General features: G+C 34.5%; 3 protein-coding genes, 2 long non-coding RNA genes and 1 other non-coding gene across 6 annotated transcripts; 2 read left to right on the top strand and 4 right to left on the bottom strand.

The window, feature by feature from the left end:
- Positions 1–28,497: 28,497 nt before the first annotated feature.
- LOC139857271 (uncharacterized) lies at positions 28,498–30,818 on the top strand. Its single transcript, XR_011762446.1, has 3 exons — positions 28,498–28,741; positions 29,961–30,018; positions 30,557–30,818. It is a non-coding gene; the product is annotated as an uncharacterized lncRNA (long non-coding RNA).
- A 271-nt stretch (positions 30,819–31,089) lies between these two features.
- Positions 31,090–33,147, bottom strand: LOC139859016 (uncharacterized). The gene is made up of 5 exons (XM_071847838.1): positions 33,045–33,147; positions 32,942–33,001; positions 31,548–31,762; positions 31,300–31,454; positions 31,090–31,216 (listed from the first exon to the last, which is right to left on the bottom strand). The coding sequence occupies exons 1-5, from the start codon at positions 33,145–33,147 to the stop codon at positions 31,090–31,092; spliced, it is 660 nt and encodes a 219-aa protein (XP_071703939.1).
- A 2,419-nt stretch (positions 33,148–35,566) lies between these two features.
- LOC139860802 (U5 spliceosomal RNA) lies at positions 35,567–35,685 on the bottom strand. The gene has a single exon (XR_011763418.1). It is a non-coding gene; the product is annotated as a U5 spliceosomal RNA (small nuclear RNA).
- Positions 35,686–39,330: 3,645 nt separating this feature from the next.
- On the bottom strand, positions 39,331–67,034 carry LOC139859015 (nucleolar protein 56-like). The gene is made up of 6 exons (XM_071847837.1): positions 66,945–67,034; positions 63,682–63,709; positions 40,622–40,713; positions 40,375–40,532; positions 40,071–40,258; positions 39,331–39,602 (listed from the first exon to the last, which is right to left on the bottom strand). The coding sequence occupies exons 1-6, from the start codon at positions 67,032–67,034 to the stop codon at positions 39,331–39,333; spliced, it is 828 nt and encodes a 275-aa protein (XP_071703938.1).
- Positions 67,035–69,640: 2,606 nt separating this feature from the next.
- LOC139859014 (nucleolar protein 56-like) lies at positions 69,641–72,614 on the bottom strand. The gene is made up of 8 exons (XM_071847836.1): positions 72,203–72,614; positions 71,883–72,097; positions 71,642–71,799; positions 71,346–71,533; positions 70,914–71,166; positions 70,401–70,549; positions 70,137–70,271; positions 69,641–69,975 (listed from the first exon to the last, which is right to left on the bottom strand). Exons 1-8 carry the CDS (start codon positions 72,405–72,407, stop codon positions 69,641–69,643), a joined length of 1,638 nt encoding a protein of 545 aa, XP_071703937.1. The 5' UTR covers positions 72,408–72,614.
- Positions 72,615–72,966: 352 nt separating this feature from the next.
- Positions 72,967–80,484, top strand: LOC139858003 (uncharacterized). The gene is made up of 3 exons (XR_011762776.1): positions 72,967–74,545; positions 79,921–80,012; positions 80,099–80,484. It is a non-coding gene; the product is annotated as an uncharacterized lncRNA (long non-coding RNA).
- The last annotated feature ends 41,744 nt before the right edge of the window (positions 80,485–122,228 follow it).

The raw sequence follows: 122,228 nt of genomic DNA, 5'->3' as shown, positions 1-122,228 counted from the left end.
GGGTTTTAAAGTTGTTCTCCTCGTTCCTAGCTACGTTGTGGTGGTATTGGTAAGCTCAAACTCCGAATTTCATTTGTTTAACTTGATATTCAATTTTGGGTTTTGAGTTAATTTGTTGAGTAACCCACTTAGGTGATGAAATGGGTTTATGGTGACTAGTTATTCTTGTCACTTGGCGGGTTTTGGGTTGGATGACGTTTTGGCCTTGATTAGGCTTTGGTTTGGAGTTTAATCACTTGGATTAGTGATTATGGAAGTATTGGAACCCATTTAGGGTAATTTGGGTGACTAATTGTGACTTTGGGTCAAATTAGGTTTTGGTGGTAATTATGACCCGATTGGCGAATTAATGAGGTTTATAAACTTAAAATGGATTAAGTTGAAGTATTAAACCGAGTTAAATGTGTTTTGGTGTCAAACTTGTAAAGGATGAGATTTTGACCTTTATGGGTCAAAATTAGGGTTTAAGTGTCAAAATGGGTATGACACGTGTTTAACACTTGAGTTCGGGTTTATTTAGCATATTATGACCATTCTCACTTGTGTTAGTGATTATTGGTTAGTTCGGATACGGTTTGTGCTTGGAAGTGCATTTGGGTCGAAATTGCACTAAGGGTCGAATTGGGTGGTTTGTAAATCCATCCTAATTGTGTTGTGATATTTGTGATAATGGAATAGGTACTTTCCATTGACGAGTTGCGGATTACTTGGAAGCTTTCTTCAAGACTTCAAGGTGAGTGATAATATCCTATGTGCATATGTATGTGTAGGATGGGTGCGGGTCGGGTGAAGTGATTCTCGGTTATAGAGCTCACTTCACATATAGGTGGACTTGATGGACTTGTGTATAAGTCCAATTGGCACGGTTGTGCGTTTTGGTTGACCATCTTTGGCGAGGTGCACATTTTGTGTGCACATTATCACACATGGTTGTGATTTGGTTGTTATAACCCTAATGGCGAAGGGTTGATATGGTTGTGTTGTGGATGACCCCGATGTGGTGGATTTTATAATCCCGTGACCGTGGGCTTTAGTAATGAGAAATGAATCTCGGGTAGTGCGGATTCATGGTGACTCGGGTTGTTCGGTCACCTTATTGAGGTAGTGGATCTCGGGTAGTGCGGATTCACGATGACTCGGGTTGTTCGGTCATCTTATGGTTGAGAAGTGAATTTCGGGTTGTGCGAATTCACAAGGCTCGGGTTGTTCGGCCAATGTTCGTGTGATTGAGGTTAAGGGGTTAACCTTGTGTATTATTATTATTGTATTATATTAATGTGTTGTTGTGTTGTAGCTAACCCTCCGGGTGTAGCTATTTGGCGATGTTTACTTTGTCGTTGGTGGACTATCTTTTGTGTTGTATCTTTAGCTCGTTGCTTAGATCGTACGGTATGCTTAGTGTAGATGCTTTATACTTGGATGCTTCGGTATGCGGTATTTGTTTTGTGTGGCGTATTCATTTTATACATATATATGTATGTAGTATATTATCATTCACTAAGCATTAGCTTACCCTCTCGTTGTTGACTCTTTTTATAGATTGCATGCGGATGGTGGCTCGGGTAAGCGCGAGGACTAGAAGACTTGCATAGTTGCTTTAGTGACTTGCTTTTGGATTGTTTAGGATTGGGTAGTGTATTCCCGATCGCCATGCTCGGCTTTGTTTTGTATTAAAATCTTAAAGTCGAAAATTGTATTTTTGGTACTTAAGGTGGTAATATGGGTCGATGTCGGACCCACTCCGTAAACTTAATTTTATTAATTAAACGTGCTAGTTTTATATATATGAATTCATGGTTGAAAGCGTTTTGGCTAAAAATGTCGGGAACTAGTCGAACATTTTCGTTAAATTGACTTCCGGGGACAGCGGGCTGTCCAGGTGGTTTGGCGCGCCGCGCACCCACCTGGCGCGCCGCGCAATTGAACTGCACCAGAAAATTTTTTTTTGTTGTAAAATTTAACGGGAATTGTCGTGGTTTGGTTTGGGTTGTTACATTTTACTATGTATCAATTATCATTCCAATTAGTAATCTCAATTTGCGATTATAATTTTAAGTTAGTGATAGTAATAAGGTTGGGTTAGTCGAGTGTTTTTAAGTTCTATAAGTCACTCTTTTTCTTTCTTATTTTTATTTTTCGATCTTTTTCCGACGCGCTCTTTTTCTTTCTTATTTCTCGTCATTCTAGTTTTTAGGACATAGATTTTTATTCTACTTCTTATCTAAATTTCTTAAAATTACGAAAATTTATTTTAAGTGGTTAAATTGATAGACATCAAAATTTTCTGGTTCGTAGTAATAGTTGGATTTGTACGTGGACCGGGTTATTGGAGCCAAACAGTCCTCAATTATATTGAGACCAAACGAATCCTGCCCCTCTGCTGCATCTTTTGGCTATTCGAAACGTGGGCAAAATCAGAAAAGTCTATTGATTGGATAACTTATATAATTTTTCTTTCCTTTTAAAAAACTAATAGGATATTCAGTGAATGCACCGAGCAAGACGTTCACCACCTTTTGTACGTTCACCACCTGTAACTATATCAAGACATTTAGCAAATATTACCGCCGTTGATTTTCCTTTAGAATCGTCATCCAGTCGACCAAGTACTCCAGTTCAAATTTCCGATAATCCATTTTTTGAACCCGACCTCACAATTGAGAATCCGGAGAATATTCAGGGACGATTCATAGATCCTGAACCATTAAATTTTCCTCCGGAACCACCAATCATTCAAACAGAGATTGTTGAGGAACGAACCATTAAATCAGAATCCTCTAGTGATTCAGATTCAACAAATTCAATTATGGAAGTAACAGAACCTTTAAGTATGGAAGACCGAATGAGAGCTAAACGCACTGGCCAAGGTCACGCAATTACTCATCCAGACATTAATGCACCAGATTATGAAATCAAAGGACAAATTCTACACATGGTGACTAATCAATGCCAATTTAGTGGTGCACCGAAGGAAGATCCAAATGAACATCTTCATACCTTTAATAGGATCTGCACACTATTTAAAATCCGAGAAGTGGAGGATGAACAGATATATCTCATGTTATTTCCCTGGACTTTAAAGGGAGAAGCCAAAGATTGGTTGGAATCGTTACCTGAAGGGGCGATTGATACATGAGACGTTTTAGTTGAAAAATTTCTTAAACAATTCTTTCCGGCATCTAAAGCCGTAAGACTTCAAGGAGAAATTGTTACGTTCACACATAAGCCAAATGAAACTCTATATGAGGCGTGGACAAGATTTGGAAAGTTATTAAGAGGATGTCCGCAACATGGTTTAGACACCTGTCAAATAGTACAAATATTCTACCAAGGATGCGACATCACTACAAGGAAAGACATAGATATAGCAGCTGGTGGTTCCATTATGAAGAAAACCGAAACTGATGCTTATAAAATTATTGATAACACTGCTTCCCACTCACATGAGTGGCACCAAGAAAAAGATATCGTTAGATCATCTAAAGCAGCTAGAGCCGATTCTAGCCATGACTTAGATTCCATTTCCGCAAAGATAGATGCTGTCGAGAGACGAATGGAAAAGATGACTAAAGATATTCACTCAATACGAATTAGTTGTGAGCAGTGTGGAGGACCACATTTGACAAAAGATTGTCTCAGTATTGAATTAACAATGGAACAAAGAGAGAATATTTCATACATAAACCAAAGGCCTGGAAATAATTATCAGAATAATTATCAACCGCCAAGACCGATTTACAATCAAAACCAGAATTATAACCGAAATATTCCATACAACAACCAACAAGGTCCTAGCAATCAACAAGTATCCAATAATACTTACAACCAGCAAAGACCTAATTTTCAAAACAAACCACCACAACAAACCGATGATAAAAAGCCGAATTTAGAAGATATGATGACGAAGCTAGTTGAAACTCAAACGCAGTTTTTCACATCTCAAAAACAGACCAATGAACAAAATGCTCAAGCATTTAGAAATCAACAAGCTTCTATTCAAAACTTGGAACAAGAAGTAAGTAACCTAGCAAGGTTAATAGGTGAAAGAAAACCGGGAAGTTTACCTAGTGATACAAATGCTAACCCCCGAAATGAAACAGCTAAAGCTATTACCACAAGAAGTGGTACAACACTTAAACCACCTGAAATACCTGTAACTTCTGATGAAGCTATTCCTACTCCACAAGAACCACAACCTGATCAAGATAAGGAAAAAGAACCGGTAGTTGAAAAGGTTAATGAAGATAACACAGTTAAGGATAAACCTTATGTTAAACCATACCAACCACCACTTCCTTACCCGAGTAAAATGAAGAAAGAGAAACTTGAAGCCGAGCAATCCAAATTCTTGGATATGTTTAAACAAATAAATGTAAATCTTCCTTTCATTGATGTGATTTCAGGAATGCCTAGATATGCTAAATTCTTGAAAGATCTGATCACGAATAGAAAGAAAATGGAAGAACTCTCGGCTGTTACTATGAATGCTAATTGTTCAGCAGTGCTGTTGAATAAGATACCAGAAAAATTATCTGATCCAGGGAGTTTCACAATTCCATGTTTTCTGGGTAGTCTTAGTTCAATATAAGCATTGGCAGACTTAGGTGCTAGTATAAATTTAATGCCGTATTCACTATACGCTAAACTAGACCTTATAGAATTGAAACCAACAAGAATAAGCATACAACTAGCCGATCGATCAATAAAATATCCTAGAGGGATAATGGAGAACATGCTAGTTAAAGTTGGTACTTTAGTATTTCCAGTAGATTTTGTTGTTCTGGACATGGAAGAAGATTCTCAAGTTCCTCTCATATTAGGAAGACCATTCTTAAACACAGCTAAAGCAATGATAGGCGTGTTCGGTAAGAAATTGACCCTAAGTATAGAGGATGAGAGTGTTACCTTTTCAGTTGATAGAGCAATGCATCAACCACAATCTGCAGATGATACATGTTATTATATTCAAACTATAGATGCACATGCAGAATTGTTAGAAGAATTTCCAGAATTACAAGGAACAGGAGAATGTTCTTTAGGAGAAGGAACTGAACCAATTGATGAAGTTGAAATGTTAGCTACACTTATAGCTAATGGATATGAACCAACAACAGAAGAAATTCAAATGCTAAAAGAAGAAGACAGATATCGATATAAATCATCGATAGAAGAACCTCCGAAATTAGAGTTAAAGCCACTTCCAAACTATTTGGAATACGCTTATTTACATGGTGAATCTGAATTACCTGTAATAATATCGTCTTCTCTTACTAAAAATGAGAAATCACAACTCATTTCTGTGTTGAAAGCTCATAAACCAGCCATTGCATGGAAGATTCATGGTATTAAAGGAATAAGTCCTTCGTATTGCACACATAAAATCCTTATGGAAGAAGGTCATAAAACGTATGTGCAACGCCAATGAAGACTAAATCCTAATATGCAAGATGTAGTTAAGAAAGAGATTATTAAACTGCTAGATGCAGGTTTAATTTATCCAATCTCTGATAGTCCATGGGTAAGCCCAGTTCAATGCGTACCTAAGAAGGGTGGCATGACTGTCATTACAAATGAGAAAAATGAGCTTATTCCTACTAGGACTGTAACAGGATGGTGTGTGTGTATTGATTATAGAAAATTAAATGACGCCACCAGAAAAGATCACTTTCCATTACCTTTCATTGATCAAATGTTGGAAAGATTAGCCGGAAATAGTTATTATTGTTTTCTAGATGGATTTACCGGATATTTTCAAATTCCAATAGCACCCGAGGACCAATAGAAAACCACATTCACGTGACCTTATGGTACTTTTGCTTACAAACGCATGCCATTTGGACTTTGTAACGCCCCTGCAACCTTTCAAAGGTGTATGATGGCGATTTTTCACGACATGATAGAAGAATGCATGGAAGTTTTCATGGATGACTTTTCAGTCTTCGGTGATACATTTGAAACATGTCTAGCTAATCTTGAACGAATGCTGATTAGATGCGAACAATCAAATCTAGTACTTAATTGGGAGAAATGCCATTTCATGGTTAAAGAAGGCATCGTTCTTGGACATAAAATTTCAAAAGAAGGAATTGAAGTGAATAGAGCTAAAGTAGATGTAATTGCTAAACTTCCACATCCCACCAATGTTAGAGGAGTTAGGAGTTTTCTAGGGCATGCCGGTTTTTACCGACGTTTCATAAAAGATTTTTCTAAAATTGCCACTCCTATGAATAAACTCCTAGAAAAAGATGCTCCATTCATCTTTTCAGATGAGTGTATCAAATCTTTAAATATTCTTAAAGAGAAACTAACTAATGCGCCGATCATGATAACACCAAATTGGAATCTACCATTTGAACTAATGTGCGATGCAAGTGATTTTGCAATGGGAGCCGTTTTAGGACAAAGGATTGAAAAACGATTTCAACCTATATATTATGCTAGTAAGATGTTACAAGGAGCACAAACGAACTATACAACTACTGAAAAAGAACTCCTTGCTATTGTCTTTGCTTTTGACAAATTTCGATCATATCTCGTTCTAGCAAAAACGGTGGTCTATACCGACCATTCTGCTCTTAGATACCTATTTTCGAAACAAGATGATAAACCACGATTAATCCGTTGGATCTTACTCTTACAAGAGTTTGATATTGAAATCCGAGATAAAAGAGGAGCAGAAAATCTCGCCGCTGATCATCTTTCTCGACTTGAAAATCCCGAATTAGAAGTTCTAAATGAATCGGCCATACAAGACAACTTTCCTGATGAATATCTATTGAAGATAGATTATAAAGAAATTCCATGGTTTGCAGACTATGCAAACTACTTAGTAAGTGGATTCCTTGAAAAAGGATTATCGTACCAAAAACGAAAGAAATTCTTCAGTGATATAAAACACTATTTTTGGGAAGATCCACATCTGTTTAAAAGTTGTCCCGATGGAATAATACGCCGATGTGTATTTGGAGATGAAGCTAGTAAAATTTTAAACCATTGTCACACAGGACCAACAGGAGGGCATTATGGGCCTCAATTAACAGCAAGAAAATTTATGAAGCTGGATTCTATTGGCCTACAATTTACAAAGACGCACACCTTCTTTGCAAATCCTGTGATGCATGTCAAAGGGCCGAAAAAATAAGTCAACGTGATGAAATGCCATAAAATGTCATCCAAGTATGTGAAGTATTTGACATTTGGGGTATTGACTTTATGGGTCCATTTCCAAAATCTCATAATAATCTCTATATTCTCGTAGCCATTGATTATGTATCTAAATGGGCGGAAGCACAAGCTCTCTCAACTAATGATGCACGAGTTGTAGTCAACTTTTTAAAACGTCTTTTTGCAAGGTTTGGAACACCTAAAGCTTTAATAAGTGATCGGGAAACTCATTTCTGTAATAATCAACTTGAGAAAGTTCTTAAAAGATATGGAGTAACTCATAAAATCTCCACTGCTTATCATCCTCAAACTAGTGGACAAGTTGAAAATACAAACCGAGCTTTAAAACGTATTCTAGAGAAAACCGTAGGATCAAATCTAAAGGAATGGTCCATTAAATTGGAGGATGCACTCTGGGCTTTTAGAACAGCCTACAAAACTCCAATTGGAACCACACCTTTTAGACTTGTTTATGGAAAAGCATGTCATCTTCCAGTAGAAATTGAACACAAATCATTTTGGGCTTTGAAGACATGTAATCTTGATATACATGAAGCTGGACGTCTACGATTAAGTCAACTAAATGAATTAGAAGAATTAAGACATGAAGCATACGAAAATTCATTAATCTATAAAGAAAGAACGAAGAAATGGCATGATAAAAGAATCAGAAGTTTAAAAGAATTTAAAGAAGGAGACATATTTCTTCTTTTCAATTCACGATTCAAGCTATTTCCTGGAAAATTGAAATCAAGATGGTCTGGACCATTCATAGTTAAAAGAGTTTTTCCATACGGAACAGTAGAATTGATAAATTCAAATGGGATTGAATTTAAAGTTAATGGTCACAGAGTTAAACACTACATAGATAGTCCGATGGAAGTCGACAACGAAGATAATCACAATTTCGACACCACAGCTAACTAAGTGTGGGGAGAATCAAGTCTTTTAAGGATAATATGTATTTCTGTTAGAGTTAGATTGTCTGTTTTCGTGTAGTTCTCGAAAATGGAACCCTAATGGTCTTTCCCTAGCAGACCCTAAAGAACTAGTCTTCTCCCCCCATTGTGAATTTTTATTTTTTTAGGTTTTTACGAAATGAAGACTGCCTGTGAACTAAACCATGGTCTAATGCTACACGCTTTGATCACTAAACGTAATAATGACACACTTCCGAGTGAAATAGTATCAGTAATCAGAGAAAGATTGGACGGAGTAAGAAAAGAATCCAGATGCGAAGATAATAAGTCACAATTTGGTAAAGGAAAATCAAAATCCGCAGCGAAAAGAAGAGCACGACACCTAGAAAGATGTCACAAATGCGGAAAATGGTCACATGGAGGTAAATGTTCAAATAATCAAACCTATTCAAACACCGAATTTGTTACTTTATGCAGAAACGGACCGTTCATATGTTTAGAAGAAAAAACACTGAATGCTCGAGGTTACGCCTATGTAGCCATGGAAAACCAATTAAACCGACTATCTTATGAATGGGATAGATCATATAACTAAGAAATCTATTTCACAGGTAAGTCTGTACAGTTTTTATTTTTTTATTTTTTTTTTTAACCTTTTGATAATAAACGCTAATTTGTTCGCTATAAAGTATTAAATTGGTATTGAATAAAATTAGGTTTGGCGACCGAAATTATTGATATCATACAAAAATTTATTACATCACTGCGAAATTTAACGTTTATTCTTAAGGTATAAATATCTTTAATCAATCAACCCAAAATATTTCAAAAATTCGTCATGAGTTAAATTAGGTCTTGGAACCGAAATTACTTTACCGAAAAGAGGGGCGCATATTTTTGATAATATTTGATTGATTAAAGTGGGATAAAAAGCCAAAAAGATTTTTAATTTTATTTTTACCATGTTTTTAAAATTAATATATAAATCTTAAATTAATATTGTAAACTTTGTAAAATCAATATATTTAAAATTGTAAATATCTGTAAAAATAATATAAGTTTGGTGTGAATTTATAATATGAATTTTTAAATTAAGTTTGGTGTGAATTTTTAATTTTTAAAATATGAATTTTATTTTTATGCATTTTAAATTTTAAGTTTAGTGTGAATTTTTAATATTAATTTTGAATTTTATGTATTTTTAATTTAAGTTGGTGTGAATTTAAAAACAAAAATTTACTTTATCTCATTAAGTTAAAAATATGATTTTTAAAATTCGTCGTAAGTTGAAGACTAGGTCGTTGAACCGAAATTGCTTTACCCAAGGGAGGGACGAGAACTTTTATTATCATTATTTTTAATCTTAATGAATTAAAGTATGTCAAAAACATTAAAAAACTCAAAAATCTTAGCTTTTAAAACAATCGCTACAAAAAGACAAATTTTAAAATTTTGTCGAAGGACGGACTAGGACATCGATCCGAAACGACCTCATCCTAAATAACAAGTGAAACAAAATTTTAAAATTAATTACTTAATTGTTTTAATTAGTATAAGATTAAAAAAAAAAAAATACAAACTCCGCGACTCGCGGAGTTTGAAGGGTCAAACACCGCGACTCGCGGAGGGACCAAAATACAGAAAAAAAATAAAACGCAAAACTGATCAGTTGCACACCACCACAACAAATTCTGCGAAATAAAACCCGAAAATACTGCGCAAAAACCCGAAAAAGACCTCACAAATTCGCAATTTTTGACCGATAATCATCAAATCTTTTACTAAAATCATGTTGAGAAGGATGCTATCAAGGAATTACTCAAGAAAAACGGTAAATTTCTACACCTAAACACCATTTAATCCGAAAATTAGTGTTCTTGAGCAATTTTATACCCAATTTGATTTTGATGCTTTTTAGTGTAATTATGCTTAAATTGCTTATGTATTATGCTTGTTTAACCTAGATTGATGCTATTTAACATGATTAGAAGCCTTAAACTTCAAATTTTGAGTAATCTAGGGTTTGTGTTCTTGAACAATTTGGGGCTTTTTGATATAAACAGGTTATGGCCGATTTTTGTCATGAATTGTTGCTAAATTAAGTAGTGTAACATGTTTAGGTAGTTAAATGATCCAAACTTTGAGCCTAAACATGATTTTGAGAATTAAAGTGGACTTTTTCAAGTCTAAAATTCATGAACTTGATTTTTGAGAGATAATGCCATTTGAAACTTGTTTAATTGCTAGTAATGATTATTTTGACATGTTATTTGAGTTAAATGCTTATGAACTTGGCGAACATTTTCATATATGCTTATTTGAAAAAGTGTAGATTTGAATGAAAATATGAAAATGAGCTTAAGTTTGATATAAATTGAACATGTCATTGTAATTATTTTGATTGATGATTTTGCTGACACTAATGCATATTTGGATGCACAAAAATTATGTTTGATGTGTTTTGCAGACTGAAAGGGGTGAATCTTCATCCCAAGCTCGCAATGCTCCTGCTGAGAATGCGGAACAACAGAAGGTGGATAACTACTACAAACAAGATATACCTCATCCAGTCATGACATTTTCTGATATGCACTTGGAAGATTTGCACCCGAACCTGAGATTTGACAGACTTTGGATAGATTATCCAAAATACCAAAGGGGTTTGCATACTCTTCATTCTAAAGTTGTTGAAGTACCTAGGGTCTTAGAATGGGGACCATTAGAAGCTGTAGAATTGGCCGGGCCAATTAGAGAATTACTTGCACAGAGGTATGGTAATTCTACTTTTAACGATTGGGTACGGTTATTCAACATGCGTAGACCTGTATATAAAGTATGGTGTGAAGAATTGTTGTGTAGTATAGAATTAAATGATCGGGTAGCTAGTTTAACCGATCGATCTTTTCTTAGATTTTTGTTAGGAGGTTCGATGCGCCACATGTCTTTACTAGACATGGCTCAGGCTTTACGTATATATACGCCTGAGGAGCTCGCATCTGCCGATTGTAGAGGGTTGATACTAAATGGTAGAAAGATAGACGGAAATTTTGATACGCATGGTGTATGGAGTCAAATGACTAGCCATCACCGATTTAAAGGGGGAAATTACTCTTATTTGGATATAGATAGAGCTGAATTAAGAGTAATTCATAGGTTTTTAGCCAATTCGATTACACAACGAGGTAAGAACAAGGAAAAGGTAAATGAACAGGATTTGTTTTACCACATGTGTATTCGAGACCCACAAAGTGCTGTAAGTATACCATATTGTGTGGGTTATTATTTATCAGCTATGGTTAGGGGGATGAGACCGCATAGCATAATAGGAGGTGGTATATTTATTACTTTGATTGCTGAATATCTCGGTGTGGATATAAGTCGGGGGGATTATTAGTCGAAGAACCAGAACCCCGCGATACAATAGGTTTAAATGTATACCATGGTGCGAAAGTTTTGAAGAGGCGAAATAACGCCGCAGTACAATACCATGGTAGACATCCACAGGTTGAGAGAAACCAACAGCAAGGTAATGTAGGAGGGGGAAATGAAATGGCAGAAATGCAAAGGTTTATAGCTTCACAAGAGTATGAAAATGCTAGACATAAAGCATTTGAAGATTGGCAAGTTCATCAAAACCAAATCATAGCTTATTGCCAACATATAGGTAGAAACTATATTCCTACTCCATCGCCCATATTCCCTCCCTGGTCTATAGAGATTCAACCACCGTATCCTACGTATAACCCAGCCGAAGCTTTTTATAGCACCTATGGTTATGCATGGAACCCCTACTGGTATCAGTATCATCCCTAGTGTACTTAGTTTTATTTATTTTATTATTTGTAATGTTGATACATTTAATACTTATGTTGGAATTGTATTAGTTTTTTTTTTTTTTTTTTTTTACTAATTTTTATTTTTAGATTTTAATAATATTTGAATGTGGGGTAATATACCAAACTTCAAAAATATGTATATATGTTTGCATTTTATCTTATGTACACAACAGGGTAAAACAACGCATTTTCAAAGACTGGCATTAAGTTCAGCAAAAGCAACTAATTTTGACGACAAGATGCAAAATATATGTGAAATAACAACAAGACAGAATGAACAAATGATGTGCACCATTTATCATTCAGAAAACAAACGCCAATATGTTTGGAAACTTTGGTAAAATTTAATCATTTCTACGCTAATCACCCTCAATAATTTAAATTGTTACTGATTTCTTGCAAATGAGGGCATTGCAAGATCTTAAGTGTGAGAAGGGGTTAAATTCTTTCGGATTTTAAAATTTTTTGATCTTAATCTAACGACCCGCCAAAATTGCTATTGACGCGGTACGTTATCTACGGTCCCACAGCGAGGTTTCGACCTCTATATGATACGTTTTGATAAAACATTGCATTCATTTTTTTTAAAAAAAAACATACTTTCTATACATAGAAAGTTTACCAAAATATAGATATATCCCAAATATATATGACAACTTATACAAAATGACTAAATCATCAATTTATTTAATAACAGATTATAACAATAATATTTGAATGCAATGTCTTTTTGAAAATATGGCATAAAAGACTCCATGCAGCACCTTGAGCAAATAGCAAGCAGACAGCGGAAGCACTTTTGAAAAACCTGAGAATAAACATGCTAAAAGTGTCAACCAAAAGGTTGGTGAGTTCATAGGTTTATCATAACAATAGTTATCAATAGTTTCAATAGACCACAAGATTTCCGTTTATAAATATATGTACACTCGCAAGTGCATAAAAGTATTCTATAAGTTGTAGGCACCCGGTAACAAGCCTTAACATTCATGTTTTACCCTCTGAAGTACACCAGATCAGGTGTATTTAAAATAACCTCGAAGTACTAAAGCATCCCATAGTCAGGATGGGGTTTGTCAGACCCAATAGATCTATTTTTAGGATTCGCGCCTACCGTACATAGACAAGTAGTTTAATGTTACCAAGCTAAGGGTATATTTCTGGTTTAAACCCACATAGAATTAGTTTCAGTACTTGTGCCTATTTCGTAAAACATTTATAAAACAGCGCATGTATTCTCAGCCCAAAAATATATATTGCAAAAGCAATTAAAAAGGGAGCAAATGAAACTCACCTTTGTAGCCCAATAAACAATTCACGTAGATGTAACCAATACTCGGAATGCAGGTAACCGTAGACCTCATCCTAAAGAATATATGTTGGTTAATAAATGTCTAACAAGCTAGGTCAGGTCATAGGGTTCGTATAGTCCTATTGCTCAAGTCCGACTCATAAATTTAGCAAAAGTCAACAAAAGTCAACGCAAGTCAAACGTAAGTCAAACGCAAGTCAAACGTAAGTCAAACACAGTCAACATGGTTAACACAAGTCAACAACCGCATAAAATTACACAAGTTGGTTAAGTAGTCAAACATAGGTCAAACTTAAGTTATTCATTTTTACTTAGAAAAATTTATATTATTTACATATATGTATTTTTTAGTATTTTGCAGCTGATTCCGGGTCCTACCAAATTTGATATAATACCTTAGGTCGTGACCATTGGAAATTATGTCATCCCACCTTTCTATAGAAAGTTTATTTGACAAAAACGGAGTTACGGTTTTAAAGTTATGACCTCGCGAAAACAGTCTCCCGAAACATAAAATGCTGATAAATTTTTTGTTAAGTGTTCAAAATCAGCAACGATTGCCCATTTTCTCGCTTGTTTTATACCTGTTTAGACTCAACAAAATTATACAAATAATATATCGTTTTAAATTTTTTCGGAAATACTTTCAATACCAAATAATAGTTTTTATCTAAACTTAACTGATTTCAACTTGCGAGTCCTCAAAGTAGGTCCGAGAGTCATTTTGACAATTTTGTTAAAATACTAAAATTTTCGGTTGACGATCCAAATTTGAATCCGGCTGACCTGACTTAACCAAATTTTTATCACAGCTCAAAAATGACATTTTAGATGTGTTGGTGATTTTCGTTTTCCAAAATTATGCATATGGGTCAATTTATGCACGTTTGATCCGAATGAGTCATAAAACTTTCTTTAAACCAAATTTGACCCAAACTCATTTTTAAAGCACCAAAACTTACAAACATACTTAAATCAATATACGGGATGTGTTACATACCTTTGGTTCTCAAAATTTCGCATATGGGTCAAAGTAGGCTCGTATGACCCAAATGGATCATAAACACCCATTTTGACCAAAACATGCCACAACTTATTTTTTAAACACCACAACCTTTAAACTTACTTAAATCGACGTTTGAGAATTTTCTACACTGATCGTTACCCATTTTGACCCATTAAACCCATTTGGTCAAACAAAGTCAATTGCATATAATATTTAGCTTAAATAATGTAGTCAACTTTCAGAATTTTTATAAAAATAAGTACAGGTCTGTTTGACTTAAAATACACGCCAAAATCTCCGTAACTCAAAGTCCTAAAACATATCCAGAGATCAGACTCTAAGTCATAATAGAAAAATCGCAGCAGTCTCAAATGGGCCCGACAGTTTTTCAGAAAATTTTCAGCGCGCGCCAGTTTTGTAAATTCTGCCATTTATTCTAGAAAAATGAAAACGACGAACGGCCAATTGGAGATAGCCACAAACATCTCAAATAATCACTGGTAAATAAATCTAAGCAATTCATATAGCCAATTCGTAAAGTTTTAGAAAATACTACGGACTTCCTGATTTGGATAGAATTTAGACATGTTGTTTTGTAACACATATAACGCATAGCAAACAACGGTTTCAGAAGCTAACATACAAATGACATATGTGAAACAACATGTAAATAACCACATACCAGAAGCACAAGTCCTAAGTCCATCTACAAATCAAGTTATGTCATTCGCTGCAAATTTTTTGGACAGATTCAATTCGTTTCAGGAGGTCATATTCGAACGCATATAACCGAACATCTAGGAACAATTAGCATGCATACTCTACATGAAAAGTGAAGTACTAATCATATAATTTTCAAAAATCCTCAGCTCATAATCCAGAAATCAATTTAAATGGCGTTTTTCATCTGTTTAAAACGTTGATCAACAAAAGTCGGGTCTAATAATCAATTAAGCATAACGGGAGTTTTAAAAATCCAATTAACATGATATCCGAGTCTATCTTGAGTGTTTTTCACTTGTCTTTTCAACCATGTAACATACATAAACCAATTCATCACCAATCAATACCAGTTTTCAGATTAATGCATAAAACACAACGATAATTCAATTGATCATAACTTGAGTTATACATAGCGAAAATATGCGATTCAAAAGAGCAAACTTATTAATTTTTCACAAGGATTTCATTTATAATTATTTCATAAACTGAAAATATCATGTTCATATCAGTAGCATATTATTCAAAAACGTGATCATTCATAAAAACGAGTTAAAACTTCAATTAAGCATAACATGAGCATACGGTAACGAAAATTCGAAATTCCAAAGCCCAAACTTATTAGTTTTTCAAGAGGATTCTGATTATCTCATAATATTATACATTCAACAAGTTTAAGTTTCTGACCTCACACAAAACAAATTCGTGATTCATCAAAAAGTCATCAAACGATCAAATTAACGAATACTATCATGCATACATACAAGGACTTGAGCACTAGACACTATATCTACCCTAAAATGTAACAAAAACATGAAAACCCAAAAATTTGAGTTTTTGAAACTTACCCTAATCAAGAAATTATTGGTATAGATGTGTAGAGCTCTTCGAGAGGAGTCCGAATATGTAAACGATTTTATGATTAAGTGATTATTGAAGGTGTTCTTGAGGATGAAAGATTGATGATGATGATGAATAGTAATGGGTGTTCTTGATAAGAGAATAAGATAGATACGTACGTGTGTTTGTTTGGTGAAATGAATCTAGATCAGAAATATAAGTAGAAAAGAGAAGTCACGGTTTAAACTGTAGTAGTCACGGGTAGTTATAAGATATCACGGGTGTAATAATTTGATAAACACGGGTATTATATCTATTTGCAATTATAATTATAGATGTCACAATTTTTAACTGTATGGTCACGGGTTCTATTAAATTCTTATCCGTTATCTAAAACCCAATGTATTTTACTTTAATATGATTTACTTAATTAATTTATTTTGTATTTAAAAAAAATACATTTATATATTGTTCAAAACCTTTTAGAATCTTGACGTTATACTTAGTTGATGTGTTTCATAAAATACTTATTTATTATATTTTTAAATTAGATACTGAAAACATGAATGTTTAAACTAATTTTCTCGCGTTTAGTTTAAGAATATCCTAATTAATACAGTTGATTTTCAAAACTCAATTATTATATAACATAATAACTATTAAAATTAATAATCATACGTTTTGTTGTCTTAAAATATATTTTTTTCGTTTTCACTAACCGTAGTGTTTTAAAAAAATAAAATAAAACCAATATTAATAATAGTATATTTAAAAAAAATACATACAAAATTGTAAGTTTTAAGCAACGGTTGTTAAGTTCTCAACGAAAAGTTAACGGAAAAAGTCGGGTTATTACATTACCTACCCCTTAAAGAAAATTTCGTTTCGTCCCGAAATTTTAGTTGGTGTGATTAAACGGCGTTTAAGAAACAAGTGAGGATAGAAATGTTCGTCTTGACGTAGAAAGATCGAGCATCTTGTAGGTAAAACGAGATCATAGTCTTTTGATACGAATACCTTTGAATAAACTGCTCGGAGTGCAAGTGTGATATGACAGAGATGAGAAGGAAATTACGGGTGACTCGAATGATGTCACATATAGAGTCTCAGTATATTCAGATGTCAGCAAAAAAAAAATAAAGGATTTATGTAACATGGTACGTGGTGAAAGTAAAGTTGATCAAGCATTACCACCATCACGTTCCATTAAAACTTCCACATGACTTACCGTAATATAACCACGTTGATCAAGCGTCATTATATTACACTAACTCATGCTTCCATTCCAACATTACTCGAAAATATTTATGGATATAAAATAAGTGTCGTTTTCCAAAATTTATAAATCAAAATGATTTCAAAAAGGGGTGCACTAAAAATAGTACGAGAATATAATATTTAATTAATTTAATAATATTGAAAGGGTAATGACATAAGAATGTCTTTGAAACTATTGAGAATCTTCGTGAGTCGGATAAGACTTCTTCCGATTTACAATTCGAGATGTCAGGAGTTTCTGAATCGAAGCATATAAGCACATAATATAACACATATGATATCTATAAAAATATATAAGTAATAACTCATGTAGGAATGTCGAAAATTTCGAAAGTCCTGAATGACGCTTCCTGGTTTTTCAATGACCGGGGTGTTGAAAATGAACTCGTTTGAGCATAAGAAGGCTTGTAATCAAAGGGAGAAATACTTTCTCACCGATAGTAATAATAATATTATATTAATATCAGAATATGCACATAATCACATATAAGTGTAACGACACGGTTCTAGACTAGATCACTAATGTATCCTAACGGTCCAGGTCAGACACATTAATGCACCTAATTCCCTAGAACCAACGCTCTGATACCATCTCTAACGACCCGCCAAAATTGCTATTGACACGGTACGTTATCTACGGTCCCACAGCGAGGTTTCGACCTCTATATGATACGTTTTGATAAAACATTGCATTCATTTTAAAAAAAAAAAAACATACTTTCTATACATAGAAAGTTTACCAAAATATAGACATATCCCAAATATATATGACAACTTATACAAAATGACTAAATCATCAATTTATTTAATAACAGATTATAACAATAATATTTGAATGCAATGTCTTTTTGAAAATATGGCATAAAAGACTCCATGCAGCACCTTGAGCAAATAGCAAGCAGACAGCGGAAGCACTTTTGAAAAACCTGAGAATAAACATGCTAAAAGTGTCAACCAAAAGGTTGGTGAGTTCATAGGTTTATCATAACAATAGTTATCAATAGTTTCAATAGACCACAAGATTTCCGTTTATAAATATATGTACACTCGCAAGTGCATAAAAGTATTCTATAAGTTGTAGGCACCCGGTAACAAGCCTTAACATTCATGTTTTACCCTCTGAAGTACACCAGATCAGGTGTGTTTAAAATAACCTCGAAGTACTAAAGCATCCCATAGTCAGGATGGGGTTTGTCAGACCCAATAGATCTATCTTTAGGATTCGCGCCTACCGTACATAGACAAGTAGTTTAATGTTACCAAGCTAAGGGTATATTTCTGGTTTAAACCCACATAGAATTAGTTTCAGTACTTGTGCCTATTTCGTAAAACATTTATAAAACAGCGCATGTATTCTCAGCCCAAAAATATATATTGCAAAAGCAATTAAAAAGGGAGCAAATGAAACTCACCTTTGTAGCCCAATAAACAATTCACGTAGATGTAACCAATACTCGGAATGCAGGTAACCGTAGACCTCATCCTAAAGAATATATGTTGGTTAATAAATGTCTAACAAGCTAGGTCAGGTCATAGGGTTCGTATAGTCCTATTGCTCAAGTCCGACTCATAAATTTAGCAAAAGTCAACAAAAGTCAACGCAAGTCAAACGTAAGTCAAACGCAAGTCAAACGCAAGTCAAACACAGTCAACATGGTTAACACAAGTCAACAACCGTATAAAATTACACAAGTTGGTTAAGTAGTCAAACATAGGTCAAACTTAAGTTATTCATTTTTACTTAGAAAAATTTATATTATTTACATATATGTATTTTTTAGTATTTTGCAGCTGATTCCGGGTCCTACCAAATTTGATATAATACCTTAGGTCGTGACCATTGGAAATTATGTCATCCCATCTTTCTATAGAAAGTTTATTTGACAAAAACGGAGTTACGGTTTTAAAGTTATGACCTCGCGAAAACAGTCTCCCGAAACATAAAATGCTGATAAAATTTTTGTTAAGTGTTCAAAATCAGCAACGATTGCCCATTTTCTCGCTTGTTTTATACCTGTTTAGACTCAACAAAATTATACAAATAATATATCGTTTTAAAGTTTGTCGCAAATACTTTCAATACCAAATAATAGTTTTTATCTAAACTTAACTGATTTCAACTTGCGAGTCCTCAAAGTAGGTCCGAGAGTCATTTTGACAATTTTGTTAAAATACTAAAATTTTCGGTTGACGATCCAAATTTGAATCCGGCTGACCTGACTTAACCAAATTTTTATCACAGCTCAAAAATGACATTTTAGATGTGTTGGTGATTTTCGTTTTCCAAAATTATGCATATGGGTCAATTTATGCACGTTTGATCCGAATGAGTCATAAAACTTTCTTTAAACCAAATTTGACCCAAACTCATTTTTAAAGCACCAAAACTTACAAACATACTTAAATCAATATACGGGATGTGTTACATACCTTTGGTTCTCAAAATTTCGCATATGGGTCAAAGTAGGCTCGTATGACCCAAATGGATCATAAACACCCATTTTGACCAAAACATGCCACAACTTATTTTTTAAACACCACAACCTTTAAACTTACTTAAATCGATGTTTGGGAATTTTCTACACTGATCGTTACCCATTTTGACCCATTAAACCCATTTGGTCAAACAAAGTCAATTGCACATAATATTTAGCTTAAATAATGTAGTCAACTTTCAGAATTTTTATAAAAATAAGTACAGGTCCGTTTGACTTAAAATACACGCCAAAATCTCCGTAACTCAAAGTCCTAAAACATATCCAGAGATCAGACTCTAAGTCATAATAGAAAAATCGCAGCAGTCTCAAATGCGCCCGACAGTTTTTCAGAAAATTTTCAGCGCGCGCCAGTTTTGTAAATTCTGCCATTTATTCTAGAAAAATGAAAACGACGAACGGCCAATTGGAGATAGCCACAAACATCTCAAATAATCACTGGTAAATAAATCTAAACAATTCATATAGCCAATTCGTACATTTTTAGAAAATACTACGGACTTCCTGATTTGGATAGAATTTAGACATGTTGTTTTGTAACACATATAACGCATAGCAAACAACGGTTTCAGAAGCTAACATACAAATGACATATGTGAAACAACATGTAAATAACCACATACCAGAAGCACAAGTCCTAAGTCCATCTACAAATCAAGTTATGTCATTCGCTGCAAATTTTTTGGACAGATTCAATTCGTTTCAGGAGGTCATATTCGAACGCATATAACCGAACATCTAGGAACAATTAGCATGCATACTCTACATGAAAAGTGAAGTACTAATCATATAATTTTCAAAAATCCTCAGCTCATAATCCAGAAATCAATTTAAATGGCGTTTTTCATCTGTTTAAAACGTTGATCAACAAAAGTCGGGTCTAATAATCAATTAAGCATAACGGGAGTTTTAAAAATCCAATTAACATGATATCCGAGTCTATCTTGAGTGTTTTTCAATTGTATTTTCAACCATGTAACATACATAAACCAATTCATCACCAATCAATACCAGTTTTCAGATTAATGCATAAAACACAACGATAATTCAATTGATCATAACTTGAGTTATACATAGCGAAAATATGCGATTCAAAAGAGCAAACTTATTAATTTTTCACAAGGATTTCATTTATAATTATTTCATAAACTGAAAATATCATGTTCATATCAGTAGCATATTATTCAAAAACGTGATCATTCATAAAAACGAGTTAAAACTTCAATTAAGCATAACATGAGCATACGGTAACGAAAATTCGAAATTCCAAAGCCCAAACTTATTAGTTTTTCAAGAGGATTCTGATTATCTCATAATATTATACATTCAACAAGTTTAAGTTTCTGACCTCACACAAAACAAATTCGTGATTCATCAAAAAGTCATCAAACGGTCAAATTAACGAATACTATCATGCATACATACAAGGACTTGAGCACTAGACACTATATCTACCCTAAAATGTAACAAAAACATGAAAACCCAAAAATTTGAGTTTTTGAAACTTACCCTAATCAAGAAATTATTGGTATAGATGTGTAGAGCTCTTCGAGAGGAGTCCGAATATGTAAACGATTTTATGATTAAATGATTATTGAAGGTGTTCTTGAGGATGAAAGATTGATGATGATGATGAATAGTAATGGGTGTTCTTGATAAGAGAATAAGATAGATACGTATGTGTGTTTGTTTGGTGAAATGAATCTAGATCAGAAATATAAGTAGAAAAGGGAAGTCACGGTTAAACTGTAGTAGTCACGGGTAGTTATAAGATATCACGGGTGTAATAATTTGATAAACACGGGTATTATATCTATTTGCAATTATAATTATAGATGTCACAATTTTTAACTGTATGGTCACGGGTTCTATTAAATTCTTATCCGTTATCTAAAACCCAATGTATTTTACTTTAATATGATTTACTTAATTGATTTATTTTGTATTTAAAAAAAATACATTTATATATTGTTCAAAACCTTTTAGAATCTTGACGTTATACTTAGTTGATGTGTTTCATAAAATACTTATTTATTATATTTTTAAATTAGATACTGAAAACATGAATGTTTAAACTAATTTTCTCGCGTTTAGTTTAAGAATATCCTAATTAATACAGTTGATTTTCAAAACTCAATTATTATATAACATAATAACTATTAAAATTAATAATCATACGTTTTGTTGTCTTAAAATATATTTTTTTCGTTTTCACTAACCGCAGTGTTTTAAAAAAATAAAATATAACCAATATTAATAATAGTATATTTAAAAAAAATACATACAAAATTGTAAGTTTTAAGCAACGGTTGTTAAGTTCTCAACGAAAAGTTAACGGAAAAAGTCGGGTTATTACACTTAAACACTTGGTTACCATTAAAAATGCTAGTAAAAGCAGTAGTTGTATTAGAATCTAGTGCTCTCTGATAATAAAGAACAGCCCTAGTCTTATATACTGACTACCCACTTCTAGTAAAATTTTCAAAATTTCCAATTAAATGAACTCAAAATCATATTTATACATATTTATGAACGATAAAACTAGGTGTTAACACCGAAATTATTGTTACCTCGGAAAGGACATAAATTGAGAAACAAATCAAAATGTTAGAATTCATTTAAGAATGGAATAGAGGAGAACAAAAAGGAAAAATAAAAGCCAAGTGTGGGAAAATTCTCCAAGTTATTCAAAACATATATCACATATTTTTGTACAAATAACTGAAAATACTTTTGCTTTGGACTAAACTAAAAAGTTTTACCTGATTTACTGTAAGAAAGATGGATCTACACGATGAATCAATTCCATCACTAAAAGGAAGTAAAGTCTTTCGAAAAAGACACGCGCTTCTTGATTTAGGTCATGAAGTTGTCGTCCAGACCAGTTGTAGGTTGACGAAAAATCTAGAAAAGTCATCACTAAAATCAGTAGGAAATCCACGGACCTCAGCATTAAACAGGGTCGCCAAGTGGTCAGATTTATCCTAACCATGAGAAGGATTTATCTCGTACAATGGGGAGGCACCGTGCAAATTAGCTTGATAAGACTAATGAATCAGATCCCCATAAAGGATAATCTCCTTAAAGATTAAAAATCAGCTTTTAAGACTGATATTACTCAATCCTTGATATTGACCTTAAAGATTGAGAATTACTAACTCATGGAATTCAATGATATCTAAACTCGAGCTTGAACGAGAAAATATTTTGATCAAAATTATAAACCGATTTGTTTTCTAAAAATCCATTTTCAATGCGTTCATTACCATTGAACGTAAAATCCTAGGAATTCACCTGGAATTCATTAGGTCACCTGAACTAAATCGGGTGTCAACCGTAAGAACGGTGGTTGCATAGTGGTCAAAGACAGGACCTTGTGCCAAACCTACAAATTATAAGGGTGAGATTTACTATTGCTCCTACCAAGGATAGTAATTGCGTCTGACACGTTATAGACCATAATTAAAAGCATGTCAAGGGACATTGCCTTAACAGTTGCTTGTTCAACGCTTTCCTTTACAACCGGACGGTAGTTTATCGAAAGGTAATATACGGAGCAAGTAAACTGGACGTGTTGCTTTCCTAATACAAGGTTAGCAAGTGGGTGACACAAAACCGCAAGTTTTGAGCTAAAATTTTCAAATCTGAAACCCACCAAACCCACAAAAATATTTTGCAAACACCGGTGAAGGGTTATTCCGGAAAACTTATCTAGGGTAAAAGCTAGATTGAATTTTTAAAGATCAAATGTTTTCATAAAGATCCAATTTCCTTAATGGATCTAAATTTTTATATAGTCATGTGGGACTGTAAACCACAACGTTACTACCATTGTTTATACCGCCGTAAAGAAATCACTGATGTACAAAGTGTGAAGAATAAAGAAGTGATTCTAGTATTTCAAGACTATATTGCTTGAGGACAAGCAACGCTCAAGTGTGGGAATATTTGATAATGCTAAAAACGAACATATATTTCATAGCATTATTCTTCAAGAAAGACAAGCTTTTAGTTGCAATTGTTCTATTTACAAGTGATATTCGTTTAAATAATAAAAGGTGAAGACAAAAGACAGATTCGATGAATTGAAGACGCAAAGGTCCAAAAAGCTCAAAAGTACAAAGTACAATCAAAGAGGTTCCAAATATTGATGAGAAACGTCTCGAAATTACAAGAGTACAAGATTCAAAAACGCAAAGTACAAAATATAAAATTGTACGCAAGGACGTTCCAAAATCCGGAACCGGGACATGAGTCAACTCTCAACGCTCGACGCAATGGACTAAAAATTACGAGTCAACTATGCACATAAATATAATATAATATATAATTAATTCTTAAAATTAATATATATATATATATATATATATATATATATATATATATATATATATATTATAATATATTTATAAATCGTCGGCAAGAAAGAAGCCAAAGGAGGGTGAGCTGTATTTTCAAACTCCGCGACTCGCGGAGTTTGAAGGCAAAAACTGTCGCGAGTCGCGGAGTACCCCTGAACTCAATTCCCTATAAAGCCAAACGAATTCTGATCATTTTTATCATCCAAATTCAATCTCTCTCTCTATATATGTATACGTAAATATATTTATACTTATATTTTAATTTTAATTTTAATTATAATTCTAATAATAAGGGTATGTTAGCGAATGTTGTAAGGGTGTAAGTCGAAATTCTGTCCGTGTAACGCTACGCTATTTTTAATCATTGTAAGTTATGTTCAACCTTTTTACATTAATGTCTCGTAGCTAAGTTATTATTATGCTTATTTAATTCGAAGTAATCATGATGTTAGGCTAATTACTAAAATTGGGTAATTGGGCTTTGTACCATAATTGGGGTTTGGATAAAAGAACGACACTTGTGGAAATTAGACTATGGGCTATTAATGGGTTTTATATTAACTAAACAATACCTTGTTAATTTAATATACAAACTTATAATTCGACGTGTTTATATATAACCACATACGCTTGACTGGGTACGGTGGGCGGGATATCTATAAATACCAATAATTATTCATTTTACCGGACACGGAACTGGATTAATAGTTAATAGACTTGTTGAAACAGGGGTGAATTACATTCAAGGGTAATTGGTGTAATTGTTAACAAAGTATTAAAACCTTGGTTTACACGCAGTCGATAACCTGGTGTATTCATTAAACAAAGTATTAAAACCTTGTTACAATTCGAATCCCCAATTAGTTGGAATATTTGACTTCGGGAATAAGAATAATTTGACGAAGGCTTTCGCTCTTTATATTTATGACTGATGGACTATTATGGACAAATCCGTATGGACATATTAAATAATCCAGGACAAAGAACAATTAACCCATGGGCATAAAACTAAAATCAACACGTCAAACATCATGATTACGGAAGTTTAAATAAGCATAATTCTTTTATTTCATATTTAATTTCCTTTATTTTATATTTAATTGCACTTCTAATTATCGCATTTTTATTGTTATTGTATTTAATTGCACTTTTAATTATCGTAATTTTTAATTATCGCAAGTTTATTTTATCGCACTTTTATTATTCGCAATTTCATTATCGTTATTTACTTTACGCTTTAAATTAAGTCTTGTATTTATTTATTATTTTACATTTGGTTTTAACTGCGACTAAAGTTTTAAAATTGACAAACCGGTCATTAAACGGTAAAACCCCCCTTTATAATAATAATATTACTTATCTATATATTTGTATTTTTATAAAAGTAAACTAATATAGCGTTAAGCTTTGATTAAAAGATTTTCCCTGTGGAACGAACCGGACTTACTAAAAACTCCACTACTGTACGATTAGGTACACTGCCTATAAGTGTTGTAGCAAGGTTTAAGTATATCCATTCAATAAATAAATAAATATCTTGTGTAAAATTGTATCGTATTTAATAGTATTTTCTGCTAAAAATTAATAGTATTTTATACCCCTTAGCTCAAAAATCACATGCTCTTTGTGATTTTATTGTTATAGTTCATGTGAATTGACTATGGCTTTTTTATTGTATCAGTCTTGATGTAGTGTTATGCATGATATGATAAAGTTGAGTAGAACTTGTACGAAATGTATTCCCTTTCTTTTGACTGATAAGACATGCGTAGTGACCCATAAGGATCGAGATTGGATAGTAGTCCATTTGTTTTGTGATGAAGGACTTGAACGCTGTGTTTTGTTGTGATATTATATATGATTTGCATGTATATAGATCGTATCTAAAATGTTGTGTGTGATATTTTCCTTGTTGTATTGCAATGCATGACTAGACTAGTTGTGCATGACCCATAGTGATGTCATAAGGAATTGTTTTCCTTTTCTTTGGATTCTGTGTAAATTTTGTGGTGACCCTTAGACAGTGAGTGTGGGTGATACTCCATGTGTTGTCCTTTTAGAAGATAGGGGAACTTTCAACCTGAACGGTGATTCTTCTATAGTCCATATTGTGAATATTAAGACAATGAAAAGAAATAGAATTGGTTGTGATCAGAGTCCCATCATGTTAGAATAACCGAAACTACTTTTCTGTGATGATGATGTTAACAATTTAATATGTACTCTCATGATATAGAATTAAACAAGAATAGTGTGAAGAGTAGACATCCTCTCCCTCAAAATAGGATAGTGTTTGATTGTTATTAGAAAGCCTTACTCTTTCCTATGATGAGCATGAGTGCAATGCTTTATCGTGTTAGATTACCTAGTCTAGTAACTCTAAGAAGATTTTTTGGAATTAATGTTATTTATATGAATGTTCGGTTGGAGTGTGGGTGGTGATTCTAAGTGGTGGTTAGATGGAAGTTAGGAAACCCTAGACCACAAGCATGTGTTAAGAATTGAGAGGCATGGTAAGGATTTGAAAATATGATTGTATTATATTTAGTGCATGATTGAGTAAGAATCCTTACATGTGATAATTTTGTGACTATGGTGGTTTCAAGGATCTAAATGATAATTATTGGTTTAGCAATTGTGTTGCGAAATTTGTAAATCTGAGAAATAGTTTGTAGACTATTGTGTTAATTTATAAGTGCGTTTGTAAATGATAATGAGATCTATTAGAAATAAAATCGACTTATAAGTTAGTAGTGATTTTTGAAACTGAGAATTTTTAGAACTTGTTGAACATTGTCAGTATGACTAGTGCGTTGAGGAAGTTTGAAACAGGAAAATGACTTTCTCAATGTTAATTGGTTATTGTGACAATTCTGTGTGTAAATTCTAATTGATGAATTTAAAGATTTAACGATTATTACTATTTTTCAGTGATAGGAGTGAATGGTATATTGTTATAACAAGGTTGAATATTTGGGTTGAAAAGTTGTAATGATATAGGCTATATTGTGCTAATTATGTTATTATGTCGATTATGAGGAACTTAGTATATCTCTCACCGAAAGAATTGATTAGGTAAAAAAAAAATAGAAGATAATAACTTATCATAGACAATAATTGATAAGTTTGTTAGGAATTTGATAAAGTGATCTTTGTCTCCGACACTTTGAATGGTGAGAATCTATAATTAGTGTTAGATCTGTGAATGAGAGTTGTAATATAGTTGACTAATAAGTTGAATTTAATGGTGTCATGTCGTTTAGAATAATTAAATCTGATATTGTTAGGTAACGGTGTGTAAATAACGACATAAGGGTTGAAGACATGTTAAATGGAACTTGTGTACTAATGATATAGTGAATTATCATAAGAAATTAATATATTAATGCCTACCAGAAGAGTGTATTTTAAGTGGATGCCAGTACAATATGCAATATAGGATTTCCTTAACTATGTGACTCGAATGAAAGTATGATTTAGAATGATATAATTGCGTCTGGCCAATGAAATTATATTCTTGTAAACCATACAGACATTTTGGAAAACTAAAGGAAATTTAGATGACTTAAATCATACATGAACTACACATTTATTGTTGGATAAAAAAAAAATGTTGACTGACTAGCCTGGACAGTTTTAGTGAATTAAAGATGTGTTTTGTAGACATAAGTACCAAGACTAGTAAAATAAATGGAATTTAGTTGCCGTTGTTTGGAAATTTGAGGGAATTTAACCGTGTAAAGAGTTAAATCTAATGACAAATACGTGAAATTGATGGTACCAAGTGACATCGTGACAAGATTTTGGACCTTGACTAATGGATCGACTGAGGAAATTGTGGACACCAGTGGTTGGTTGAAAGACTTTCGAGGCAAATGTCATTGTACTGGACGATGTGTTGTCATGAAAATATATTATCCTTTGCATTATTGTCGGGAAAAGTGTTTGGTTTCGAATGACAAAGGGTTAGATTTGACTGTCGGTCTTGATAAGTAAGACTGTGAAAACTGTAATTTGAGACTCGTGGACCGTGATTTAACTAATTATGTAAGTTAGAGTAAATGAGTTTTACAATTTGGACTCGAACTTGAACTAGAAAATAGAGGTTGTGATGAGAACCTGTGACTTTAGTGATAGTGACTAACCAAATAAACTTCTTTGTTCGAAAGTGACTAGATTTCGAGGACGGAATCTTTTTAAGGGAGGTAGATTTGTAACACCCTAGTTATGGGCTTAAATGAAATAGGTATATTGTGTTATTTTATTATTATAATTTAAATATTATATTTAAATTATGAGTAATTCATATGATTTAATTATAAGGAGTGAAATAATAAATTATGCGTTGATAATTTATTATGTGACTAAATTAATGTGTTCATGACAATGGTCACAGAAAATATTTGTTTGTGTGATTTGGGCTTCGTTAGGACTGCCTAACCGAAACATCGTGTTTTAGATAACGGATAAAAAGCCTAATAAAATATCACTTAAAATGGGTGGGGCGGCTATCTTGTGTGTGGGTATATCTGTACCTAACTTTCTACTACTCCTTTATCTCTTGTTCTATTTGTACATACATCATTTTATATACATATACATGATCGCATACATCATCACCATCCTTAAACTTATCTTGTTTTTTAGATTGGGAAATAGTGAAGTCAAACACACACATGTACGCCTACAAACATATATGGAATATCTACTTCTTCATATCTACTTTAATTAAAATTATCCTTTAATTCTTGAAGTCATGTAATCAAATTGTGATGGTATTTTGGTGCTTAAAAGCCACATCAGGATCAGGTAAACAAGATGACATCTTCTTGAATTATTTTTAATTGTATAAGTTAGTTTTCTAAATCTATACAAAATAGGATAATTTCTTGAATCTTGGTGAATGATGCTTACATAATAATATCGATTATTATTGTTGCTTGAAAACATGTTGTTTATGAATTATCAACATGATTGATGTAATTTTTATCTAGATAACCATGATTGAATTGTGTAATTTGAATATGAGGTTTTATGGGTTTTTGTACAAAATAGGATACTGATCAAATCTTATGGTTTGATGTGTTAATGCTTAAATTGATTATGGTTATAGTTTGCATATGATTTGTGCATGATTCAGGCTTGCTGAATTTGTGTCAAAGTGTATGAAATTGTGATTTAGGGCTTATGGGTTAAGTTTGGGTTTTTATGAGTTAGGTGTTGATTTCTTGCCTTGTGATATATACATGTTTGTAGCTGATTATTAACATGTTAATTTGGTTAAAAAATAGCTCGAACCTCGAATTTCATGGGTGAAACCGAAGGGTGCAGCAGCGTAGCTGCTGCTACTATTTTCTGCTTCTGTCTGTTGCAATTTTGCAGCTGATTGCTACTGTTGCAGCCTTGTTTTGGTGTTGTTTGCCCTCGTGGTGCAAAGCGGCTTGGCGTGGCCCGCAACCCGTTTTCCCGTACCTTTGTTTTGTGGTTTGTGTGTTGAGTTGACCGCTCGTTTTGTATGATTAATATATGGACATGTTTATGAATATATGTATATAGATATATGTGATATATATATATGTTATATATGTGTATGGTTATATATATATGTTTATATATATATATATATATATATATATATATATATATATATATATATATATATATATATATGTGTGTGTGTGTGTGTGTGTGTGTGTGTGTGTGGTTTGTATATATATATATGTATGATGATGATGTATTAGATACATAGTGGTACATGTATATATGCATAGTGATTATTCAAGTGTGCGTATTTACTTGATTGATGTATACATGTATGTATTGAGATGTTAGTGTAGATATATATAGATATATATACTTGTATTGTATATGTATGTGATGTTTTATATATCTACTGTGATATGCATATTGTTAGATGGTAATATTGTGTATATATGCATATATGTGTAAGTATGTATATTGAATATACATATTGTGATATTGTTAGTAAATGATATGATTTACTAACTTGTTCAGTATTTATTCTCAGGTGATAAAGTGGATGTGAAGACTCAGTAATATAAGACCACTGAGTTTTGCTGGTATCGGTGAGTGAGACTATCCTTTCGGATATTGTTATATAGTGCTAAGACAGTGTAGTGTCTTGTGCTATGATTAGTGATATGCTCCCAGTGACCAGTGATATGTATGATTAGACTGTGCCTTTAGTCAGTGACCAGTGACTGTGATATTATGTGATTATGTGTACACTCAGTGATCCCGTCGAGGTGTTGTGTGCGACGGAAGGGGTCAACCATTTCATAGCGAGGTGTCTTGTACGATAGGAATTGGGTTGGGTTCTTGTGTTACTGATGTGGTGGTATAGTGTGAATGACGAGTGCGTCACGTCTGGAAGACTACACCAGTGTTTCAGTATTAAGAACTATCGGTAAACTCTAGCCCGATCAGCTAGTAGTTAATGGCTCGGCCAGGCCGCCGGTCTTCTTGTGATCTTTTCTGTGCTAGTGATCCAGTAGCTTGTGACTTGTGACCTTAAGCTGTGCTTAGAGCTTATAGTGATATCCTATTTGATATTTCCATTCACTTAGCGGTGCGCTAATTCTCCCACGGTGTTTTGCCTTGCAGGTGTGTATTAGTGACTTTTGGTGGGTATAGCAGGGCAAATGAAGATATTTGACACAGTGTGACTCTGATGTTTTATGTAAAAGACTTTACAACATGATCTGTAATTAAGTAACACCAGTGAATTTGTGAAATATGACTATATGTGTAATTAATAGTTAATAGTTGACTTTCACTGTGTATTTAAAAAAAAAAAAAATTCTAGGGTGTTAAATATATATTTGGTATGTAAAAAATAAATGATGAATAAATAATTAGTGTTTGTTTTATGTACTGAATAAACGTATGAATTACTAAGATTACTTAATTAACCCTCCATGTGGAGAAGTTGAAAGGCAGTTAATAATTAATTTTTGAATAGTGTAGACTCAAATAGAAAATCACTCTTATTTAAAAAAAAAAAAATTAAGACACGTCTTAATTAACAAGTCAAAATGACAAACAACTTATCCATGACTCTCCATGTTAAGTTAAATGTAAACATACCTGTGGATGCTTTGGAAGCTTCTAGTACTTCCTTTGCTTTATTATCATCCTCAAAAAATATCTATTAGGCCAGATAATTTATTTTCATGTAACTCCGACTTGTTGTCAATATGCATTGCAACTTTAGCATATATATAGTTGTCATTAACAATCTTAACCAGCTTTGGAAACCATTCCCTGCCCATAAAAGGAATACAACAATTAGATGGCGACGATTTTACAATTAAACAAAAATTAAGGATGACGGAAGCAAAACAAACCTGACTATCATCGAATTCATGTTAATACACTTATCAAGAGTATCAATATGAATGACAAGATTATCAAGGATATTGTCACTAAGTTTAACAGTTGGCGGTGGCTTAACAAAGTAGATTTGGTTCAAAGCATGTTTAACTTTCTCCAACTCATCAGGCTATACAGATGAAAAAAAAAAAAACATTCAACGAGCCGGCTAGTACATAATTCCATGATATTTAAAAAGGAAAAAAAAAAAAAAAAACCAAACCTTGAGATTCTGGATAAACGTATTGAAATGCAAACGAACACCACGAATGAGCTCAAAAATAAACTCATTACTTTGACAAGGAATATTAGTTTCTTCGTATATATGAGATACGATTTTCGGATCAGCTACTCCTAAGCTAAACTCAGGCTTCTTACCTTCCTTAACTTTAGGAAGATTAAGCTCCAAAAATTTCCTAAACTTGTCAGTTATTTGCCCTAGAAGCAAAGGTTAAAAACTTAACAAACGACCAAAAAACAGTAGCTAGTAATATATTCTACATAAGTATAGAAGAGCTAGCAGTGCTTATTAAAATAACTTTCGGATCAGCTTCTTACATTCCTTAACAGTGGCGGAGCCACGCTTTGGATTGGGGTGTCAATTGACACCACTTTAAAAAAAATTATAAGCATGCAGTTTTCAAATTCAAAGGCTATATGGTTTGGATTATTAAAGGTTGACCCCAACCATTTTAACAAAGAACCCACTAAAATTAGTATTTAATGCAATGTACAAGGCTGTGGAAAATTGAATTGAAATTTGCAACCGAGTTTATCAAAGATTCAACCCAATTAATTTGCAACCGAGTTTATCAAAGATTCAACCCAATTGAAATTTATTAATACGGGTTAAGGAATCCTTAACCCGTTTATTGTTTCTTGTTAGTAGGTGTAGCCCGTTATTTAAGTTTCCGTTAGTGGACCTAGTATATAGGTTGAGTGGTAGTAGGCTGGTAGCACGTGACACGTACCGTAGTGGAAATCTTTTTGGATTTTTAAAAAGTGACACAAGTGGATAATGTAAATTTTTTTGAGTGAAATCAGCCATCTTGTAAATTTTTCTGAAAGCACATTTTTTTAGTTTATTAACATGTGACACCATCCGTTGTCTGTTTGGTTTGGTTACTTTAGTTGGATTAGGGATTTTTCCATTCTAATGATATCCTTATATATTTCAACCAAAATTTTTTTAAAAAAAAAAAAAAAAAAACCTCCATAACTTCACATGTTAATTAGTCTAAAGTTAAATATAAAAAATTCGAAAGTTGATGAACCATTATTTAATTTTCTTAAACCCTGATAAACCAAAATGACACAGATTCGACAGCAGAGGAACCATTCTTATCAACGTTGGGCTTAATGCGTTTTGTAGGAGTTTTTTTTTGTTATCAATCGTAGTTTCAATTTCCCGTCTTTTTTATTGGGCTCAAAAGCCTCTTTCAATGTATTATGTTGATATTCTTCATCGTTCCGATGAAGGCTTATTTAATATAATTCTTTTTTTCACCTGAAAAAAAAGATAAAAAGTAGATGAACCATTATTTTATATTTTTAAACCCTAATAAACCAAAATGGCACAATTTTATATTCAGATAGAGAACATATATATAGGCATACCTTCAGATAAAGCACTGCATTGATTTAAAGAATCATAATATGATTCAAAAGGATTAAAAGCTGCAAGTTTTACAACTTTACCAAAGCGATTATGATCAATTACTGAGTTTACGAACAGCTTCTGTGTTTTGACCGATTTCATCAACCCCGTGAGCTAAAAACAGTGCGTATCCAGAAAAGGATACGTGTAAAAGATATAGCGTCATCGGATAACAACAGTGAGTGAATTGTATTAAAATTAAAAATTGAAAAAAATAAATAAATAAGGCGAATGTGCTATCTAGTAACAACCTGACTGTGCATTTCAAAAATCACACGTGCTAGTTTATATAGCTTCTTCTGTGGCTTCTGTTTTTTACATCAAACCAATGTGGGATGGACTCCACATCCATTTTTGTGTGAATTTCTACACCAGCCACCTTACCTATCTTCTGTTGATTAGTTTGAATTCAAACTTGTTCAAGTTTTTAGATTTTTTTTTTAAAATAGTAACTTTTTTAAAGAGACTTGAAAAAATGGAAAAATCGGATTTTTCCATACAAAAATAGTAAAACCGAAGTTTGAAACTTCGGTTTTGCCAAATTCGAAGTTTCAAACTTCGGATTTGTTTTTTTCTTTTTCTTTTTTACAAAAAAATAAAAAAAATAAAACTTCGGTTTTGCTTTTTTTATTATTTTTTTATATTGTTTTGTAAAAAAAAAAAAATCCGAAGTTCCAAACTTCGGGTTTGACCAAAACCGAACTTTGGAACTTCGGTTTTACCATTTTCGAAACGATTTTGATAATTTTTCCATTTTTGCAAGTCTCTTTAAAAAAATTACTATTTTAAAAAAAATCAAGTTTTTATTGTATTTGACAATGAATGAATATGAATATAAAAATGGGGTTGAAACATATAAATGGACGAGTTCTAACTTGTCAAGCCGCCACTCAAACTTTCATCGACTTTTTGATGACTTTTTGATATAATGTGTAAAAAAATTTTAAAGGTCGAGTCAATACTTTTTTAATTTGTTTTGGCAAAAAGAGAATATGTTAGCACAAAAACTACACAGAACCAGCAAAAGAAGTACAAATATTTCTCAATTACAAGAACACAAAAACTTATGCTTCGGAAAATTCACAAGAAGAACAAGTGAGCAAGCAACCATGAGGTGGGAATGATGATTATGACTTTTCCGTAGAAAGGTAGATCAGGAGTTCGAGTTAATGGAGGATCAAAAAGTCAAAAACCCCTTATAGCCACAGAGTTTCATCATGTACGACTCCGAGCAGCTTGAGAAGCAGGTTGTCGCATCGAAATTAGTCTGCTCTCAAAACGAGTCGGAAACTCGGATCTGAAAGGAAACAAAAAAAAAACTAGTGAGCATGTGAATCTAGGCACTTCACACACGGAGGAGATAATTCCTCCATGTTTTTACCCTAACACTACTCTAAAGACCTATGTTCATATGTTGTGAGTTTACAAAGCGTACATTTAGAAATGTTACCCTAGCACTACTCGAAGCCCTATGCTGCCAAAGTTTGTGAAACGTACATTTAGAAATGTCCAGTCGTTGGACTTGTACATACGGGATCCAAAAAAGGGAAAAGTTGAAACCTCAAGAGACAGAATACATGTACGGCTCAAGTAAGTATGTGACTCCTTACAAGGACCTCATTCCTTTTCTGCCCACTCTTCGTTCACACGGTTCTGAAAGCAGAGGTTAATGATCGCTCCCTATCCACTAAGTATCTAAACTGTAACATCATTTATTTTAACCAAAGTAATCAAGCAGGCAAAGAAACCACTACACTTGGCTTTTACCCATAAACTATTGCCAAATTATAACCCTTTTTATTTGATCAATTTGAGTTATGCGTTAAGCTGATTATTATTTGATCAATTTGAGTTATGCGTTAAGCTGATTAGCAACAAATTATGAAAAGCGACAAAATATCAATACCTACAAATGTTCTAAAACCTTTTATCTGAAAGTGTAGATACCATTTACAAAGAAAATTAAACTTAGTGATCATAATCGAATAAGGTAGTGAGCTCTTGTTTAGTTTGGCGTCTTTTGGTTGAGCTCGGATGGTTGTTTCTTGTTCTCGTTTTTGAGGCTTCATTCTATGGATGTATAGTCCAATCTTGTTATTTAAATTATTACTTTTTTGCCAGAAAAAAAGTGATCATAATATATACACAAACTTAAATGTTAAAAAATACAAACAAAATTGCTTCCCAATCATCATCAGATTTACCATTTGGACATAAACAGTCCAACCAAATGGACACAAGAAACATGACCAGAAACAAAGCTGATACGTTTACGGATATACGGAGTATTAACACACATAAATTCTCGAATACCATCACCTTGCTAGCAACACAAAAACTCTATATAGAAAAAATTCCAAAAAGTCCATGTGCGATTAAGTTTTTGATAAATGAATTTTTGGGATTCGATTATAAAATGTTACTGATACACTATAACTGAAAGAATTATTGTATATGTTCTTTAAAATTTTAGACCGTTGTCAACTACACATTTTGCACCGTCTCTAAACAACAAGCTAATAAAACTTCAAACGACGTCTCTAGACAACAAGCTAATAAAACTTCAAACTGAAAATTTGGTTGGAGCCCTTTAATAAAAAAGGGACTCCGCAAAAATAGGCGAATACTAGTGAAATGTAACAAGCACACAGTATTCTTTAGTAAAAGACGAAAGAATAGTTAGCTTGTGCTCACTACGTGGCTGCGTGGCTTTCAACATCCACACCTGTTTAGTTTATATAGCTCCTTCTATGCCTTCTGTTTTTACATCAAGCCAATGTGGGATGGAACTCCACATCCATTTCTTGTGAATTTTTACTCCAGCCACCTTACTACCTACTTCTGTTAATTAGTTTAAATTCAATCTGGATCAACTTTTAAAACATTCGACAATGAATAATAATTGATAATTAGTAATTTAGTAATTACTACTGAATATAAAAATGGGGTTAGAACATATAAATGGACGAGTTCGCCGCTCAACCTTTAATTGATTTTTTGATATATGTTTAGAAAGTTTTTTAAAGGTCAAGTCGATCTTTTTTAATTTGTTTTTCGAAAAACATAATATATTAGTACAAAATTTTACAAAACCAACAAAACGACAATCTATACGATTATTTCTCAGTCACAAAACACTTGCGCCATCTATGCAGTAGAAGAACAGGGGAGCATCCAAATCGCTGCACTTCACACACAGATGACATAATTCCACCATGTTTTTACCCTAGCAGTACTCGAAAGCTATATGCTGCCAAAGTTTAGAAAACTTACATTCAGATGTGTCCAGTCGTACACTTATACATACCAGATCCGAAAAAGGGAAGTCAAAACCTCAAGAAACGGAATACATGTACTGCTCAAATAAGTGTGCCACTCCCACTCTTCGTTCACACGGTTCTCAAAGCAGGCATTAATGATCACTCCGTATCAAGAGTATCAAAATTCTAGCATTATCCATTTAACCAAATAATAAAGCAGGCACGGAACCATTAGACTTGGCTTTGACCCACGAACTGTTATTTGATCAAATTGAGTTACGCCTTAAGCTGATTGGCAACGAATAATAATAAAGCGGAACAAAATTTTCAATACATATAATGTTCTAAACCCTTTCATCTCAAAGTGTAGATACTATTCAAAAAGAAATGAAACTTGGCGATCATAATCGATGCACAAACTTAAAAGTTCAAAACTACAAACAAAATTGCTTCCCAATCAGCAGCACATATTACCATTTGGACAGAAAACAGTCCAACCAAATGGACCACAGAAAACATGACCAGAAACAAAAGCAGATACGTTTACCGATATATTAACATATACACCAATTCTCCATTATCATCAAAAGTATAGCATCACATGTACATCAACGGACCACAAGATTACTCTCTCGATTTCTTTTTCTTTTTCTTCTTACCTTCTTCACTAACATCCTCCATTTCAACATCTTTGCTCTTCTTCTTCCTCTTCTTCTTTTTCTTCTTCTCTGTACCATCATCTGCACCAACACTATTTTCGTTGCCATTATCATCGGGTTGTACATCTTCAAGTGCTCGTTTTTTCTTCTTTTTCTTGGTTTTAGCTTCTGCAACATCTCCATCTTCAACCGTAATTTTTTCATCCTTTGCAGATGTTTCATCTTCTGCAGACTTGCTTTTAGATTTCTTTTTCTTGCTTTTCTTCAATGGTGGTTCAGAAGATTTGTCCACATCCATTTCTGTACTTGGGAATTCATTGTTCATCAAACAATATGAAAAAATCATTATTACAGAACACAAAAGTTTAATGTCATCAAACAATATGAAAAACCTCACTGTTCGCACTTTTGCAATAACAGTAATAATTTCTTTGCTACATGAGTGTCAACTTTTAACCAGGCTAACCTTGATTTGCAGCATTTTCCATAGCAGCTTTCATCATGTCAATATTTTTACGAGGTGCGACGCTCTTATCGTAGAAGTCAAGGCGCTCTTCAACTTGTTCACGAAGTTTATCTCCAAACGAGGTGGTACTCATCTCTGTTTTTATAAAAGTATAATATTATATTATATCAATTTGTAAAACCCGGTTTTACTAGATTTGTAAAACGAGGTGGTACTCATCTCTGTTTATCTTCAACACCGGTTTTACTAGATTTGTAAAACCCATTTTAATTTTTCTAGTTCTGTAAATGGTGCTTCAATTATTACTATTTCAAAAAAAAATTCAGTATTTTGATTTGAACTGATTGAGATAAAGCACGACCAAAATAAACCATTAATAAGAAGACCCAAATATCATTATTATATTTGGCAATTGAGACCCATACTCTCAAATTTGTGTCAAATGGGTCAAGCTTTCGGGTCAAACGGGTCTTGAAAACAATTAGGCCTGGCAATGTGTCCAAAACTAAACAAGAGGTCCAATAAGTTTTCCTCCAACCTATTGGGTCTTATACAAAATATAAAAAAAGGGTCAAATGAGTATCAAATCCTAAAGTTCAATAAACTGAGACAGGTTTAATGGGTCTTGTGAATGTGTCAAATGGATCGCGTATAACAGGTTTCATCCGTCAATCATTTATGAAATCATTAATGGTTATATCAATCATTTATGATGCACAATATTCAGAGATAGACAAGGCTCTTGAAGGCCAAGGGTTCGTAAACAAAAAAAGGAAGCTGAACGATATCGTGAATGTGGTTGTGGGGTCGGATGCTCCCCAAACGATGGGGTTAGAGACGACATGTTTGTTAGATAATTTGACTAATGTTGCTACGGGTAATGGTGCGAGTAGGTTGCACTGTATTTGTTCGGACGCGAATTGTGTAGGTTTTTGTCGAGTAGGGGTCACGCATTCGAGTAAATTTAGTGGGTCCGGGTTGAAGAAATTTGGTTCGAAAAGCAAGGTACAGGATAAGGCTAAAAAGAAGATTGTGTCGGTTCATTCGTTTAGTTTACGTGATGAAAGTGAAGTTGATGAAGAGGGTGATGCAATCCAAAACTCGGTCAAAGATGCTAAAGTGGACGGATATTGCAAGTGGTCTTACATTGGCTCGGGTTCGGGATGTTTGGGTCAAAAAGGGGGTTTTTTCGAGGAGTTTAGATTGCATGGTTTTAGTTCTCCTCCGTCGGGTTCTAACATTGGTGACGGGACCGGAATGGTGCCAACTTTTCGTTCAAAGCTAGTGCGGGCAATGGCGTCGACAGCAACATCATAGGCAATGAGGCCATCGGTTAGTGGGCTTTGGTTTTCTTGTGTTATTTAGTAGTTTTTTCTGCTGCTAGTCCGTTCTCTATTTTAGTGTTTGTGTTGTAGCTTGTTTGTGGCTCTCTTTGTTGGTTTTCGGAGGGGCTCGAGTTTAGTTAACTTTAGCTAGGTTTGTTTTCTGCTTTCGAGCCCCGTCCGCGTTCATTTTTGTATCTTGTTTTTATTTTTCTCTTTTCGAGAAAAAGTTTGTTATAAAGTTTTCGTTTTTTGCCAAAAAAATAAAATAAAATAAAATAAAAATTATTATGTATATTAATATTTTCTTATATATAAAAATAATAATAATAATAATAATAATTAATAATAATAACTAAAATAATAAATAAATGTAAAAAATCAAATGTAAAAGTATATGACCCCGTTTGGACCTATTTGACCCATTACCCGTTTTGACCTGTTACCCAAACTGACCCAACCTGACCCGTGTGGAACTGTTTAACATTTTTACCCGTTTGACCCATAACCCATTTCAACCCAAATACGTTTTGACCCGTTACCCAAACTGACCCAACCTAACCCGTTTTCCAGGTATAATCATTACACACCAGTAATAGCAAAAGTAAAACTGCAGTTTGTTACAGTAAAATAAAAAATGCATCAAGAAAGTAAAAGAGACCTAAAAAGCGCCTTTTCAGCACCAAGGATTTGAAGGGTGGAAGAAGGGCACTTAGCAAGATTTGTAAGGCTACCAGCATGAGATATTAAACGGGCCCCAACAACTTCACCGATCAATGCAGCCAAATTAGGTGCTATGTCACTCATCTTAGAAACAAGGTAATCGTACAGATTCTTCCTGTACTCAGCAAGGTCCATTACCTTCTGTGCAAACATCTTCACGTTGATCAAGTCAACCGGTGACAAATCTTGACCTAAACAACAGGAACACTTTATAAAAAAATATGAACTTGATGGTAAAATTGGGGCAATTTTGGTAAGGTCAGGTCATGGTACAATCAAAATGGGTTGCATCAAATTTTTTGTTGACCCAAAAACTCTTACACGCCAAAAAGTTTACTATTTTTATAACCAATGTAGATATAGATATGTCATTTATAATTAAATTAAATATTAAATTAAATATAATATTATATTATATCAATAATAATATAACCTTCTGAATAGAAGTTTAGCATCGTAGATTTTATGCATTTAGAATATAATGTAAGCGATATACTATCAACCCAATTCATTCTTATTTATCTTATCTATGGAACCCATTTAACTCATTACAAAATAATTATAGTCCCATTCATAAGTAGACGAGTTGAAAATATCACCTCTAAGGCTCTAAAAATGTTATTTCCTTTGTAACATAAAGAAAGTAAATGTGAACATACCCATGGATGCTTTGGCAGCTTCTATTACTTCCTTTGCTTTATCTTCATCACCAATTATATCTATTAGGCCCGGCAATTTATCTTCAGATAACTCCGACTTGTTGTCAATATACTTTGCAAGTTTAGCATATAAATAGTTGTCATTAACAATCTTTGCCAGCTCGGGAAAATGCCAAGAGTACCATTCCCTGCCCATAAAAGGAGTAGACCAATTAGAGACCAGATTAACAAACATCGTGACAAATGACACAATTCTACAATGAAACAAAAACTGAGAACCAGCCAACCAGGGTAGCAAACAAACCTGACTCTCATAGAAAATGAATTGACATCTTTATCAAGAGTATCAAGAAGAAAGATCGCTTGAATGACCATATTATCAACAAGATTGACATTAAATTTAACCTTTGCCCTACTGTAACTGTGGCCCAGACCAAGTTGAGCTTTCTCCAAATCACCAGGCTATATAAATGTACAAAATCATTCAATGAAAGCAGCTAGTAAAAAACTCCATAATATTTACAATAAATCAACATGAAAATAACCCGAACCTTGAGATTTTCGATAAACCTATCGAAATGCAAACGAACACCACGAATGAGCTCGAGAACAGACTCATTACTTTGACATGGAATTTTAGTTTCTTCATATATATGAGATCCAATTTTGGGATCAGCTGAAATGTCCCGTTCTTATTGATTAAAAACGTTCCATATTAATTGATTTCGTTGCGAGGTTTTGACCTCTATATGAGACGTTTTTCAAAGACTGCATTCATTTTAAAACAAACCATAACCTTTATTTCATCAATAAAGGTTTAAAAAGCTTTACGTAGATTATCAAATAATGATAATCTAAAATATCCTGTTTACACACGACCATTACATAATGGTTTACAATACAAATATGTTACAACAAAATAAGTTTCTTGAATGCAGTTTTTACACAATATCATACAAGCATGGACTCCAAATCTCGTCCTTATTTAAGTATGCGACAGCGGAAGCTCTTAATAATCACCTGAGAATAAACATGCTTAAAACGTCAACAAAAATGTTGGTGAGTTATAGGTTTAACCTATATATATCAAATCGTAACAATAGACCACAAGATTTCATATTTCAATACACATCCCATACATAGAGATAAAAATCATTCATATGGTGAACACCTGGTAACCGACATTAACAAGATGCATATATAAGAATATCCCCATCATTCCGGGACACCCTTCGGATATGATATAAATTTCGAAGTACTAAAGCATCCGGTACTTTGGATGGGGTTTGTTAGGCCCAATAGATCTATCTTTAGGATTCGCGTCAATTAGGGTGTCTGTTCCCTAATTCTTAGATTACCAGACTTAATAAAAAGGGGCATATTCGATTTCGATAATTCAACCATAGAATGTAGTTTCACGTACTTGTGTCTATTTTGTAAATCATTTATAAAACCTGCATGTATTCTCATCCCAAAAATATTAGATTTTAAAAGTGGGACTATAACTCACTTTCACAGATTTTTACTTCGTCGGGAAGTAAGACTTGGCCACTGGTTGATTCACGAACCTATAACAATATATACATATATATCAAAGTATGTTCAAAATATATTTACAACACTTTTAATATATTTTGATGTTTTAAGTTTATTAAGTCAGCTGTCCTCGTTAGTAACCTACAACTAGTTGTCCACAGTTAGATGTACATAAATATATCGATAAATATTATCTTGAATCAATCCACGACCCAGTGTATACGTATCTCAGTATTGATCACAACTCAAACTATATATATTTTGGAATCAACCTCAACCCTGTATAGCTAACTCCAACATTCACATATAGAGTGTCTATGGTTGTTCCGAAATATATATAGATGTGTCTGAAATGTCCCGTTCTTATTGATTAAAAACGTTCCATATTAATTGATTTCGTTGCGAGGTTTTGACCTCTATATGAGACGTTTTTCAAAGACTGCATTCATTTTAAAACAAATCATAACCTTTATTTCATCAATAAAGGTTTAAAAAGCTTTACGTAGATTATCAAATAATGATAATCTAAAATAACCTGTTTACACACGACCATTACATAATGGTTTACAATACAAATATGTTACAATAAAATAAGTTTCTTGAATGCAGTTTTTACACAATATCATACAAGCATGGACTTCAAATCTCGTCCTTATTTAAGTATGCGACAACGGAAGCTCTTAATAATCACCTGAGAATAAACATGCTTAAAACGTCAACAAAAATGTTGGTGAGTTTTAGGTTTAACCTATATATATCAAATCATAATAATAGACCACAAGATTTCATATTTCAATACACATCCCATACATAGAGATAAAAATCATTCATATGGTGAACACCTGGTAACCGACATTAACAAGATGCATATATAAGAATATCCCCATCATTCCGGGACACTCTTCGGATATGATATAAATTTCGAAGTACTAAAGCATCCGGTACTTTGGATGGGGTTTGTTAAGCCCAATAGATCTATCTTTAGGATTCGCATCAATTAGGGTGTCTGTTCCCTAATTCTTAGATTACCAGACTTAATAAAAAGGGGCATATTCGATTTCGATAATTCAACCATAGAATGTAGTTTCACGTACTTGTGTCTATTTTGTAAATCATTTATAAAACCTGCATGTATTCTCATCCCAAAAATATTAGATTTTAAAAGTGGGACTATAACTCACTTTCACAAATTTTTACTTCGTCGGGAAGTAAGACTTGGCCACTGTTGATTCACGAACCTATAACAATATATACATATATATTAAAGTATGTTCAAAATATATTTACAACACTTTTAATATATTTTGATGTTTTAAGTTTATTAAGTCAGCTGTCCTCGTTAGTAACCTATAACTAGTTGTCCACAGTTAGATGTACAGAAATAAATCGATAAATATTATCTTGAATCAATCCACGACCCAGTGTATACGTATCTCAGTATTGATCACAACTCAAACTATATATATTTTGGAATCAACCTCAACCCTGTATAGCTAACTCCAACATTCACATATAGAGTGTCTATGGTTGTTCCGAAATATATATAGATGTGTCGACATGATAGGTCGAAACATTGTATACGTGTCTATGGTATCTCAAGATTACATAATATACAATACAAGTTGATTAAGTTATGGTTGGAATAGATTTGTTACCAATTTTCACGTAGCTAAAATGAGAAAAATTATCCAATCTTGTTTTACCCATAACTTCTTCATTTTAAATCCGTTTTGAGTGAATCAAATTGCTATGGTTTCATATTGAACCCTATTTTATGAATCTAAACAGAAAAAGTATAGGTTTATAGTCGGAAAAATAAGTTACAAGTCATTTTTGTAAAGGTAGTCATTTCAGTCGAAAGAACGACGTATAAATGACCATTTTAGAAAACATACTTCCACTTTGAGTTTAACCATAATTTTTGGATATAGTTTCATGTTCATAATAAAAATCATTTTCTCAGAATAACAACTTTTAAATCAAAGTTTATCATAGTTTTTAATTAACTAACCCAAAACAGCCCGCGGTGTTACTACGACGGCGTAAATCCGGTTTTACGATGTTTTTCGTGTTTCCAGGTTTTAAATTATTAAGTTAGCATATCATATAGATATAGAACATGTGTTTAGTTTATTTTAAAAGTCAAGTTAGAAGGATTAACTTTTGTTTGCGAACAAGTTTAGAATTAACTAAACTATGTTCTAGTGATTACAAGTTTAAACCTTCGAATAAGATAGCTTTATATGTATAAATCGAATGATGTTATGAACATCATTACTACCTTAAGTTCCTTGGATAAACCTACTGGAAAAGAGAAAAATGGATCTAGCTTCAATGGATCCTTGGATGGCTCGAAGTTCTTGAAGCAGAATCATGACACGAAAACAAGTTCAAGTAAGATCATCACTTGAAATAAGATTGTTATAGTTATAGAAATTGAACCAAAGTTTGAATATGATTATTACCTTGTATTAGAATGATAACCTACTGTAAGAAACAAAGATTTCTTGAGGTTGGATGATCACCTTACAAGATTGGAAGTGAGCTAGCAAACTTGAAAGTATTCTTGATTTTATGAAACTAGAACTTTTGGAATTTATGAAGAACACTTAGAACTTGAAGATAGAACTTGAGAGAGATCAATTAAATGAAGAAAATTGAAGAATGAAAGTGTTTGTAGGTGTTTTTGGTCGTTGGTGTATGGATTAGATATAAAGGATATGTAATTTTGTTTTCATGTAAATAAGTCATGAATGATTACTCATATTTTTGTAATTTTATGAGATATTTCATGCTAGTTTCCAAATGATGGTTCCCACATGTGTTAGGTGACTCACATGGGCTGCTAAGAGCTGATCATTGGAGTGTATATACCAATAGTACATACATCTAAAAGCTGTGTATTGTACGAGTACGAATACGGGTGCATACGAGTAGAATTGTTGATGAAACTGAACGAGGATGTAATTGTAAGCATTTTTGTTAAGTAGAAGTATTTTGATAAGTGTATTGAAGTCTTTCAAAAGTGTATAAATACATATTAAAACACTACATGTATATACATTTTAACTGAGTCGTTAAGTCATCGTTAGTCGTTACATGTAAGTGTTGTTTTGAAACCTTTAGGTTAACGATCTTGTTAAATGTTGTTAACCCAATGTTTATAATATCAAATGAGATTTTAAATTATTATATTATCATGATATTATCATGTATGAATATCTCTTAATATGATATATATACATTAAATGTCTTTACAACGATAATCGTTACATATATGTCTCGTTTAAAAATCATTAAGTTAGTAGTCTTGTTTTTACATATGTAGTTCATTGTTAATATACTTAATGATATGTTTACTTATCATAGTATCATGTTAACTATATATATATATCCATATATATGTCATCATATAGTTTTTACAAGTTTTAACGTTCGTGAATCACCGGTCAACTTGGGTGGTCAATTGTCTATATGAAACATATTTCAATTAATCAAGTCTTAACAAGTTTGATTGCTTAACATGTTGGAAACATTTAATCATGTAAATATCAATCTCAATTAATATATATAAACATGGAAAAGTTCGGTTCACTACAGTACCTACCCGTTAAATAAATTTCGTCCCGAAATTTTAAGCTGTTGAAGGTGTTGACGAATCTTCTGGAAATAGATGCGGGTATTTCTTCTTCATCTGATCTTCACGCTCCCAGGTGAACTCGGGTCCTCTACGAGCATTCCATCGAACCTTAACAATTGGTATCTTGTTTTGCTTAAGTCTTTTAACCTCACGATCCATTATTTCGACGGGTTCTTCGATGAATTGAAGTTTTTCGTTGATTTGGATTTCATCTAACGGAATAGTGAGATCTTCTTTAGCAAAACATTTCTTTAAATTCAAGACGTGGAAAGTGTTATGTACAGCCGCGAGTTGTTGAGGTAACTCTAGTCGGTAAGCTACTGGTCCGATACGATCAATAATCTTGAATGGTCCAATATACCTTGGATTTAATTTCCCTCGTTTACCAAATCGAACAACGCCTTTCCAAGGTGCAACTTTAAGCATGACCATCTCTCCAATTTCAAATTCTATATCTTTTCTTTTAATGTCAGCGTAGCTCTTTTGTCGACTTTGGGCGGTTTTCAACCGTTGTTGAATTTGGATGATCTTCTCGGTAGTTTCTTGTATAATCTCCGGACCCGTAATCTGTCTATCCCCCACTTCACTCCAACAAATCGGAGACCTGCACTTTCTACCATAAAGTGCTTCAAATGGCGCCATCTCAATGCTTGAATGGTAGCTGTTGTTGTAGGAAAATTCTGCTAATGGTAGATGTCGATCCCAACTGTTTCCGAAATCAATAACACATGCTCGTAGCATGTCTTCAAGCGTTTGTATCGTCCTTTCGCTCTGCCCATCAGTTTGTGGATGATAGGCAGTACTCATGTCTAAACGAGTTCCTAATGCTTGCTGTAATGTCTGCCAGAATCTTGAAATAAATCTGCCATCCCTATCAGAGATAATAGAGATTGGTATTCCATGTCTGGAGACGACTTCCTTCATATACAGTCGTGCTAACTTCTCCATCTTGTCATCTTCTCTTATTGGTAGGAAGTGTGCTGATTTGGTGAGACGATCAACTATTACCCAAATAGTATCAAAACCACTTGCAGTCCTTGGCAATTTAGTGATGAAATCCATGGTAATGTTTTCCCATTTCCATTCCGGGATTTCGGGTTGTTGAAGTAGACCTGATGGTTTCTGATGCTCAGCTTTGACCTTAGAACACGTCAAACATTCTCCTACGTATTTAGCAACATCGGCTTTCATACCCGGCCACCAAAAATGTTTCTTGAGATCCTTGTACATCTTCCCCGTTCCTGGATGTATTGAGTATCTGGTTTTATGAGCTTCTCTAAGTACCATTTCTCTCATATCTCCAAATTTTGGTACCCAAATCCTTTCAGCCCTATACCGGGTTCCGTCTGCTCGAATATTAAGATGCTTCTCCGATCCTTTGGGTATTTCATCCTTTAAATTTCCCTCTTTTAAAACTCCTTGTTGCGCCTCCTTTATTTGAGTAGTAAGGTTATTATGAATCATTATATTCATAGATTTTACTCGAATGGGTTCTCTGTCCTTCCTGCTCAAGGCATCGGCTACCACATTTGCCTTCCCCGGGTGGTAACGAATCTCAAAGTCGTAATCATTCAATAATTCAATCCACCTACGCTGCCTCATATTCAGTTGTTTCTGATTAAATATGTGTTGAAGACTTTTGTGGTCGGTATATATAATACTTTTGACCCCATATAAGTAGTGCCTCCAAGTCTTTAATGCAAAAACAACCGCGCCTAATTCCAAATCATGCGTCGTATAATTTTGCTCGTGAATCTTCAATTGTCTAGACGCATAAGCAATCACCTTCGTTCGTTGCATTAATACACAACCGAGACCTTGCTTTGATGCGTCACAATAAATCACAAAATCATCATTCCCTTCAGGCAATGACAATATAGGTGTCGTAGTTAGCTTTTTCTTCAATAACTGAAACGCTTTCTCTTGTTCATCCTTCCATTCAAATTTCTTCCCTTTATGCGTTAATGCAGTCAAGGGTTTTGCTATTCTGGAAAAGTCTTGGATGAACCTTCTGTAGTAACCAGCTAGTCCTAAAAACTGGCGTATGTGTTTCGGAGTTTTCGGGGTTTCCCACTTTTCAACAGTTTCTATCTTTGTCGGATCCACCTTAATACCTTCTTTGTTCACTATGTGACCGAGGAATTGAACTTCTTCCAACCAAAATGCACACTTTGAAAACTTAGCGTACAATTCTTCCTTCCTCAATACTTCTAACACCTTTCTCAAATGTTCACCGTGTTCTTGGTCATTCTTTGAGTAAATAAGTATGTCATCAATGAAAACAATGACAAACTTGTCAAGGTATGGTCCACACACTCGGTTCATAAGGTCCATGAACACAGCTGGTGCATTAGTTAAACCAAACGGCATGACCATAAACTCGTAATGACCGTAACGTGTTCTGAAAGCAGTATTTGGAATATCATCTTCTTTCACCCGCATTTGATGATACCCGGAACGTAAGTCAATCTTTGAATAAACAGACGAGCCTTGTAGTTGATCAAATAAGTCGTCGATTCTCGGTAGTGGGTAGCGGTTCTTGATGGTAAGTTTGTTCAACTCTCGGTAGTCGATACACAACCTGAATGTACCATCTTTCTTCTTGACAAACAAAACAGGAGCTCCCCACGGTGATGTGCTTGGTCGAATGAAACCACGCTCTAAAAGTTCTTGTAATTGGCTTTGCAGTTCTTTCATCTCGCTGGGTGCGAGTCTGTAAGGAGCACGAGCTATTGGTGCAGCTCCTGGTACAAGATCTATTTGAAATTCAACGGATCGATGTGGGGGTAATCCCGGTAATTCTTTCGGAAATACATCGGGAAATTCTTTTGCAATGGGAACATCATTGATGTTCTTTTCTTCAGTTTGTACTTTCTCGACGTGTGCTAGAACAGCATAGCAACCTTTTCTTATTAGTTTTTGTGCCTTCAAATTACTAATAAGATGTAGCTTCGTGTTGCCCTTTTCTCCGTACACCATTAAGGGTTTTCCTTTTTCTCGTATAATGCGAATTGCATTTTTGTAACAAACGATCTCCGCTTTCACTTCTTTCAACCAGTCCATACCGATTATTACATCAAAACTCCCTAACTCTACTGGTATCAAATCAATCTTAAATGTTTCGCTAACCAGTTTAATTTCTCGATTCCGACATATATTATCTGCTGAAATTAATTTACCATTTGCTAATTCGAGTAAAAATTTACTATCCAAAGGCGTCAATGGACAACTTAATTTAGCACAAAAATCTCTACTCATATAGCTTCTATCCGCACCCGAATCAAATAAAACGTAAGCAGATTTATTGTCAATAAGAAACGTACCCGTAACAAGCTCCGGGTCTTCCTGTGCCTCTACCGCATTAATATTGAAAACTCTTCCACGGTCTTGTCCATTCGTGTTCTCCTGGTTCGGGCAATTTCTAATAATGTGGCCTGGTTTTCCACATTTATAACAAACTACATTGGCATAACTTGCTCCGACACTACTTGCTCCGCCATTACTCGTTCCGACACCATTTGTTCCTTTCGTTCTATTAACCCCTGGTCCGTAGACCTCACACTTCGCCGCGCTATGACCATTTCTTTTACACTTGTTGCAAAATTTGGTGCAGAACCCCGAGTGATTCTTTTCACACCTTTGGCATAGCTGCTTCTGATTGTTGTTGTTGTTGCGGTTATTATTGTTGTTGGGATGATTGTTGTAGTTGCTGTTGTTGTTGTTGTTGTTGGGCCGTTTGTTGTAGTTGCGATTGATGTTGCGATTGTTGGGATAATTGTTGCGATTATTGTTGTAATTGCTGTTGTTGTTGTATTGGTGATTCTTATCACCGTTTTCCTCCCACTTTCTTTTGACTTGCTTCACATTGGCCTCTTCAGCAGTCCGTTCTTTAATTCTTTCTTCAATTTGGTTCACGAGTTTGTGAGCCATTCTACATGCCTGTTGTATGGAGGCGGGCTCGTGTGAACTTATATCTTCTTGGATTCTTTCCGGTAATCCTTTCACAAACGCGTCGATCTTCTCTTCCTCATCTTCGAATGCTCCCGGACACAATAGGCACAATTCTGTGAATCGTCTTTCGTACGTGGTAATATCAAATCCTTGGGTTCGTAACCCTCTAAGTTCTGTCTTGAGCTTATTGACCTCGGTTCTGGGACGGTACTTCTCGTTCATCAAGTGCTTGAATGCTGACCACGGTAGCGCGTACGCATCGTCTTGTCCCACTTGCTCTAGATAGGTATTCCACCATGTTAACGTAGAACCTGTGAAGGTATGCGTAGCGTACTTCACTTTGTCCTCTTCAGTACACTTACTTATGGCAAACACCGATTCAACCTTCTCGGTCCACCGTTTCAATCCGATCGGTCCTTCGGTTCCATCAAATTCCAAAGGTTTGCAGGCAGTGAATTCTTTGTAGGTGCATCCTACACGATTTCCTGTACTGCTAGATCCAAGGTTATTGTTGGTATGTAGCGCAGCCTGTACTGCGGCTATGTTTGAAGCTAGAAAAGTTCGGAATTCCTCTTCATTCATATTCACGGTGTGTCGAGTAGTCGGTGCCATTTCCTTCAAAATAGTTAAATGGAACAAGTTAATCATACAGAATATTAAGAGTAGTTAATAGTATTTCGTAGCATAATATGAACTCATTTATAAAAGCTTTTTCTTCATATTAGCGTTTTATAAGTTTAAATTCGGGTAGTACCTACCCGTTAAGTTCATACTTAGTAGCTAATATACAATTCAACTACTACAATTCTATATAAAAAACTGATTATAATAATATTTCGCGTTCAAACTTTTACACAATATTTTACAAACTTACAATACCGCTTATTTTACATAAAGCATGAAATATAGCACACAATAACTTTGATACAAGATAGTTGTGAAGATAATTCTAGCTAGTACACAAGTCGTTCAGCAAAGGCAATAAAGACACGTAATTCATACGTCCAGAAACAAGTCATGCATTCTGGTTTTACTAGGACTACTTCCCATCCTTGGTCTTGTGCAACATAACCGTTATGGCCGTTGATAAGACAGCGTGTTGTAACGTCGTCAAAGGGACGAGGGTTACGTAATGTCCAACAGTCCCGTAATAATCTAAAAACCTCATTTCTTACCCCAATTACCGACTCCGTCACTTGTGGAAACGTTTTGTTTAATAGTTGTAGCCCGATGTTCTTGTTCTCACTTTGGTGAGAAGAGAACATTACTAATCCGTAAGCATAACATGCTTCTTTATGTTGCATGTTAGCCGCTTTTTCTAAATCACGAAGTCCAATATTCGGATATATTGAGTCAAAATAATTTCTTAACCCGTTGCGTAAAATAGCATTTGGGTTCCCCGCAATATATGCGTCAAAGTAAACACATCGTAACTTATGGGTTTCCCAATGTGATATCCCCCATCTTTCAAACGAAAGTCTCTTATAAACCAAGACATTATTGGAACGTTTTTCCAATGTCTTACAAACTGATCTCGCCTTAAATAGTTGTGCCGAGGAATTCTGGCCGACTCTAGACAAGATTTCATCAATCATGTCTCCGGGTAGGTCTCTTAAAATATTGGGTTGTCTATCCATTTTGTGTTTTTAAACTGTAAAATAGACAAGAGTTAGATTCATAAAAAAATACTTATTAATACAAGCAATTTTTACATATATCATAAAGCATACGAACACTATATTACATATATTACACCACACGAATACAACTATCTTATTCCGACTCGCTCGTTTCTTCTTCTTCGGTTTTGGTTCGTTTTGCCAAGTTTCTAGGGATATATGATGTTCCCCTAATACGAGCCGTCGTTGTCCACATTGGTTTAGAAAAACCTGGTGGTTTAGAGGTTCCCGGGTCATTGTTACAACTTAAGGACTTCGGGGGTTGACGATACATATAAAGTTCATCGGGGTTGGAATTAGATTTCTCTATTTTTATGCCCTTTCCCTTATTATTTTCTTTTGCCTTTTTAAATTCAGTTGGGGTAATTTCTATAACATCATCGGAATTCTCGTCGGAATCCGATTCATCGGAGAATTGGTAATCCTCCCAATATTTTGCTTCCTTGGCGGAAACACCATTGACCATAATTAACCTTGGTCGGTTGGTTGAGGATTTTCTTTTACTTAACCGTTTTATTATTTCCCCCACCGGTTCTATTTCTTCATCCGGTTCCGATTCTTCTTCCGGTTCCGATTCTTCTTCCGGTTCTGACTCTTCTTCCGGTTCCTCTTCGGGAACTTGTGAATCAGTCCACGAATCATTCCAATTTACATTTGACTCTTCATTATTATTAGGTGAGTCAATGGGACTTGTTCTAGAGGTAGACATCTATCACATAATATCAAACGCGTTAAGAGATTAATATATCACATAATATTCACATGTTAAAAATATATAGTTTCCAACAAAATTTGTTAAGCAATCATTTTTCAAGTAAACACGGTCGAAGTCCAGACTCACTAATGCATCCTAACAAACTCGATAAGACACACTAATGAAAAATTCTGGTTCTCTAAGACCAACGCTCGGATACCAACTGAAATGTCCCGTTCTTATTGATTAAAAACGTTCCATATTAATTGATTTCGTTGCGAGGTTTTGACCTCTATATGAGACGTTTTTCAAAGACTGCATTCATTTTAAAACAAATCATAACCTTTATTTCATCAATAAAGGTTTAAAAAGCTTTACGTAGATTATCAAATAATGATAATCTAAAATAACCTGTTTACACACGACCATTACATAATGGTTTACAATACAAATATGTTACAATAAAATAAGTTTCTTGAATGCAGTTTTTACACAATATCATACAAGCATGGACTTCAAATCTCGTCCTTATTTAAGTATGCGACAGCGGAAGCTCTTAATAATCACCTGAGAATAAACATGCTTAAAACGTCAACAAAAATGTTGGTGAGTTTTAGGTTTAACCTATATATATCAAATCATAATAATAGACCACAAGATTTCATATTTCAATACACATCCCATACATAGAGATAAAAATCATTCATATGGTGAACACCTGGTAACCGACATTAACAAGATGCATATATAAGAATATCCCCATCATTCCGGGACACTCTTCGGATATGATATAAATTTCGAAGTACTAAAGCATCCGGTACTTTGGATGGGGTTTGTTAAGCCCAATAGATCTATCTTTAGGATTCGCATCAATTAGGGTGTCTGTTCCCTAATTCTTAGATTACCAGACTTAATAAAAAGGGGCATATTCGATTTCGATAATTCAACCATAGAATGTAGTTTCACGTACTTGTGTCTATTTTGTAAATCATTTATAAAACCTGCATGTATTCTCATCCCAAAAATATTAGATTTTAAAAGTGGGACTATAACTCACTTTCACAAATTTTTACTTCGTCGGGAAGTAAGACTTGGCCACTGTTGATTCACGAACCTATAACAATATATACATATATATTAAAGTATGTTCAAAATATATTTACAACACTTTTAATATATTTTGATGTTTTAAGTTTATTAAGTCAGCTGTCCTCGTTAGTAACCTATAACTAGTTGTCCACAGTTAGATGTACAGAAATAAATCGATAAATATTATCTTGAATCAATCCACGACCCAGTGTATACGTATCTCAGTATTGATCACAACTCAAACTATATATATTTTGGAATCAACCTCAACCCTGTATAGCTAACTCCAACATTCACATATAGAGTGTCTATGGTTGTTCCGAAATATATATAGATGTGTCGACATGATAGGTCGAAACATTGTATACGTGTCTATGGTATCTCAAGATTACATAATATACAATACAAGTTGATTAAGTTATGGTTGGAATAGATTTGTTACCAATTTTCACGTAGCTAAAATGAGAAAAATTATCCAATCTTGTTTTACCCATAACTTCTTCATTTTAAATCCGTTTTGAGTGAATCAAATTGCTATGGTTTCATATTGAACCCTATTTTATGAATCTAAACAGAAAAAGTATAGGTTTATAGTCGGAAAAATAAGTTACAAGTCATTTTTGTAAAGGTAGTCATTTCAGTCGAAAGAACGACGTATAAATGACCATTTTAGAAAACATACTTCCACTTTGAGTTTAACCATAATTTTTGGATATAGTTTCATGTTCATAATAAAAATCATTTTCTCAGAATAACAACTTTTAAATCAAAGTTTATCATAGTTTTTAATTAACTAACCCAAAACAGCCCGCGGTGTTACTACGACGGCGTAAATCCGGTTTTACGATGTTTTTCGTGTTTCCAGGTTTTAAATTATTAAGTTAGCATATCATATAGATATAGAACATGTGTTTAGTTTATTTTAAAAGTCAAGTTAGAAGGATTAACTTTTGTTTGCGAACAAGTTTAGAATTAACTAAACTATGTTCTAGTGATTACAAGTTTAAACCTTCGAATAAGATAGCTTTATATGTATAAATCGAATGATTTTATGAACATCATTACTACCTTAAGTTCCTTGGATAAACCTACTGGAAAAGAGAAAAATGGATCTAGCTTCAATGGATCCTTGGATGGCTCGAAGTTCTTGAAGCAGAATCATGACACGAAAACAAGTTCAAGTAAGATCATCACTTGAAATAAGATTGTTATAGTTATAGAAATTGAACCAAAGTTTGAATATGATTATTACCTTGTATTAGAATGATAACCTACTGTAAGAAACAAAGATTTATTGAGGTTGGATGATCACCTTACAAGATTGGAAGTGAGCTAGCAAACTTGAAAGTATTCTTGATTTTATGAAACTAGAACTTTTGGAATTTATGAAGAACACTTAGAACTTGAAGATAGAACTTGAGAGAGATCAATTAAATGAAGAAAATTGAAGAATGAAAGTGTTTGTAGGTGTTTTTGGTCGTTGGTGTATGGATTAGATATAAAGGATATGTAATTTTGTTTTCATGTAAATAAGTCATGAATGATTACTCATATTTTTGTAATTTTATGAGATATTTCATGCTAGTTTCCAAATGATGGTTCCCACATGTGTTAGGTGACTCACATGGGCTGCTAAGAGCTGATCATTGGAGTGTATATACCAATAGTACATACATCTAAAAGCTGTGTATTGTACGAGTACGAATACGGGTGCATACGAGTAGAATTGTTGATGAAACTGAACGAGGATGTAATTGTAAGCATTTTTGTTAAGTAGAAGTATTTTGATAAGTGTATTGAAGTCTTTCAAAAGTGTATAAATACATATTAAAACACTACATGTATATACATTTTAACTGAGTCGTTAAGTCATCGTTAGTCGTTACATGTAAGTGTTGTTTTGAAACCTTTAGGTTAACGATCTTGTTAAATGTTGTTAACCCAATGTTTATAATATCAAATGAGATTTTAAATTATTATATTATCATGATATTATCATGTATGAATATCTCTTAATATGATATATATACATTAAATGTCTTTACAACGATAATCGTTACATATATGTCTCGTTTAAAAATCATTAAGTTAGTAGTCTTGTTTTTACATATGTAGTTCATTGTTAATATACTTAATGATATGTTTACTTATCATAGTATCATGTTAACTATATATATATATCCATATATATGTCATCATATAGTTTTTACAAGTTTTAACGTTCGTGAATCACCGGTCAACTTGGGTGGTCAATTGTCTATATGAAACATATTTCAATTAATCAAGTCTTAACAAGTTTGATTGCTTAACATGTTGGAAACATTTAATCATGTAAATATCAATCTCAATTAATATATATAAACATGGAAAAGTTCGGTTCACTACAGTGTCGACATGATAGGTTGAAACATTGTATACGTGTCTATGGTATCTCAAGATTACATAATATACAATACAAGTTGATTAAGTTATGGTTGGAATAGATTTGTTACCAATTTTCACGTAGCTAAAATGAGAAAAATTATCCAATCTTGTTTTACCCATAACTTCTTCATTTTAAATCCGTTTTGAGTGAATCAAATTGCTATGGTTTCATATTGAACTATATTTTATGAATATAAACAGAAAAAGTATAGGTTTATAGTCGGAAAAATAAGTTACAAGTCGTTTTTGTAAAGATAGTCATTTCAGTCGAAAGAACGACGTCTAGATGACCATTTTATAAAACATACTTCCACTTTGAGTTTAACCATAATTTTTGGATATAGTTTCATGTTCATAATAAAAATCATTTTCCCAGAATAACAACTTTTAAATCAAAGTTTATCATAGTTTTTAATTAACTAACCCAAAACAGCCCGCGGTGTTACTACGACGGCGTAAATCCGGTTTTACGGTGTTTTTCGTGTTTCCAGGTTTTAAATCATTAAGTTAGCATATCATATAGATATAGAACATGTGTTTAGTTGATTTTAAAAGTCAAGTTAGAATGATTAACTTTTGTTTGCGAACAAGTTTAGAATTAACTAAACTATGTTCTAGTGATTACAAGTTTAAACCTTCGAATAAGATAGCTTTATATGTATGAATCGAATGATGTTATGAACATCATTACTACCTTAAGTTCCTTGGATAAACCTACTGGAAAAGAGAAAAATGGATCTAGCTTCAACGGATCCTTGGATGGCTCGAAGTTCTTGAAGCAGAATCATGACACGAAAACAAGTTCAAGTAAGATCATCACTTGAAATAAGATTGTTATAGTTATAGAAATTGAACCAAAGTTTGAATATGATTATTACCTTGTATTAGAATGATAACCTACTGTAAGAAACAAAGATTTCTTGAGGTTGGATGATCACCTTACAAGATTGGAAGTGAGCTAGCAAACTTGAAAGTATTCTTGATTTTATGTAACTAGAACTTGTAGAATATATGAAGAACACTTAGAACTTGAAGATAGAACTTGAGAGAGATCAATTAGATGAAGAAAATTGAAGAATGAAAGTGTTTGTAGGTGTTTTTGGTCGTTGGTGTATGGATTAGATATAAAGGATATGTAATTTTGTTTTCATGTAAATAAGTCATGAATGATTACTCATATTTTTGTAATTTTATGAGATATTTCATGCTAGTTGCCAAATGATGGTTCCCACATGTATTAGGTGACTCACATGGGCTGCTAAGAGCTGATCATTGGAGTGTATATACCAATAGTACATACATCTAAAAGCTGTGTATTGTACGAGTACGAATACGGGTGCATACGAGTAGAATTGTTGATGAAACTGAACGAGGATGTAATTGTAAGCATTTTTGTTAAGTAGAAGTATTTTGATAAGTGTATTTAAGTCTTTCAAAAGTGTATAAATACATATTAAAACACTACATGTATATACATTTTAACTGAGTCGTTAAGTCATCGTTAGTCGTTACATGTAAGTGTTGTTTTGAAACCTTTAGGTTAACGATCTTGTTAATTGTTGTTAACCCAATGTTTATAATATCAAATGAGATTTTAAATTATTATATTATCATGATATTATCATGTATGAATATCTCTTAATATGATATATATACATTAAATGTCTGTACAACGATAATCGTTACATATATGTCTCGTTTAAAAATCATTAAGTTAGTAGTCTTGTTTTTACATATGTAGTTCATTGTTAATATACTTAATGATATGTTTACTTATCATAGTATCATGTTAACTATATATATATCCATATATATGTCATCATATAATTTTTACAAGTTTTAACGTTCGTGAATCACCTGTCAACTTGGGTGGTCAATTGTCTATATGAAACATATTTCAATTAATCAAGTCTTAACAAGTTTGATTGCTTAAAATGTTGAAAACATTTAATCATGTAAATATCAATCTCAATTAATATATATAAACATGGAAAAGTTCGGGTCACTACAGTACCTACCCGTTAAATAAATTTCGTCCCGAAATTTTAAGCTGTTGAAGGTGTTGACGAATCTTCTGGAAATAGATGCGGGTATTTCTTCTTCATCTGATCTTCACGCTCCCAGGTGAACTCGGGTCCTCTACGAGCATTCCATCGAACCTTAACAATTGGTATCTTGTTTTGCTTAAGTCTTTTAACCTCACGATCCATTATTTCGACCGGTTCTTCGATGAATTGAAGTTTTTCGTTGATTTGGATTTCATCTAACGGAATAGTGAGATCTTCTTTAGCAAAACATTTCTTCAAATTCGAGACGTGGAAAGTGTTATGTACAGCCGCGAGTTGTTGAGGTAACTCAAGTCGGTAAGCTACTGGTCCGACACGATCAATAATCTTGAATGGTCCAATAAACCTTGGATTTAATTTCCCTCGTTTACCAAATCGAACAACGCCTTTCCAAGGTGCAACTTTAAGCATGACCATCTCTCCAATTTCAAATTCTATATCTTTTCTTTTAATGTCAGCGTAGCTCTTTTGTCGACTTTGGGCGGTTTTCAACCGTTGTTGAATTTGGATGATCTTCTCGGTAGTTTCTTGTATAATCTCCGGACCCGTAATCTGTCTATCCCCTATTTCACTCCAACAAATCGGAGACCTGCACTTTCTACCATAAAGTGCTTCAAACGGTGCCATCTCAATGCTTGAATGGTAGCTGTTGTTGTAGGAAAATTCTGCTAACGGTAGATGTCGATCCCAACTATTTCCGAAATCAATAACACATGCTCGTAGCATGTCTTCAAGCGTTTGTATCGTCCTTTCGCTCTGCCCATCAGTTTGTGGATGATAGGCAGTACTCATGTCTAGACGAGTTCCTAATGCTTGCTGTAATGTCTGCCAGAATCTTGAAATAAATCTGCCATCCCTATTAGAGATAATAGAGATTGGTATTCCATGTCTGGAGACGACTTCCTTCAAATACAGTCGTGCTAACTTCTCCATCTTGTCATCTTCTCTTATTGGCAGGAAGTGTGCTGATTTGGTGAGACGATCAACTATTACCCAAATAGTATCAAAACCACTTGCAGTCCTTGGCAATTTAGTGATGAAATCCATGGTAATGTTTTCCCATTTCTATTCCGGGATTTCGGGTTGTTGAAGTAGACCTGATGGTTTCTGATGCTCAGCTTTGACCTTAGAACACGTCGAACATTCTCCTACGTATTTAGCAACATCGGCTTTCATACCCGGCCACCAAAAATGTTTCTTGAGATCCTTGTACATCTTCCCCGTTCCAGGATGTATTGAGTATCTGGTTTTATGAGCTTCTCTAAGTACCATTTCTCTCATATCTCCAAATTTTGGTACCCAAATCCTTTCAGCCCTATACCGGGTTCCGTCTTCCCGAATATTAAGATGCTTCTCCGATCCTTTGGGTATTTCATCCTTTAAATTTCCCATTTTTAAAACTCCTTGTTGCGCCTCCTTTATTTGAGTAGTAAGGTTATTATGAATCATTATATTCATAGATTTTACTCGAATGGGTTCTCTGTCCTTCCTGCTCAAGGCATCGGCTACCACATTTGCCTTCCCCGGGTGGTAACGAATCTCAAAGTCGTAATCATTCAATAATTCAATCCACCTACGCTGCCTCATATTCAGTTGTTTCTGATTAAATATGTGTTGAAGACTTTTGTGGTCAGTATATATAATACTTTTAACCCCATATAAGTAGTGCCTCCAAGTCTTTAATGCAAAAACAACCGCGCCTAATTCCAAATCATGCGTCGTATAATTTTGTTCGTGAATCTTCAATTGTCTAGACGCATAAGCAATCACCTTCGTTCGTTGCATTAATACACAACCGAGACCTTGCTTTGATGCGTCACAATAAATCACAAAATCATCATTCCCTTCAGGCAATGACAATATAGGTGCCGTAGTTAGCTTTTTCTTCAATAACTGAAACGCTTTCTCTTGTTCATCATTCCATTCAAATTTCTTCCCTTTATGCGTTAATGCAGTCAAGGGTTTTGCTATTCTGGAAAAGTCTTGGATGAACCTTCTGTAGTAACCAGCTAGTCCTAAAAACTGGCGTATGTGTTTCGGAGTTTTCGGGGTTTCCCACTTTTCAACAGTTTCTATCTTTGCCGGATCCACCTTAATACCTTCTTTGTTCACTATGTGACCGAGGAATTGAACTTCTTCCAACCAAAATGCACACTTTGAAAACTTAGCGTACAATTCTTCCTTCCTCAATACTTCTAACACCTTTCTCAAATGTTCACCGTGTTCTTGGTCATTCTTTGAGTAAATAAGTATGTCATCAATGAAAACAATGACAAACTTGTCAAGGTATGGTCCACACACTCGGTTCATAAGGTCCATGAACACAGCTGGTGCATTAGTTAAACCAAATGGCATGACCATAAACTCATAATGACCGTAACGTGTTCTAAAAGCAGTCTTTGGAATATCATCTTCTTTCACCCGCATTTGATGATACCCGGAACGTAAGTCAATCTTTGAATAAACAGACGAGCCTTGTAGTTGATCAAATAAGTCGTCGATTCTCGGTAGTGGGTAGCGGTTCTTGATGGTAAGTTTGTTCAACTCTCGGTAGTCGATACACAACCTGAATGTACCATCTTTCTTCTTGACAAACAAAACAGGAGCTCCCCACGGTGATGTGCTTGGTCGAATGAAACCACGCTCTAAAAGTTCTTGTAATTGGCTTTGCAGTTCTTTCATCTCGCTGGGTGCGAGTCTGTAAGGAGCACGAGCTATTGGTGCAGCTCCTGGTACAAGATCTATTTGAAATTCAACGGATCGATGTGGGGGTAATCCCGGTAATTCTTTCGGAAATACATCGGGAAATTCTTTTGCAATGGGAACATCATTGATGCTCTTTTCTTCAGTTTGTACTTTCTCGACGTGTGCTAGAACAGCATAGCAACCTTTTCTTATTAGTTTTTGTGCCTTCAAATTACTAATAAGATGTAGCTTCGTGTTGCCCTTTTCTCCGTACACCATTAAGGGTTTTCCTTTTTCTCGTATAATGCGAATTGCATTTTTGTAACAAACGATCTCTGCTTTCACTTCTTTCAACCAGTCCATACCGATTATCACATCAAAACTCCCTAACTCTACTGGTATCAAATCAATCTTAAATGTTTCGCTAACCAGTTTAATTTCTCGATTCCGACATATATTATCTGCTGAAATTAATTTACCATTTGCTAATTCGAGTAAAAATTTACTATCCAAAGGCGTCAATGGACAACTTAATTTAGCACAAAAATCTCTACTCATATAGCTTCTATCCGCACCCGAATCAAATAAAACGTAAGCAGATTTATTGTCAATAAGAAACGTACCCGTAACAAGTTCCGGGTCTTCCTGTGCCTCTGCCGCATTAATATTGAAAACTCTTCCGCGGCCTTGTCCATTCGTGTTCTCCTGGTTCGGGCAATTTCTAATAATGTGGCCCGGTTTTCCACATTTATAACAAACTACATTGGCATAACTTGCTCTGACACTACTTGCTCCGCCATTACTCGTTCCGACACCATTTGTTCCTTTCGTTCTGTTAACCCCTGGTCCGTAGACCTCACACTTCGCCGCGCTATGACCATTTCTGTTACACTTGTTACAAAATTTGGTGCAGAACCCCGAGTGATACTTTTCACACCTTTGGCATAGCTGCTTCTGATTGTTGTTGTTGTTGTTGCGGTTATTATTGTTGTTGGGATGATTGTTGTAGCTGCTGTTGTTGTTGTTGTTGTTGTTGTTGTTGTTGGGCCGTTTGTTGTAGTTGCGATTGATGTTGCGATTGTTGGGATAATTGTTGCGATTATTGTTGTAATTGCTGTTGTTGTTGTATTGGTGATTCTTATCACCGTTTTCCTCCCACTTTCTTTTGACTTGCTTCACATTGGCCTCTTCAGCAGTCTGTTCTTTAATTCTTTCTTCAATCTGGTTCACTAGTTTGTGAGCCATTCTACATGCCTGTTGTATGGAGGCGGGCTCGTGTGAACTTATATCTTCTTGGATTCTTTCCGGTAATCCTTTCACAAACGCGTCGATCTTCTCTTCCTCATCTTCGAATGCTCCCGGACACAATAGGCACAATTCTGTGAATCGTCTTTCGTACGTGGTAATATCAAATCCTTGGGTTCGTAACCCTCTAAGTTCTGTCTTGAGCTTATTGACCTCGGTTTTGGGACGGTACTTCTCGTTCATCAAGTGCTTGAATGCTGACCACGGTAGTGCGTACGCATCGTCTTGTCCCACTTGCTCTAGATAGGTATTCCACCATGTTAACGCAGATCCTGTAAAGGTATGCGTAGCGTACTTCACTTTGTCCTCTTCAGTACACTTACTTATGGCAAACACCGATTCGACCTTTTCGGTCCACCGTTTCAATCCGATCGGTCCTTCGGTTCCATCAAATTCCAAAGGTTTGCAGGCAGTGAATTCTTTGTAGGTGCATCCTACATGATTTCCTGTACTGCTAGATCTAAGGTTATTGTTGGTATGTAGCGCAGCCTGTACTGCGGCTATGTTTGAAGCTAGAAAAGTACGGAATTCCTCTTCATTCATATTCACGGTGTGTCGAGTAGTCGGTGCCATTTCCTTCAAATAGTCAAATGGAACAAGTTAATCATACAGAATATTAAGAGTAGTTAATAGTATTTCGTAGCATAATATGAACTCATTTATAAAAGCTTTTTCTTCATATTAGCGTTTTATAAGTTTAAATTCGGGTAGTACCTACCCGTTAAGTTCATACTTAGTAGCTAATATACAATTCAACTACTACAATTCTATATGAAAAACTGATTATAATAATATTTTGCGTTCAAACTTTTACACAATATTTTACAAACTTACAATACCGCTTATTTTACATATAGCATGAAATATAGCACACAATAAATTTGATACAAGATGGTTGTGAAGATAATTCTAGCTAGTACACAAGTCGTTCAGCAAAGGCAATAAAGACACGTAATTCATACGTCCAGAAACAAGTCATGCATTCTGGTTTTACTCGGATTACTTCCCATCCTTGGTCTTGTGGAACATAACCGTTATGGCCGTAGATAAGACAGCGTGTTGTAACGTCGTCAAAGGAACGAGGGTTACGTAATGTCCAACAGTCCCGTAACAATCTAAAAACCTCATTTCTTACCCCAATTACCGACTCCGTCACTTGTGGGAACGTTTTGTTTAATAGTTGTAGGCCGATGTTCTTGTTCTCACTTTGGTGAGAAGCGAACATTACTAATCCGTAAGCATAACATGCTTCTTTATGTTGCATGTTAGCCGCTTTTTCTAAGTCACGAAGTCCAATATTCGGATATATTGAGTCAAAATAATTTCTTAACCCATTGCGTAAAATAGCATTTGGGTTCCCCGCAATATATGCGTCAAAGTAAACACATCGTAACTTATGGATTTCCCAATGTGATATCCCCCATCTTTCGAACGAAAGCCTTTTATAAACCAAGGCATTCTTGGAACGTTCTTCGAATGTCTTACAAACTGATCTCGCCTTAAATAGTTGTGCCGAAGAATTCTGACCGACTCTAGACAAGATTTCATCAATCATGTCTCTGGGTAGGTCTCTTAAAATATTGGGTTGTCTATCCATTTTGTGTTTTTATACTGTAAAATAGACAAGAGTTAGATTCATAAAAAAATACTTATTAATACAAGCAATTTTTACATATATCATAAAGCATAAGCACACTATATTACTTATATTACACCACACGAATACAACTATCTTATTCCGACTCGCTTATTTCTTCTTCTTCAGTTTTGGTTCGTTTTGCCAAGTTTCTAGGGATATATGATGTTCCCCTAATACGAGCCGTCGTTATCCACATTGGTTTAGAAAAACCTGGTGGTTTAGAGGTTACCGGGTCATTGTTACAACTTAAGGACTTCGGGGGTTGACGATACATATAAAGTTCATCGGGGTTGAAATTAGATTTCTCTATTTTTATGCCCTTTCCCTTATTATTTTCTTTTGCCTTTTTAAATTCAGTTGGGGTAATTTCTATAACATCATCGGAATTCTCGTCGGAATCCGATTCATCGGAGAATTGGTAATCCTCCCAATATTTTGCTTCCTTGGCGGAAACACCATTAGCCATAATTAACCTTGGTCGGTTGGTTGAGGATTTTCTTTTACTTAACCGTTTTATTATTTCCCCCACCGGTTCTATCTTCATCCAGTTCCGATTCTTCTTCCGGTTCCGATTCTTCTTCCGGTTCCGACTCTTCTTCCGGTTCCTCTTCGGGAACTTGTGAATCAGTCCACGAATCATTCCAATTTACATTTGACTCTTCATTATTATTAGGTGAGTCAATGGGACTTGTTCTAGAGGTAGACATCTATCACATAATATCAAACGCGTTAAGAGATTAATATATCACATAATATTCACATGTTAAAAAATATATAGTTTCCAACAAAATTTGTTAAGCAATCATTTTTCAAGTAAACACGGTCGAAGTCCAGACTCACTAATGCATCCTAACAAACTAGATAAGACACACTAATGCAAAATTCTGGTTCTCTAAGACCAACGCTCGGATACCAACTGAAATGTCCCGTTCTTATTGATTAAAAACGTTCCATATTAATTGATTTCGTTGCGAGGTTTTGACCTCTATATGAGACGTTTTTCAAAGACTGCATTCATTTTAAAACAAACCATAACCTTTATTTCATCAATAAAGGTTTAAAAAGCTTTACGTAGATTATCAAATAATGATAATCTAAAATATCCTGTTTACACACGACCATTACATAATGGTTTACAATACAAATATGTTACAACAAAATAAGTTTCTTGAATGCAGTTTTTACACAATATCATACAAGCATGGACTCCAAATCTCGTCCTTATTTAAGTATGCGACAGCGGAAGCTCTTAATAATCACCTGAGAATAAACATGCTTAAAACGTCAACAAAAATGTTGGTGAGTTATAGGTTTAACCTATATATATCAAATCGTAACAATAGACCACAAGATTTCATATTTCAATACACATCCCATACATAGAGATAAAAATCATTCATATGGTGAACACCTGGTAACCGACATTAACAAGATGCATATATAAGAATATCCCCATCATTCCGGGACACCCTTCGGATATGATATAAATTTCGAAGTACTAAAGCATCCGGTACTTTGGATGGGGTTTGTTAGACCCAATAGATCTATCTTTAGGATTCGCGTCAATTAGGGTGTCTGTTCCCTAATTCTTAGATTACCAGACTTAATAAAAAGGGGCATATTCGATTTCGATAATTCAACCATAGAATGTAGTTTCACGTACTTGTGTCTATTTTGTAAATCATTTATAAAACCTGCATGTATTCTCATCCCAAAAATATTAGATTTTAAAAGTGGGACTATAACTCACTTTCACAGATTTTTACTTCGTCGGGAAGTAAGACTTGGCCACTGGTTGATTCACGAACCTATAACAATATATACATATATATCAAAGTATGTTCAAAATATATTTACAACACTTTTAATATATTTTGATGTTTTAAGTTTATTAAGTCAGCTGTCCTCGTTAGTAACCTACAACTAGTTGTCCACAGTTAGATGTACAGAAATAAATCGATAAATATTATCTTGAATCAATCCACGACCCAGTGTATACCTATCTCAGTATTGATCACAACTCAAACTATATATATTTTGAAATCAACCTCAACCCTGTATAGCTAACTCCAACATTCACATATAGAGTGTCTATGGTTGTTCCGAAATATATATAGATGTGTCGACATGATAGGTCGAAACATTGTATACGTGTCTATGGTATCTCAAGATTACATAATATACAATACAAGTTAATTAAGTTATGGTTGGAATAGATTTGTTACCAATTTTCACGTAGCTAAAATGAGAAAAATTATCCAATCTTGTTTTACCCATAACTTCTTAATTTTAAATCCGTTTTGAGTGAATCAAATTGCTATGGTTTCATATTGAACTATATTTTATGAATCTAAACAGAAAAAGTATAGGTTTATAGTCGGAAAAATAAGTTACAAGTCGTTTTTGTAAAGGTAGTCATTTCAGTCGAAAGAACGACGTCTAGATGACCATTTTATAAAACATACTTCCACTTTGAGTTTAACCATAATTTTTGGATATAGTTTCATGTTCATAATAAAAATCATTTTCCCAGAATAACAACTTTTAAATCAAAGTTTATCATAGTTTTTAATTAACTAACCCAAAACAGCCCGCGGTGTTACTACGACGGCGTAAATCCGGTTTTACGGTGTTTTTCGTGTTTCCAGGTTTTAAATCATTAAGTTAGCATATCATATAGATATAGAACATGTGTTTAGTTGATTTTAAAAGTCAAGTTAGAAGGATTAACTTTTGTTTGCGAACAAGTTTAGAATTAACTAAACTATGTTCTAGTGATTACAAGTTTAAACCTTCGAATAAGATAGCTTTATATGTATGAATCGAATGATGTTATGAACATCATTACTACCTTAAGTTCCTTGGATAAACCTACTGGAAAAGAGAAAAATGGATCTAGCTTCAACGGATCCTTGGATGGCTCGAAGTTCTTGAAGCAGAATCATGACACGAAAACAAGTTCAAGTAAGATCATCACTTGAAATAAGATTGTTATAGTTATAGAAATTGAACCAAAGTTTGAATATGATTATTACCTTGTATTAGAATGATAACCTACTGTAAGAAACAAAGATTTCTTGAGGTTAGATGATCACCTTACAAGATTGGAAGTGAGCTAGCAAACTTGAAAGTATTCTTGATTTTATGTAACTAGAACTTGTAGAATATATGAAGAACACTTAGAACTTGAAGATAGAACTTGAGAGAGATCAATTAGATGAAGAAAATTGAAGAATGAAAGTGTTTGTAGGTGTTTTTGATCGTTGGTGTATGGATTAGATATAAAGGATATGTAATTTTGTTTTCATGTAAATAAGTCATGAATGATTACTCATATTTTTGTAATTTTATGAGATATTTCATGCTAGTTGCCAAATGATGGTTCCCACATATGTTAGGTGACTCACATGGGCTGCTAAGAGCAGATCATTGGAGTGTATATACCAATAGTACATACATCTAAAAGCTGTGTATTGTACGAGTACGAATACGGGTGCATACGAGTAGAATTGTTGATGAAACTGAACGAGGATGTAATTGTAAGCATTTTTGTTAAGTAGAAGTATTTTGATAAGTGTATTGAAGTCTTTCAAAAGTGTATAAATACATATTAAAACACTACATGTATATACATTTTAACTGAGTCGTTAAGTCATCGTTAGTTGTTACATGTAAGTGTTGTTTTGAAACCTTTAGGTTAACGATCTTGTTAATTGTTGTTAACCCAATGTTTATAATATCAAATGAGATTTTAAATTATTATATTATCATGATATTATCATGTATGAATATCTCTTAATATGATATATATACATTAAATGTCTGTACAACGATAATCGTTACATATATGTCTCGTTTAAAAATCATTAAGTTAGTAGTCTTGTTTTTACATATGTAGTTCATTGTTAATATACTTAATGATATGTTTACTTATCATAGTATCATGTTAACTATATATATATCCATATATATGTCATCATTTAATTTTTACAAGTTTTAACGTTCGTGAATCACCTGTCAACTTGGGTGGTCAATTGTCTATATGAAACATATTTCAATTAATCAAGTCTTAACAAGTTTGATTGCTTAACATGTTGGAAACATTTAATCATGTAAATATCAATCTCAATTAATATATATAAACATGGAAAAGTTCGGGTCACTACATCAGCAACTCCTAAGCTGAACTTAGGCTTCTTACCTTCCTTAATTTTAGGGAGACTAAGCTCCAAAAAGTTTCTCAACTCCTCAGTCATTTGCCCTATAAGCACTACTCGAAAGCCCTATGCTGCAAAAGTTTACAAAACGTACATTCAGAAATGTCCGATCGTTGGACTTGTAAATACAAGATCCAAAAAACGGAAAAGCTAAATTCTCAAAAGACATAATACATGTTCGGCTCCGTATGAGTACCTCTTTCCCTTCTGCCTACGTAGTCTTCGTTCGCACGCTTCTCAAAACCGAGGTTAATGATCGCTCCGTAACAACTATGTATCTAAATTTTAAAATTATTTATTTTAACCAAAGTAATAAAGCAGGCATAGAAACCACTACACTTGGCTTTTACCCACAAACTATTGTCAATTTTTAACCCTTTTCTTATTATTTGATCAATTTGAGTTATGTCTTGAGCTGATCGGTAACAAATAACAAAGCCGGACAGAAGTTTCAAATACATATGATGTTCTAAATCCTTTTATCTAAAAGTGTAGATAGTATTCAAAAAGCAATGAAACTTGGTGATCATAATCGATACACAAACTTAAATGTTAAGAAATACAAACAAAATTGCTTCCCAATCAGCATCAGATTTTAACATTTGGACAGAAAAGAGTCCAACCAAATGGACACAAGAAACATGACCAGAAACAAAAGTTGATAACCTGGGACACTATAAATGAATGAATTATTTTATATGTTCCTTAAAAATTCTAGACCTCAGACAACTTCACGACGTCTCTTGCCAACAAGTTGCTAAAAATTCAAACTGAAACAATTGGTTGGAGCCTTCACAATAGAAAAGGGACTCTACAAAAATAGGCGTACGGTATACTTTAGTAAAATGTGAAAGAATAGTTCAATTTGTAATCACTAACTGGCTGCGTGCTTTTCAACATCCACACCTGTTTAGTTTATATAGATCCTTTTATGCCCTCTACTTTTTACATCCAACCAATGTGGGATGGACTCCACATCCACTTTCTTTGTGAATATCTACACCAGCCACCTTACTACCTATCTTCTGTTAATTAGTTTAAAACTAGTTATCGAACCCTCGCTACGTGCCGGGGTTCGGTTTTCAATTTATTTTATTGCGTTTAGTAAAATTATTTTGTGGCTAACGATGATGTCGTTGAAGCGCAACTCGAGTCGAACTAAAAGGTATAACCCGTGAGAGATTTAAATGTTATTTTAAATTAACAATATATGTGCATCTCCGCGTTTCGCTATGGAATTGTCGACTTTTAAAAATTTAACGAAAAATCAACGTGTATGAAAAGTACCCCAAATATTTAGCGTTTTTTAAAAAGCGTCCGTTTTGCGTATAGCTAGTGACATTGTGTTCCTAAAATTATTTCGAGTTTAACGATGGTGTCGGAAAAATTTAACTCGTTGCGAGCGAGAAGATATAACCCGTTGAATATTTGGGTGGAGTTTATTTAAGATTTTTTATGAAAATGGTTATTTGATACTTTACCCCCTGTTTGGGGTCGATTTGAATTTTTCAAAAAAGTGTGGGGGGAGTTGTTGGTAAAAGAGAATTTAGTTAAAATTAAAAAAAAAAGGTGAAAAGTCGAAAATGATCCTGATTACTATTCATAACTTTTGTCTATTAGTTAATATGTAAATTCACCCTCGATCAACTTTTAATATTTGACAATGAATAATGATTAATCTAAAAATTAGTAATTTAGTAGTAATAAATATATAAATGGGGTTAAAACATATAAATGGACGAGTTCGAAAATGGCAGCCCCTGCTCAACCTTTTAATCGATTTTTTGATATATGTTTAAAAAGTTTCTTAAAGGTCAAGTCGATCTTTTTTATTTTGTTTTTTGAAAAACAGAAGATAAAATATATTAGCGTAATAAAATTTGTACAAAACCAACAAATTGGCAATCTATACGATTATTTCTCACTTACAAAAACACTTGCAAGAACAGGGGAGCATCCGAATCGCTGCACTTCACACACAGAGGACATAATTCCGCCATGTTTTTACTCTAGCAGTACTCAAAAGCTATATGCTGCCAAAGTTTACAAAACATACATTCAGATATGTAAAGTCGTTGTACACTTTTAGTTTACATACCAGATCAAAAAAAGGGAAGTCAAAACCTCAAGAGGCAGAATACATGCACGGCTCAAGTAAGTGTGTCACTTTTCGTTCACACAGTTCTCAAAGCAGACGTTAATGATCGCTCCGTATCAAGAGTATCTAAATTCTATTCATCATTATTAATTTAACCAAATTAATAAAGCAGGCATGGAAACCACCACACTTGGCTTTTACCCACAAACTATTATTTGATCAATTTGAGTTATGTGTTAAGCTGATTGGCAACGAATAATAAAGAGGACCAAATTTTTCAATACATATAATGTTCTAAACCGTCTCATCTCAAAGGTTAGATACTATTCAAAAAGAAATGAAACTTAAATATTAAACGATACAAACAAAATTGCTTCCCAATCTGCAGCAGATATTACCATTTGGAGAGTAAACAGTCAAACCAAATAGACACACAAGAACTACGACCAGAAACAAAAGCTGATACGTTTACCGATATATTAACCATACACACCAATTCTCCATTTAACATCAAATGTATTCACATGTACATCGACAGACCACAAGATTACTCTCTAGATTTCTTTTTCTTTTTCTTCTTACCTTCTTCACTAACATCCTCCATTTCAACATCTTTGCTCTTCTTCTTCTTTTTCTTCTTCTCTGTGCCATCATCTGCACCAACACTGTTTTCTTTGCCATTATCATTAGGTTGTACCTCCTCTTCAAGTGATCGCTTTTTCTTCTTTTTCTTGGTTTTAGGTTCCACAACATCTCCATCTTCAACCGTAATTTTCTGATCCTTTGTTGATGGTTCATCTTCTGCAGACTTGCTTTTAGATTTCTTTTTCTTGCTTTTCTTCAATGGTGGTTCAGAAGATTTGTCTACATCCATTTCTGTACCTGGGAATTCATTGTTCATCAAACAATATGAAAAAAAATCATCATTACAGAACACATAAGTTTAATGTCATCAAACAATATGAAAAAACCTCATTGTTCTGCACTTTTACAATAAAAGTAATTTGTTTGCAACATAAGTGTCAACTTTTAGCCAGACTAACCTTGATTCGCAGCATTTTCCATAGCAGCTTTCATCATGTCAATGTTTTTACGAGGTGCAACGCCCTTATCGTAGAAGTCAAGGCGCTCTTCAACTTGTTCACGAAGTTTATCCCCAAAGGAAGTGGTACTCATCTCTGTGGTTATAAAAGTATATATAGATAATTATTAATTAAACCGAATATGTTATGACCTTATGACAAACATATCACACACGTAACATAAGTTATGGAAAGAAACAAAAAACAAAACCCTCATAGACTTGCCTGAGAAGCAATCAATTCGAGAAGCAATGGAACACTTGTTAGCTAGATAACGAGCCATCCGACCTTTGTTTTTAGCAGACGCGCGTCCAATAAAAGACGAATGGAAAATAAGACCATATTTTGGCGTGTTTCCTTTTGTTTTCAAAGCCCTGGAAACAATATAAAGAAAACGATAATCAGTTAAAAGGATTATATAATCTGACCACCAAACTGAGAAGTTTATAACCATGGCTCACATCCTTGAAAGAAACTAGTATGTTAATTATGATCACATAAACAACTATATTGCAATTAACATCAAAACACTTTATATGCATTAAAAATAGACTTAGGGCAGCTTTCAACATGTTTGACAAGTTACCCTTTTAGCTAGATACGGAGTATTTCGATTTAAACTGATTGACATAAAGCACGACCAAAATTAAACCATTAATAAGAAGACTCAAATAGCAAAAGTAAAAACTGCAGTTTGTTACAGTATAATAAAAAATGTATCATGAAAGCAAATGAGACCTAAAAAGCGCCTTCTCAGCACCAAGGATTTGAAGGGTAGAAGAAGGGCACTTTGCAAGATTTGTAAGGCTACCGGCATGAGATATCAAACGGGCACCAACAACTTCACCGATCAATGCAGCCAAATTAGGTGCTATGTCACTCATCTTAGAAACAAGGTAATCATATAGGTTCTTCCTGTACTCAGCAAGGTCCATTACCTTCTGTGCAAACATCTTCACATTGATCAAGTCAACCGGTGACAAATCTTGACCTAAACAACATGAATGCTTTATAAAAATACTAGCATTTAGGTAATGTCATGTCTTGATACGATTATAACGGGTTGCAACCCATTTAACTATAGTCCCAGTCATAAGTAAATGGGTCGAAAAACTCACCTCTAAAAATGTTATTTCGTTTGTAACATAAAGAAAGTAAATGTGATCATACCCATGGATGCTTTGGCAGCTTCGATTATTTCCTTTGCTTTATCTTCATCGCCAATTATATCTATTAGGCCTGGCAATTTATCTTCAGATAACTCCGACTTGTTGTCTATATACTTTGCAAGTTTAGCATATAAATAGTTGTCATTAACAATCTTTGCCAGCTCGGGAAAATGCCAAGAGTACCATTCCCTGCCCATAAAAGGAGTAGACCAATTAGAGACCAGATTAACAAACATCGTGACAAACGTCACAATTCTACAAAGAAACATAAACTGAGAATGAGGGCAGCAAACAAACCTGACTCTCATAGAAAATGAATTGACATCTTTATCAAGAGCATCAAGAAGAAAGATCGCTTGAATAACCATATTATCAACACGATTGACATTAAATTTAACCTTTGCCCTACTGTAGCTGTGGCCCAGACCAAGTTGAGCTTTCTCCAAGTCACCAGGCTATACAAATGTACAAAAACATTCAACCAGCTAGTAAAAACACCATAATATTTACAATAAATCAACAAGAAAACAGCCCAAACCTTGAGATTCTCGATAAACCTATCGAAATGCAAACGAACACCGCGAATGAGCTCAAGAACAAACTCATTACTCTGACATGGAATTTTAGTTTCTTCATATATATGAGATCCAATTTTAGGATCAGCTACTCCTAAGCTGAACTTAGGCTTCTTACCTTCCTTAATTTTAGGAAGACTAAGCTCCAAAAAGTTCCTCAACTCCTCAGTCATTTGCCCTAAAAGTATAATTTAGAAACTTAACAGACAGCAAAATGGCACAATTTCTATTTCTATTTCTATTCTATTCAAATAGAAACACATATACGTATATATAGGTATACCTTCAGATACAGCATTGCATTGATTAAGAGCATCAAGAGCTGATTCAAAAGGATTAAAAGCTGCAAGTTTTACAACTTTACCAAATCGATTAAGATCAATTACTGAATTACGAACAGCTTCTGTGTTTTGACCAATTTCATCGATTCCGTGAGCTAAAAACAGTCCGTATCCAGAAGCGGATTCGTATAGAAGATATAACGCCATTGGAGGCAACAACTGGTAGCTCTGTGGCACTAATTTTGCACTCTTCGAAATTAGGGTTTCAGGGTTTTCGGTAACTCCCGGTTTATTAAAAGAAATAGTGACTTGACTTCACATATACGGTCCTTGTGATATTAGTTTTATACGGTAGTTGACAAACGGGTCAATAACGTTTTTCTTGTTTGGTAAACATTTTCTTTGCTACGGAATCCTTTGGCAAATTACTCATTTATCATTTGGCAAATTTAGGATTATATTATTTTATTAATGATCTATATCTATCTATATCTATACTTATACTTATACTTATACTTATTACTTATTACTTATTACTTTTACTTATACTTATTACTTATTACTTATTACTTATTACTTATTACTTATATATATAATAGCAAAGATAAAAATACATCATCTTAAATTCCAATCTTTAATCCTAGTCGAATGGCCAGTTATGATTATGACCTTGTTTACCACTAATTTGACTAAATTAACCTTCTAATTGCAAAAATAAGTGGGCATCTGAATGAAAAAATCGAGGTCTCAAACTATTCACTAAAAACTAGAATGAAAAACCCTAACTCCTCTGAAAAACACATTACCATCATCGACATCGAAGGTCACTTCTTCATTCATCTTCATCAATTTAGGCCTTTTTTAACATCACAAGAAGATGGGGTTTGACCATAAAAACTTGATCGTCAATTTTGATTTTGTTTTATTCATTTAGAACCCTTATCTACTCCCAATGCAATCCGACTTCTTGGTAAAATATGTACCACACCGAAGTCTCTAAATTTATTCCTTTTGACTAATTTGGAGAGACAATACAACCCAGATCTGTTTGATACGAAGAGATTAGAATGCAGCAAATGGGTTTGCAAGCACATCTCATGAGTCAGGAACTGCGTAAGATGTCAGACAATGCTTCTTAAGCGGGTTGTACTCTCATTCTTTTTCAACGAAATAAGATACAAGGTATGCCTATTGAGATCAAAGGTTAGTTTTTCACACATGGTTTGTTGGACATATGAACATTGCTTTAGGCACTTAAGATAGAAGCAAGATAAGCAACTTGGGGCACTTGGCTTAAGATAGACCCAATTATTTGTCATTTGTGTTGTCTTTTGTCTATAACTGATATTTTTTTGAGGAGTTGGGTGCTAAATATCTTTGCAGGTATAAATTATTTAGTTTTCTAATATATTAGTTTTAGTAATCTGCTTTCTTAATATATTTTCCTTTTAAAGTTGCGTTTTAGTTATTAGCAGCAATAGCCATTTATTTATAAATGCACATGAATTAAAGCTATTATACAATGTGTGACATGATAAGTTAGTATCTGAGAATTAATCGAAAGAGATGCTAAATAATCACTGTATATTGTATCAACGAGCCATCAACGGGCGTGTACATATCAGAGGTGTTGTTTTTGAGCATAGGCAAGATAGGCAACTGCCTAGGGCCCGAAATTTCAAAGGGCCCAAAATTTTGAATATGTAAATATTTTTCTCAATATATTTAATTAAATCATATAAAAATTGTCAATTAAAGTTAAAATACCATGTTTTTAATAGTTAAATACAATGTAAGTAAATAAATAGATAAATTGGAGTATTATTTTTTTATGCGTAGTAAAAAAATTTAACGTATATGTAGGCCCATTTTTATTTTCGTCTAGGGTCTTTAAATTGTTGAGACGGCCCTGGTACGTATTTAAAATGGATGTTTTGTCAAAGCTATTAAGATGGAGGTACCCCATAACCGATGATTTTGCTTCCTTCTGTTGTAACGGGGAACAACGTACAAGTAAGGAAGTATTTAAGAGGTTTTTGGAGTTCATTTTTCATTCTACTTTATTTGCTTTATGCAATTCCATAATTGTGACAGCGTACTTATTCATATATTACTGGTTATAAAGATGGAACAATGAATTGTTTTTATGATGTGAATATGGCCGTTAATGATTTAATCATTCAAGTGGTATATTTCACTTTTTACAGATAAGCAGCCTAATTTATTTATTGAAGTTTTTGGTCATTTTGTAGATACCAGGTACCTAAGTTTCTGTTTTATGATTTAAAGGCTCCATTTTTCCCTACTCCGCGTTCTTTCCACCATCTAAATTCGCAAAAAGCAAGGTAAACTTATACGTGAATGATAATTTTTTAGTTTCTTACTTTCGTGTGGATATTGAATTGATTAATCGGTTTTAACATTATGTACTTATGTAGTCATATTAAGCCTTTTTTCTATTAAACAATTAGGCACATCTTGAATATGTGATATTTTTAGCAATTGAATGTGAAATATTCAAAAATCATTTTGATGTATCAATTTATTAATTAAACAAGCTTGCTAAAAGGTTCATTTTCCCCGGCTTAAACAAAATATTTCACATGGTTTCTTTGAGATAATGCAACGTTCACGTTTAGATTCTGGTGTCGAGCTTCAAGCGAGTTTTTTAAGATAATGACATTTTTTTTATCAACATGACTACATAACTATTATAACCTATCTAAGTTCTCTGTTACAGAATACACTAATGTTGTAGGCAACAGAATCTAAGATCGGCTTTTCAGTTACCTGAAAAGAAGGTTCCTAATTGCGTAGGAGGTAACACAATAACTTAGGTAGAACCATATCATATAGGAACGCTAAAAGCACCTTAACCAAAATTTCTTTCTTTAACAATGACGTTTTTCGTTCTATGATTTGCATTATAGCCAACAACACAGATCGTATACGATGTGATGATCATGAACGAAGATGTAAGCCAAGTTTCATATAATTGTTTGATTCGGGAAATATCTGTTTATAATGATTTCATTTCAGTGGATGAAAATGTAACAAAATTTTCTCTCTCCTCCCAACGTTTCTCTCTGACTCTGACTCTACATCTCCAAAAAAACAAAAACCCACTTTGGACTTAAATCGACGATTGCTGCCATTCTAGAACAAATTAGAAGCTGAGACCCACACCATTCAACTCGCGCAATTTTCCCGGACCCAACCGTACCTTTTTTTCCGGCGATTGTTGTGCCACCCGCCGCCACTCGCCGCACGCGCCGTCGCGAGAACTAACCCATAACCGTTATCTTTTTCTAAATTTTGCAGGGCTCCATCACCAAGAGGGTGCTGACTGCTAGCCGTGTACCGCCGAGGACTGCTGCCGGTTAACGCCGCTAATTGTGGACGTGTACCGCCGCTGACCAGGGCCGCTTCAGCTGCCTATTGAATTAGAAGCCGTAACCTACATCATTAAACTTGCGGCATTTTTCTGATTCTGTGAGTTCGATTTCCGCCGGCAAGCGTTTCGAAACGCGCCGCCACGCGCCGTCGCTCAGTTCGCCGGAATTTTTTCCGGGCACTTTCTCTGTTCTTTTCGCAGGTATTAAAACGAAGCCTCGCTAATTCCGCCACCTCCTGCTGCCCTTGTGCCGTCGCTAGTCACCGCTGCCGGAATTTCCTTGTTTACACAAGGCTGTGTTTGTTTCTTTCTACCCTTAAACTTCTTTTACCCTTAACCTTACTTTGACTGTATTATCTTAATCTTGTGAGCCTTACTTTTTTGTATACTAGTTACGTGATTGGTATTATTAGAATATACGGAGTATTTTTCTAACTTGCTGAACTTGTTTTTTTATTTATTTTCTTATCTCATCTATTTATTTCTTACCATTTGCTATCTTTTTCCTATCTTTTGCCTTACTTTGACTGTTTACTATTGTATAGCCCGGTCTTTATTGTATTTTACTTTTTTGTTTTGAATTCTCTCAATTTTTATTTTCTTTATAGGTTAATATAGACCCTACTAGCACCTATGATCACCTGAGGTCATGTCCTCCTAGATTAGGGGCGGATAGGACTAGAGGGGTTAGAGGGGGTAATAGGGTTGCTACCCCGGGTGGGATTAGAGTGGGTAGTTGGAATATAGGAACCTTGACGGGCAAGAGGATTGAGCTCGTTGATACATTTCTTAAGAGTAATGTAGACATAGGGTGTGTTCAAGAGACTAGATGGAAGGGTGAAGGGGCGGTAGATATTAAAGACTATAGGTTGTGGTACTCGGGTTCTAGGATAGCACGAAACGGGGTAGGTATCTTTTTGGGCAAACTACATAAGGATAACGTTGTTGACGTGAGTAGGCTTAGCGATAGGATTATGTCGGTTAGTCTAATTATTAAGGAGGAGACTTTCACGGTCATAAGCGCATACGCACCTCACACGGGCTTAAGTGATGCGGAGAAGAAGAGTTTTTGGGAATTGTTAGATGAGGTAGTGAGGGGGTGCCCAGCGGACCATCGACTGATTATAGGGGGTGATCTGAATGGACACATAGGAGTGGAGGCAGAAGGTTACGAGGGAGCCCATGGGGGCTTTGGGTTTGGCCCTAGAAACGAAGAAGGGCGCTCAATCCTGGAGTTTGCCATTGCCCACGAGATGGTCGTAGCAAACTCTTTCTTCAAGAAGAGGGATGCTCAGTTAGCTACTTTTCATAGCGGGGGTCGTAGCACCCAGATTGACTTTTTGCTCCTCCGTAAAGGGGAACTTAGGACTTGTAGGGACTGTAAGGTCCTTCCAGCATTGACTTGCTCCTCCCAGCATCGATTGTTGGTCATGGACCTAGTCACTCGGGGAAGAGTTGGTAGGAGGGCCAGGGTTGTGCAACCTAGAGTCCTTTGGAAGAACCTGCATGGAGCGAATGCAGAGACTTTTAGAGCGACTGTTGCTGATAGATTGAGGGTAGAAGGGGATTACGTAGCCCCTACTGATGTAGATCAGATTTGGAACCGCATGGCGTCCGCTATCAGAGATGTGGCAAAAGAGACTTTAGGGGTGGCAATAGGGACATCGAGAGCCCATAAGAGTAGTAGAGAATCGTGGTGGCTTAATGACGATGTCCAAACGAAAGTCGCGTTAAAACAGACGAGGTTTAGGGAGCTCATTACTTTTGGAGAAGGGACACCTGCAGAGAGAACTAGGATAGAAGAAAGATATAAAGAAGCTAAAAGAGAAGCAAAGAAGGCTGTAGCTATTGCTAAAGACAAAGCATATGAAGATTTATATAGGAAACTAAACTCTAAAGAGGGAGCTAATGACATATATAGGATAGCTAAAGCTAGGGAGCGAAGAAGCAGGGACTTGGTTAACGTCAAATTTATCAAGAATGAAGCGGGTCAAACTATAGTGAAAGAAGACCTTATTAGGAATAGATGGGAGGAGTATTTTGCATCCCTCTTCTGTAGGGAAAGACCCGAGCGGAACGGGGAACTCCATGAGGTTCGCGAGTATCAAAACAACTGTTTCTGTACGAGGATTAACCAGGAGGAAGTTAGATCGTCTCTACGAAAGATGGGGAGAAACAAAGCAGTAGGACCAGACCAAATTCCGATTGAGGCATGGAGGTGCCTAGGAGATGAAGGGGTTAGATGGCTGACAAACCTTTTCAACATGACGTTTAGAAGCGCAAAGATGCCTATGGAATGGAGACTTAGTGAGGTTATTCCCATTTACAAGAATAAGGGAGATGCGCAAATATGTAGTAATTATAGAGGCATAAAGTTACTTAGTCATACAATGAAGCTTTGGGAGAGAGTGATTGAGACGAGGCTCCGACGTGAGACAAAGGTTTCAGAGAACCAGTTCGGTTTCATGCCAGGACGTTCGTCGATAGAAGCGATCCACATCGTTAGAAGCCTTATGGAGAAGTATAGGGAAAAACAAAAGAACCTACACATGGCATTCGTAGACTTGGAAAAGGCTTATGACTGTGTCCCGCGTGAGCTGATTTGGAAGACCCTTAATGTTAGGAGTGTCCCAACTAGATATATAAGGACTATTAGAGATATGTATGAGGGGGCGAAGACTCGTGTACGTACGACGGTAGGAAACACTGAGTTTTTCCCAGTAGAGGTAGGTTTACATCAGGGATCGGCCCTTAGCCCATATCTTTTCGCTTTGATTCTAGACGAACTGACTCAAAGGATACAAGATAACATCCCATGGTGCCTAATATTCGCGGACGATATTGTATTAGTTTCGGATTCCCAGGATGAGCTTAACAGAAGGATAGAGCAATGGAGGAGCGCCCTAGAATCAAATGGCCTACGGATTAGCAGACTTAAGTCGGAGTACCTTAGATGCGATTTCAGGACGAGCGAAGAGGAACAAGAGGATATTGTGGACGTCCGAATTGGGGACCAAATTTTACCTCCACAAGAGTCCTTTAGATATTTAGGCTCGATGCTTCACAAATCGGGAAGGATAGATGAGGACGTGACACATCGTATACGAGTAGGATGGTTGAAGTGGAGGGCAGCGAAAGGGGTATTGTGCGACAAGAAGGTACCCCTTAAATTGAAAGGGAAATTCTTCAAGGTGGCAATCAGACCGGCCATGTTGTACGGATCGGAGTGTTGGCCAATGACGAAAGCCCAGGAGAGAAGGATGGAGGTGGCAGAAATGAGGATGCTTAGGTGGACGTGTGGTAAGACAATGCTAGATTTGATACCAAATGGAGTTTTTAGGGAGAACTTGAAAGTTGGGAACATAACCAACAAGCTGAGGGAAGGACGACTAAGATGGTTTGGACATGTTTTGAGGCGCCCACTTTTAGCCCCGGTTAGGAGAGTCGAGACCCTTGTTGTTGGGGGCGTAAGGAGAAGGGGTAGACCCAGACGTAGGTTGGAGGATAGATTGAAGCTTGACATGAAGGAGCTCTTATTGACTGAGGACATGACTTCTGATAGGAATTTGTGGAGGAGTAGAATTAGAATAGATGACTAGGCTTTACATTTTGTTTATTTTTTTATATATTTATATTATATTTCCTGCCTACTTGCTTGTGTGCCTTATCGTATTGGCTGTACCTGTTTTACGGTTATATTATATATCTATACTTATTGTAGCATTTTCAGAGGATTTATTGCACTATATGGTTACATGTTTGTATTACATTATATTCAATTAATTTATACATACTTACATATCACATGCTTTTATGCTATCATTGTATGCTTATTTGTCTATGTTTACATTGTATACCATCTATTTTATACTGCATAGTATACCTACATGCTTCTTACCAACATGTTTTCGTATACTTATTGTACTTACATGACTGGTTATACTTGCATATTTGACACGCACATATTTTAATTATATGTTATATTACATTATTTTGTTACATGCTTTATTTACCTATACATATCGTATTGATATATACTTTATTCATGGTAAAGTTTTTTTTCTATCTACTTTACTTGTATACTTTTACTGCACATATTGGAATTCATGGTTCTTTATGGTCGGAGGTTCCTAGGAAGCAGCCTCTCTGCTCTACAGAATAGGGAGGGACGACTTCCTCTACCTGGGGACCGATAGGTATCCGTAGGTGGAGGAATGACTTCCCTTTTACTTTAGGGTAGAGGAAAGGACTGTCTACATCTAACCTCCCCCATACTCCACTCTAGTGGAATTGGGTATTGTTGTTGTTGTTGTGTTGTCATTTCAGTGGATGAAAAAATCGGAGAGCTTGAAGTTAACCGGTCTAAAGTAGAGGAACAAACTTTAAGTGGAGAACTGGAGTCAAGTTAAACGGTGCAGGTCAAACTTTAATCTAATAGTGCAACCGATTTTGTATTCACATTTTGTAGTATTCTGAAAATGTTATGGGTCCAAATTCATGATAGGGAGTTGAAGAAGGTGACATAGCAGATTAAGGATTTTACATCAGATCTTGGACTACGGCCTTGTTGAAAAATGCTACAATTAAAGATGGTGTTGTAATATAGCAGTCCCTTTAACAATGCAGATTAGTTCTATATGGATAACCATGGCAGACTGGTCAAAGCCAAGTCCAGATGAGCTGGCCAAAAGGCAACTTCTACACATCTATGAAATTATAAACGAGTTATGGAAAAGATTAACAAAAGCGCTGTAAGAATTATGTTGAGATTGTGATTGTCTTTTTTACCTATCTAAAGTTGATCGTGTATCACGTAATTACATAAAAGATACATATTTTTTTTAAATGTGTTACTCCATTACAATAATTTTCCTTCTGTAATCCCGCAAATTCAAGTGTAATTACAATTGATCTCTTTAAATGCTCCATTTACAGGGTCCTTCATAGCGAATAGTAGTGCCAGAATTTGATTCTTCTATAGTATAGGAAGAAGGTTTAGGTAATGATATCAAATTTTATTTGTCAAGTAGTTGCCCTATTTGAAGTGAGTTACATATAGGCGGGTCAAGTGTTACCATGTTTAAAGGAATTTTGTAATGGTTGTGGTACATTAGCATTGCATGTTTCTATAGGAACATTATAGAATTCATTGTAAAAGGATAGTGGCTCAACCTTTTGTTTTGACGTATGGAGTTTATGGATGAGAGAAAATTAGGTCACTGATCCCTAAATATCTTGAATCCTAAATATCTTGAATTCAAACTGTATCTTTTGATTGCAATTTTAGATAAAATATATAGTATAATATACTTATACTATATACGCGAGAAAAACCTAACTAACCATATCAAGTTAATCTTCTTTTTCAGGGCTTATATGGAGATAAAAATTGTTTAATTAAGTTGCATTCTAGGTGTCAAAGTCGACCCATTTAATTATGAATAGATTGATTTGGTTTATACCTTATCTCTATTCTCAAATGGGTCATAAAGTAAATTGAGAACAGTTAGCTAAAAAGAAAACGGGTAAGTGAGTATATTATCAATGTTTGTAAATTCCTTTTGTTTTGTATTGCTCTTTTCGTTATACTTTTGCCATGTGTTTAGTGACGAACGAGGATAAAAAAAACCCGTGCTTCGCTGCGGGGTAGTTTTGATCGGTTGACGGTTCGTTTAAAAAACGGTAACGGTTGGTGAATTGAACGTTTAAAAAATAAAAGAAAGGTGAATAAAGGAAGTGAAAACAGTTATTAAAATAATAAAAAAAATAAAAATTTAAGAAAATATGTATATATGTTTAAAGTCTACGTAGTATACATATGTTAATGTAATGCTGCTATAATCTATGTATATGTATATTTATAATATGTATGGAATTAAAAGAATTTCCCCAACATGATTAGTATACATTTAGCCACAAAAGCAAAAACAAAATGTGCAAAATTACTAAGTTGCCTTTGTGACCACTATCCCGAACATGATTAGTGTACTTGTGTTTATGTTAGCCACAAGAGGGAAAAATAAAGTGTGAAGTTACCAAGTTACCCTCATGAATAGTAAAGCTCGCATGAAAGTTAGTATATGGGTATAATATAATATAATGTTAATAAAAACGCAAGATCCAAACTATATGCTTATGGTGGATTATTTATAAGATAAATATTTAAAGAAGCTAAAAAATAAAGAGGGTAAAACCGACTCTCAGGCGGCCCCACACCGACTGGTCTCACGGCCAACATTGAGAGGAAAATCGCGTAATCCATGTTTAAAGGGTCATGGGGCTGGGATTGAACTCATGACCACCGCTTTATGCTGCATGTTCCCCAACCACTAGACTACCATCTCGGGGACATATTTACAGAAGCCGTTGAACCACCAATTCAACAATAGTAGTATGCTAACCTTGTATATACTTTTTCTTGGAAATAAATATGAGATTAAAAATCATTTATACTAACAAATATAGTACTCCGTATAAAATATAATTATTCTGACAATTCATTTTTTTATTCGTCCCTAAAAAAACCCCGCGAATTCGCGGGTCTTAAGCTAGTTAATTATAATAAAAATAAACAAAAGAAATTTTCAAATCCATATAGTGCAATGATTAAAAAATGAATATGAACAGTCCTTTATTGAACAATCTGATTAACAGTTTTGAGCGTTAGAATTTGTAACCAGTGTTGACCGATAATACTCAAATAAGCAAAATATCAAACACCCCCTTGCACATCTTTGTGGGGAAAGTCCCTTATTAAAGGGGTAGAAGTGGAGAAAGACAATGTAGTGGTCAATCAAATGATATAAAATTGATGAACTTGCTTAAATGTTTTGAGCTAGCTTCGGGCTTGAAAGTAAACTTTCAAAAAAGTTGCATATATGGTGTGGGTGTTGATTCATCGGAAGTTAATATGCTTGCTAGTTATATCGATTGTCAAGTTGGCAAATTTCCATTCACCTATCTGTTAGTTTTCAAGAAATAAAGATTGTATTGATCGGTTTTATTGATTATAAGCTTGAATTGATACAAAAAAATGAAATTAGAAAATGAAACACAGCAGGTTTGTGTTTTATACATAAAAACCTATAACAGCTACTTCTACTTAAGGGAATGATACAATAAACTTTTGTAACCCCCTTTTGCAAATTAGGAAGTGCAGGCTGCTATTGACCCATTATCTTGGCTGTTTGTTATGATCTTGTGACTAGTCTCAAATGGGAAATGATGAGATAACTTTCTGATCCCAAAATTCAAATTACCAAATATGTTAATTTGACTTATTGTTGTTGTTGTACTCTAACACTCCCCCTCAAGTTGAATAGTGGGGTTTTCAATATTCAACTTGCTAAGAACTTCGCTGAAGAGTCTCCCGTTGACTGATTTGGTGAGGATGTCAGCTAGCTGATCTTCGGATCTGATTGATGGAAGGGAAATGATTTCATCATCTAATTTTTGTCTAATAAAATGTCGATCAACTTCCACATGTTTGGTTCGGTCATGTTGAACTGAATTATCTGATATGACAATGGCTGCTTCGTTATCACATAATATCTGAATGCTATAATCTGGTGGAAATCCGATCTCTGTTAGTAGTTTTCGGGTCCACAGTGCTTCTACAACTCCTTTGGCTATCCCTCTAAACTCTGATTCTGCACTTGATAGAGAAACAACTTTTTGTTTCTTGCTTTTCCATGCAACCAAATTACCTCCGACTATTGTAAAGAATCCGGATGTAGATCTTCTATCCCCTTTTTCTCCAGCCCAACTTGCATCTGTATATATTTGAGTTCTTAGATGCCCATTTCTTTTGAACACAACTCCATGATCCGCTGTTTTCTTCAAATATCTGACGATTCTCATTACGGCTTCCATATGGTGAACTTGTTGTAGTGAACCGAACTTTTCCATGTTTATATATTAAATGAAAACTATATTTACATGATTAAATGTTTCCAACATGTTAAGCAATCAAACTTGTTAAGACTTGATTAATTGAAATGAGTTTATGTAGACAATTGACCACCCCGTTTGCCTGATGATTCACAAACGTCATAACTTGTGATAATTATATAATCGTTTTATTTTTTTATGGTGTAAGTTTTTATTTTATATATATATAAATAGAAATACAATTAAATAAAAGATGTACAAGTAAAACACTATTTATGAAACAACCCAACCCGTAATCAACCAGATATTTTTTTTTTTTAAATTAATCAACCATTTTCGTCCAAAATAATTGGTTACATAACGTAAACCATTTGATACAAACCACTTGAACGTACAACATGTTTAAAGTTTACATCACGGGCACGAAGACCCTTAATTAAAAGTAATACAAGTTCGACCCATATTTGATAGTTTTAAACCAAACGACACTCGAGCATGGTTTGAGGCTAAACTACCCAAAACGCTAGGTCGACTTCCAAAAAGCTTCCACAAGCATCAATATTGGAATATCTAATTCCCGGCAACCCCTTTCCCTTTATCCGCGTTAGTACCTAAAAAGTAAACAACGAGAGGGGTAAGCAAAGCTTAGTGAATGCAATAATTATACATATACATATATAACTTACCCACTTGCAAACACTTACACAATTCCGCATACATACTAGCATTACAATTAGCATACCATCTTAAAGTATAACGCTAATGAAATGTCCCGTTCTTATTGATTAAAAACGTTCCATATTAATTGATTTCGTTGCGAGGTTTTGACCTCTATATGAGACGTTTTTCAAAGACTGCATTCATTTTTAAAACAAACCATAACCTTTATTTCATAGATAAAGGTTTTAAAAAGCTTTACGTAGATTATCAAATAATGATAATCTAAAATATCCTGTTTACACACGACCATTACATAATTGTTTACAATACAAATATGTTACAACAAAATAAGTTTCTTGAATGCAGTTTTTACACAATATCATACAAGCATGGACTCCAAATCTCGTCCTTATTTAAGTATACGACAGCGGAAGCTCTTAATAATCACCTGAGAATAAACATGCTTAAAACGTCAACAAAAATGTTGGTGAGTTATAGGTTTAACCTATATATATCAAATCATAATAATAGACCACAAGATTTCATATTTCAATACACATTCCATACATAGAGATAAAAATCATTCATATGGTGAACACCTGGTAACCGACATTAACAAGATGCATATATATAAGAATATCCCCATCATTCCGGGACACCCTTCGGATATGATATAAATTTCGAAGTACTAAAGCATCCGGTACTTTGGATGGGGTTTGTTAGGCCCAATAGATCTATCTTTAGGATTCGCGTCAATTAGGGTGTCTGTTCCCTAATTCTTAGATTACCAGACTTAATAAAAAGGGGCATATTCGATTTCGATAATTCAACCATAGAATGTAGTTTCACGTACTTGTGTCCATTTTGTAAATCATTTATAAAACTTGCATGTATTCTCATCCCAAAAATATTAGATTTTAAAAGTGGGACTATAACTCACTTTCACAGATTTTTACTTCGTCGGGAAGTAAGACTTGGCCACTGGTTGATTCACGAACCTATAACAATATATACATATATATCAAAGTATGTTCAAAATATATTTACAACACTTTTAATATATTTTGATGTTTTAAGTTTATTAAGTCAGCTGTCCTCGTTAGTAACCTACAACTAGTTGTCCACAGTTAGATGTACAGAAATAAATCGATAAATATTATTTTGAATCAATCCACGACCCAGTGTATACGTATCTCAGTATTGATCACAACTCAAACTATATATATTTTGGAATCAACCTCAACCCTGTATAGCTAACTCCAACATTCACATATAGAGTGTCTATGGTTGTTCCGAAATATATATAGATGTGTCGACATGATAGGTCGAAACATTGTATACGTGTCTATGGTATCTCAAGATTACATAATATACAATACAAGTTGATTAAGTTATGGTTGGAATAGATTTGTTACCAATTTTCACGTAGCTAAAATGAGAAAAATTATCCAATCTTGTTTTACCCATAACTTCTTCATTTTAAATCCGTTTTGAGTGAATCAAATTGCTATGGTTTCATATTGAACTCTATTTTATGAATCTAAACAGAAAAGTATAGGTTTATAGTCGGAAAAATAAGTTACAAGTCGTTTTTGTAAAGGTAGTCATTTCAATCGAAAGAACGACGTCTAGATGACCATTTTAGAAAACATACTTCCACTTTGAGTTTAACCATAATTTTTGAATATAGTTTCATGTTCATAATAAAAATCATTTTCTTAGAATAAAAACTTTTAAATCAAAGTTTATCATAGTTTTTAATTAACTAACCCAAAACAGCCCGCGGTGTTACTACGACGGCGTAAATCCAGTTTTACGGTGTTTTTCGTGTTTCCAGGTTTTAAATCATTAAGTTAGCATATCATATAGATATAGAACATGTGTGTAGTTAATTTTAAAAGTCAAGTTAGAAGGATTAACTTTTGTTTGCGAATAAGTTTAGAATTAACTAAACTATGTTCTAGTGATTACGAGTTTAAACCTTCGAATAAGATAGTTTTATATATATGAATCGAATGATGTTATGTGTAGTGACCCGAACTTTTCCATGTTTATATATATTAATTGAGATTGATGTTTACATGATTAAATGTTTCCAACATGTTAAGCAATCAAACTTGTTAAGACTTGATTAATTGAAATAGGTTTCATATAGACAATTGACCACCCAAGTTGACCGGTGATTCACGAACGTTAAAACTTGTAAAAAAACTATATGATGACATATATATGGTTATATATATAGTTAACATGATATTATGATAAGTAAACATATCATTAATTATATTAACAATGAACTACATATGTAAAAACAAGACTACTAACTTAATGATTTTGAAACGAGACATATATGTAACGTTTATCGTTGTAACGACATTTAATGTATATATATCATATTAAGAGATATTCGTACATCATAATATCATGATAATATAATAATTTAAAATCTCTTTTGTTATTATAAACATTGGGTTAACAACATTTAACAAGATCGTTAACCTAAAGGTTTCAAAACAACACTTACATGTAACGACTAACGATGACTTAACGACTCAGTTAAAATGTATATACATGTAGTGTTTTAATATGTATTTATACACTTTTGAAAGACTTCAATACACTTATCAAAATACTTCTACTTAACAAAAATGCTTACAATTACATTCTCGTTCAGTTTCATCAACAATTCTACTCGTATGCACCCGTATTCGTACTCGTACAATACACAGCTTTTAGATGTATGTACTATTGGTATATACACTCTAATGATCAGCTCTTAGCAGCCCATGTGAGTCACCTAACACATGTGGGAACCATCATTTGGCAACTAGCATGAAATATCTCATAAGATTACAAAAATATGAGTAATCATTCATGACTTATTTACATGAAAACAAAATTACATATCCTTTATATCTAATCCATACACCAACGACCAAAAACACCTACAAACACTTTCATTCTTCAATTTTCTTCATCTAATTGAACTCTCTCAAGTTCTATCTTCAAGTTCTAAGTGTTCTTCATAAATTCCAAAAGTTCTAGTTTCATAAAATCAAGAATACTTTCAAGTTTGCTAGCTCACTTCCAATCTTGTAAGGTGATCATCCAACCTCAAGAAATCTTTGTTTCTTACAGTAGGTTATCATTCTAATATAAGGTAATAATCATATTCAAACTTTGGTTCAATTTCTATAACTATAACAATCTTATTTCAAGTGATGATCTTACTTGAACTTGTTTTCGTGTCATGATTTTGCTTCAAGAACTTTGAGCCATCCAAGGATCCATTGAAGCTAGATCCATTTTTCTCTTTTCCAGTAGGTTCATCCAAGGAACTTAAGGTAGTAATGATGTTCATAACATCATTCGATTCATACATATAAAGCTATCTTATTCGAAGGTTTAAACTTGTAATCACTAGAACATAGTTTAGTTAATTCTAAACTTGTTCGCAAACAAAAGTTAATCCTTCTAACTTGACTTTTAAAATCAACTAAACACATGTTCTATATCTATATGATATGCTAACTTAATGATTTAAAACCTGGAAACACGAAAAACACCGTAAAACCGGATTTACGCCGTCGTAGTAACACCGCGGGCTGTTTTGGGTTAGTTAATTAAAAACTATGATAAACTTTGATTTAAAAGTTTTTATTCTGAGAAAATGATTTTTATTATGAACATGAAACTATATCCAAAAATTATGGTTAAACTCAAAGTGGAAGTATGTTTTCTAAAATGGTCATCTAGACGTCGTTCTTTCGACTGAAATGACTACCTTTACAAAAACGACTTGTAACTTATTTTTCCGACTAGAAACCTATACTTTTTTTGTTTAGATTCATAAAATAGAGTTCAATATGAAACCATAGCAATTTGATTCACTCAAAACGGATTTAAAATGAAGAAGTTATCGGTAAAACAAGATTGGATAATTTTTCTCATTTTAGCTACGTGAAAATTGGTAACAAATCTATTCCAACCATAACTTAATCAACTTGTATTATATATTATGTAATCTTGAGATACCATAGACACGTATACAATGTTTCGACCTGTCATGTCGACACATCTATATATATTTCGGAACAACCATAGACACTCTATATGTGAATGTTGGAGTTAGCTATACAGGGTTGAGGTTGATTCCAAAATATATATAGTTTGAGTTGTGATCAATACTGAGATACGTATACACTGGGTCGTGGATTGATTCAAGATAATATTTATCGATTTATTTCTGTACATCTAACTGTGGACAACTAGTTGTAGGTTACTAACGAGGACAGCTGACTTAATAAACTTAAAACATCAAAATATATTAAAAGTGTTGTAAATATATTTTGAACATACTTTGATATATATGTATATATTGTTATAGGTTCGTGAATCAACCAGTGGTCAAGTCTTACTTCCCGACGAAGTAAAAATCTGTGAAAGTGAGTTATAGTCCCACTTTTAAAATCTAATATTTTTGGGATGAGAATACATGCAGGTTTTATAAATGATTTACAAAATAGACACAAGTACGTGAAACTATATTCTATGGTTGAATTATCGAAATCGAATATGCCCCTTTTTATTAAGTCTGGTAATCTAAGAATTAGGGAACAGACACCCTAATTGACGCGAATCCTAAAGATAGATCTATTGGGCCTAACAAACCCCATCCAAAGTACCGGATGCTTTAGTACTTCGAAATTTATATCATATCCGAAGGGTGTCCCGGAATGATGGGGATATTCTTATATATGCATCTTGTTATTGTCGGTTACCAGGTGTTCACCATATGAATGATTTTTATCTCTATGTATGGGATGTGTATTGAAATATGAAATCTTGTGGTCTATTGTTACGATTTGATATATATAGGTTAAACCTATAACTCACCAACATTTTTGTTGACGTTTTAAGCATGTTTATTCTCAGGTGATTATTAAGAGCTTCCGCTGTCGCATACTTAAATAAGGACAAGATTTGGAGTCCATGCTTGTATGATATTGTGTAAAAACTGCATTCAAAAAACTTATTTTGTTGTAACATATTTGTATTGTAAACCATTATGTAATGGTCGTGTGTAAACAGGATATTTTAGATTATCATTATTTGATAATCTACGTAAAGCTTTTTAAACCTTTATTGATGAAATAAAGGTTATGGTTTGTTTAAAAATGAATGCAGTCTTTGAAAAACGTCTCATATAGAGGTCAAAACCTCACAACGAAATCAATTAATATGGAACGTTTTTAATCAATAAGAACGGGACATTTCAGTTGGTATCCGAGCGTTGGTCTTAGAGAACCAGAAAATTTGCATTAGTGTGTCTTATCGAGTTTGTTAGGATGCATTAGTGAGTCTGGACTTCGACCGTGTTTTCTTTAAAAATGATTGCTTAACATTTTTGTTGGAAACTATATATTTTTAACATATGAATATTGTAACGACCCGACCAAATCGTCATTGACGGCGCCGCTACTTAGGTCCCGTTGCGTGGTCATAGTCCCTATATGAGACGCGTTTGACCAAAATTATGTCGCATTCATTTGAAACGTGCATGACTTGCAAAGTTTAGTTCACCAAACGGATCGACAACAAGTTTAAGTTTACAAAAGTAGTAAAGTACAAATGAAATATCTTGCGACATAATTAGTTTAAAATCACGGTTGCTATAAATAGCGTAAGTATGTAAACAATATGTTTGAATCCAAAGGTGCTATCACTAGCGTATGCATGTATGTATGCTTGACTCCAAGCAAGAAATCAGAGTGTATGCATGTATGCTTGACCCCAAGCAAGTATGAATGTACGCGGAAGCATGTATCAAATAGCCATGTATGAACCTGAGAAACATATAGAAAACTGTCAACGAAAAACGTTGGTGAAATCATAGGTGTATTAGTAAATGTTATATTTTTGAACCACAAGATTTAGTATTTCCATAAATTGATCATCCAAAAGTTGCATTCCAAAAGTTGGTTCGCGAGCACCCAATTATCAAAGCTTAACATTCCTCCCATTGTATACCCCATCACTTAGTGCTAGAACAAACACTGATTCTCGAAAATATATTTCATCCGTAGACGGTAGCGAACCGTCAAAGATGAGGGTTGTCAACCCATATGGCCATATAACATAAGTTCTCGCTTACACCCGGCAAGTGTAACTAATGATAATCGAATTGAGGATTTTTGTTCTAAACTCGCTGTAGAATGTTTGTTTTCCTTGTACTTGTGTTCAAAGTATAAAAGTAAGTAGTACAAAATGTAACAAAGTATATGTTTCTCAGCCCACAATTTAAAAGTATAAAAAGTTGTTGAAAAAGTGGGACTATGATCTCACCTCGAGTGCACGAGTATAAAAGTACTTCACAAAGTAACGTATGTATGAAAGTTGCTTAGCCTTGACCTAAACAAGTAAGTTGTGTCAATTAACCGGTTACGACACAAGGTCGGGTGAAATGTGTTCAATTAGTCCTATGGCTCGTTACGACTCGATTAAGTATAGCATGTGAATCACGTTGTCAAGTTTCATACAAGAAACAAGTATAAAAGCATGTTAGAATGATTGTATAAAAGTTTGGTTAAGTTTGACTAAAAGTCAAACTTGGTCAAAGTCAACGAAAAAGTCAACACGTTCGGGTCGGGTCCCAAACTATTTTTCTAAGCTTAGAAGTCATATATGAGCATGTTGGCCAAGTTACATGTTAATCGGAGGTGCGTAGCATAGTTGGAATTAAACGAAAAAGTGCAAAGTTGGTCAGCCCCTGAACAAGGCAAATGTCGCGCCGCGGCCAGGCCTGTCGCGCCGCGACAATGGCCGTGGCCTGGTCCCAGGCCTGTTTCACTTGTTCAAGGCTTGATAAAATTTCAAACAAGCGCAAAACTCAAACCGTAAACAATTAGAAAGCGTATCTTATACCGTTGGAAAGCTCTTTTGACAAGGAACACAACTAAACATGTTTCATCAAACAAAAACAACATTTTCCATAACCGATTTCTCGTCAAGTGATCATTTAAAAGTCCATTTTCAAAGTTTCAAGTTCATCAATTGCATTTTAAGTTTCGGGAATCCAATTCACTCATATGATATGCCGTTTTGAAGGTAATGAAGCATGTAATACAACCAAGCACTTATCAATAACATTAACAAGCATTCAACGCATCAAAAGTTCGCTTTAAGGCTATCAAACCCTAACCAAAAGTTCACAAAATCAATAATCGCGTTTATGAAGTTTCTTTGATCAATCAATACATCAACATGAAGCTAATGATGCTAGTAACACTTTTAAAACATGAACTTTAACAATCTAACAACATTTAATCATCCAAAATCAAAGATTAAGCATACGATTTTCATTTTCAAGCTAGTCACACCAAAATCAACAAATCAAGCAAACAAATCATATATTCATGTTATACACGAGCCATAGACACTAACTAACACAATTTCAAGTCAAAAACACGAATTTATAGAAATCTAGAGTTTTTAGAAAGTTACCCAAACTTGATGAAATTGGTATCAAAATGTAGAGGATGAAGAGAGGATTCCAAATATGTAATTTGTTTTGTTGTAAGCCTCCTAGATCGAATTTAGATGATGAATGATTGAATTGGGTGTTGTGTGTGTGTGTTCTTGCTAGAGAGAAAGAGAGATGAGGGAGATGGATGGAAATGGATGGAGGAGGTGAAGTGGTTGACTAGTTGACCTAGTCACCACTTTGCCCACTTGTCAACTTAAGTCCCTCATGTTTGTAGTCGGGTGCGGGAATTAACCAAACGAATATTTTAAAAAAACGCTCGAGTAGACGAGTGATGTTATAATTAAATAACGAGAATATTATAAACGTTAGTCAACGGAAATTGGGAATTTAAATAGCGAAAGATATTATAAAAAAAGAAAAAGAAAAGACGGTGTTAAAAATAAATTTAACGGAAAAACGCGGGATGTTACATTATCCACACCTCAAAAGAAATTTCGTCCCGAAATTTAGTTGGAAGTAGTAGTCGTTGAATCTTCCTCGAGATCTTGTGTTGCCAATTCTACGAATGAGGGAGAAGTACGTTCTAAGGTATTTCAACGAATTTTGACGGTCGGGATCATGTGTTGTTTTAAGGTTTGGCTTCACGATTTATGGTTTCAACCGGTCCTCCTAGGAAGTGAGGGTTATCGTCGATAGTGAGTTCATCAAAGGAGATAACAAGTTCTCGTTTCGCAAAACACGTCTTTGAGTTGATACATCGAATGTAGGATAAACGGAGACCCAAAATGAGTCGGAAAAGTCTAAACGGCTAGCGACGGGTCCAAAACACCCCAAGAATTTAAAGGATCAAAATATCGCGGATTTAGCTTCCTACGTTTCCCGAAACGGATTGCACCTTTCCAAGGTGCGACTCTTAACGTGACGCGGTTTCTCACGCGGAATTTGAAATGTTTACGTCTAACATCGGCGTAGCTCTTGGTGAGTACGAGTCGCGTAGGGTTTTACCTGAATATGAACAAATTTTCTCGGTTGCTCATGAACAACCTCGGCCCCGGTGAATTGATCATCGCTTACTTGGTTCGACAAAGGAGAACGACGTTTCCGGTCACATGTGGTTTCAAAAGGAGTGACGTTAAAACTCGAATGAAAATCATTGTAGTACGAGGATTCGGTTAAAGGAAAATAATTTTCTCAAGTAAATTTGAAGTTAGTAATACAAACTTGTATTATGGTTTCCAAGGTTTAAATCGCATGTTTGTTCGGTCCGTCGGGTTGTGGATGGTACGCGGTGCTCATGTCTAAACGCGGTCCCGAGGCTTTTTGTAAGGTACTCCAAAATCTAGAAGTGAAACGAGGATCTCAATCCGAAACGGGGTACATTTCCCTAAGGCATAGTGAACAAGTTTGCTAGGAATTGAAAACGTTAGCTAGGACAAGTTTCTCAAGAAAATTCGCGTCGCGGAAGATTTATCGGTTTCCAAAAACGTTCGTCGGGACAAGTTCTTATCGGGTTTTGAAAACGATTGTTAGGACTATCCACCCTCGCGGCGAATACTTGTATGACGTGAAGAGTCGCTCTCCATTGAGAATTTAGAATAAGGACCTCCTGAACCGGAAGTACGAGTGTAAGGCGAGAGAAGTTTCCGCCTCGATGCGAGCATAACGAGTAAGTTGTAGTTAGTCAATAAGACTGCGCGAGGACGAGCTAGTATACCCGTGTGACATACGGTTGAAGTCGAATGGAATCGGTAATTCATTCGGAAGCATAAATATAATTTGACAATAATTGAAGGTGTGTCCCCGGTATGGTTGTTATAAATATTCTCGGAGTTTTCGGATGTCCAAACCTGAAAAGATGAAGTCATGTACATGGCACATGGTGGTGTTTAGGTTGATCGAGTCTAACCACCATCACGCGTCACTAGAACTTTGGTATGTCTTACCGTAATATAACCACGTTGATCGAGTGTCGTTATATTACGCTAACTCATACCTCCATTCCCACATCACTCTATAGATTCAAGTTCGTGTAATCGTGAAGTTTAAAATAAACAAGTGTAACGACGTCTCTAACGTGACTCGTATTGAATCGAAAGAATTAATGCAACTATAAAGAAGCGTTCCCCGAGGAAAGTGTATAAATGATTGTTCACGGCAATGTGGTTCGAGTCAGACAATAAGGTATTCAGGTATGAAAAGAGTAACGAGTCATGATAGCGAGTAGTACGCAACCGTAGCGATAAATAGTGATGACGATACTCATCTAGAGTAGTGACAGTGACTTTACAATATTCATGGATAGTAAGATGAGACGGGGGAAATAACAACCAAGGAGTCAGAGTTCCCGAACTAAAGTGGTAGGATACGAGTTCGTATAATGAAGGTTGGGTACCATTAAAAAGTTTTCCTAAGAATGATTCAAGTATAATGCACAAGTAGTCAAGTAAGTGCTATCTATAGCAAATGTATGTCAGAATGCAAATGCTAACTATCCGGTTGTAGTCTAGACTCACTAATGCGTCCTAACGACTCTGTTAAACACACTAATGCACGTCCTAGTTCCCTACAACCAACGCTCTGATACCATCTGTAACGACCCGACCAAATCGTCATTGACGGCGCCGCTACTTAGGTCCCGTTGCGTGGTCATAGTCCCTATATGAGACGCGTTTGACCAAAATTATGTCGCATTCATTTGAAACGTGCATGACTTGCAAAGTTTAGTTCACCAAACGGATCGACAACAAGTTTAAGTTTACAAAAGTAGTAAAGTACAAATGAAATATCTTGCGACATAATTAGTTTAAAATCACGGTTGCTATAAATAGCGTAAGTATGTAAACAATATGTTTGAATCCAAAGGTGCTATCACTAGCGTATGCATGTATGTATGCTTGACTCCAAGCAAGAAATCAGAGTGTATGCATGTATGCTTGACCCCAAGCAAGTATGAATGTACGCGGAAGCATGTATCAAATAGCCATGTATGAACCTGAGAAACATATAGAAAACTGTCAACGAAAAACGTTGGTGAAATCATAGGTGTATTAGTAAATGTTATATTTTTGAACCACAAGATTTAGTATTTCCATAAATTGATCATCCAAAAGTTGCATTCCAAAAGTTGGTTCGCGAGCACCCAATTATCAAAGCTTAACATTCCTCCCATTGTATACCCCATCACTTAGTGCTAGAACAAACACTGATTCTCGAAAATATATTTCATCCGTAGACGGTAGCGAACCGTCAAAGATGAGGGTTGTCAACCCATATGGCCATATAACATAAGTTCTCGCTTACACCCGGCAAGTGTAACTAATGATAATCGAATTGAGGATTTTTGTTCTAAACTCGCTGTAGAATGTTTGTTTTCCTTGTACTTGTGTTCAAAGTATAAAAGTAAGTAGTACAAAATGTAACAAAGTATATGTTTCTCAGCCCACAATTTAAAAGTATAAAAAGTTGTTGAAAAAGTGGGACTATGATCTCACCTCGAGTGCACGAGTATAAAAGTACTTCACAAAGTAACGTATGCATGAAAGTTGCTTAGCCTTGACCTAAACAAGTAAGTTGTGTCAATTAACCGGTTACGACACAAGGTCGGGTGAAATGTGTTCAATTAGTCCTATGGCTCGTTACGACTCGATTAAGTATAGCATGTGAATCACGTTGTCAAGTTTCATACAAGAAACAAGTATAAAAGCATGTTAGAATGATTGTATAAAAGTTTGGTTAAGTTTGACTAAAAGTCAAACTTGGTCAAAGTCAACGAAAAAGTCAACACGTTCGGGTCGGGTCCCAAACTATTTTTCTAAGCTTAGAAGTCATATATGAGCATGTTGGCCAAGTTACATGTTAATCGGAGGTGCGTAGCATAGTTGGAATTAAACGAAAAAGTGCAAAGTTGGTCAGCCCCTGAACAAGGCAAATGTCGCGCCGCGGCCAGGCCTGTCGCGCCGCGACAATGGCCGTGGCCTGGTCCCAGGCCTGTTTCACTTGTTCAAGGCTTGATAAAATTTCAAACAAGCGCAAAACTCAAACCGTAAACAATTAGAAAGCGTATCTTATACCGTTGGAAAGCTCTTTTGACAAGGAACACAACTAAACATGTTTCATCAAACAAAAACAACATTTTCCATAACCGATTTCTCGTCAAGTGATCATTTAAAAGTCCATTTTCAAAGTTTCAAGTTCATCAATTGCATTTTAAGTTTCGGGAATCCAATTCACTCATATGATATGCCGTTTTGAAGGTAATGAAGCATGTAATACAACCAAGCACTTATCAATAACATTAACAAGCATTCAACGCATCAAAAGTTCGCTTTAAGGCTATCAAACCCTAACCAAAAGTTCACAAAATCAATAATCGCGTTTATGAAGTTTCTTTGATCAATCAATACATCAACATGAAGCTAATGATGCTAGTAACACTTTTAAAACATGAACTTTAACAATCTAACAACATTTAATCATCCAAAATCAAAGATTAAGCATACGATTTTCATTTTCAAGCTAGTCACACCAAAATCAACAAATCAAGCAAACAAATCATATATTCATGTTATACACGAGCCATAGACACTAACTAACACAATTTCAAGTCAAAAACACGAATTTATAGAAATCTAGAGTTTTTAGAAAGCTACCCAAACTTGATGAAATTGGTATCAAAATGTAGAGGATGAAGAGAGGATTCCAAATATGTAATTTGTTTTGTTGTAAGCCTCCTAGATCGAATTTAGATGATGAATGATTGAATTGGGTGTTGTGTGTGTGTGTTCTTGCTAGAGAGAAAGAGAGATGAGGGAGATGGATGGAAATGGATGGAGGAGGTGAAGTGGTTGACTAGTTGACCTAGTCACCACTTTGCCCACTTGTCAACTTAAGTCCCTCATGTTTGTAGTAGGGTGCGGGAATTAACCAAACGAATATTTTAAAAAAACGCTCGAGTAGACGAGTGATGTTATAATTAAATAACGAGAATATTATAAACGTTAGTCAACGGAAATTGGGAATTTAAATAGCGAAAGATATTATAAAAAAAGAAAAAGAAAAGACGGTGTTAAAAATAAATTTAACGGAAAAACGCGGGATGTTACAAATATTATGTGATATATTAATCTCTTAACGTGTTTGATATTATGTGATAGATGTCTACCTCTAGAACAAGTCCCATTGACTCACCTAATAATAATGAAGAGTCAAATGTAAATTGGAATGATTTGTGGACTGATTCACAAGTTCCCGAAGAGGAACCGGAAGAAGAGTCGGAACCGGAAGAAGAATCGGAACCGGAAGAAGAATCGGAACCGGATGAAGAAATAGAACCGGTGGGGGAAATAATAAAACGGTTAAGTAAAAGAAAATCCTCAACCAACCGACCAAAGTTAATTATGGTCAATGGTGTTTCCGCCAAGGAAGCAAAATATTGGGAGGATTACCAATTCTCCGATGAATCGGATTCCGACGAGAATTCCGATGATGTTATAGAAATTACCCCAACTGAATTTAAAAAGGCAAAAGAAAATAATAAGGGAAAGGGCATAAAAATAGAGAAATCTAATTCCAACCCCGATGAACTTTATATGTATCGTCAACCCCCGAAGTCCTTAAGTTGTAACAATGACCCGGGAACCTCTAAACCACCAGGTTTTTCTAAACCAATGTGGACAACGACGGCTCGTATTAGGGGAACATCATATATCCCTAGAAACTTGGCAAAACGAACCAAAACCGAAGAAGAAGAAACGAGCGAGTCGGAATAAGATAGTTGTATTCGTGTGGTGTAATATATGGAATATAGTGTTCTTATGCTTTATGATATATGTAAAAATTGCTTGTATTAATAAGTATTTTTTTTATGAATCTAACTCTTGTCTATTTTACAGTTTAAAAACACAAAATGGATAGACAACCCAATATTTTAAGAGACCTACCCGGAGACATGATTGATGAAATCTTGTCTAGAGTCGGCCAGAATTCTTCGGCACAACTATTTAAGGCGAGATCAGTTTGTAAGACATTCGAAGAACGTTCCAAGAATGTCTTGGTTTATAAGAGACTTTCGTTTGAAAGATGGGGGATATCACATTGGGAAACCCATAAGTTACGATGTGTTTACTTTGACGCATATATTGCGGGGAACCCAAATGCTATTTTACGCAACGGGTTAAGAAATTATTTTGACTCAATATATCCGAATATTGAACTTCGTGATTTAGAAAAAGCGGCTAACATGCAACATAAAGAAGCATGTTATGCTTACGGATTAGTAATGTTCGCTTCTCACCAAAGTGAGAACAAGAACATCGGGCTACAACTATTAAACAAAACGTTTCCACAAGTGACGGAGTCGGTAATTGGGGTAAGAAATGAGGTTTTTAGATTATTACGGGACTGTTGGACATTACGTAACCCTCGTCCCTTTGATGACGTTACAACACGCTGTCTTATCAACGGCCATAACGGTTATGTTGCACAAGACCAAGGATGGGAAGTAGTCCTAGTAAAACCAGAATGCATGACTTGTTTCTGGACGTATGAATTACGTGTCTTTATTGCCTTTGCTGAACGACTTGTGTACTAGCTAGAATTGTCTTCACAACTATCTTGTATCAAAGTTATTGTGTGCTATATTTCATGCTTTATGTAAAATAAGCGGTATTGTAAGTTTGTAAAATATTGTATAAAAGTTTGAACGCGAAATATTATTATAATCAGTTTTTCATATAGAATTGTAGTAGTTGAATTGTATATTAGCTACTAAGTATGAACTTAACGGGTAGGTACTACCCGAATTTAAACTTATAAAACGCTAATATGAAGAAAAAACTTTTATAAATGAGTTCATATTATGCTACGAAATACTATTAACTACTCTTAATATTCTGTATGATTAACTTGTTCCATTTAACTATTTTGAAGGAAATGGCACCGACTACTCGACACACCGTGAATATGAATGAAGAGGAATTCCGTACTTTTCTAGCTTCAAACATAGCCGCAGTACAGGCTGCGCTACATACCAACAATAACCTTGGATCTAGCAGTACAGGAAATCGTGTAGGATGCACCTACAAAGAATTCACTGCCTGCAAACCTTTGGAATTTGATGGAACCGAAGGACCGATCGGATTGAAAATGTGGACCGAGAAGGTTGAATCGGTGTTTGCCATAAGTAAGTGTACTGAAGAGGACAAAGTGAAGTACGCTACGCATACCTTCACAGGTTCTGCGTTAACATGGTGGAATACCTATCTAGAGCAAGTGGGACAAGATGATGCGTACGCACTACCGTGGTCAGCATTCAAGCACTTGATGAACGAGAAGTACCGTCCCAGAACCGAGGTCAATAAGCTCAAGACAGAACTTAGAGGGTTACGAACCCAAGGATTTAATATTACCACGTACGAAAGACGATTCACAGAATTGTGCCTATTGTGTCCGGGAGCATTCGAAGATGAGGAAGAGAAGATCGACGCGTTTGTGAAAGGATTACCGGAAAGAATCCAAGAAGATATAAGTTCACACGAGCCCGCCTCCATACAACAGGCATGTAGAATGGCTCACAAACTAGTGAACCAGATTGAAGAAAGAATTAAAGAACAGACTGCTGAAGATGCCAATGTGAAGCAAGTCAAAAGAAAGTGGGAGGAAAACGGTGATAAGAATCACCAATACAACAACAACAGCAATTACAACAATAATCGCAACAATTATCCCAACAATCGCAACATCAATCGCAACTACAACAAACGGCCCAACAACAACAACAACAACAACAACAACAACTACAACAATCATCCCAACAACAATAATAACCGCAACAACAACAACAATCAGAAGCAACTATGCCAAAGGTGTGAAAAGAATCACTCGGGATTCTGCACCAAATTTTGCAACAAGTGTAAAAGAAATGGTCATAGCGCGGCGAAGTGTGAGGTCTACGGACCAGGGGTTAATAGAACGAAAGGAACAAATGGTGTCGGAACGAGTAATGGCGGAGCAAGTAGTGTCGGAGCAAGTTATGCCAATGTAGTTTGTTATAAATGTGGAAAACCAGGCCACATTATTAGAAATTGCCCGAACCAGGAGAACACGAATGGACAAGGCCGTGGAAGAGTTTTCAATATTAATGCGGTAGAGGCACAGGAAGACCCGGAGCTTGTTACGGGTGCGTTTCTTATTGACAATAAATCTGCTTACGTTTTATTTGATTCGGGTGCGGATAGAAGCTATATGAGTAGAGATTTTTGTGCTAAATTAAGTTGTCCATTGACGCCTTTGGATAGTAAATTTTTACTCGAATTAGCAAATGGTAAATTAATTTCAGCAGATAATATATGTCGGAATCGAGAAATTAAACTGGTTAGCGAAACATTTAAGATTGATTTGATACCAGTAGAGTTAGGGAGTTTTGATGTGATAATCGGTATGGACTGGTTGAAAGAAGTGAAAGCGGAGATCGTTTGTTACAAAAATGCAATTCGCATTATACGAGAAAAAGGAAAACCCTTAATGGTGTACGGAGAAAAGGGCAACACGAAGCTACATCTTATTAGTAATTTGAAGGCACAAAAACTAATAAGAAAAGGTTGCTATGCTGTTCTAGCACACGTCGAGAAAGTACAAACTGAAGAAAAGAGCATCAATGATGTTCCCATTGCAAAAGAATTTCCCGATGTATTTCCGAAAGAATTACCGGGATTACCCCCACATCGATCCGTTGAATTTCAAATAGATCTTGTACCAGGAGCTGCACCAATAGCTCGTGCTCCTTACAGACTCGTGATGATGTAGCGTGAGGGTACGAAATAGTATTATTTTTAATACAAAATACTACAAAATATGACACAAGTTTTATTAATTTACGGATGGGATATACCTAAACCTTGCTACAACACTATAGGCAGTGTACCTAATCGTAGAGTAGTGTAGTTTTTAGTAAGTCCGGTTCGTTCCACAGGGAGCTGGTGATACTTACTATATTTTTAACTATATTTATACAAAATATATATAATTATATAAGTAGTACTATTATTATAAAAGGGGGGTTTTACCGTTTAATGACCGGTTTGTCGATTCTATATTTTAAGCGTAAAGATAAATGACGATAATTAAAGTGCGTAAAATAATGACAATAAATAAAATGACAGTAAATAAAATTGCGAGTAATAAAATGACAGTAAATAAAGATACGATGAGAAATATAATAAAAGAATTATGCTTATTTAAACTTCCGTAATCATGATGTTTGACGTGTTGATTTTAATTTATTACCATGGGTTAATTGTCCTTTGTCCTGGTTTATTTGATACGTCTATCTGGTTTTTGTCCATAATAGTCCATCGGTCATAAATATAAAGTGCGAGTATCCTCGTCAAATTACCCTTATACCCGAAGTCAAATATTCCAACTGATTAAGGATTTAAACTGTGACGCAGTTATCACTTCTGTCAACAATTACACCAGTTATCACTGTATGTAATCCACCCCTGTTTTAATTAGTTTATGAATATTAATTCATCCACTTGATCAGAATGAATAATCAATTACCCAACCCAATTGATTAATTAAATGATTATAACAGATTCCATATGAACATCACTAAATAGGACAACCATAATCATTATTAATTATTAGGTTAATTAATTTGAAGATAGGTTCGACAGACTCCAATGAGTTGTCACTCAATTAGACAATACCCCCCATCTATTAATAGTCAATAGTTCAATTTCCACAAGTGTCGGTCTTTTGCCCAAACCTTAATTATGGTACAAAGCCCAATTACCCAATTTTAGTAATTAGCCCAACATCATGATTACTTCGTTTTAAACAAGCATAATAATAACTTAGCTACGAGACATTAATGTAAAAAGGTTGAACATAACTTACAATGATTAAAAATAGCGTAGCGTTACACGGACAGAATTTCGACTTACACACTCAAATGATCTCTATCATAAATCTTATTATTATCATAATTTAAACTTAAAATTAAGATTATTGTTATATCTTATTACATTAACATTATGATAGAGATATAGAATATAGATATTGATAATTGATATTGATAATTGATCGAAGAAAAAAGATCGGAGAAAAATTCTTTCTCCATCATCGAACGTATCGTTCCTTTTATAGGCAAATTAGAATTCAAATTTTCATTTACGACCCCTGAACTATGCTCAATTAACAACTTTTTATTATTTAATATTATTCTTATTATGAATTATTTAAATATTATATTTTATTCTTGTGCATAGTTGACTTGTAATTTTTACACCGTTGCGTCGAGCGCTGAAAGTTGGTTCATGCCTCGGTTCCGGATTTTCGAACGTCCTTTCGTACAATTTTATATCTTGTACTTTGCGTTTTGTAACTTGTACTCTTGTCATTTTTAGACGTTCTTCATCAATAAATTGAACCTTTTGAATTGTATCTTGTACATTTGAGCTTTTTGGACCTTTTGGTCTTTCAAATATTCGTTTTTGTCTTTAAATCTTCATTTTCGAGCGATTTGCGTCTTTCGTCTTCGCACTTATTTATTTAACTATTACAACTAAAAATAAGGAAATTACATTTAAAAACTTTACATATTGGAACGATATTGCTACAAAATATATGTTCATTTGGAGCACTATCAAATATCCCCAAACTTGAGCGTTGCTTGTCCTCAAGCAATACAGAACTTGAAATAAAAACATACATGAATCACTTTTTTATTCATCACATTTTGTACATCAGTGATTTTGATATAGCGGTATAAACAATGACAGTAATGATGGTTAAAGGTGGGTGTGTCATCCACAGTTGCCTCGGGTTTAGGTCAACGACACTTGCAATCAAATAGCCGATTTACTTTCGGTTTCCAAAGCAAAGTGCACATTTGAAAGGTGGTTTACAGTCCCACATGACTATTAAAATGTAGATCCTTAAGGAAATTGGATCTTTATGAAAACATTTGATCTTTTTGAAAATTTAATCTAGCTTTTACCCTAGATAAGTTTTCCGGAATAACCCTTCACCGGTGTTTGCAAAATATTTTTGTGGGTTGTGTGGGTTTCAGATTTGAAAATTTTAGCTCAACACTTGTGGTTTTGTGTTACCCACTTGCTAACCTTGTATTAGGAAAGCAACACGTCCAGTTTACTTGTCCCGTATATTACCTTTCGGCAAACTACCGTCCGGTTGTAAAGGAAAGCGATGAACAAGAAACTGTTAAGGCAATGTCCCGTGACATGCAGATGATTATGGTCTTTTAACGTGTCGGATGCTAGAACTATCCTTGGTAGGAGCGATAGTAAAGATCATCCTATGATTTTTCGGTCTGGCACAAGGTCCTGTCTCCGACCATGCTATGCAACCACCGTTCTTACGGTTGACACCCGATTTGGTTCAGGTGACCTAATGAATTCCAGGTGAATTCCTAGGATTTTACGTTCAATGGTAATGAACGCATTGAAAATGGGTTTTCAGAAAACAAATCGGTTTGTATTTTTGATCAAAATATTTTCTCGTTCAAGCTCGAGTTTAGATATCATTGAATTCCATGAGTTTGAATTCTCAATCTTTAAGGTCAATCTCAAGGATTGAGTAATATCAGTCTTAAAAGCTGATTTTTAATCTTTAAGGAGATTATCCTTTCTGGGGATCTGATTCATTAGTCTTATCAAGCTAATTTGCACGGTGCCTCCCCATTGTACGAGATAAATCCTTCTCATGGTTAGGATAAATCTGACCACTTGGCGACCCTGTTTGATGCTGAGGTCCGTGGATTTCCTGCTGATTTTAGTGATGACTTTTCTAGATTTTTCGTCAACCTACAGCTGGTCTGGACGACAACTTCATGACCTAAATCAAGAAGCGCGTTTCTTTTTCGGAAGACTTTACTTCCTTTTAATGATGGAATTGATTCATCGTGTAGATCCATCTTTCTTTCAAATGTATTACAGTAAACCGGGTAAAACTGATTAGTATCGTCCAAAACAAAAGTACCTGCAATAATCTTGTACAAAAATATGTGATAGATAGTTTTTAATTGAATAACTTGGTACATTCTCCCCACACTTAGTTTCTTTCTTTGCCTTTTTATTCTCTTTTATTCCATTTTAAATGAATTCAAGCGTTTTATGTTGTTTCTCAATTTATGTCCTTTTCGAGGTAACGATAATTTCGGTATTAACACCTAGTTTTCATCGTTCATAAATATGTATAAACATGATTTTGAGTTCATTTAGTTGAAAATTTTTCAAATTTTCACAAAATTTGGCAAATAAACCAAGTATAAACCTGAGAGAATTTATAACCCTTCCCCACACTTAAGATCATGCAATGCCCTCATTTGCATGAAATCAGACTACAATTATAAATTCATGAGGGTGATTAGCGTAGAAAAGTTATTAAAAATACCGAGTTTGCAAACATATTGTTGTTATCTCACATTTGATATTGTCGTCAAAATTATTAGCTTTTGCTGAACTTAATGCTAGTCTTTGAAAGTGCGCTGTTTTACCCTGTTTTGTACATAACATAAAATACAAACATATATACATATTTTTGAAGTTTGGTATATAACCCCACGTTCAAAAATTTATAAAACATAGTATTTTTTTTTTTGGCATACTTTAAATCAATAAAATTAAAAATAATGATAACAAAATTTTTCGTCCCGCCCTCGGGTAAAGCAATTTCGGTTCAACTACCTAATCTTCAACTCACGACGAATTTTAGAAATCATTTTTTTACTTAATGAAATAAAGTAAATTTTGTTTTTAAATTCACACAAAACTTAAATTTAAAAAGCATATTAATTTCATATAAAACCTACAAAATAAAAAAAAAATCAGAATGGGGGAGAAAACTAGTTCTTTAGTGTCTGCTAGCGGAAAAGACCAATCGAATTCCATTCTCGGAACTACACGAGAACAGAACAAATAACTCTAGATAGCATTTTCTTTTTAGAATATTTGAATCTCCTCACACTTAGGTAGATGTGGTGTCGAAATTGTGATTAACTTCATCGTTAATTTCTCTTGGTCCATAATCAACTTGCATATCCGTGACTTTTTCTTTAAGCCATTGGTCGGATTCCTGTGTAATATCCACAATTTCAACTAGTTTCTCCTTTTCTTTAGGTGATAGATTGGATACTAACCGGTTACATAACTTAAAGTTCCCCTTGGTTCTAGCATCGCGAATCCGTTTAATAAGTTTCTTCATTGAACTATTAATAACGGGATTATTTAATTTCGTATCAACAACGGGGTTCTTTGTTATCATGTCATCATTAGGTGTTACTTCATTTTCCCCACACTTAGGCGTTTCATTATTGCTAAGTATTACCGTTGGAGTTGGTAAAAGCACATGGTTCTTACCAATTGTTTTTACTGGTTCAACGGTTTTGGCTGGTGGAGATTTAGACTTTCGAATCATAAAGGTGATCGATTTGTCACCACTTTTAAGTGTCATTCTTCCATTTCCTACATCAAATAACGCCTTGGTGGACGCTAAGAATGGCCGACCTAAAATTAGAGGAATGTTTGGGTCCTCTTCTATGTCAATGACAATAAATTCGACTAGAAAGGTTAAATTGCCTACTTGAACGGGTAGTTTGTCAGCAATTCCAACTGGGTGCTTAATGGTTTGATCAAAGAGTCGAACACTCATATCCGTTGGACTTAACTCACCTACACCTAATCTCTTATATAAGGAAAGAGGCATAACACTCACACTCGCACCTAAATCTGCTAGTGCATCATACATGACACAATCACTAAGTAGACAAGGAACAATAAATTCACCCGGATCACCTACCCTAGGTGGAGGTTTTGGTGGAACTGTCTTCACCGGGTTTATATTTACGGCTTTTGTTTCTTGCACTTTCTTATTCTTTTTCTTCTTCTTCTTTCCAGAGGTATCACAATCTTTATTACCTATCACTTGCTCATACTCAACTCCTTTTCTTGGAAACGGGATGGGTAGTTTGTATGGTGCCACCACTGGCTTTACATACTCGGGTGGTGGTGGTGTAACTTCTTCATTGTTACTCTCATCTAAAACCTTCCCATCTTCTGATGCTGGTTTTTCAGAATTTGTTGACACCATATTAACATTTTCATTCCGAGGATTTACTTCAGTATTACTCGGTAGCTTTCCTTGTTCCCTCTCACTCATCATGCTAGCAAGAGTACCTACGTGTTTTTCTAGATTCAAAATGGAAGCTTGTTGAGTTCTTAATGACTGATCAAACCTCTCGTTCGTTTGGGTTTGAGATGTAATGAATTGTGTTTGAGATTCAATCAGCTTTGCCATCATTTCTTCTAGATTTGGCTTTTTCTCTTCGGGTTGTTGTGGTGGTTTATACAAGCTAGGTCTTTGTTGATTGAAAGTGTTGTTTTGAGTTGGTTGGTTATTCGGACCTTGTTGGTTATACCAGTTATTTTCGGGTCCTTTTGGATTGTAAAGAATGTTTTGATTTCGATTTAAGTTTAGCCTTGGCGGTTGATAATTATTTTGATAATTATTTCCCGGCCTTTGGTTCATATAGGAAACATTCTCTCGTTGTTCCATCGTTGGTTCAATGTGACAATCTTTCAATAAGTGTGGTCCACCGCATTGCTCACAACTGATTCGTATTGCGTGAATATCTTTATTCATCTTTTCCATTCGTCTTTCGAAAGCATCTATTTTTGCGGAAACGGAATCAAAGTCAGGGCTAGAATCGGCTCTAGCCGCTTTAGATGATCGAAAGATATCTTTTTCTTGGTGCCACTCATGCGAGTGGGAGGCTGTGTTATCAATAATTTTGTAAGCTTCAGTTGCGGTTTTCTTCATGATGGAACCACCAGCGGTTATGTCGATGTCTTTTCGTGTGGCGATGTCTACGCCTTTATAGAAGATTTGTACTATTTGAAAAGTATCTAATCCGTGTTGAGGACATCCTCTCAACATCCTTCCGAATCTTGTCCACGCCTCATATAATGTTTCATTTGGATTTTGCGCGAACGTAACAATTTCTCCTTGAAGTCTCACGGCTTTAGATGCCGGAAAGAATCTTTTAAGAAATTTCTCAACTAAAACATCCCATGTGTCAATCGCCCCTTCAGGTAACGATTCTAACCAATCTTTGGCTTCTCCCTTTAAAGTCCAGGGAAACAACATGAGATAGATCTGTTCATCCTCCACTTCTCGGATTTTGAATAGTGTACAAATTCTTTTAAACGTACGAAGGTGTTCGTTTGGGTCTTCATTCGGCGTACCACTATATTGGCACTGATTAGTTACCATGTGTAGAATTTGTCCTTTAATTTCATAATCTGGAGCATTAACTTCTGGTTTAATAATGGCGTGACCTTGGCCAGTGCGCTTAGCTCTCATTCGTTCTTCCATACTTAGAGGTTCTAGATTTTCCATGATTGGATTTGTTGTATCCGAATCACTAGAGGATTCTGATTTAATGGTTTCTTTCCTCAACAATCTCTGTTTGAATGATTGGTGGTTCCGGAGGAAAGTTTAATGGTTCGGGATCTACAAACCGTTCCTGAATATTCTCCGGATTCTCAATTGTGAGGTTTGTTTCAAAAACTGGATTATCGGAAATTTGAGTTTGAGGATTTGGTCGATTTGATGACGATTCTAAAGAAAAATCAACGGCGGCGATATTCGTTAAACGATGTCTTGATCGAGTTACAGGTGGTGAACGTATGACCGGCGGCGAACGTCTTGCTCGGTGCATTCACTGAATATCCTATTAGTTTTTTAAAAAGGAAAGAAAAATTATAATAAGTTATCCAACCAATAGACTTTTCTGATTTTGCCCACGTTTCGAATAGCCAAAAGATGCAGCAGAGGGGCAGGATTCGTTTGGTCTCAATATAATTGAGGACTGTTTGGCTCCAATAACCCGGTCCACGTACAAATCCAACTATTACTACGAACCAGAAAATTTTGATGTCTATCAATTTAACCACTTAAAATAAATTTTCGTAATTTTAAGAAATTTAGAGAAGAAGTAGAAAAAAATTCTAAGTCCTAAAAACTAGAATGGCGAGAAATAAGAAAGAAATAGATTGCGCGTCGAAAAATGTCGAAAAATAGGCGTCGAAAAATAAAAATAAGAAAGTAGTGCGAAATACGGCGTCGTAAAATTCTAAAGCACCTAAAACTTAGTCTAAGGAATAAGCACTTAAGGGATTTTACGGCAAAGCCTAAAAATTCTAGAAGTAAAAATAACTATGGCAAAACTAAACTTAATACTAAAAGTTGCGACTATAGTCTAAAAATCTAAAGGTAATAAAACTAAAAAAAACATTTTTTTTTTTTATAGACAAAATTTTAAAAATATATATATATTTTTTTTTTATAATTTTTTTTTTTTTTTTTTTTTTTTTTACGTTTTTTTTTTTTAATAAATTTTTTTTTTTTTTTTTTTTTTTTTTTTTTTTTTTTTTTAAATTTTTTTAAAAAAAAAAAACGATTTTTTTTTTTTTTTTTTTTTAAAACGATTTTTTTTTTCTTTTAAAAAAAACGATTTTTTTTTTTTTTACACAAATTTTTTTTTTTTTTTTTTTTTTTTTTTTTTTAAAAACGATTTTTTTTTTACAAATTAATAATTTTTTTATAATTATAATTTTTTTTTCAAAACTTTTTTTTTTTTAATTCATTTACTATTCATGAATAGTAAATGAAAATAAATTAATTAATTTACTATTCACATGAAAGCGACATGATAGCAATTATTAATTATAAGTTACATAATATACCCCTGAAGTATTTAATAAATACGACTTTTTTTTAAAATTTAATGATCTAAATGAGCTTAAATATTCAATGGATATAGATTCATACGTCGACAGAGGCTCACAAGGCAACAGGAGGTTTGAAGAAAAAAATAAAAGGACAAACATTGATATCCATAAATTACGCTTGATGGTTATATTATATAAATTTTTTTTTTATAATTAATAATTAATAATAATAATAATAATGATAATTCTTAAATATTATTATATTATTATATTCTATTTCAATATTATTATAATTAAAAATATAGCGTTTTAGCGGTCCCCGGCAGCGGCGCCAAAAACTTGATGATGTAGCGTGAGGGTACGAAATAGTATTATTTTTAATACAAAATACTACAAAATATGACACAAGTTTTATTAATTTACGGATGGGATATACCTAAACCTTGCTACAACACTATAGGCAGTGTACCTAATCGTAGAGTAGTGTAGTTTTTAGTAAGTCCGGTTCGTTCCACAGGGAGCTGGTGATACTTACTATATTTTTAACTATATTTATACAAAATATATATAATTATATAAGTAGTACTATTATTATAAAAGGGGGGTTTTACCGTTTAATGACCGGTTTGTCGATTCTATATTTTAAGCGTAAAGATAAATGACGATAATTAAAGTGCGTAAAATAATGACAATAAATAAAATGACAGTAAATAAAATTGCGAGTAATAAAATGACAGTAAATAAAGATACGATGAGAAATATAATAAAAGAATTATGCTTATTTAAACTTCCGTAATCATGATGTTTGACGTGTTGATTTTAATTTATTACCATGGGTTAATTGTCCTTTGTCCTGGTTTATTTGATACGTCTATCTGGTTTTTGTCCATAATAGTCCATCGGTCATAAATATAAAGTGCGAGTATCCTCGTCAAATTACCCTTATACCCGAAGTCAAATATTCCAACTGATTAAGGATTTAAACTGTGACGCAGTTATCACTTCTGTCAACAATTACACCAGTTATCACTGTATGTAATCCACCCCTGTTTTAATTAGTTTATGAATATTAATTCATCCACTTGATCAGAATGAATAATCAATTACCCAACCCAATTGATTAATTAAATGATTATAACAGATTCCATATGAACATCACTAAATAGGACAACCATAATCATTATTAATTATTAGGTTAATTAATTTGAAGATAGGTTCGACAGACTCCAATGAGTTGTCACTCAATTAGACAATACCCCCCATCTATTAATAGTCAATAGTTCAATTTCCACAAGTGTCGGTCTTTTGCCCAAACCTTAATTATGGTACAAAGCCCAATTACCCAATTTTAGTAATTAGCCCAACATCATGATTACTTCGTTTTAAACAAGCATAATAATAACTTAGCTACGAGACATTAATGTAAAAAGGTTGAACATAACTTACAATGATTAAAAATAGCGTAGCGTTACACGGACAGAATTTCGACTTACACACTCAAATGATCTCTATCATAAATCTTATTATTATCATAATTTAAACTTAAAATTAAGATTATTGTTATATCTTATTACATTAACATTATGATAGAGATATAGAATATAGATATTGATAATTGATATTGATAATTGATCGAAGAAAAAAGATCGGAGAAAAATTCTTTCTCCATCATCGAACGTATCGTTCCTTTTATAGGCAAATTAGAATTCAAATTTTCATTTACGACCCCTGAACTATGCTCAATTAACAACTTTTTATTATTTAATATTATTCTTATTATGAATTATTTAAATATTATATTTTATTCTTGTGCATAGTTGACTTGTAATTTTTACACCGTTGCGTCGAGCGCTGAAAGTTGGTTCATGCCTCGGTTCCGGATTTTCGAACGTCCTTTCGTACAATTTTATATCTTGTACTTTGCGTTTTGTAACTTGTACTCTTGTCATTTTTAGACGTTCTTCATCAATAAATTGAACCTTTTGAATTGTATCTTGTACATTTGAGCTTTTTGGACCTTTTGGTCTTTCAAATATTCGTTTTTGTCTTTAAATCTTCATTTTCGAGCGATTTGCGTCTTTCGTCTTCGCACTTATTTATTTAACTATTACAACTAAAAATAAGGAAATTACATTTAAAAACTTTACATATTGGAACGATATTGCTACAAAATATATGTTCATTTGGAGCACTATCAACTCGCACCCAGCGAGATGAAAGAACTTCAAAGCCAATTACAAGAACTTTTAGAGCGTGGTTTCATTCGACCAAGCACATCACCGTGGGGAGCTCCTGTTTTGTTTGTCAAGAAGAAAGATGGTACATTCAGGTTGTGTATCGACTACCGAGAGTTGAACAAACTTACCATCAAGAACCGCTACCCACTACCGAGAATCGATGACTTATTTGATCAACTACAAGGCTCGTCTATTTATTCAAAGATTGACTTACGTTCCGGGTATCATCAAATGCGGGTGAAAGAAGATGATATTCCAAAGACTGCTTTCAGAACACGTTACGGTCATTACGAGTTTATGGTCATGCCGTTTGGTTTAACTAATGCACCAGCTGTGTTCATGGACCTTATGAACCGAGTGTGTGGACCATACCTTGACAAGTTTGTCATTGTTTTCATTGATGACATACTTATTTACTCAAAGAATGACCAAGAACACGATGAACATTTGAGAAAGGTGTTAGAAGTATTGAGGAAGGAAGAATTGTACGCTAAGTTTTCAAAGTGTGCATTTTGGTTGGAAGAAGTTCAATTCCTCGGTCACATAGTTAACAAAGAAGGTATTAAGGTGGATTCGGCAAAGATAGAAACTGTTGAAAAGTGGGAAACCCCGAAAACTCCGAAACACATACGCCAGTTTTTAGGACTAGCTGGTTACTACAGAAGGTTCATCCAAGACTTTTCCAGAATAGCAAAACCCTTGACTGCATTAACGCATAAAGGGAAGAAATTTGAATGGAATGATGAACAAGAGAAAGCGTTTCAGTTATTGAAGAAAAAGCTAACTACGGCACCTATATTGTCATTGCCTGAAGGGAATGATGATTTTGTGATTTATTGTGACGCATCAAAGTAAGGTCTCGGTTGTGTATTAATGCAACGAACGAAGGTGATTGCTTATGCGTCTAGACAATTGAAGATTCACGAACAAAATTATACGACGCATGATTTGGAATTAGGCGCGGTTGTTTTTGCATTAAAGACTTGGAGGCACTACTTATATGGGGTCAAAAGTATTATATATACCGACCACAAAAGTCTTCAACACATATTTAATCAGAAACAACTGAATATGAGGCAGCGTAGGTGGATTGAATTATTGAATGATTACGATTTTGAGATTCGTTACCACCCGGGGAAGGCAAATGTGGTAGCTGATGCCTTGAGCAGGAAGGATAGAGAACCCATTCGAGTAAAATCTATGAATATAATGATTCATAATAACATTACTACTCAAATAAAGGAGGCGCAACAAGGAGTTTTAAAAGAGGGAAATTTAAAGGATGAAATACCCAAAGGATCGGAGAAGCATCTTAATATTCGGGAAGACGGAACCCGGTATAGGGCTGAAAGGATTTGGGTACCAAAATTTGGAGATATGAGAGAAATGGTACTTAGAGAAGCTCATAAAACCAGATACTCAATACATCCTGGAACGGGGAAGATGTACAAGGATCTCAAGAAACATTTTTGGTGGCCGGGTATGAAAGCCGATGTTGCTAAATACGTAGGAGAATGTTTGACGTGTTCTAAGGTCAAAGCTGAGCATCAGAAACCATCAGGTCTACTTCAACAACCCGAAATCCCGGAATGGAAATGGGAAAACATTACCATGGATTTCATCACTAAATTGCCAAGGACTGCAAGTGGTTTTGATACTATTTGGGTAATAGTTGATCGTCTCACCAAATCAGCACACTTCCTACCAATAAGAGAAGATGACAAGATGGAGAAGTTAGCACGACTGTATTTGAAGGAAGTCGTCTCCAGACATGGAATACCAATCTCTATTATCTCTGATAGGGATGGTAGATTTATTTCAAGATTCTGGCAGACATTACAGCAAGCATTAGGAACTCGTCTAGACATGAGTACTGCCTATCATCCACAAACTGATGGGCAGAGCGAAAGGACGATACAAATGCTTGAAGACATGCTACGAGCATGTGTTATTGATTTCGGAAACAGTTGGGATCGACATCTACCGTTAGCAGAATTTTCCTACAACAACAGCTACCATTCAAGCATTGAGATGGCGCCGTTTGAAGCACTTTATGGTAGAAAGTGCAGGTCTCCGATTTGTTGGAGTGAGGTGGGGGATAGACAGATTACGGGTCCGGAGATTATACAAGAAACTACCGAGAAGATCATCCAAATTCAACAACGGTTGAAAACCGCCCAAAGTCGACAAAAGAGCTACGCTGACATTAAAAGAAAAGATATAGAATTTGAAATTGGAGAGATGGTCATGCTTAAAGTTTCACCTTGGAAAGGCGTTGTTCGATTTGGTAAACGAGGGAAATTAAATCCAAGGTATATTGGACCATTCAAGATTATTGATCGTGTCGGACCAGTAGCTTACCGACTTGAGTTACCTCAACAACTCGCGGCTGTACATAACACTTTCCACGTCTCGAATTTGAAGAAATGTTTTGCTAAAGAAGATCTCACTATTCCGTTAGATGAAATCCAAATCAACGAAAAACTCCAATTCATCGAAGAACCCGTCGAAATAATGGATCGTGAGGTTAAAAGACTTAAGCAAAACAAGATACCAATTGTTAAGGTTCGATGGAATGCTCGTAGAGGACCCGAGTTCACCTGGGAGCATGAAGATCAGATGAAGAAGAAATACCCGCATCTATTTCCAGAAGATTCGTCAACACCTTCAACAGCTTAAAATTTCGGGACGAAATTTATTTAACGGGTAGGTACTGTAGTGACCCGAACTTTTCCATGTTTATATATATTAATTGAGATTGATGTTTACATGATTAAATGTTTCCAACATGTTAAGCAATCAAACTTGTTAAGACTTGATTAATTGAAATAGGTTTCATATAGACAATTGACCACCCAAGTTGACCGGTGATTCACGAACGTTAAAACTTGTAAAAAAACTATATGATGACATATATATGGTTATATATATAGTTAACATGATATTATGATAAGTAAACATATCATTAATTATATTAACAATGAACTACATATGTAAAAACAAGACTACTAACTTAATGATTTTGAAACGAGACATATATGTAACGTTTATCGTTGTAACGACATTTAATGTATATATATCATATTAAGAGATATTCGTACATCATAATATCATGATAATATAATAATTTAAAATCTCTTTTGTTATTATAAACATTGGGTTAACAACATTTAACAAGATCGTTAACCTAAAGGTTTCAAAACAACACTTACATGTAACGACTAACGATGACTTAACGACTCAGTTAAAATGTATATACATGTAGTGTTTTAATATGTATTTATACACTTTTGAAAGACTTCAATACACTTATCAAAATACTTCTACTTAACAAAAATGCTTACAATTACATTCTCGTTCAGTTTCATCAACAATTCTACTCGTATGCACCCGTATTCGTACTCGTACAATACACAGCTTTTAGATGTATGTACTATTGGTATATACACTCTAATGATCATCTCTTAGCAGCCCATGTGAGTCACCTAACACATGTGGGAACCATCATTTGGCAACTAGCATGAAATATCTCATAAGATTACAAAAATATGAGTAATCATTCATGACTTATTTACATGAAAACAAAATTACATATCCTTTATATCTAATCCATACACCAACGACCAAAAACACCTACAAACACTTTCATTCTTCAATTTTCTTCATCTAATTGAACTCTCTCAAGTTCTATCTTCAAGTTCTAAGTGTTCTTCATAAATTCCAAAAGTTCTAGTTTCATAAAATCAAGAATACTTTCAAGTTTGCTAGCTCACTTCCAATCTTGTAAGGTGATCATCCAACCTCAAGAAATCTTTGTTTCTTACAGTAGGTTATCATTCTAATACAAGGTAATAATCATATTCAAACTTTGGTTCAATTTCTATAACTATAACAATCTTATTTCAAGTGATGATCTTACTTGAACTTGTTTTCGTGTCATGATTTTGCTTCAAGAACTTTGAGCCATCCAAGGATCCATTGAAGCTAGATCCATTTTTCTCTTTTCCAGTAGGTTCATCCAAGGAACTTAAGGTAGTAATGATGTTCATAACATCATTCGATTCATACATATAAAGCTATCTTATTCGAAGGTTTAAACTTGTAATCACTAGAACATAGTTTAGTTAATTCTAAACTTGTTCGCAAACAAAAGTTAATCCTTCTAACTTGACTTTTAAAATCAACTAAACACATGTTCTATATCTATATGATATGCTAACTTAATGATTTAAAACCTGGAAACACGAAAAACACCGTAAAACCGGATTTACGCCGTCGTAGTAACACCGCGGGCTGTTTTGGGTTAGTTAATTAAAAACTATGATAAACTTTGATTTAAAAGTTTTTATTCTGAGAAAATGATTTTTATTATGAACATGAAACTATATCCAAAAATTATGGTTAAACTCAAAGTGGAAGTATGTTTTCTAAAATGGTCATCTAGACGTCGTTCTTTCGACTGAAATGACTACCTTTACAAAAACGACTTGTAACTTATTTTTCCGACTAGAAACCTATACTTTTTTTGTTTAGATTCATAAAATAGAGTTCAATATGAAACCATAGCAATTTGATTCACTCAAAACGGATTTAAAATGAAGAAGTTATCGGTAAAACAAGATTGGATAATTTTTCTCATTTTAGCTACGTGAAAATTGGTAACAAATCTATTCCAACCATAACTTAATCAACTTGTATTATATATTATGTAATCTTGAGATACCATAGACACGTATACAATGTTTCGACCTGTCATGTCGACACATCTATATATATTTCGGAACAACCATAGACACTCTATATGTGAATGTTGGAGTTAGCTATACAGGGTTGAGGTTGATTCCAAAATATATATAGTTTGAGTTGTGATCAATACTGAGATACATATACACTGGGTCGTGGATTGATTCAAGATAATATTTATCGATTTATTTCTGTACATCTAACTGTGGACAACTAGTTGTAGGTTACTAACGAGGACAGCTGACTTAATAAACTTAAAACATCAAAATATATTAAAAGTGTTGTAAATATATTTTGAACATACTTTGATATATATGTATATATTGTTATAGGTTCGTGAATCAACCAGTGGTCAAGTCTTACTTCCCGACAAAGTAAAAATCTGTGAAAGTGAGTTATAGTCCCACTTTTAAAATCTAATATTTTTGGGATGAGAATACATGCAGGTTTTATAAATGATTTACAAAATAGACACAAGTACGTGAAACTACATTCTATGGTTGAATTATCGAAATCGAATATGCCCCTTTTTATTAAGTCTGGTAATCTAAGAATTAGGGAACAGACACCCTAATTGACGCGAATCCTAAAGATAGATCTATTGGGCCTAACAAACCCCATCCAAAGTACCGGATGCTTTAGTACTTCGAAATTTATATCATATCCGAAGGGTGTCCCGGAATGATGGGGATATTCTTATATATGCATCTTGTTATTGTCGGTTACCAGGTGTTCACCATATGAATGATTTTTATCTCTATGTATGGGATGTGTATTGAAATATGAAATCTTGTGGTCTATTGTTACGATTTGATATATATAGGTTAAACCTATAACTCACCAACATTTTTGTTGACGTTTTAAGCATGTTTATTCTCAGGTGATTATTAAGAGCTTCCGCTGTCGCATACTTAAATAAGGACAAGATTTGGAGTCCATGCTTGTATGATATTGTGTAAAAACTGCATTCAAAAAACTTATTTTGTTGTAACATATTTGTATTGTAAACCATTATGTAATGGTCGTGTGTAAACAGGATATTTTAGATTATCATTATTTGATAATCTACGTAAAGCTTTTTAAACCTTTATTGATGAAATAAAGGTTATGGTTTGTTTAAAAATGAATGCAGTCTTTGAAAAACGTCTCATATAGAGGTCAAAACCTCACAACGAAATCAATTAATATGGAACGTTTTTAATCAATAAGAACGGGACATTTCATTATGAACATCATTACTACCTCAAGTTTAGTAGGTAAACCTACTGGAAGTGACAAGAAATGATCTAGCTTCAAAGGATCTTGGATGGCTTGAAAGTTCTTGAAGTAGGATCATGACACAAAAACAAGTTCAAGTAAGATTTTTACTCGAATTAAGATAGTTTATAGTTATAGAAATTGAATCAAAGTTTGAATATGAATATTACCTTGAATAATAAAGATAACCTACTGTATATAACAAAGGTTTCTTGATCTTAGATGATTACTTGGAATGGATTAGAAAGCTTGGAAGTAAATTAGTAAACTTGAAGGGATTTTGAAGTGTTCTTGAAGTGTTCTTCCTATGATGATTATAGCTTGATTCTTGAAGTGATTTTTGATGAATATGATGATTAACTACTGGAAAAATACGTTCATAATAGTGTGTGTGTGTTGAGAGAGAATTAGAAAGAGAATTGGAAGTGAAATGGAGTGAATGATGAGTGGTAATTGGTGAGTGGTGAGTGGGGTTAAAAGGAGTTCTAGTTAGTTGACTAGCTCATGGTAGAAGTTAAAATTGATTAGTCATACATGACATAATCAAGAGTGGAATCCCATGCTAGTTCCTATTGGTATATACTCATAGTAAGTACGTTTTGAAGCTGTGTATAATACGGGTAAGAATACGACTAGAATTCTTGATGAAAGAAAAGAATGGAAAAGTAACTGTAACCATTTTCGTTAAGTATGAGTGTTTTGATATATGTCTTGAAGTCTTCCAAAAGTATTTTAATACATCTAAATACACTACATGTATATACATTTTAACTGAGTCGTTAAGTCATCGTTAGTCGTTACATGTAAGTGTTGTTTTGAAACCTTTAAGTTAACGATCTCAATTAATGTTGTTAACCCATTGTTTATTATATCTAATGAGATGTTAAATTATTATATTATCATGATATTATGATATATTAATATATCTTAATATGATATATATACATTTAAATGTCGTTACAACGATAATCGTTACATATATGTCTCGTTTCGAAATCCCTAAGTTAGTAGTCTTGTTTATATGTATATAACTCATTGTTAATATACTTATGGAGATACTTACTTATCATAATCTCATGTTAACCATATGTATATCCATATATATATCGTCATGTCATTTTTACAAGTTTTAACGTTCGTGAATCGCCGGTCAACTTGGGTGATCAATTGTCTATATAAAACATATTTCAATTAATCAAGTCTTAACAAGTTTGATTGCTTAACATGTTGGAAACATTTAATTATGTAAATATCAATCTCAATTAATATATATAAACATGGAAAAGTTCGGGTCACTACAGTACCTACCCGTTAAATAAATTTCGTCCCGAAATTTTAAGCTGTTGAAGGTGTTGACGAATCTTCTGGAAATAGATGCGGGTATTTCTTCTTCATCTAATCTTCACGCTCCCAAGTGAAATCGGGTCCTCTAGAGCATTCCATCAAACCTTAACAATTGGTATCTTGTTTTGCTTAAGTCTTTTAACCTCACGATCCATTATTTCGACGGGTTCTTCGATGAATTGGAGTTTTTCGTTGATTTGGATTTCATCTAACGGAATAGTGAGATCTTCTTTAGCAAAACATTTCTTCAAATTCGAGACGTGGAAAGTGTTATGTATAGCCGCGAGTTGTTGAGGTAACTCAAGTCGGTAAGCTACTGGTCCGACACGATCAATAATCTTGAATGGTCCAATATACCTTGGATTTAATTTCCCTCATTTACCAAATCGAACAACGCCTTTCCAAGGTGCAACTTTAAGCATGACCATCTCTCCAATTTCAAATTCTATATCTTTTCTTTTAATGTCAGCGTAGCTCTTTTGTCGACTTTGGGCGGTTTTCAACCGTTGTTGAATTTGGATGATCTTCTCGGTAGTTTCTTGTATAATCTCCGGACCCGTAATCTGTGTATTCCCCACTTCACTCCAACAAATCGGAGACCTGCACTTTCTACCATAAAGTGCTTCAAACGGCGCCATCTCAATGCTTGAATGATAGCTGTTGTTGTAGGAAAATTCTGCTAACGGTAGATGTCGATCCCAACTGTTTCCAAAATCAATAACACATGCTCGTAGCATGTCTTCAAGCGTTTGTATCGTCCTTTCGCTCTGCCCATCAGTTTGTGGATGATAGGCAGTACTCATGTCTAGACGAGTTCCTAATGCTTGCTGTAATGTCTGCCAGAATCTTGAAATAAATCTGCCATCCCTATCAGAGATAATAGAGATTGGTATTCCATGTCTGGAGACGACTTCCTTCAAATACAGTCGTGCTAACTTCTCCATCTTGTCATCTTCTCTTATTGGCAGGAAGTGTACTGATTTGGTGAGACGATCAACTATTACCCAAATAGTATCAAAACCACTTGCAGTCCTTGGAAATTTAGTGATGAAATCCATGGTAATGTTTTCCCATTTCCATTCCGGGATTTTGGGTTGTTGAAGTAGACCTGATGGTTTCTGATGCTCAGCTTTGACCTTAGAACACGTCAAACATTCTCCTACGTATTTAGCAACATCGGCTTTCATACCCGGCCACCAAAAATGTTTCTTGAGATCCTTGTACATCTTCCCCGTTCCAGGATGTATTGAGTATCTGGTTTTATGAGCTTCTCTAAGTACCATTTCTCTCATATCTCCAAATTTTGGTACCCAAATCCTTTCAGCCCTATACCGGGTTCCGTCTTCCCGAATATTAAGATGCTTCTCCGATCCTTTGGGTATTTCATCTTTTAAATTTCCCTTTTTTAAAACTCCTTGTTGCACCTCCTTTATTTGAGTAGTAAGGTTATTATGAATCATTATATTCATAGATTTTACTCGAATGGGTTCTCTGTCCTTCCTGCTCAAGGCATCGGCTACCACATTTGCCTTCCCCGGGTGGTAACGAATCTCAAAGTCGTAATCATTCAATAATTCAATCCACCTACGCTGCCTCATATTCAGTTGTTTCTGATTAAATTGTTGAAGACTTTTGTGGTCGGTATATATAATACTTTTGACCCCATATAAGTAGTGCCTCCAAGTATTTAATGCAAAAACAACCGCTCCTAATTCCAAATCATGCGTCGTATAATTTTGTTCGTGAATCTTCAATTGTCTAGACGCATAAGCAATCACCTTCGTTCGTTGCATTAATACACAACCGAGACCTTGCTTTGATGCGTCACAATAAATCACAAAATCATCATTCCCTTCAGGCAATGACAATATAGGTGCCGTAGTTAGCTTTTTCTTCAATAACTGAAACGCTTTCTCTTGTTCATCATTCCATTCAAATTTCTTCCCTTTATGCGTTAATGCAGTCAAGGGTTTTGCTATTCTGGAAAAGTCTTGGATGAACCTTCTGTAGTAACCAGCTAAGAGTTTTCCTTTTTCTCGTATAATGCGAATTGCATTTTTGTAACAAACGATCTCTGCTTTCACTTCTTTCAACCAGTCCATACCGATTATCACATCAAAACTCCCTAACTCTACTGGTATCAAATCAATCTTAAATGTTTCGCTAACCAGTTTAATTTCTCGATTCCGACATATATTATCTGCTGAAATTAATTTACCATTTGCTAATTCGAGTAAAAATTTACTATCCAAAGGCGTCAATGGACAACTTAATTTAGCACAAAAATCTCTACTCATATAGCTTCTATCCGCACCCGAATCAAATAAAACGTAAGCAGATTTATTGTCAATAAGAAACGTACCCGTAACAAGCTCCGGGTCTTCCTGTGCCTCTGCCGCATTAATATTGAAAACTCTTCCGCGGCCTTGTCCATTCGTGTTCTCCGGGTTCGGGCAATTTCTAATAATGTGGCCCGGTTTTCCACATTTATAACAAACTATATTGGCATAACTTGCTCCGACACTACTTGCTCCGCCATTACTCGTTCCGACACCATTTGTTCCTTTCATTCTATTAACCCCTGGTTCGTAGACCTCACACTTCGCCGCGCTATGACCATTTCTTTTACACTTGTTGCAAAATTTGGTGCAGAACCCCGAGTGATACTTTTCACACCTTTGGCATAGCTGCTTCTGATTGTTGTTGTTGTTGCGGTTATTATTGTTGTTGGGATGATTGTTGTAGTTGCTGTTGTTGTTGTTGTTGTTGTTGTTGTTGTTGTTGTTGTTGTTGTTGTTGTTGTTGGGCCGTTTGTTGTAGTTGCGATTGATGTTGCGATTGTTGGGATAATTGTTGCGATTATTGTTGTAATTGCTGTTATTGTTGTATTGGTGATTCTTATCACTGTTTTTCTCCCACTTTCTTTTGACTTGCTTCACATTGGCCTCTTCAGCAGTCTGTTCTTTAATTCTTTCTTCAATCTGGTTCACTAGTTTGTGAGCCATTCTACATGCCTGTTGTATGGAGGCGGGCTCGTGTGAACTTATATCTTCTTGGATTCTTTTCGGTAATCCTTTCACAAACGCGTCGATCTTCTCTTCCTCATCTTCGAATGCTCCCGGACACAATAGGCACAATTCTGTGAATCGTCTTTCGTACGTGGTAATATCAAATCCTTGGGTTCGTAACCCTCTAAGTTCTGTCTTGAGCTTATTGACCTCGGTTCTGGGACGGTACTTCTCGTTCATCAAGTGCTTGAATGCTGACCACGGTAGTGCGTACGCATCGTCTTGTCCCACTTGCTCTAGATAGGTATTCCACCATGTTAACGCAGAACCCGTGAAGGTATGCGTAGCGTACTTCACTTTGTCCTCTTCAGTACACTTACTTATGGCAAACCCCGATTCGACCTTCTCGGTCCACCGTTTCAATCCGATCGGTCCTTCTGTTCCATCAAATTCCAAAGGTTTGCAGGCAGTGAATTCTTTGTAGGTGCATCCTACACGATTTCCTGTACTGCCAGATCCAAGGTTATTGTTGGTATGTAGCGCAGCCTGTACTGCGGCTATGTTTGAAGCTAGAAAAGTACGGAATTCCTCTTCATTCATATTCACGGTGTGTCGAGTAGTCGGTGCCATTTCCTTCAAAATAGTCAAATGGAACAAGTTAATCATACAGAATATTAAGAGTAGTTAATAGTATTTCGTAGCATAATATGAACTCATTTATAAAATCTTTTTCTTCATATTAGCGTTTTATAAGTTTAAATTCGGGTAGTACCTACCCGTTAAGTTCATACTTAGTAGCTAATATACAATTCAACTACTACAATTCTATATGAAAAACTGATTGTAATAATATTTCGCGTTCAAACTTTTATACAATATTTTACAAACTTACAATACCGCTTATTTTACATAAAGCATGAAATATAGCACACAATAACTTTGATACAAGATAGTTGTGAAGATAATTCTAGCTAGTACACAAGTCGTTCAGCAAAGGCAATAAAGACACGTAATTCATACGTCCAGAAACAAGTCATGCATTCTGGTTTTACTAGGACTACTTCCCATCCTTGGTCTTGTGGAACATAACCGTTATGGTCGTTGATAAGACAGCGTGTTGTAACGTCGTCAAAGGGACGAGGGTTACGTAATGACCAACAGTCTCGTAATAACCTAAAAACCTCATTTCTTACCCCAATTACCGACTCCGTCACTTGTGGGAACGTTTTGTTTAATAGTTGTAGCTCGATGTTCTTGT

This window comes from Rutidosis leptorrhynchoides, chromosome 7 (genome assembly GCF_046630445.1).
Source record: "Rutidosis leptorrhynchoides isolate AG116_Rl617_1_P2 chromosome 7, CSIRO_AGI_Rlap_v1, whole genome shotgun sequence".
In the NCBI taxonomy this organism is placed as follows: Eukaryota; Viridiplantae; Streptophyta; class Magnoliopsida; order Asterales; family Asteraceae; genus Rutidosis; species Rutidosis leptorrhynchoides.
This window is presented reverse-complemented; position numbering and strand designations above follow the sequence as displayed.

Bases quoted from the DNA above. Each gene is read 5' to 3' on its own strand.
- LOC139859016 (XM_071847838.1), bottom strand. From the start codon at position 33,147: ATGACGCTATATCTTTTACACGTATCCTTTTCTGGATACGCACTGTTT. The intron at 33,002-33,044 runs GTAATTGATCAT...TAAAACTTGCAG, and splicing joins AGAAGCTGTTCGTAAACTCA to CTTTTAATCCTTTTGAATCA. The intron at 31,763-32,941 runs GTATGCCTATAT...CTTTGCTTCTAG, and splicing joins ATGCAGTGCTTTATCTGAAG to GGCAAATAACTGACAAGTTT.
- LOC139859015 (XM_071847837.1), bottom strand. From the start codon at position 67,034: ATGACTGAGGAGTTGAGAAACTTTTTGGAGCTTAGTCTCCCTAAAATT. The intron at 63,710-66,944 runs GTAGTGACCCGA...TTAATCAATAAG, and splicing joins TCAGCTTAGGAGTTGCTGAT to AACGGGACATTTCAGTTGGT. The intron at 40,714-63,681 runs GTTGGTCTTAGA...ATATATATGAAG, and splicing joins ATTTCAGTTGGTATCCGAGC to AAACTAAAATTCCATGTCAA.
- LOC139859014 (XM_071847836.1), bottom strand. From the start codon at position 72,407: ATGGCGTTATATCTTCTATACGAATCCGCTTCTGGATACGGACTGTTT. The intron at 72,098-72,202 runs GTATACCTATAT...TTATACTTTTAG, and splicing joins ATGCAATGCTGTATCTGAAG to GGCAAATGACTGAGGAGTTG. The intron at 71,800-71,882 runs GTTTGGGCTGTT...ACATTTGTATAG, and splicing joins GGTTTATCGAGAATCTCAAG to CCTGGTGACTTGGAGAAAGC.